The 144,179-nt window shown below is 33.4% G+C and overlaps 3 protein-coding genes across 4 annotated transcripts; 1 reads left to right on the forward strand and 2 right to left on the reverse strand.

Moving 5' to 3' along the window:
* The first annotated feature begins 9,922 nt into the window (after positions 1-9,922).
* On the forward strand, positions 9,923-43,173 carry LOC129220379 (trafficking protein particle complex subunit 12-like). Its single transcript, XM_054854792.1, has 15 exons — positions 9,923-10,022; positions 11,959-12,030; positions 14,371-14,778; positions 18,383-18,638; positions 19,702-20,036; positions 22,391-22,504; positions 22,595-22,708; positions 24,648-24,786; positions 24,880-24,992; positions 27,037-27,109; positions 33,863-33,936; positions 35,984-36,082; positions 37,918-38,009; positions 38,160-38,247; positions 42,853-43,173. The coding sequence occupies exons 2-15, from the start codon at positions 11,962-11,964 to the stop codon at positions 43,108-43,110; spliced, it is 2,232 nt and encodes a 743-aa protein (XP_054710767.1). The 5' UTR covers positions 9,923-10,022; positions 11,959-11,961; the 3' UTR covers positions 43,111-43,173.
* Positions 43,174-43,218: 45 nt separating this feature from the next.
* On the reverse strand, positions 43,219-71,322 carry LOC129227160 (non-structural maintenance of chromosomes element 1 homolog). Of its 2 annotated transcripts, XM_054861720.1 has the most exons (7): positions 71,245-71,306; positions 70,454-70,496; positions 59,176-59,319; positions 54,146-54,339; positions 50,107-50,244; positions 47,751-47,867; positions 43,219-43,358 (listed from the first exon to the last, which is right to left on the reverse strand). In XM_054861720.1, the coding sequence occupies exons 3-7, from the start codon at positions 59,291-59,293 to the stop codon at positions 43,248-43,250; spliced, it is 678 nt and encodes a 225-aa protein (XP_054717695.1). In that variant the 5' UTR covers positions 59,294-59,319; positions 70,454-70,496; positions 71,245-71,306; the 3' UTR covers positions 43,219-43,247. The 2 variants fall into 2 exon arrangements, with proteins under 2 accessions (XP_054717695.1, XP_054717694.1); XM_054861719.1 differs by lacking the exon at positions 70,454-70,496 and having other exon boundaries at positions 71,245-71,322.
* A 4,418-nt stretch (positions 71,323-75,740) lies between these two features.
* Positions 75,741-118,154, reverse strand: LOC129234246 (ras-related protein Rab-10-like). Its single transcript, XM_054868227.1, has 7 exons — positions 117,942-118,154; positions 94,442-94,502; positions 93,945-94,083; positions 92,233-92,322; positions 85,533-85,634; positions 80,851-80,938; positions 75,741-79,294 (listed from the first exon to the last, which is right to left on the reverse strand). The coding sequence occupies exons 1-6, from the start codon at positions 118,066-118,068 to the stop codon at positions 80,852-80,854; spliced, it is 606 nt and encodes a 201-aa protein (XP_054724202.1). The 5' UTR covers positions 118,069-118,154; the 3' UTR covers positions 75,741-79,294; position 80,851.
* Positions 118,155-144,179: the final 26,025 nt, after the last annotated feature.

A 144,179-nucleotide genomic window follows, 5' to 3' on the forward strand; every position in this document is an offset into this window, starting at 1 on the left:
ATTTTATTCGTATTTATCCAATGGATTGTGACTTAAATTGGAATAAAAAAGGAACTATCGATCGGATTTTTTTTGAACTGGTCTATAAACATTCCCAGTACCAACAAATAACAAACGGTGAAAGTTTCAGCCAAATCTGCCGGGTAGTTTTTGAGTTCATGGATGACATACAGACAAACATTCATTCTTATATATATAGATAATTCAACTTATCAAAGCCACACTATAGCCAAAGAGAGAATAAATTCAGGAAAAATAAAAGAAGAAAATTTGAATTTTTGACTTTTTGAATTCAAGTTATATGCTTTTCACAATCACGAGTGCTTGGTAGGCGTGTGTGGGTATGTCAAGGAGGGGGCGGTTGATTTTTTAACTTACCCCTACTACGTATCTAATTCACACATGCTTTTTTTTTGGGGGGGGGGAGGGGGACACACAACACTTTTATCTGATACAACACAATTGTTTAGATTTATCCAAGGAGGTCTTCGAATCTATTCCATTGTTTTTCCGTTGAAAGAGTTATTCTAAAACTGTGCTTTAGAATTTAAATTTCGTAACCGGGGCAATGTTTCTAAACCCCCTCCCTCTAACATGATCGACGGTTGTCTAAAATTGCCCTTTTTTGGAACTTCAGTTTCAAAAAAAAAAAAAAAAAAAAGATGGAAAGTCACGGAACCCATTTCTTCCATTAACACAATCTGAAATGTTCACAGTCGTGTCATAAGGACTTAAATTTTGCAAAATACCCGGGGAAGTCCTTCAAACTCGTCCTCATATCATAACCAAAGATCGTCTGGAATAGCCCTTTTAAAAATTCAACTCTAAAAATCTTCCGGAAGAGAGATTCGAGCCCCATTCCTTCAATAAAAGTCGTCTAAGGTGGTCTGCATTCTGCATTTGCAATTTAGAACTTCAATTTTGAAAAAATGCCGATGCAGGATCCCCCAAGGGAGGGGTGATCGTCCCCATCGCCCCTCCCTTGTATCCGTCCTTGAGGCGCGCATGTGTGTGTGAGTGTGAGTGCGAAGGCTTGTGTTTGTGAGTGTGTAGGCTTGCGTGTGTGTGTGTGTAGACTTGTGAGTGTGAGTGTGTAGGCTTGTGTTTGTGAGTGTGTAGGCTTGCGTGTGTGTGTGTGTAGACTTGTGTGTGTGAGTGTGTAGACTTGTGTTTGTGAGTGTGTAGGCTTGCGTGTGTGTGTGTGTATGTGCTGCTGGTGGAGGCCCAGGAACAGAGGAGCAGCACCTGGAGACGGTGGTGCTCGCAGAGACGGTGGAACAAAAATCAACAGCAAGTGAAAAAAATAAGCAATTCGTGATTGCTCAAAAATAATAACGCATAATTTTAGCTACTGGTTTAGTTACTAGTTTGTGTTTCGGAGAGTAAGTCTTGGTTATATTTTCATCACTCGGCAGCAGAAAAAAGATAGGGAACAACAACAGAATTTTAAACGTTTTCAAAATTTACCTTCACAAAACAGCCTTGAATCCAAAAGACTCCGGAATCAGCACGAGAGTCCTGCATCGCGAACAAGTTAGTAATGAGATTAACATTTAAATGTTCTGCGCATTAAAACATCCCTCCATCTCTCTCTTTTGAGAAGAGGAAGGATGAGTTGACTAATTTTTTATTCATAAAATGCCAATGTGTAATAATTTTTGAGTATCAAAACAGATCGATGTATTCTTTTTAGATATTCATAGAATAAAAACTGCTCTGATTCCAAGCAATTAATTCATGAGTAATTTCATACACTGAAATTCTGCGGTCACGAAAAGATCTTTCTAACAATCATTCTTCTTCTTCTTTCGATGCAATTACTTTTGATTTATTATTCAGTTGCTTCTGTTTGACATCAGAAAAAAAATAAACTCATTAAAAATTTCGTCTTACTTAATTTTATGCTGAGACCTTCGGGGTATTAGCAAAAATCCAGCACTAAGCACTAATAGCAAAAAATAAATGTGCGACTATTTTTATACCAATACAAGTGTCTGTTTGCCTTTTTACCGGAGTATTCTTATCGTACAAACTGATCCCAACCCAAAAATATCTACCTAGTGCTTTCTTTTTTTGCGGGCAAAAAGCGGTGCCGGAGTTTCGATTTTTTTCCGAGGTGGAACTTGAAACTGCCATTCTTACAAATCTTAACTGGATGAGAAAAAAGGGGCCCATTTATAAAACGGAAGATAAATTTTTTACTGAGAAATTTTTACGCGCAACTTACTATTTTTTTTTTTATTGAGGGAACACAGATATATCAAAAGTAACGTACTAAAGCCCCATCTTAGGTAGTCTGATGACCAGGAGCCCGGGGGGGGGGGGGGGGGGGGGGAAGATCTCAAAAAAAAAAAAAAGTTTCAAATTCCAAGAATTAAAAACGCAGTTTTAGTCAATACTTTTAGTGCTTTTTTTTTTTTCCAGAAGAGGCTCCAAGAGAAATAGTTCAAAATTGAAGTCAAAAATAACAATGTTTGGCAAGTTCTGGAAGAGGTTATTTTTCCTGATTTTTTTTTTTTTTTTTTTTCAAAACTGAAGTCAATTTTGGGTTACATAGGACTTCTTGCAACTGAAGTGATAAAAACAAAATTTTAACCGGCTATCTTTGGTGACGTTTAAGAAATGGAGAAGTTTGTTTGGGGGAGCGCTCTGGAAACTTTTCGACACTTAAGTCTGAAAAACGAGATTGTGGGATAACTTGGGTGACATTAAGGGTATGCCAACCTCAAAAAAGTGTAGTTTCGTCCAGAAATGTATCGGCACGACATTGATCTAATAAAAACCTGTAATTTGAGCTTGAGTAAGAAGAAAAAGGGAAGGGTCCTCACCAGATATTTCTTTGAGACTAATAGTTTTAGAAACATATTTTTGTAACTTTAATAGGGATGTTAAAAGCTTCAGAACCTCCCCTACTCTATTAATGGATCTGAAAGTAGCTCCATACTCCCAGACTATATAAGTATCAGTTAAACATATTATAATAAATATCAGTTAAGTTCATTTGAACTGTTGTTTCATGTTTCTCTCTTCTTTACCTAAGGGAAGAAAAATATTTTAGAGTGGGGCCCCTCCTGGTGTGAGGCTCCATTGGGCCCTTTTGTGGCTCTAAGGCTTATGACATTCTTCCCTTAGATTTAGAATTTCTATGTAACAATTTTGACAGAACAATAAAATAGACTGGCTCTTACGTACAGTCATACAGAATAGCAATAGACCTTGATTTTCCGTTGTCTAGTGAAAAAAAAAAAACCCACAAAGAATGTACATACAATTAAAATAAAGGTAATTATAACTATATTGTAATTTCCCTCCCCATTTCTTCGTATTAAATTCATTGTAATATCAGTACAAATTATTAATTATTTTTAAGCAAGTGATCTCTTACTATATTATAAAAGTTTAATGATAGCATGCAGCAGTCAATAGAACAATTAAACATCATGACGTTCCGTTAAAACATTGCAGCCAATGGTTGCTGTTTCTATTTGAAGGTTCACTTCCATTTTTGCTTGAAATTTGTTTAAAACAGTTATAACTCATGTTCTATTTGTCTTGAAAAATTCAAACTAATTTTATATCATGCAGAAAAATCAGTGTTTTCTATAGCTTGCAATAAAACAAAAGTGGCAATGTTACACAAGGTTGATGCCTTATATAGTCCTCCTCAAGGAACCGGATGAAACCTCGTTGTAATTAGCCTTAAACTCAGGGCCTGATTAACTTACGGTACAGCGAGTCCGTGGACCTGGGCACCACAAATTTAGGGGTACCAAAATAGCCTAGCCTAAATTAACTTACTTACTTCCTTTTTTTTTTAAAGCTCCTTTTACTTTTCCTTAATTTTAAGGGAGAGGGGGCTCAATTTTTTTTTTTTAAATCAGCTCAAAAACTTGTTAAATTAAAAAAAATTCGCGTCAGCAACAGTTCCAGTGGAAGATCCTTTTCATTTTCAAAAAGAATCGAAAATCCTTTGAGATGCTGCGTTTCTCAGGATAATATCAAAATTAGGTTTCGATGATGTGATCGAGACATTTGCCTCTGTTAAAGCGAGAAAGAAGCCTTTTTAAAACTTAATGTCAGAATTAGTAAGATTTTTTTTTTTTTTTTTGCAGTTTAGAATTGTTTTTAAACTCATTTTCACCTTAAGGTAAGGCAATTTTAACTCTGATAAGTAAGGTGACTAGACTATCAAGTGTTTGGTATTCAAATCCCAGGTTTCCTTTTCAATGTAGTTTCTATTCATATAAGGTTTCTAGTATAACACACTGAATTTAAAATTGTGCGGATTTTCTCATGGAGGGTGGGGGGGGGGGGCACCAACTTCTACTCCGGACCTGGGCACCAGTTTTGCTTGATCGGGCACTGCTTAAACTTGTAAAGGGTGGTTGTGCCGGTGCTGACCTTTTACCACTTCCCAGCTAATATGGAGCTGGATACTGGCACGAAGGAATAAGCCAGCAACCTTGCTGCTGGAGGAGGTGAGGGTGCAGATCTGCAACTCACCGAGTCTGCAGTAAGGAGCAGGGTTGGCATGGTTTTTACTGTCTGTGGTATTTACCGGTGTTTACCATGGTTTTTACCACCTTGTGGAAAAAAAATCATGGTATTTTTATTGTTTCTACCATTTCTATACATATGCTTTTGTTTTTTAAAGTAAATTAAGGTTAAAACCAGGATTAGCAAAACCCGGGTTTTTTTTAAAGCCCATGGACCCAGGATTTTTTAAATAAAACCCCCCCAAAAAACAACTAAAGCTGGGTTTTTTTTAAAAAAAATGTGGGGTTTTTTGTCTTTTTTTAGGGAAAAAGGGGGGAACTTGCAACATATTGTAGCGTAAGTATATGGACAAAGTGCAAAAATTGTCTTGGGGTAAAAAAAGCTGGAAAACTAGTTAAAATTCAGAGTTTTCTGAAGAAAAGTATAAAAGAAGACAAAACCCAAGAATGGTGAAGTTTCAGATTTTTCAGTTTCCGTGATTACCAACAGTTAAGGCAAAGTTATTTCTCGAGTGATAAAATCTTTTGTTCATATTTAATTACATTTTTTTTTTTTGCATTTTACTTCACTGTATTTTATTTTGTTATGCAAAATTTGTAGAACCTTAAGTAGTTTAAATCCTTTTTTACTGAATTTCAACTTAATCAAGACATTACTTTGAATTTTATGTTGCCTGTTTTCCTATTTCTATGTACAGAGTAACAAATATTAAACTTTTTCGTAAGATAATGAAAAGACTATACATTCTATTCTGTTTTCTGTCCGACTATTTGTAAAACCTGTTAATTTCTAAATATACCTTGTTTATTCGGGATTTGTGACATGTTGGTTTGTAGAAAATAATTCACATGAAAGCCTCAGAAGTTTATTTAAATTGTGAAATTATTTAAATTAATTAATTTTTTTTTTTGAACTTCCCAGAAAATTTAAAAAAACCCAAAAGTGGGCTAAATAACGGGTTTTTTCAAAAAACCCATTGGGTCCAACCCAATTGGGCCCAATCCGGCCAACCCTGGTTAAAACTGTTCATGCTTTAGGTTGTAAACATGATCACCAATTTTTATTTATATTAAAATCAGTTTTCAGCTGAAGTACTCATTTGTATCGAGTCATTACTTTGTTTGTACTTTACAGCAATCTAGCTTTAAACCCTTCCCCCCTTAAAATGAGTTTTGGACTCAAAGGGGAGGGGTTGTAAATAAAAGGAGCAGCAGGGTTTTACTAGATGATGATGTAATGTGAATTTTAAATTGATTTAGAGGATTGCAGCTTGCCAACAGTATGATCAGTTTAATAGGGAAAATCAGCTCTAAAAAATTTTGTATTTTTGTTTTTTGAATAGTACATATGAAGAATAATTGAAAAATTTTGTTACCTTTTGGCAAAAACAAAACAATTGCTCTTATGGCTTGATAATATGTATACATATTTTTTTGAATAAGTATTACATTAATTCATAATAAATATGTTATTGTAAAAATTATCACGCTTAAAAAATAGTTTTTCTGTAGTTTTATTCAAATTAATTTTTGAAGATCTTTGAGCTCATTCACACAGTAAAATAAAGCAACTTTTTCTTTTTCTTTTGAGTTAAATTTCCCCCCACCAGGGCTGGTAAAAACCCAACCCTGGTAGGGAGCCAGGGAGAATTCACTTAGGCAGAAAAATGCAACAGGACCAGACAGGAAAGGAAGAGGCTGGTACTGGAGGCAAAAGCCACTGGGCCAACCATTCCTCAGAAGGTAGCTGAAACCAAACTCTTCAGTCGGAGGTTTAAACTCTTTCCCCAGCACAAACTGGCTGCATCTTAACGAGAAAGGACAAGTCAACCACAGTCCTATGCGCAAGCAGTAAGTTTAAGATGGCTGTTACGAGCGAAACCTTCCCTTTGGGGAAGTTAATCTCACGATGGCATTGATGTATTCAACTGGTCATCCTAACGAGGACAGACCTGATATTCTCTGGGGATCACATGCAGAAAATGTAAAAGGCTTCTTCCACTACACCAGTGTTTCTAAAATTGTGTTTCGCGAAACCCCAGGGTTCCACGAAACTTGTTTTTTTTTTGTTTTTTTCACAAAACGGTCAAATTAGTCACTTAAAATTAGGTTTGAGTTAAGTGTCTAAGAAGTATTTTCCGCTGAGAAAATATCAATTCTGGATAGGCCATTTTGTTGTCAATGTATGACCTTCAATTAGGTCAGCTCTAAAACGACTCCATAATTGAAATGGCAAATGATTGTTCTTCGCACCAGAAATCAAAAATAACACCATCCAGTGAAATTCTGGTGCAATTTTAAAGACGAATGTCCTCAATTGTTATGAAATTTCTTGTTGGCATTTTTACTACTTGCAACTAAATTTATGTTTTCCACTTACCTGTCAACAAAACCTAAATATCACCACAGACACAGTGCTGAACCTGATCTGAGGAGACAACTTTTTCCAAGAAAGCCTGATATTAAGTATGTAGCTGTCATAGTAAAAATAGGAACTACTTGATCATTTAAATAAAAACTTTAAAAATTTCTTTGAAACCAGTTGTAGAAAGTATTCAGAGAAATTCGAGTTATTTTTTAAAGTAGTGTTTTAAGTTGAAAAATATTTTTTTAAACAAAAAAATCTCTTTTTTTTGAAAATAAACCATTTCTAGAATGTTGCATTCAAACTATGTTATTGAGGATAACACTGGGGTTCCAGAAAGTGGATATTCAAAAGGGTTCCACTTATCAATGAAATTAAGAAGCGCTGCACTACACCATAGCATTCCCATTGCCACTTAGAGCCAAGACAGGCGCCTAAAAAAAACTTATACTCCAAACCAATCTCCTTTCCTACACCAAGGGCTGGGTCCCTAGTTTCCGACTACGTTGACATGCCCCCTTGTTGGCCCCGAGCATTACAAAAGAGATCTTTTGGTAAAGCATCTATGAAGGAATGAAAAATGTTTGGGTTAATTCACTTACAAACTGATATTTCTGTTGACTAGAGGTGTAATATCTAGGGCACGTTATTTTATATCTGCAAAAATAACAAACCGATTTTTTTTTAATGCATCATTAAAAAAATAGTTAATTTCTCAGGAATAAGACTAAAGTCTCTAAGAGGAGCATCCTCAAAATTGGAGATATGCTAGCTTTTGTTACACAATTTAATTTTATTTATTTATATATATTTACTTATTGAGATAGTAGGGCAAATGCTACTCAAGGGCAAGTTATTAAGTGCCACTTGAAGATTTCAATTTCGAAAAACATCTTTGAAGATCATATTAAATTTTGTTTTTAGAGTTGCAATTCTCAAATTTTGCTTTTAGAGAAAGATTTCTGGAAATGAGCGAACGAAAAACTTAAAACAGCCCTTACAACATTGAAAATCAGCTAAAATTACTTTCCTAGAGCTCCAATTTCAAAAAACTACCAAGCCCATTTTGTTTCCAAAGATGATCTGCATTCTACAATAAGTTTTTAAGGCTTCAATTTCAATAAATTTTCTAGGGAGACCCCCCGAATCTCTGCTTCCAACATCATCAAAGATCATGTGAAACTGCATGTTCAGATCTACAATTTTAAAGAATTTCCCAGGGAGCTTCAACAACATAATCAAAGATAATTGTTAAATTTGTTTTCGAAATTTCAATTTCTAACATATTCTGGGAAAGAGTCACTGAACGTCTTCTCTTTCCAACAGTACCCAAAGATCCTCTAAAACTGCATCTTAGGATCTAGTTTTGAATACTGATTTCTCCCCGGACCCCAAACTTCTATAGAATTATTAGTTTTTCAATTAAATTCATGTTGCTAAAACTTAGATCTAGTAATGTCTTGCTCCTAAACAAGATGCTGAATAAATATTTCTCTCTCTCTCTCTGTGTTGAAAAAACTAAGAGGCGGTCAGCTCAAAGCCTCCCAAACAAATTTCTGGATTTGCCACTGCCCCTGGTCTTATGTATTTCTTAGGCTGATTACAATGGATCTTTTTGCCTAATTTAATGGCTTGTTTTGCTTATAAGTCCCTAAAATACAAAATAATGTATGGTATTACCAAGAAAGTAACTTTCTATGTAACTTTTGCCTTATACCAAACATGGCAAGAATAAATGAAAGGAAAAGAGCCAAGGGTTAAATTGCACCGAGTGTCTATAGTTGAAAAGTACCTTTAATTTCTCTAAAAAATTCCCGTTACTCATAAAATTCATCGTCATATGGTTTGCAATATAAAATGTGCACTTAAAAATCTCTGCTGTCATCAGGACCCCATTTAACCAGTTAACCCTGCATGTTTGGTAGGAACAGGGAGTTTGAAGTGTAGTTGCATTTGTTCCTGAAGTATTAGTCTTCAAAAGACGACTCAAAAACTCTCATTGAAGATTTTTTGAACAGGCGAATTCTCATGAATTCATATTTTATGCTAATCAAGTGAAGTAATCCTAAGACCAAATCGTTTCTGGTACAAATGTTATAGTTAAATCTCGTTACAAAGAACTTCAAGGGACACAAATCCTGTTTGTGGTAACGAGAATTACATCGTAATTAATTGAAGCAATGTAATGGCAATTCAAACAGGAATGAACATTTGTTTCGCTTAAATGGGTATTTCACTGTATTGGTTTTCGCTGAAATCAGATTTTACTATATAACAGTATTACCCAATGAGAAAAAAATTACTTTTAAAATGATTGTTTTCGCATCATTCTACATTTTTTCGTGCGTGTTTTGTGGTTTTTCTTTTCCGATGACATGTTAATGACATCAAAAATCCAATCACAATAAATTTTTTCGTTCAGCAGTTCAGCGAATGGAATAACTTTTACTACAACTCAAGTTCATTCACTAAATACACATGAAATAAAAGCAACTTTAAGACAAAAAAGTCGCATATTATCAATCAAAACACTACATTTTCAAAAGAGAAAAGGAAGTAATCCTGCATCATAACAATAACTTTGAAAACTGACAAAACATACAGAGAATATTTAAAACATACTTTTATGTAGCAAAATTATGAGCAAAGCTCTTCACCTACCTCATAACAAAACAAATTCTCTCTGAGAATAATTGATTTGTTTTTAAGATGTAATTATGAATGAGTCACTTTTTAATTCATTGAATTCTGAAACATACGAACTCAGACGCTAGTGAGCCAGCGATTGTACTCAATCGTACTGCTTTTCTATTTTTCGTACAAAAACAAAACAAAATTTCAGACGCTTTATCACACAGCTTATAAATGACCTCAATAGTTTCAGTATGAATGAGCATGAATAATTCAATGTGGTTCCTAAAACCAGACGGAAAATATGTATTAAGACGCATTATAAATTAATATGACAAGAAACAAACTCAAGATTACATCAATAATAAATTTGCGCTTGATTGAACTGTCATCTGTCATTCTTCTACCATAACACTGTAACTGTAACTACAAATAAGTTTTGTTTTTAAAAAATCGGGGGTTGTGTATTTTGTTGATATTTTTTTCTTCAAAAGTTGTTTAGGAATAATGTAAAATACTTTTCTATAGAAGTAAGAAACACTTAATTATTGAATAGAAATTGCTTGCTGTCTCTCATTTGTTATATGATAACTTCTCATAACTTTAGTTTGCCTTATAAAATCTCTCTTAATTTTGCAGTTTTTAACGTCAAAGACGTCGTTCCTTTAACGTCATTAAGTTTTAGTTCTGATTGCAAAGATTGCCAAAATCGAGTTTTATCTTCAGTTAAAATTAAATGAAATGTAGTAGGCGTTTCTCCCATGATGCTTAACTTAGATGGAAGGCGGCTGTGGGGTTCGATTCCCACCTCGCCTTGGGTGTTCATTCATTCTCATATGTTGTAAATCTCTCATTTATATTGTCCTGAGCATAAAACTTGGAATAACATTGTGGATTATTGGTGGAATAAAGCTTCTCCGCTGAGAATAGCTAAAAACTCAATGTGTGTTATCAAATTAAGACTGCAGGCCCTCTCGTTATTTGCCACTTAATAAAGAACAAGGGCTCCGATATAGGGGGGAAAGGGGGACTGGAGGCCCCCCCCCTAGAAAGTAGAACTTCCTTGTTTTTAGTATTTTTTTCTTTGCAAAAATGTAAAAATATTTCTTCTTCAGCCATTAATGAATAAGTAATTAAAAATGTCCAATTTTAAGGACTCTAATCTGCCCTGAAATTGGTTTTCATGGGGAAAATGTCATGCTAAACCATGGTTAAAATATCTGAGCCCCCCTTACAATTTTGCATAGGGCACCCATGATAAAGAACTAAACTTAATGCTGCTTTCTGATTCTTTATATTATGTAACCCTATTTAATTATTTAGTCTTGAGTATCATAGCAGTATATAAATGTTGCACCTCATACCTAGAAAAACGAGGCCACAGCGATATTTCAAATGAAAACAGAGAAATACTTACTTTGTAATAATCAGTGTAACCTGAAAAAGTGCTTTTTATTCTAGTTACATTTTCACCTTCCTATTTTTGCAGCCAGTCATAATTCCAAATGCTAAACACTGCCTACAGCATAACCAGCCAGCTGTTAGCAATTGCTCTTCGAAATAGAAAAAACTTTACAATTTGCCATGCGTTAATAATAAAACATTATGATGCACATTTTACTATTTTGTCATAAAAGAAAAAGCATCGGGCATTGGGATTCATGCTAGAAGAAATTTTAAAAAGAATTGCCCTCGCAAAACCCCTTTGGCCCAGGCCCTGAAGGGGCCAGTGCCCCTCGCACTGGCCCCTTCAGTCTTGTCTTCCTAGGTGTGCAGCAAGCCTTTCTAGTGTTAATAAAGCGAATTAGGTTGATTCATAGGGTTGGGAAATGGTTTACAAGTAACGTAGAAAAGTGATTTTTTTTTAATCCTCTTTTTTGTTACATTCTGGCTTGCAAAATGTCTAGACTGAGGAGAATCTTAAAATGTGTCTCTGGATTTGAGATTTAACATTATTGTGCAAAATAGTAACCAGTCTTACATAATATAGACAAACAGCATTCGCAGAAAATTTTTGACTCTGCAGAATTTTTTTTTCAAACTGCTAATGTTGATTTAAAAAAAAAAAAAAAATTTAAAGGAAAGCCTTTTAAAGCACATGTGTAAAAAAATAATGGTTTCGGCAGTTTTCTTCAGTTGGTGAAAAATGAGCAAACTATATGTTATTGTAAAAAGATTAAATAATTTAAAAAGCAGTTTTTTTTTTGTCTTCATATCTGAATATAAATTTAATTTTTTATTCAAGGGGTAGTTAGACAAAATGATTATTTTCAGAAAATATTCCAGTTAGGATTTGTGTTCGAAGAACGCTTTTCATTTTATCTAAGTCTGATAGCAATAAACTTTGAATGAGTTTTTTCTTTATTTTGTTGTAATGTATATTTATTATTTTTATACCTATTCATTTTTTTAAATGATATTATTTTAAATTATACATACCAATTAAGAGCTTTTACTTCTTTGTAGGATATGGAAATTGTTATTGATAAATCTCCCGAGTTAATGATTGAAGCTGAAGAGGCTCCTTTGGGTGCTACTGTAAGATTCCTTTATATTTTTTTTAACTTAAAATTTGGAATTTAATTTGCATGTGAAAATGTAACGTTAATCATTTGGATTGATGCTAGGTTTGTGAGAAATTATGTTTGTGTTGTCAGAGATGGTTCTTAGTTTTAAACTTAACAGTATGTGTACTTTACGAATTCACTGGCATTTTAGAAGCTACTATTACCATAACTTTAAGTTGAAAGGCCATATTTATCTGTGTGCTTGAATATCAAATTGTACTCTGTGTTTGCTATGACTCCCCCCCCCCCCCACTCCCAGACCTAGATAATATCGACAAACACTACAGACATTTTAATGATAGATTATATAAACCTTTTCATGAATTTTACACTTTTTAGGAATGAATTGTACCATTGTTCATCTTGCCAATATGGGAACTTATTATATGATAGTGATTTTACAATGTTTGAATTTAAAGAAAACTTTTCAACATTTTAGAAAGCAAGCCAAGCAGTAACCAAATGTAGTTGCTTGCAATAAAAAATGACCTAGCTTCTTGTAACATGTAAGTGATGCTTATAGCATAATATCTTTTTTTTTTTTGGTATAATTTTAGTGGAATTAAATATGCTGTAGAACCTTGTTTATCCCAATCTTTGGTTAATCAGGGTGATTAATTTTATATATAGTAAAAGCACTGATTTTCATGAAGCTTTAAACTTCGCGATACTCACTACCCCAGCGTAATCACAAAAATTAAACCTTATGAAGTATTTTAATTTTGTATTCTATTTTTGGTTCAGTTAATATGAAATTTGCAAAATTTTTTGCTTTTGAAATCACGAATATCTTTGTTTTGCGAAAATAAATGGTTTTACAGTATTTGTTAAAATATTTTGTATTCAAAAAAAAAAAAAAAAAATAACAATTTTAAATTATGGTAGCAAGAACAAAATATCAGTTCACAAAAATTCGCTTTTCATTTTGATTAAATGAACAAGATCTGCCTAGATCATAAGATAAATTATCTTAATCTAACAAACATCAAGGTGTACTTGAAATTTAAGTCTGACACCACTGCAGTTTAAACTATTAATGATAAAGTGTTTACGCAAAAAAATCTATCTGATTTTGTTACAAATTATTGTTTTTTGCTGCATAATTAAAAGTTAGTGAAGTCTCTTGTTAAGGGTTTGTTTTACTAATAACCCAGATGTTTTACTACCCAGATTTCCCTTTAGTCCTGGTTAGTGCGGATAAACAAGCAAATACTGCATTAAGTTTTTTTTTTTTTTTTTAATAACTCTTTTCTTCATGTTTGACTTTAAGCCTTGTTTGTCCTTAATCCATTTAGACGGATGAGACACTTTTATACATGTATTTGTGCTTTAATCCCACACTTTCCAACTTGGGCTTTTAATTGTGAAATATTCAAATATAAGGAACCATTATGTATCATAATATGAAGTATAGTATAATTTTTCAGAAAAAAAATTTGCACTTGAAAAATAATAATTTGTACGCATTGCAGTTGTGATCGTATAGTCACACCCGTAACATGTACAAATCATTTTTTGTAAATACAAGAAAATTTTAGAAAGTTGGTACTCAAAGGTTGTTTAACACTTTGAGGTCTATGCCCAAGCGTCACTCAAGTTGCTGTTTTTGGGGAAGTTAACAAAGCCTGGGAGTCTCTTTGGGTCCAATATTTACTCTCTTAGCTATAAAAATTCAAGTTATATATGTTTCTAGCCTTATTAGAAATTATCTACGAATCTTTAACTTTCAGAAAAAAAATATAGATGGCATCACCAGGCAGAAATATCTACATGAAACATGATAGAATTGGGGTTTAAAGTCGGGTTCGTGCTTTGAAATGTACCATACAAATTATTTAGAATTTAAACCTATTTTCAGATAGTTGTTCAAGATTTAGGTAAGTTTGTTATTCAGTTTATGTAACCTTTTATGGTTAAAATGATGTTTTCCTATGCTGAACTTTTTTTTTTTAGTTTCAAACATGCTTTTTTTGATAATTTCTTACGAAAAATTGATTTTTATTTTATTCAAATAGTGCTTTCATTACGATAGAAAACATCTTGAAGTATGTAATACAAAAAAAAAAAAAAAAAAATTACCAAAAAACATATCTTCCATGTATTTTTAAAAAAAATCATGCAAAGTGCTAAAAAAAACCCTGTCTGGAGGGAGATATGCAGTCGAAATAGCTGACCTGAAAGTGTTAAATATATCAAAAGCTAAAGTTTTCGGAATCAAGCAAGAATATATGCATAAAAATGTCTCATTTGTGCAAACGAACTAAGCATTTTACATTCTACACAAATGTTTTCATTGTTCTATTTCATTAAGGTCGTGAGTACACTCACAGATAAAGCTCCCGAACTGCCGGTCAAAACTGAAAATATCCGTAAAAGCTCCATCTCTGTGACAGATTTTAATATTCTTCAACCTCCCGAAGTTCACCCGGAAAATGCTTCAACGAAGTCAACCTGCATGCCTCGCAAAGGGTCAGCCGATTTGTGTCCTGATGCCAAGAGTGAGTCCAATATTAAGAGAGTTGATTCTTATTCAAAATTTGGAGTTATGGAGACTGTTCCATTGGAAATTGTTCCTGGCGAAACTGCAACTGTAGCTTCGGAAAATGTGGAAGCTTTAGAAAAAACTGAGAAGCTGTCTTTGCAACTGCGTTCTTTGAGCATGAATGAGAACATTTCTCAGTCTGAGCTCCAAAATGATACGTTTCAGGGGAAACCACATGTAAGTTTATTTTCTTTTAACATTCTACATTGAATCTGTTTGATTTTATAATACAGTGAAACCTGTGTAAGTTGACCACTTGCGGTGCAGTACTTTGGTGGTCAACTTATAAAGGGGGTAATGATTTTTTTTTGTCATTTCTTGCACCATGTATTCATTTTTTGACTAATTGACACTTACTCTTTCCGTTCAACTCACTTTCATTGTTTAACATTACTTTGAAACAATAATTTAAAATGTTATTCAAATATTTTTAGAGGTTATTCTCTCAGAATGACGTATAATGTGTCATGTAATTTAAAATTTCAGTAAATTGATCAAAAAAAATCGTTGTTTATAAAAAGTTATTGGAGATTAATAGTTCCTAAAATTTCATAGCTAATCAAAAATAACAAATTTTTCGCTTATTTTTTTCTCATATACATTTAATACATTTATAACCATGATGATCTACTTTTCAACAAAATAACTCCTTATTGAAGTTTGGCACACTTATTAGACACTAGTTTTGGAAATTCCATATATGTTAGCTACTTTTCTCTGGATTCCTCCCTTTTCAATTAATTTTAATATTTCATACTTTTTATCAATCTCAAGTTCAGCTAACTTTCTTTTTGAAGCCATTTTATGTAAAACACAAAGAGCAACAAGCTGGACTCTCATAGTTCTAAAAGGCAGTTTTAAATGAAAATGTCCTATCTCTTAATCCCTTGCACCAGAAATACTGCAATGCAAGTAACTTTTACTCTAGAACAATTCCAGTGTTGCCACAAAATACTGCAACTGGAAAAAAAATGCTTTGTACTTTTCTACTGGCACATTTTTTTCATTAATTAGAGAGTACAAAAGGTAATCTCAAATAGAACAACAAAAGAAAAACAAGTTTAGAGAATAAAAGGGTTCTTAGTAGTTTTCCAATGTGGTTAAACTTACAAGGAGGTTTAGTTATGCTGCTGTTTTATTCAGTTGGTAAAATGCTGGTCTGGCATCAAAAACATTCTTGGAAAGCTATAAAAAAATAATAATAAAATAAAATAATTTGCTAAATTAAGTTTTAAAAATAAAAATCAAGTGGTCAACTTACGAAGGGTTTTTTACAATACTCCAAACCAAATTTGGGGTTCATTAGTGGTCAAGATAGACAGGTGGTCAAGATAGAAAGGTGGTCAAGTTACAGAGGTTTTCCTTCATTATACAAGATAGGACTATTTCCGTTCCTGACAAAAGCGGTCAACATAGACAGGTGGTCAACTTACAAAGGTGGTCAACTTTACAGGTTTTACTGTAATTGTATAATTAAGTTGTAAGTTTGGGTCCCGAACCAGGGCTCGGGCGGAACTAAAAGGGTCCTTTCAGGGTATTTTCGACATTTATGTAGAGTATGTAACGTAACCTTTTTTTGTCATAACGTTTTTATTTACTGTTTTATTAGCTTCTTATTTTATTTTGAGCTTTTCATGCCAACACATCAACTCAAATTAAAAATAATTTGCAAATCAAACAGCAAATTTAAAAACTATGGCAGAAAGAGGTCACGTTATGAACTCTACATAAATGTCAAAAATACCGTGAAATGACCCAAAAGCATTTACAACCGAAGCTCGATCGAGCTCTGAAGTTAGAGGACAGTCATTCTCATTTCGAGGCCTCTCACTTTTTATTTTGGAAATTCTTTGATGCTAATGGTGTGTTGCAAGCACAAAGCTCTCCAAGTTCCCATTCCAAATCAATACCTCCAGGGTAGTGAACCAGGAGTTGTTTAGCTTGTGGTAGATCCAGCTTCAGGTTTCGGAACAGGGCCGTAACCAGACTTTTGTTTCAGAGGGGGTTTTACCAAACACATTCTTTGGAACATTTATATGGTCTATCAAATTTAGTTTCATGTGTATTCTATTGATTTTTGTTACAATAGATTATCTAAATGGAATATTATGTTCTTACAAAATGCCATATTGTTACATGATGAATGAATTTCTCAATAGCTATCATAAACACACAGTTAGTTAGTACAATTTTTCAGTCATACTAATTTCATTTCACAAATAAAATTGAAATAATAATAATAACAAGAGTATAATTTTTGTCACCAAAATATAAATAAATAAATAAATATTGGAAAGCATTTCTTTGGATGAAAATTTTCAAAGAGGGTTTGACCCCTATAAACCACCCCCTTGCATACGCCCCTGTTTTGGAAGAGGTCATTGCAAAAAAAAAATCTGAACATACTAGGTTGTCATATCAACCACAAATAGTGAGTCTGGAGCTCTGGTGCTTTCTTGTAGTCAAAGCTCCCAAGATACTCATGGCCTGATTGCCGCACATGCCTACTAGGCCTAAGACTAGGGCTCTCTCTTACTAAGGGGCTCCAAGTTACTTAAAAAATTATGCATAGCATTATGCACAATTTTTGCAATTATGCACAACTATACGAGAAACGCACACATTTTCAAAATAATGACTTGTTAATTGGAAAATAAACTTTTGTCAGTGTGAGAATTTTTATTCACTTTGCCAGTAGAAAATTTACCGTCTCATAATTAAGAGAGGCCCCGGCCCCAAAGGAGATTCATAAATGCACATGATAAATGATTTACCTAATTCTATGATAGGCAAAGGGGGCCTCCAAATATTCATTCCAACTGGCCCCCAAATTTGTAAATCAACCACTGCATTCTACTATAGAGCCTTCAGGGGGCCTTCAAATTATTGTGGGCCTAGGGCCTCACTTTTAGTTAGTCCGGCCCTGAAGATACTTATTTTGAAAGGACGGGTCTAACTTCCGATTTTGAAAGGGGTCATTCTGTAAGGAGGGTATGTTAGTATTATGTTTGGGTTATGAAAATAGTCTAAGGTGAAATTTTAAACACATAAATCTTGAAAAAATAGCTTTAGATTTACTATCTTTGGTCAATTAAAGAGGGGTCATGGCACCACTTTGGATCTGCTCCTGCCAATATCAACCACCAAGGACGGCAAAAATTCCAAGAGGTCACCTTTAATATGATGGATAGGTGAAACCTATCCGTGTGTTTCACCATGAAGTGTCCCTTTTTATCTTCTATTTCAGGAATAAAGACATTTCAGAAAGTTTTATATGTATTTTTGCAAAAAGCAACTTGGTTACAGTCACACATTAATTGTGGAAAAAAAAAATTATATTTTTCACAAGGTTCATGTACTGAAATGATCATTCAAACACTTTTTTATCTCTCAGTGTTTTGTGTGTTGGCTTAGTTTTAAAGTTATTAAAAACATAATTAGAAACTCACAGTAAGTACAGTAAATTAAGTTCTTGTCCAGAAAAAAAAGTTATTTAAATTAAATATTCGAAATTACCTTTGAAAATTGTTTTATTTATTTTTGACTTTCTGCCTCATGCTGTAAAGTTTTCTGTATTTCCATTTCATTAGCTACATAATATATATTAATAATATATATCAGCACGAAAATGAGTATTGTAGGCTTCGCTTAACTATATTACTATGCTTCATTTGTTATTTTAATTTTTACAAAAAATAATGCATTTTTATGGAAGCAATGTTTTTTTTTCTTGTCAACTTATCATTTTCCATTAATGTCGTTTTTTTGTTCTCTCTTTTAGTCTGCATCAGATTGTGAGACTAATGTATTGAGCAAATATTTTAATTTGAATAATGAAACAAGAAATGATGTCAATGCAGATGGAATTGCATTTTTTAATGCTCTAGCAGAAAATTCTAAAGATGAAAAACTAAATCCGGAATCATTCATTAATTCAGCAGTGAAAGATACATCCGAAAGCGACATAAAGATACAGAACTTGGCAAATCAAACTGAAACTGGCTTTAAAAGTTATGAAGGAGACTCTGCAGCTAAAGGTAAAAGTATAGTCTTTATTATTCTGGCTTTATGTTACTATTTTTCAGGGTTTGTTGATTTAAATCAGTTTGTTTTAAATCGTGATTAAAATCATTATTTAAATCAAGTGGTTTAAATAAAAAGAATCATTGGTTTAAATCAATTGATTTTAATCAAGTGATTTTTTTAACAAAACCATTTATTAAAATCAGTTGATTTTATTTTTATAAATTAATTTTGCATTTTTATAGAATTTGTGGCTTTAAATATAACAATGCTGCATTATACAATTTTGACTCCAACTGGCAAAACTACATAGATCCCCCTTTTTGTGTGTGTAACGGTTTTCAAACTCTTTCAATTATTGCTTTTTCTCCAAAATTAGTTGTTCTGAACAAATTAAAAATTTAGTTTTTCTCATACACCATGACAAATACCTTATAGTAGTAAAGAAAAGTAATTATTCAACATATTATGTTGCACTGAAAAAGTAAATGATGATTTCAACCTTATCTTTTAGCAAAGCATAAAACAAAATTACATCTTATCTAAACGTCATAACATATTGATAAATCTAAAATTTATTGAATATTTAAAGTATTTTTCCTATTTTTAAAAGTAATTTGAATGGATTCATTAGTTCAGATTGCTTTATTATCAAGGTTTTTTTCGCCTTCTTCATCCCCATTGAACAATTGAATCAATTTCAGAACTTTTGTAGACTCTAAGGCTGATGAACATAGAAAACTGCCAAATTTTAAGATTTTTTTTTTCTAGAAAGTATGAAAATTATAATTCTAGGAAATAGTGGTAATATTGTTTCCTAGAATTATAGTTGAAGGATTGGTGGTTGTAGCTCGGGGGGGGGGGAGTAGACATTAAATTTAATTTGAGTCATGCATTTGTGTTAAAAATGGTCGATTTAAACTATTATTAAAAAATAGTTACTGCCATGAAATGAAAATAGATCATTAAAAATTATTTTTATTTTATTTCTCTCTCTTTTTTTCCCTTAATATAATTGTGTGCACAATTTCTTAAGATAAAAATATTAATTTCACTAACATTTTCTCATGCTTTTAGTGACAACTGAAGAAGTTCAACAACCAATTCTACTAAAATTTTTTGCCGAAGATAAAAGTGGAACTGATAAAGACGGGAAACTGTTTTTTGACAAAATTGCAGAAGAAAAATCCCTTGCTGATAACGTACTGGATAAAATTAAAGACACCAGTTTGACACTTAATTCCATAGAAAGCAACTTTTTGGGCTCACCTTCTTTAAACAGCGAAGCGGAAGAGGCATGGATACCGTCCGAAAAGACTCGTCAAGTACTAGTATCTATTATCACTTCTGTCACTTTTATTCCTGACCAGACCCTGTTGACCATGCCAGGAGTTATACTTGATGAAGAATTGGTATTTTCCCTTTGTATTTGTTGTTTCTTTAGAGGTGCAAAATTGAGTTATTAATAAATGTGATATTCCGAAACTATACTTTTGTTAGAGAGTACCTACTTCCCTCCTTAATTTCTTAGCAAGTGTTTATTTTAATTTGAAAATAACATCCTCCCTTCAAAAGATATTTTTTAATATGCACCCAAACTTGTTTTTATGTGGAGGATTGGGACCGCATAAAAAAAAAAATTGCATTGAAAAAAATCGTTCAAATGTCACAAGTAGCTATAATGTTTCTAGTTAATTTATGAATCTTGGTGACATTTTTAAATGCCCTCTTAAAACTGATTACTGTGTTGCAAGCAACAAGGATTTTTTACAATATTTTCTTTTATATCTGATATCGTAAAACTTCGATTCAGTCACCTCATTTTGTGTGCCATAACATTCTTTAATCTGCCTTTTTTCAATTGTATGTCATTCTTTTGTTCATGTTGGGGATACAGTATTGATAATAATTGCTATATATTCTAAAAGTAAATCATTAACTTATGGTTCATCAATGCCACTTAAACTTGTCAAGCAAAAACTAAACAGACTGTGGCCACCAAAGGGAACTTAACTTTTCTTGGTGGAGTAGTGATGTTCTATGGTCTCTTAGGAATGACTGATTTATACAGGGGTGCCCATCCCCCCCCCCCCAGGTTCAATGGCGCAAATTCCTCCCCCCCCCCCCAAAAAAAAAAATTCTCCACCCTCTTTCTCTTTTTATTTTTAGCTCTCTTTTTTATTTATTTATTTTTTGAAATAATTTTTATTAATTTATTTTAAAAAATAGTTTTTATTTATTTATTTTTAAAAAATATTTATTTATTTTTTTAAAAATATTTTTTATTTATTTATTTATTTTTAATTATTATTAATATTTTATTAGAAAAGTTCTTTGCTACACCAATAACACACACGCCAACTAAATAAATAAATGAAATAAAATATAAACAGAATAAAATAAAATAAAAAAAAATTAACTTAAAAATAAGTCGATAAATAAATTTAAATAAATAAATTTTTAAAATTTTTAAATGCCCCCCCCCCCAAAAAAAAATGGTGTTGCAACTTTCACCATAATCCCCTACCCCCTGTGGGCACCCCTGGATTTATATCTTAAAAAATAGCGTGTTTTAACTGGTCTGTAAATATTTTTCCAATAGTTATGTAAATACATTAATTTCTCAAAGCTGGGCGGGGGAGGAGGAAACAATTGACCCTTTTGACCCCTAAATGACAGGCCTGGTTTTATATAAAAAGTAAAGGAAGTTTCTATTAATTTCTGTTTGAAAGAATTCATAAATATTTAATTGAGAAGCTTAAATAACAAGCCGTTGCTTACCTGTCTATTAGAGAAACATCACAACTTTGGTTTTGTTAATGTTTCGTGATAATTGTGCTCACATAAACTTTTATATAGTTTTCCCCAGGGTTCGTCGATATATATCAGTCAATATATATCACAATGTACATCCAATATTTATTCAAGATCATGATATTTTGATATTTTCGATATTTATTTTTTCAACTACGGTATTTTAAATATAAAAAGTATATTAATTATAGTAAAATTGTTCATTTATAATTAAAAATAACCAAAAATTTATGTACTATATTTTTATGATGTATTAATACATCATTAATATAATGAAGTAATACAATACTCCTATTTTACTTGTATTTTATATTCATAAAATTAGTATGTAATGCAACAATTTTAAATCATAATAAAAGTGCCTAGTTAAATGTTACACATTGCTCAAAAAAAGAAAATGTCTTATGACTGTGCACGGACTAATGTATATATTTTATTTCTGAATCATATAACTGTAAAAGTAGCTAACAGAAGAAAAATAAATAAAACAGCTAATGCTAAATAACTCCATAAAAATTGATAGAAATTTAAAATGAAAAATTAGATATTAATAATGAAAGAAGCCTTAATTTTAAGTATAGATATTGTAATTATAATAATAAGAAAATAAAGAGTGATTTGAGGATGCATTTACTATTTGGAAGACTTTAGTTTGTGCTCATTGAAAAAATTGGATATATATCAAAATATCCGATATATATCAAAACATAGGATATTTTCAATATTTTCGAAAATTCGATAATTTTCGATATTTTAAAAAATATCATGATATTTTTGAGCCCTGGTTTTCCCTGAGAAGTTTTAGTTTATTCCTTCATTTTACTGGTTGTAAATTCAGCGATTTCACGTTTGCTACGCATTTATGATGTATTTATACATAGTATGCATAAACTTAATGCTTCCATTTGTGTGTTGCATTATCAGTTGAAGTATTCTGCTTGCATTTTCTTAGGAAGATCCCGTGAAGGCACTTTTGATCGAGTGCAACTCACCCGAGTCCCGACTCCGAAAAGTGCTAACAGTGAATGATGTGTCCGAAGATGAAAATGGATTGAAGAAACTAATTGTTAGTGTTGTCTTGTTTTGTGAATCATAACCATAAAATAGTATGGCAAGATGACTTTATTTTTAAATTTTCGTTTTTTCTTTATAATAGGAAGCCGAGTGTTATAATGCTGCTGTAAATCTTACAAAGCGACTTCTCAAAACTCATGGTCAGGGACCAGGTGATGATGGTAAACCAAGTAAAAACACACCTTTTACTTTAAGGGTGAGTTTGTAGTTCTGGTCTTAACGTTAACCTTAAAATATGTTTTTGCTTCTTTTTTTCTTGAAAATTTCAGAATTAAAACTGATTATACTAGGCTTTTTCTTTTTGACTCAAAATGTTTAAAATATTATATTAACAATTTTAAGCTAGGTAGTTTGAATACTAATCCTTTTAACTTTGTGCATGTTGTTTCTGCTGTATTATTAATTTTAAGTTGAATTATCAGCAACAGGGTCAGTATTACATAAAACAATACTATATGCTTTTAAAATCTTAGTGCTGTAAAAATACAGGGTGGCGACAGGAACTGTGAAAAAAAGTTCCCTGACTTTTCCCTGATTTCCCTGATTAAGTTCACCAAATTTCCCTGATTTACGTTACCAATGGTAATGGTTTTCTTTCTTTGCTCTACTTTAAATCCATTGTATGTTTGTATAAAATGCAGTATTTTAAACGTTTTAAGTTGTGTAAAGTTGTTGAACTAAAGATATATTTTAAAAAGATACAACTTTTTTAATAAAATGGTTAAAAAAAACATATCAAGTCAATTTTTTTAGGGAAAAAAAGCCTACAAAACAGCATATTCAATTTTTCTACATTTTCACCACTTAGCATAAGAATTTTAAGAAACTATTAAAATTACTCTTAAAAACATTTGTGTATTTATGATAGAACTAAAAGGCAATTGAAATTATTTTGAACTAAGTTTTCAAACAGTATAATAATTGTTGCAAGAATAACAAGTAATAGTGAAAGAATAGAAGTAATGTAGTTACTCTTACATAACTAAGTGAGATATTTATGCAAAACAGATGAAACCATTTGACATCCATTCATAGGGAGCTTTTCTCTAATCAAGAACATAGGTTTTAATGAATAAATACAGCATTTTAACAATAAAAAAAATAAAGATATTTACATAAGTACACAAGTTAACTCTATTTCAAATGATTTCAGTATGTAACGAAAAAAAATCTTAGATTCCTTTCGTAACAAACAACTTTAAAATGCAAGAAAAAAAAAAGAAAAAAAGATAATTTCAAAATATATAAAAGAAGAATACAACTTGGTTATAAAATTAATGAATCACTTAAGTCTGATGAAAAGAAAACCTTTATAATCTGCGGTGACAACAAATAGTATAACGGCAAAAAACAAAGTTTTTTTATTGAAAGTTCAATTTTAGCAATTAAATTTAAAACGCGAGGAAGTAATAACTGTTAAGCTTTTATAGTATTAATTCAAAAACCAAAGATTTCTTCTTGAAATCGTGATTACAGTATGCTAATTACTTCGAGACAATGGAATAAAGGCAAAGGAGCTAAGGCATTAATGAAGGCTTCCTCTTTGTCTGTATGGTTGTTTATTTTACATAGCATTGAAAGCGTAAAAGAAATTTCAAGCTAGGTAAAATAAACAACCTAACAGACACAGAAGCAATCTTAGGAAGTTCATCCTGTGGTTAATAAGTAAGATTCAATACTTTGACGTTGAGGAAAAAAGATGCACAAATATGCGGTAGCGTATAATCGCACCTCATTAATTTTACTTTTTTTTTAACAGATAATTGGCGGAAAATGCGTAGGGAATTAGCGTACTTAATTTCGTAAAGCAAAAAAAATTTTTTTTTTCTTCATAAAATCAATTTTCCCTGATTTTTTGTTATTTTTTCAAAATTCCCTGATATTTCCCTGACTTTTCCCTGATTTCCCTGATCTGTCGCCACCCTGAAATATCTACAACTTTAAAAAAAATTTCATGTCATAATCATGACATCACTATCTATGTTTGGTGCTCTATATATTGAGATGCAATCCGAGGGCAAGATTTCCTCGTTAATATAATGCTTTCGTGTATTGCAATTTCTTTAAAAGAATTTTTTAAATGCTTTCCAAATTTTATTTTATAAACTTGTTTTTTTTACTTTACATTTTTACAGCTGTGGCATACTCGACTCGCTCTATTGGTTAAACTACGGAAATTTTCTCTGGCGGAAATTGAAAGTGCTGCTTTTGGGGATTTGGATCGTCCAGATTTGTACTATGAATTTTATCCAGATTTATATGAGGGAAAGAGAGGTAGTTTCTCTTTTTTTTTAACAAATAACTTCCAAGCAAAATGATCTATTTTTATTATCTCATAATGTTTTTTTTATTTTTAATTTTATCTAGGCAGCATGGTTCCATTTTCTTTTCGACTTTTACTAGCAGAGTTACCTCAATACCTGGGAAATCATCAAGTCGCCTTAGATAACATGTATTCTGTTTTAAATATCGTTCAAAAAGTAAAGTTCTCTCAAATTACTCTTTTATGAATTACTATCATTTTTATGAATGAATTCTAATTTTTAATTCTTAAATTATGAAACAACTATTTCTTTGCAAGTTCAAATGCAACTGCTAATGTATGCATACATATACAGTGAAACCTCAATAAGTAGTCGACCGGTTAAGTGGTCACTCCGTTTAAGTGGTCATTTTTCTTTGGTCCCGACAAGGTCTCATTCGCAGTAATGTAAAATGACCCTCCTTTACTGGTCACCAAATTTAATTTTACCCGCTTAACTAGTCACTCAAAAGATGTTTTCTAAAATTCCTTTTCCTTATCGGATCTTAGAAAATAGTGTCGGACTTAGTTGAAAGGCTGTTTGATAGTCATTTTTCCTTGAAATCTCGATCCTCGGTTCTGGTCATTCAAAGCATAATTCTTTCTGTGACTCTGCCAAGTGCTGAGAATAGGAATCTAATTCCTTCCATCAAGACAGACAAAATCTAATACCTGGAGAAAGCAAGTCAGTATTTAACATCCGTTCACAAGGAACAAAAAACACAAAATTTAAAGCTTGATGCATGTTAGAAGAGATAGTTCTTTTCCGTAAGCAACAACTTCATCAGTCAACATTGAAGGATTGTATTAATGTACGGTAACTACATTAAAATAAGTTGTTGTTATTAAGTAATGCATAAGTAAGAGAAAATGAAACAAAGTAACTATCATTAGTATTTTTCCCCCTTTTTGAAATGTCCACTAATTTATAGACATTTATTACATAAGCTATTGTTTTTCTCACAGAATTGTACTGCTATTCATGAATATTTGTAAGGCTTTTTTTTTTCTTCTTTAATTTTCACTCCACATAAGTAGTCACTCCGCATAAGTGGTCAAAAATTTTTGGTCCCTTGAGTGATGACTTAACGAGGTTTTATCATTAGGAAAGAATGAGAAAAACAAAATAAAATGGGGGAGGGAGAGAAGACACTTATCAGTGTTGGTTGTATAAAGAATAAGGAAAGGTGCAAAAACACAAATTCCAAAGGAATAGAAACATGAAAATGCTTAGCCAGTGAGGCATTAGGCAAACACAGTATATGTAATGCAAACAAAGCATAAAGATTATTTGTGCAGAATATATTTTTGAAAAAACATTAAAAAAACTAATAAGGGGATTTCTTCCTCTACTCCCCTCCAAAGGTTATGTTTGGAAGAGATCACGATTTTTTGGTTGAGAAAACAAACAGCAATATTATGCGATTATTTTTAATTTTTCATTTAGTGTTGCAATTTTTTCAAATTAAAAAAAATAAATAATAATCCTTTTTCACAAAATTAGCATTGCAAAATTTAGTAAATGTTCTAAAGCATAATTAAGTATAAATTATATTTTTTAGTAGAATAGTATAAAAAGTGTTATTACTAGTAGTGTAACGAGTTCAGCTATTTGTAGTGTAATCAAGTATTCAAAAAATTTAGTCAAAGTATGATACTAAAAATTTTTTAATTTACTCTTTAGAGATTAATGTTAATAACTTTGAAACAGAAAATTATAGTCCCTTCTAAAGAGGCAAGGGGGAGAAAATCCATGTTGACTATATAGTTGCTGTGAATGAAATAGAAGGGTTAAATTAGAAAAAATATTTTTACAAAAATAGTTTTTTACTGCACAAAACGTTAGTTGGACATTGATATCAATGCACCTTATACTGGAATTTTATTTAAAAAAAAAACATAAATGATGTCTCAAAAAAAAAAAAAAAAGAAAGAAAATATTTTTGCTTTTTAATGGAAATGTTTTGAGTATTTTATGAGTAAGAACATCCCCCGCAGGCTATTTTCAAGAAAGGAATCTCATGAATTTCTATATTAATCTTATCAGCCTGCCCTGAATTCTAGCCCCAGATGTGTTTGATTATGTGTTAGATTTGTTGATTATTTACTATTATTCATGTATCAACATAAATTAAAATGTGTATATGTTCTTTTTTAGGGGTCTTCATGATCCTCCTTATTTATTTGGTAGCTCTTGATGTATAGTTTTTTTTTTCTTTTAGATAATAAAAAATGTAAAAAATGGCTGTGCTGAAGACGGAAGCATGATTAACATGTCAGAATCAAGACGAAAAGGTTAGTATTAGAGAAAATAAAAATGGGGGGGGGGGGTTAGAACTAGTGATATTTTTAATTTTTGTGATGTAACATATGTTTTTAAATTACTATTGTTCAAAAAAATTTACATTGTGCTAATTAATAATTTATAAGCTAAGTGACTTTTTAAATATGTACATGAAAACTAATGTAAAATTGAATTGCAAAATTGAAAAGAATTGTTTAATGGCTTTTTATTCATGTCTATTAATTAATATAAATTCAGTAAGGTCTGAGTCTTAAAAGTTTGATGATACTTTTTATTCATGGTGCTTTTTATATACTTTAAGTTACATTTTTTAGTAAAATCTGAGAATAGAAATTGTTTGCTACAGTAAAACTTACTTAACTACATACAGTAAATAATAAAAACTTTTTAAGCAATCGGTGTCAACAAAACTCCGCAGGTGACATGAAATATTAATTCACTAAAATAAAAAAAAAATGGATTGGGAGAAGATGCCCAGGGAGGTGCAATGTCTCAACATGTAAAATAGTGTGAAATAAATATCGATTTTCCAAAGAACTCATAAACATCCCTTCTCAAAAATCCTATTGCAATCAAAAAAGGAGATACACAACTTGACATCATAGCAGTTGTGTGTAAGAAATTTAAGCCTTCTACGGCAGCTAGGTTGACTTTCAGCTTTATTATTAGTAAAGATTACTGCAATTTTGATGCAAATAAAGTAGATTTATACAATCAATATACAGAACTGCCAACCTCTCCACATTTTGCGGCAACTTTCTGCTTTTAAATCCTATCTTCTGCTCTTCCACATGGTGAATTCTCCCCCCCCCCTCTGTTCCCCCTTTCATTAATTCAGGCAACCTGGATCTCTTACTAATCCGAATTAATAAGGTTTTACTGTGTTAAAAATTTAAAAGGTGCAAATATTAATTAAACTGTTTAAATGGAGCCTTTTTTTAAGCACTTTTATTATACTAGGCCTGATTGTCACGAGAAATCTGAGGCCTGGTTTTGCTTATATCTCTGCAAGTAGACCACTTAGAGACATCGGGATTTCACTAAATGATTTACTTAATTTTAAGGTACAATTTAGTGCTGAAAAATTAAATTTCTGAAATAAAATTATTATTTCAGTTAGGATGGAAAACAGCGAATTTTGTGTAATTTCCCTATTAAATGTTTAAATATAAAACCCACTGTTACAAATTTTGTTGCCTTGCAACAGTAATGTTAAAAGCAGTCATATTGAAAATTTTGAATCGAGGCTTCTCTGAAGCAAGCATGAAATTAGCAAGCACAAATCCTAGAGAGGAACAAGGATTAAATTTTAGTGCCAACTGCTTTAAGTTTTAGACACGTATATAGGTTTTTTCCCTTTTAGTACCGAGAATTTATATGAAAAAATAAGGTGAAGTTTCGTGAGGGTAAAATTATTTTATTTCTGAAATACATTTACACTAAAAAGGATAAAATAACAGAATTATTTTTAAAAATACTAAGCACTTTTCATAATGCACTCAAGAGGACAAAATAACTTTTCTGAGTCAGAAAGGACAATTAAAGAATTCCTGCAGTTTTCGAAAATTCCAAGAAAATGGCACCACAAACGAAGAAAAGTGCGGTTCTAGTCATTTCAAACCAAACTTTCCCAATAAGAAAAATATGCATGATTCAACATTTAAAGTTATGATTGAAAGCTAGATAATGATAATAAATTCTCTTCATGACTTGAGCCGCACTTTTCTTCGTTTGTGATGTCATTCTCTTGAAATTTTCGAAAACTACAGGAATTCTTAAATTGTCCTTTCTGACCCAGAAAAGTTATTTTGTCCTTTTGAGTGCATTATGAAAAGTGCTTAGTTTATTTTTATTTTATTTTTTTTAATCCTGTTATTGTGTTATACAAAATACATACTCATGCAAACAGATGTCAAATTTGTCGCAAAATGAATTTGGCGCACTTAATACCGTAAACCGGGGTTACTTTGATACAGGTTTCGCATATTTTGTATTGTAGCACCCTCAGTTTTCAAGATATTTCAACAATTCTTGAACCAAACGATAGCTTAACATTTCAGCTTTAAATTGCCGTTTGAAATTCTTCGATATATTGAATAGGGAGGGAGGGGGGTCTGTTTTTTCTTTATTAATGTTACCCCATCATCCGGGGTTACTTTGTAACAACGTGTTTTCTCCATCTAAAACGACTGTTTCTGTGGTTTGTAATCAAGTTACCCCATCCAAAAGATAGCCTGAGTTTTTTTTTAATAACAAAATTCAATTTTTCCATTTTTCTGGGTTTAAAAAGCTGGTTTTAAACGAAAAATGGTTCTTAAGTCACGTAGAGTGGTTCCTACCACTCTAAGCATGCTCATCTAGCAGGAATCAGGTTTGAATCAAACTAAAAAGAGAAAAATTCATAGGAAACTTCTTTTATTATAAAACATCAGTTGAAAAAAGTTTGAAATCACATCAAGCGTGTTTTTTTAATGTAAAACCACAGCCATCGTAATGTTTTTCTTCATTTCGACAATAACAAAATATCAAGGTAACTTCACTTGATTAGAATAAAATAGAACTTGAACTATAACTTGAAAAGAATAGATTCAAAAATTATAAACGCTCGAAAAGAAATTAAAAATAAGGCACAGAAATCACAAACCTTTTAAAATAAATGAGGCACATGAGATCTTTCTCATATCGTGAACATTATCCAAGGTGCACTCACAGCAGTCTTTGATCTATGACTTCAAGTCAACTGAAAACAGTGCATTCTCTCCAGGTATGATCCTTGGGATTCGAATCCTGCAGCAGATGCGGCGAGATTCAGAATTCCCCATGTATCAAAGTTACCCCTTCAACTTGTGTTGTTTTATGTTTTACAGACCCCGAAGAGTTCTTATTTTTCCTACTTTTTAGAGCTCTCTCCTTATTTTCCTACTTTTTCCTTTTTTTCCCTACTTTTTCTTTCTTTAGTATAGCATTTCTAATTGTGCACTGATTCTTATTCTTACAAAGCCGCACCGATAATTTTCTGCGTTTCAATTTTGAAAATCAAAAGAAGCAAGCATATCCTGAGCTTTTCATTGACTGATTACATTAATTTCTGGAAGGAACGCCGCAGCGTTTGCGTGTTTAAAAGTTAAATTTTCAGAAGTGACTTTTTTGCCGTTGTGGCGTTCATGATCGACTTTTCTTTTTATTTCCCCGACTTCAGTCCTACTGTTTTAACGAAACTAAAAAAAAATAGATACTGGCACATTCTGATGCAATTATATATTATTTGCCCGTCAATAAGAGGCTTTAAAATTAAAGTAAACGTCCGTCTGTTCAAGAAGTGCGGGAAAAGCCGAGTTTCTTATTTCCCAATTTTTTGTATGATTACAAGTGAAAGGGATGTATTTAAAAAGAAAGGCAATGTAAAACCTTAAAAGGAAGATAAGGAAGCGAAAAATGAAAAACTTGTACACTGTACATATTTTATTGATGTTAGTACAAAATAAAAGCGACAGATAACAGAAAGTCGCAAAAACGGACCACTTCAAAACTAATCGCGGGAAACTAACTTTTTTCGTACATAAATATGATTATTGTTCATTTTAAATCGTAAACATGATTATAAAATTTCATTTTCTTTCCTTGCAAAGAGTGTATTTGCAAAAAAAAAAAAAAAGAAAGAAAGAAAGCGGCAAAACCTGGATGGGCCAAACGTTCCCTAATTTTTGGAGAAAAATCGGAAATCAATTTAAATGCGAGATTCCGTTTTTATTTCTTCACATTTTTAAAAGTCGGGGGATAGAGCCACAAGCAAATTTTTTTCTTTTCTTTTTAATGGGTATTTTCTACTCTGATATACATTATCAATATCGAGGAGTTGCTCATCATTTTTATGTGCTGTGTTTATAGCAATATGGCATTTTTGAAAATTTAAAAATTTTTTGACTGACTCTTATTCTTTTCAGGGTGCGCAATTATACCGATGCGGCGTATCTACTGTAAGTTATTGTACTTAGTACGCCTGATCAAACGTAGGGGTGAGAAAGAGATATATGCAGGCATTTGATGCCAGGTGCTCCCCCCTCACTCTCAAATTCGTGAACAATTTCCGAATAAATATTTTTATTGTATGGTGAGGATTGAGAGAAACTACATGCCTTTCCTTTTATGCACAGAGAAACATTAGTAACTGATCTTTGTCTTTGATAAAAATGTTATGTTTACCATGCATGGATGTTTCCTTTTTTTTCGTGTCAAAAATTTTGGAATAAGAAGGAGGTAAAAATTATCAAACCAACAATACGTGAAATACACCGCAAGTTCAGTCAATTCCACTTCCTTAAGAGGTTTTCCACCTCCATCTTAGTCACTCCCATGCTGGGCTGATGAGTGCTAATAAGCATGAAAGTGCAGTCCTCGGCTTGAATTGACTGAGCTGGCGGTGTATTTCACATATTTCTGCCTTAGGCCTGGCTATAGGGCGGTAACTTACTGGACATCAAAATAATATTCGTTTTTATTGCTTGATTAAAATTAAAACTGGCCCGTCATTTTGATACCCCCCCTCCCGCCCCCGGAGGTGACTAGCGAAGGATGTATATTGAATGCAAATTTTATCTGAAAAGAACAAAAACCGCACAAACTTGTATAGTTAAGCATTAATTTTCCAAAGCCAGGGAGGGGAGAAATTGACCTTTCTGACTAACATAAATGACGAGCCTGAAACAAAAATGTATTTTGAATGCTAAAAATACATAACATAGTACAAACCCTTTAGTTGACTTATTTCGTTATTTATATAGTTTAATTAGTTTATTATAAATTTTATGTCCCCCATATTTAAGAACAAATTTATTTTAGTTCTGCATTTTCAGTCCTTTTTTTTTTTTTTCAAATTCAAACATCTGACATGCAAGAATGCATGTCAGCTGCTGATTATTTTTAACTAAAACTAATTTAATATTTGCTTTGCTTCTGTATCATAGTTTACGACAACAGGAGCTGAAAGTGCTAGTATTTTCAAATGATAAATGGATGTTCGAAGGAATGTTTTCCTTTTTGACAAAACAAATCTTTTAAAAAAAAATGGTTTTATTGCTCCAAAATAGTAGTTTTATTATTATTATTATTGTTTTTTTTTTTTTGCAATCGCTATATTGCATTTTATTCTTTCACACTTAAAAATTTTATTACTGTATTGTTGAAAGGTGTTTCTTTGTTTGGATTTTATTTTCATATTTTTGTAATTAATATCTGTTTCCACCAGTTTATTTTTCATACTAATGATTGTCAGTTGTCTTGACGTATGTGTAGTCTTATCTCTTCCTATTTTTTCCTACTTTTTTAAGTAAGTTTTTTCCTACTTTTTAAATTTTTGATTCCTTATTTCCTACTTTTCCCCCTCAAAAAACCACTTCGGAATCTGGTTTTAATTCATAGTAAACCGTAGAATTGAGTTACAGAAAAAAAAAGACAAAATCATCTTAAATAGTTGTGTAATCAGAAAATAACTCACCCGAATTCAAAAGGTTGCTCAGTTGGTGGCACCAGAAGAGGTTAGGACAACAAACTGAAAACAGCTGATATCACGGATAACACATAAATCAGTGTTGCCAAAACCATTTTACTGTTTCAATCAATTGGCGATGTCTGGGCACTCTGAAAAGTGATTCATGAAACCCTGAGACCACCAGGGGGTCGCCACTTGTAAAATTAAGCCCGCCAGAACGGTTCAAAAATTAAAACGGGTTTTTATTAAGTTACCCCGTCAGTCTAAAGTATAACCCCGGTTTACGGTATGCATTTTTTGGTTGCTTACAGACTTTCACTCATAAATCATACAGACATCATGAAAAAAGTCGATTATTTTAGGGGCAATTAAAAGGAAAATTTGTGGAAATTTTATGTACAAAAAAAAAAAATTGGGGAAGACGATACTGACGTGCTAAGCACAAAAGTCATATCTGCACTTTTTATCAAAATTGAGTTAATGTCGCGATATCGTCGCCTCAGAGCAACAGCAAGATATCTGAGTGTTATTTCTGGGATTAGATATCTTACTGTTGCTCTGAGGCGACAATATGGCTCTTTTCAAAATATTTTACCTATACACAATGTTTTATGTGATTTGTGAATGGGAAATATTTTTTAAAAGTTCCGAAAAAGTGGAATCTGAATCAAGTATATGGAGGAGTAAAAACTTTAAATAGCAGTTTCTGATTTTGAGCTCCGCTGCAGATACAACTTTTGTGCTTAGCACGGCAGAATACTTCCTTCTCTTTGTGCAAGAAAGTGCTTGTCCACAAGCCATCCAACTAGTGTGAAATTTTAATCTGGAAGAATTGTCCAGATAATCCGAGTTTTCACTAATCCGAGGTGCCTAAATTACCTCCTATTTTGAAGATGCTACTCCAACTAATGGATCTTTATGTAAATATAGAAATCACAATAAAACATCCTCTCTTCTGAAAAGTATTCTATTTCCAGTTACACAAAATATTTCTTTCTTGACGGATTGCAAATTTTAGGTTATTAAAAGATTTTGAGAATAACTCAATTGAATGAAGCTTAATAACTTGCTTTTTGTGTCACTCGCATAATAGCTCTAGAAATAGAGGGGTGAGGAAGTCCATGGAAATTGGAAATTAAGGAGATGAAACTTTTTTTTTTCCTGATTAAAAAAAAAGCATTCTTTGTTGATTTATGATGTATTAAAAACCAAATTTATTTTTTTAACCACATCTAATTTTATGTCTTTTTTCTAGCTTCATTAGACATTTGGTGCAATAGAGAGCAAAGGGTTTTGTATTCTATTTTGAATGGCGTTCTTGCACAGAAAGTAAGTAATGTTTGAAGCAGTGTGTTTTATAGGTTATCACTGGGTTAGGTTTGCCGAGACTATCGAGTTTCAGTAAGTTACCGCCCTATAGCCAGGACTAAGGCAGAAATACACGAAATGATGAGTGCTAATCGGGCCCCGGGCTGATGAGTGCTAATAAGCACGAAACTGCAGTCCTCGGCTGGAATGACTGAGCTGGCGGTGTATTTCATGTATTTCTGGGGCCTTAACCCTGGCTATAGGGCGGTAACTTACTGAATATACCTGCCTTTGCCTTCAAAATTCGAGTTGAACCGAACCATTGTTTCGGTCACTCGTCTGGTCAGTGCTAATTCTGTATTAGGTACCAGCTTGTTTGGCACTCTTGGCTTCCTTAAGAGGTTTTCCACCTCCAGCTCAGCCACTTCCTAAGCCGGGCTGATGAGTGCTAATAAGCACGAAACTGCAGTCCTCGGCTGGAATTGACTGAGCTGGCGGTGTATTTCATGCACTATCCAATTTGTTTCTCTAGATATTATCAAGAATTTGCAAAGTCATAATTGCTATTTCCAGGGTTGTTTGGTTTGAATCAAATGGGTTTTTTTTTTTCACATGTTTATTTTGTTTATTTATTTTTTCAACAAACAACCCTCTCCTCTCCATCTCCCCAAATGTGTTCATGAATTATTGGAAAACATATCCCATTCATGCTTTAGTTTTAGAGTTAAAGAATGTACTAAAAATTTTGCTTTTTTTTTAAAATCAATGCTACTTTTTTTATCTTTACTAATAATAAAGCTGAAAGTCTCTCTGTCTGGATCTCTGTGACGCGCATGGCGCCTAGACCGTTCGGCCGATTTTCATGAAATTTGGCACAAAGTTAGTTTGTAGCATGGGGGTGTGCACCTCGAAGCGATTTTTCAAAAATTCGATTTTCGTTCTTTTTCTATTCCAATTTTAAGAACATTTTCCCGAGAAAAATTATCATAAGATGGATGAGTAAATGACCAAGTTATCACAACGTGGAACCGTAACATGGGCAAGCCAATTGGCGATAAATTCGTCATCCATTATTTGTAAACATACAGGCGAACCAAAAGACCTTTTAATTTTCTACTACGAGCAAAGCAGTGCGGGCACCACTAGTTGGGTACATAAATTTACAAGGGAGAACAAAGGTTTTAAAAAATTACATGTAGCAAAAATTCAAGTAGGTCATTGCCTTTATCCCTTCTGGCTTTACCGTTTAAAATAGCCCAAAAAGCATATTTCAGCCCTACTTCATGTTGCTACTTAATTTGTTTTGATTACTTGAAATTTATAGAGATACATCATGTATCCAAAGCTCAAATTGAAAATGTCCTAAACACATTTCAACAATAAAGGATGTGGTAAAAGAAAATTTCCTCTCTCTCTCTCTCATTCTATGCTTTTAACAGCAAATCCTTAACATTTTATTAATTTACAAGTGGTACCTGCATGGCTTTGCCCGTAATAGAAAATTAAAAAGGTGTTTTGGTTCGCCTATATATTTACATATAATGTATGGTGAATTTTCTCGCCAATTGGCTTGGTTACGGTTCCACGTTATGATAATTTCGTAATTTACTCGTCCATCTTATGATAATTTTGTTCTTAAAATTGGAATAGAAAAAGAACCACATTGAATTTTCGAAAAATCGCTTCGAGGTGCACACCCCCATGCTACAAACTAACTTAGTGCCAAATTTCATGAAAATCGGCCGAACGGTCTAGGCGCTATGCACGTCACATAGATCCTGACAGACTTTCAGTTTTATTATTAGTAAAGATGGACACGCTGTAATCCCGTACAATCACAAGCAATTGTACCTAGATGATCTCTGTTTCCATGTATGATTTAAATCATATTTGTAACTTTGTTTTTTATTGTCGTTACTTTTATTTTCATTTAATCATTTTCTTAATCAATTATTTATTTTTATTTATTTATTTAGTTAACCTTTTTTTATGCATGAAAATAGCATTCTTAATTATAAGATGTGATTCATATGCCACTTTTCATTTATCACCTCTTATTTATTCGTAGGATTTTGTGTTGGCAGTTTCTGTTGCCAAAACTTTAATAGAAAAAAGTGAAAACAAAATTCCAGAACTTCACTCTGCGTTAGGAAGAATATACTTGCAGGTATGTTTAAAATATTTTTCTTTTTATTAGACTTAACAATGAAACCACTTGTAACTAAGCTGTGTTCTTGGTGGAAAAATAATATATTGTTGTGCAAAACCTTTTTTGTGGATCTGCACAAAATCTACATAGGCTCAAAAAACGTTATATCCGTGATTCATTGCATGAATTTATGGAGAACATGAACTCTAGTTCAATGTAATGCAAATAAATTTTGAATACTCAGCAAAATACTAGAGCTGTCACTCAGCAAAAATTTGTTATTTAAATATTGTTTCGGGAGATCTTCAATATTTAATTACATTTTATAGCAGTAGAGTCCATGTACCTCATTATAAATTCATACAGTGAAAACAAGGATCTAACATATTTGAGTCTTTCTAGGGTGTTTTGTACAACAATAGCAGGGGTGTTTGTGATTCGAAAATTTTGGGCTGAAAACACATTTTAAAACTGAAAAATTATCTTTAAACGAGCTGATGTGTGCATCACATGACTTCCTTTTACTCCAATTTAATGTCATTTCCCCATTACTGGCAATTTTAATGTGATTCAATTGTTTACTCTCTAAATATCACCAACAGTGGCCAGATTGACACCAGATTAAAAAAAAACCCACCAAATTTGTCGTCAAGTTGGCGACCAAAGACCTTTTCGACCCACTCGAAATTAACAATGATTTCCCCCAAAAAAGGGGCAAAAGACCCCCTTATAAACACCCGAATGCAACCAAAAGGGGAGGTGCACAACTAGACCCCACTAGGAGTCTACGTACCAAATTTCAACTTTCTAGGGCTTACCGTTTTTTAGTTATGCGACATACATCCGCACATACAGACGTCACGAGAAAACTCGTTGTAATTAACTCGGGGATCGTCAAAATGGATATTTCACGTGTCTATAGGTTCTTAGGCACTTATCCACATGTGATCAACTCGAAAAAAAAACTCAACATTCATTTGAGAGTGAGTAAAATGGAAATTAAGGTTGATTTTTGAGTGAAATTTTTTTCGCGAATACACTTCCTTTTTCGTAAAAGGAAGTAAAAAACCTTTAAAGATGTTTTTTTTAATGATTTTTGTATGCGTATTTGAAGAAATTTTGTGGCGAGGGGGGGGGGTGAGCTTCTTTATATCTTCCGAACATTTCACACTGTCTTCAGAAAATTTTACTTCAGTTCACTATCACCCCGAACAATTAATACAGCTGTTATCATGGAATTGCTCAAATTTAGCCAACGCTGTTGAAAACTGAAAACATAAATGACTGAACTGGGATGTGATGGAATCAAGGTTTTCTTTTCAAGTTTTATGTGGTCCAAAAATAAATGCTTTACTCTTACCACAATTTTGTAATACAGTGAAATTCCGTTACAACAAATAGCAATACAACAAAATTACCGTTTCCACAAACTACATTTTTAGTCCCTATATAACTATCATTACATTATTTGAATTCCGTTACAACAAACGAAATTTGCAGTCCCTTGAAGTTTGTTGTAACAGGATTTCACTGTAGCCCCTTTTCCTAGTCTTTCAAAAATACTTAGTACAAGAAAATAAATTGTGGTGTCTGAATCTAACAAAAATTTCATGCTGTTTACTTCTAAATATATCAAATATACATTTTACTTTTTAGAAATATTTGCAGTGCTGGTTTTTTTTTTTTTTTTTTTTTTTTCACAATTCAAATTTCACTTTAAACATGAAAAAATGATTTAATAAGTTTGTTATTAATTTAGCCAATATGAATAAATAAAATAACTTGATGTGATAAAAATGTTTAATCACATATTTTCTATAAATTCCGTTAAAAGAGTTTTAAATTTTATTTAGCTTGGAGATGTACAATATGCCCAAGACTGTTTCACTACAGCCACAACAATTTCTCAAGATCCACAGTTTGCAGTGGAAGACAATATTAATAAGTATGAATAAAGGTTAAATTTTATATGACTGATATAACAATTGCTGTTAAAAATTTCATATTTGCTAATTAGATACTGATACTTTAGCTCTGTTAAATTTCTGCTATGCCATGTATGAATGCATAATATTCTACTTTCCTTTGTATTTAGAGCGTTGTTAGCAGTAGCCCTTAATAATAGCGAAGAAGCCTATAAATATTATCAACATGCTTATGCATTGTGTCCAGATAATGCAATGGTGAGATTTGAAAATATATTTTTTTTACTTTATTTCATCACTTACTTTTCCGCAAAATCTTAACACAATGTTGTTTGAAAATTTTTTCACCCTGAACTAGATATTCTAACTGCGTACAAGGTCTTAATTTGTTACCGTTAAAGTATATAATGCAGTTATTTCATAGAATACCTAGTTATTCCATGAAATAACTGATCGTGCCCGTTAAAGTGTGTAATATGTTATTAATTTGACACTTTGACTAGTTATTCTATGAAATAACTGATCGTGCCCGTTAAAGTGTGTAATATGTTATTAATTTGACACTTTGACTAGTTATTCTATGAAATAACTGATCGTGCCCGTTAAAGTGTGTAATTTGTTATTAATTTGACACTTTGACTAGTTATTCTATGAAATAACTGATCGTGCCCGTTAAAGTGTGTAATATGTTATTAATTTGACACTTTGACTAGTTATTCTATGAAATAACTGATCGTGCCCGTTAAAGTGTGTAATATGTTATTAATTTGACACTTTGACTAGTTATTCTATGAAATAACTGATCGTGCCCGTTAAAGTGTGTAATATGTTATTAATTTGACACTTTGACTAGTTATTCTATGAAATAACTGATCGTGCCCGTTAAAGTGTGTAATATGTTATTAATTTGACACTTTAACTAGTTATTCTATGAAATAACTAGGTATTCTGTAAATTAACTAATAAGAGACAGTTAAAGTGTAAAATGAACAATTTATCTAAAATGAAATAACTATAGGTACTCTATAAATAAACTAATGATGGACAATTAAAATGAAAAAGAAGCAATTTATGTAATTTATGCAGCGTATAAATGGTATTTATGGAAATGTACCATAAAATCATTTGTTACATTAAGGATTACAAAAATGACACTTGGAATTACAAAGAACATTATTTCTAAAACAAAAACATTTTTTGTTGACACACTGGGTTTTACATGAACATTTTTTTGGGGTGGAAGGTAAATGTATTTGTCGTGCAAGATATATGATATAGATTATTTTACACTTTAACGGGCTGGTTAAGCCATGAAATATAAGGGAGTTTTACACTTTAATGGACACGATCAGTTATTCCATGAAATAAGTAGGTATTCTCTAAATAACGGATTTCATACTTTAACGGTAATATATATATATTTTTTTATGTATGAGAAAAAGAAGTGGAGTAGGAATTAAATTAAGTTTATCAAATATCATGCATGTTTCATGCAGAGTTTAATGTTTTAAATGAAATTCATGAGATAGATATTTTATGAAAATGGTTTTAAATACTGATAAAATTAATCGGCTAGAAGATAAGGGTGGTGCATCCACTATAATATTAAAATCTGTTCGCGTCCGTCTGTCTGTCTGTCTGAAGATCGATCTTCTCGAGAACCGCTGCGAATCGGGAGTCAAACGAGATACCGACCAATTCGAAATTTTCCAAAGAAAACAATAGGACCAATCTCATAATTGTACGACTTTGATTAGCGGAGATATTAATTAAAACGTTAATTAACATAACGTTATTCAGGACTTTTTATTTCTTTCCTGTTGCCATTTTGCATATGGGTGAGCAAATAAAATTCTAATAATTGTGTCAAAAGAGATTTTTTTGGCTGCTGTCCAAATCTTAAAACAACGTTTCCATCTAGAATTTCATTTTTAATTAGTTAAAAATTGGTTGCTCTATTCGGACATTTATCGTCTGTCCTTTCTTATTTTTTCACATTCAACGTTCTTAACTCTTTTCAGCATATGAAAAATGTTTCTTTAGTAATGTTTACTGATTGACGTGTAAGTTTATCATTCACCGGCCTCATATTTGGGTACATTTAGGATGTGCGACTAATTATGTTTATTTTGTTGGACTTTTTTCCGTCACATGGGTGAGTTTTCGAATTGTAGTAAATCTTTTTTTCCTTCCTGTTTCGATTTTTGCAATACAGTTTTTATCGTTAAAAGAACACGTTAAATTAAGAGTGTTTGGATTTCTTTAAGTGAAACAGAGTTGAACAAAAAAGATTGTTTTTAAGGATTTTAACTAAAGCTTAATTGGAATCTGATGGCTTGATATTAAATTAATGCTCATTGGTATTTAATAAGTCTTGGTGCTTCAGTTTCACGTAATCAACAAAAAAGTGTGTGTCATTTTATGTAAAAAGCCGATTGTAATTGTACATAAATATTTCAGATATATTCTATCAGATTTAATTCAGTTTAAAGTGAGCACATATTATAGTTGAGAATGCATATACTTACATCTTTTGTGCTAATTGAAAATACTCATAACTTGTATTATTGATAAATATGATTAACGTTAAAGAGGTTTTTGCCAAAAATATGCTCTACTGGTGTTTTGCAAACCTTGCATTACGCGTAATTATTTACTCCTTAGCGCTTTAGAAACTGATGTCAGAATAATACAAAAACATCAATTGAACAGCTCTTTCATTTTTTAAGTAGCCCGTGCAACGCCAGGCACGCAGGCTAGTTGGCAATATATTTATTGTTACGGAAAACTACAGATTTCGTGATTAGACGCATTCTACAGCTGCATAGAAACCTAAGTATTTTTAGGCATATTAGATCAAAGTTATGTTGAATTTAATTACTTGGCAATACTACATAGGGGCCATTCATTAATTACGTAAGGGTTCCGAGGGGGAGGGAGGTTAAAAAAATCTCTACATACTCTTACTTAGGGGGGGGGGGGGCAAACCCATTCTTCCATAATATTTTCCAAGTCGATATTTTATATTAGAAATTGCGCGGTCTAGTGGTTTAGCAGGGATCCTATTTCATTTGCGTCTGGAAGGTAAAAAAACGTATTAGGATGAGCTGTTTTTTATTTGTTTCACAAAGAATGAGTTAGTGTAAAATATAATGAAAGAATCACACTATGTATGGCACGTTTTATTTTTAATTAGTATTGCATCATACACAAAGAAATGGCGGAAAAACATTCAGTCTAGATTCTAGGAAATATTTCTTTACACAAAAAGGTTTAATTTTAAAAAAAAGTGACCTTAACAGCGATTCCAGTGATGTAAGATTCGTTACTTTTGAAAACCAAAGTGGAATCTTACGTAGGGGGAGGAAGGGTCAAAAATTGCCAAAATCATCCTTACGTAATTAATGAATAGCCCCATACCACATTGTTTTGTCTTTTCAAGTGTTTTTAAGTGAAACAAGCTGTTAATATTATAAGTTATATTAAATTGCAAAACATCCCTCCAAATCAATACTTTAGACCATTGAAATACAAAATAATCCACCAAACAAAAAATTAAAAAAAATTAATTTGAATTTCGACCTCTTGAATTTAAATTGTTTTTCACAATCACGAGTGTGTGTGTGTATGTGTGTGTAGGCATGTGTGTTTGTGTCTGTGTGCAGGTATGAGTGTGTGGGTAGTTGTGTGTATGAGTGTTTGTGTATGGTAGAGAATGTGTATGTGTGTAGGCATATATGTTTGTGTGCAGGCATGAGTGTGATGAGTGTGTGTAGGTGTCTGTATGTAGGTGTCTCTATGTATGTGTGTATGTATGAGTGTCTGTATGTGTTTGTGTGTAGGACATGGATGCAACCTGGAGACGGTTTTCGCAAGAGGAGCAGCATCGTGAGGAGCCGGTCGACGGTGGTGCTGCAGGGAAAATAAAATGATAGCACATCAAAACAGTCAAGTGAGAACAATAAGCAATCGTGATTGCTCAAAATTAATTCAAAAAGCCATGAATGAACATACATTAAGATTTCCTTTAAAATTTAAGCATGAATAGCAAATATGGGCAGAGAATGAATTGGCAATACACCTTCTATTTTTTACCAATTATTTAAAAAATATTTATATAAGTTGTGGTTGTTAGACTGTTGTCATTTGCATACCAAATTAGCTTGATCTTGGTATTAATAATTTAATCTATTAGTATGCTATTAAGGGGAGTCAGTATCTTAAATACTTTCAAAAATTTGATTTCTTGATTTTTATATGTTATGAAAATCCATTTCAATACCTTTTTAATGATACAAATTTCTTGATCGTGCTTATATTAGAAGTAAGTCAAAATAAGCTTTAAAAACTTTAAACGCATGTTGATAAGGTATGATTTTCTCCTTTAAATTGCAATATCTTGAAATGGTATTTTTGAAACTAAATGTTCCTTTCTCTAAGAAACTAAATTGTGTTAGGCTTTGAAATTTTTACCACGTTTTCAATATATCTAATTGCATATATATATGTATATATATATATACTGAAGTAAAATCTTTCTCATATTCCAAAAATATTTTTTTATAGAGCTGATTTTGTGTTACAAAATGGCATTTTCTGAAAAAAATACAGTGACTTACACATTAGAATTTTTTTAAAAAAAACTAAGCTTCCTTTCTGTAAAATGTTATTTCAGTATAGAGAAAACAGTCTACTTAAGGTACAGAAAAAATTTCATAAATGTATCTTAAAAAAATTTTCAGAAAAAGGTACATGAACCTGTGCAAATTAACATTGACTGTATAGGGGGTACTGACTCTCCTTGAGTAACTTATACATGTGTTGAATTTCTATTAAGTTGAAAACTGGTTTTGATTTTTGCAGCTAGCAAATAATATGGCCGTGTGTTTATTATACATGGGTCGTTTAAAGGAGTCCTTAACCCTGCTAGAAGAAACAATTTATTCAAATCCTGCATCCTGTTTGCACGATGGTATTCTCTTCAACACCTGCACCTTATATGAGTTGGAATCATCTCTGTGTACTCAGAAGAAGATATCCATGTTGGAATTAGTCTCCAAATACGCTGGCGATTCATTCAATGTATCCTGCTTGAAAATTCAATTGGTGTCAAAAGCGTGACCGACTTGATCGACACAATTATAAATTTTCAAATTTATTTTGTACATATCAATTTTTTGTTACAGTTATAAAGTTTTATTTTATATAAGATTTCTTAGCACTGTTAGTTTTTGTAAGGTGGACGAAATGTTTTTTATTCACTGCCAGTCAGCTTGGCATGTGGGGCAAATCTCTCGAGCTCTTTGTGAGAAAAAATTTCGTTTACAGTGGTGATGAATTTTTTTATCACATTGACCACAGGCATCTCCCTAGTAACAAACAAACAAATAATCAGTGAAAAGAATATTTAAAAAAAAAATTTTAAATGCATAAAAAAGATACACACGTCAATTGAATAACTCTTTCTTTTTAATATAAAATATTTTTCTCTTATACTACATTGTACAACAAAACATTATATTAATTTTTCCATTCACAGTAGAGTCTTGAAAATCAGAGTCCCAAAAGCCTGAGGTTTTGCTTAATTCGAGACGTTTGGTTGACAATTTTAGGGTATACTTTTTACAGATAAAAAAATACAAATATTTCAATCAAAATATTTTGCAATGTAAAACTTTCCTAACAACATATAATAAGGTAATAACATGATATTGAAAGGTTTATGTCAATAACAGTCGCCAAGAAATATTCATCGACTGTTAGAGATGGATTAAGAGATGCCTTGGAGAAAGTAAAAAGTTGGTTGATTCAAAAAATAACTTGAAATCAAAACATTGTTTTGCCTCAAAGAACGAACAAACATCTCTTTTAGAATATCCGATTGCAATTAAAAAGGAAAGTTCAAAACTTGTTGCTGTACAATTCGTACATACGAAATTTTCTCCTTCTATGACTAACGTTTTTGTATTATATGAGGTACCTATGCATGCTCACACATAGCAACATGTCACGACAAAACTCATCAAACTTGATTCGAGGACGATCAAAGGACATTTTTTGGTTTCCTGCAAATTTACACACAAGCACGTGCAGACATCAAGAAAAAAAACAATAAAAACTTGTTTAGGATTAACTAAAACATAAATTTATCTTGAAATTTGAGTGATAAATTTTTCGAGGAGACAATATTTCCTTTTCTTAGTGGAAGAAGGAAACAGCGCATGTCCTTATGTAGTCTATAGAATTTTTCGGATAATCCGAGTTTTCAGTAATCTGAGGTGGCGTGAGCTCCAATTACCTCAGATTTTTGAGACTCTACTGTATCTTAAAAAACATTGGTAGTTTTGTGGAATTATCAATTTGTACTTTATTTGTTTTTATTTTCAATAATTTAGCCTCCTAGCAAAAATTTTCATGTAGACGATAATTTGTAATCAATGCTAATTACATAGTCAAATATTTAATGAAAATTTCAACTCATTTTACTGTGCCATACGAACATTGTATGAATTAACATAATCTGAAAATATAAATAAATCAAAATTGACATTTTATTTCCAATTTGTTACCACTATCAAGTGTGAAATACGAAGAAAAGGCTAAAATCCTATTTTTTGGTCAAATATGACAGTAATCAATATTTTTCACTAAATAATATAAAAAGGTTTAAGTGGATAGATATGATTATGACAGGGATTTTTATGTATCTAAAAAAATTAATTACTTTGCATAAAAAGATAATTTTCTTTTTTGTACCTTTTTCAATCACAAATGCCCGCTGCTTAAGTGTACATTATTTTTGCATCCTTAAAATAATGATAAGTATATCTTTCAGCATACTCAGCAACAATGTCCAACAGCAGGAATAAGCATTTTAATTTTTTTTTAATCAAAAATCATCAATTTTTTTTTCAAAAAAATTACAAAAGTAGGTATTTAACCTTCAGCACCATAATGCCCAAAATCTGATAGCAGACTAAGATTTACTTATTTATTTTAAAGAATGTTTCTTTAATTTTACTAAACTGAAAATTGAGCAATTTTTAAAAATTAGACCAAGGAATTGAAATACTACTTGAAAAAGAATGAGAAGTTTCTCTCACATTGACAGCTATGTATTTATGTGAAATTTATAAATGATGCCTATTTGATTTGCCGATATTCATCAGTCCGTTTATGCTTTTGAAACGCCAATTCAGCAGTGCTCTCACCAAGTAGAGGCTATTGTACTGCCGTGGACAGGTTAACGGCAGTATCTGCAGAAATGAGTTCTCGAGATATTTGAAGAAAAGCGATCTGGATTCCATACTAACAATAGGGAAATGCTGGAATTAGACCTTTTTTTTTCACGCCTTTTTTCAGCAGAAACCAAATAAGCAAGCTTGTGCATTAAAGCTAAGGTACAACAGATGCCAAAAATGCAAAAAAAAAAAAAAAAAAAAAAAAAGAGCAGATGTGTGCATCACATGACTTCCTTTTACTTCAATTTAATGTCATTTCCCCATTATTGGCCTTTTTAATGTGATTCAATTGTTTGCTCTCTAAATATCACCAAGAGTGGCCAAAATAAAACCAAATTAAAAAACAAAAAATCGCCAAATTTGTCGCCAAGTTGGCAAAAAACTTGGCGACCAAAAGATTCCTGATATATCGCCAAGTGTCCAACAAATCATAACACCAATTGAGTTTACATCAAAATTAACAATGATTTCCCCCAAAAAGGGGCAAAAGACCCCTTTAGGAACATTCGAATGCAACCAAAAAGAAAGGTGCACAACTAGGCCCCACTAGGGGTCTATATACCAAATTTCAACTTTCTAGGACATACCGGTTTTGAGTTATGTGAGATACATACGCACATACATACGGAAGTCACGAGAAAATTCGTTGTAATTAACTCGGGGGGTCGTCAAAATGGATATTTAGGGTGTCTGTAGGTTCCTAGGCAAATATCCACATGTGGTCGGGTCGAAAAAAAAACTCAACATTCATTCGGGGGTGAGAAAAATGGAAATTGAGGCTGATTTTCGAGTGAAAATCTTTTTGCTAATACAATACTTCCTTTTTTGTAAAAGGAAGTAAAAATGAAAAATTTGCAGTTACTGCCCCTTACCTACCCACGACAGTGTGCAAGTTCACATTAAAATATCTTGACAACATCATATCACTTTTGTTTTACTTTCAAAAAAAAAAAATTTCAAAAATATTTTCATACCTGCAGGGGTAGAAGTAGTCCTATATATCCTATATTTTCAAAAAAAAAAGCATCAAAAGTGTCCTGTATTTCCTATATTTTTGCCAATTGTCCTATATTTCTTATATTCCCATAGAAAATGACTATTGAAAAGCCTTTAGGTTACTTGATTTTCACTTTATCTCACAAGTTGACAAAAGATATTTTCAAGACTGCTTAAAAACGAGATACATAAGTGTATTTATTTATTTTTTAATGTCTGCCGGTAAATGTCTGTATAAATTTTGTTATAAGTGTAGAGTATTTTTGACAAAATTTAAAAATTGTTTTAAGAGACAGCTTCAGTTATCCATATCTTATGACAAGCTCTCTAAACTTATGATAAAGCACTTTGTTAATAAATTTTCACTAACAACAAAATGTGGTGAAGATTCAGACATTATTTTAAAAAATCTGTTAAAATATTTAAATGTAGGAAATTATGCAAAAAAAAAGAGATTAATATTAAAATTTTTGAGGAATGAAGATTTGATGTATTTGGCAAAAGATAAAATGTAGAAAAATGTTAGGCAAAAGCTTTTCCAAAATATAAATAATCAATGATTGTAAATAGTTGTATTAAATGTAAATAGATTTCAGATTGTTTAAATTTATTTCAAAACATTTTTTGTACATAAGTAAACTTATTTTCTTATTACATTATTCTCTCAGGAACAGGAAACTCATTCTAAGTATCATTTTATATTTGGGTTTTTATACGGTATGCAGTATGATTCATTGAAATCATTGATAATAATTAGTGCAAAAATATTTAAAAAAAAATAAACTATGTATTGTTTATTTTTCACATCAAAATCATTCATAAAACATGTCCTATATTTGCCCTATATTTTTCGTGGAAAATGTCCTATATATTAGAAGTTGACCACTTCTACCCCTGTACCTGACAACAGTGGCGTAGCTAGACCCGACTTTCGGGGGGGGGGGGTTACTTCTTATATATATATATATATATATATATATATATATATATATATATGTATATATATATATATATATATATGTATATATATATATATATATATATATATATATATGTGTATATATATATATATATATATATATATATATATATATATATATATATATATATATAATCGCTTGGAATTTTTTCCTTTTCTTCTTTTTTTTTCTTTCTCTTCTCTCTTCTTTTTCTCTTTTTTTTTTTGAGACTAACTTTTCGGGGGGGGGGGGGTTGTCCCCAAACCCCCCCCCCCTTAGCTACGCCCCTGCCTGACAACTCTACTGGTTTTTCTGGGAGGTTCCTTCAGTTTGAGCATTTCTCTCGATTGTGTATGTAATGTAAGGAACTTGCACTTAGTTGTACTTTGGTGGATAGTAAAAAAGATCTATTTTTCTCTAACTAACAAATGAAAAATGTGATATTGCTGTGCGTCTCAATCATCTACAAGATTTTTTTCCAGATGTTGGCAGGGATATATTTTTCTTCAAACTTTTAAAATTACAACAATTAATAACTTAGAAATCAAACTAATACAACAATTACCTGGAAAACTACATTTTTGCATACAAAGCAGACTGTAATAATGTCACGGAAATGGGCCTTTAAAAAAATCTGCAGCTCAGCAATGGCTCTAGTACTGAGGAAAATACTGCCTCCATCCTTTAAAAACAAAAGAGTATGCATATTAAATTCATATAAATTTATAAAAATCTGTTAGCATTACTTTACTTTTAAATTTAATTACTGAGAAATTACACAATAAACCTGTGAATCATTAGCAATTAATTGTTTTTTATTAGCATTAAAAAATGGTGATAATCTAAATCTCCATTATCAGCAAAAATCAAATCGTCACTTTTATTTATTTATTTTTTTTTAAAGAATTTAGATCATCATGAACGAATTTTTAATGTTAACTAATAACTACATTCTTCAAACAGGATTCATGTATCAAAAGCTGGAAAATTCAGTTTCTTAATACTAAATTCATACTATGGCTTGAGCTATCTAATTCAAAAAAAAAAAAAAATGCATTAAAAATACAGTGGATAATCTAATATGTTTGATACCATTTTATTGTATCACTTTCACTGTGGGATGAAATTAAAAATTTATCAAACATGTTATTTCAATATTTTTTTTTTTACTTATAACTTTTTTTTTTTTTTAAATATCTCAACTCATAACAAGTCAATCTAAATCTCATATCAAAATGCAACTCATGTAAGCATGTATCTACAGTTATTTCACAGATACTTCACACTTATTTTCACTTCAAAATGATAATTTTAAAAAGTTGTAGAAATATTTTTTAAATTTTTTTTCTTTTTATTATTTTAACTTTTAAAATAACTTCTGGGTTTTGCTTCAAAAATATATTTCATTACGTATAACGTTTCATGCTAATATGAGTTGTTTAATTTTAAAGCTGTATATTACTTGCTATAACTTGAAAATTTATTTATTCGTTCTGTTAAAATTTCATGCTACGGAACAAAAGATCGCGGTTGCTGTTTAAGAGTCAGTACAGGGTCTTTGCCCCAGCTTTTGTGTATTGAAATCTTTTTTTTGAAAAATCAATCATTTTTTGAACTTAGATATAAGTTAACAATCCTAAAGCCGAAGCTAAGAGCTAAGACAGAATTTTAAGTTCAAATGAGATTTTACTTAGAGTTAACAATTGAATATGAGATTTTATTTAAGAGTTAACAAGCAATTAATAACAAAAATTTATCTTGTCATTTAAAATGTGAAATTTTTTGATATTTTAAAAATCAAAATAAATTGTTAATATAGTTTTTAACATTACTAGCTTACAATTTTTCTTTTTTTTCCCCCATGTGATTCTGTCCCCCCCCCCCCTTTTGTTTTTGCTTGTCCAAAAAGTTTTTTGGCCCATCCTGGACATTCATGCTTCCTATAGCCCTGTGAAGAAGCTAATGAGTCTTGGAGAATGTTGATAAATTCTTGAGTGTAAATAAAAAAAAATAATTGAAATATGGTTTCCATTCACTGGGCATAAAACTTTTCAAGGACCAATACTGCTGTGGGTAGGTAAACCGCAGTATGTACAAAAATAAGTTTTTGAAAGAGTTTAAGATATTGTTTTCGAATATTGATTCCTCACAAACGCTTGTAAAACGTTGAAATTTCTCTTTTTGTGCTTTATTTTTAGCGGAGGACAAAGTTTGTACAATGAAGCTGAAGTCAATAGATAACAAAAAAATGCAAAAACAAGAAAGATACTTTTTCAAACACTGCTGTTAACCTATCCAGTGCAGTTTTGGACAGGTGAAGTTGAGTGGGTAGACGCAACCCAACTTAAAAATCATAAATAAGAAAAATCCAGAATTTTTTCAAAAAAAAAAAAAAAAAAATTTTTTTTGGTGTATTCTACAATGACTGTTTAATTCTGCCCCACAGTCGAGTTGTGAATGAAACTTTTTATTACTAGAAGTATATTATTTAATTTATTAAGAAACCCCTACACTGCCGTGCTAAGCGAAAAAAAGGTATCTGCAGCTGAGCTCAATATGAGAAATTGCCGTTTAAAGTTGTGCGGCTCCATGTATTTGATTCAGATGGATGGAATTTTTTTAGATTTTTTAAAAAAATATTTCCCACTGGCATATGACTATAAAACAATTGTATTCAGGTGAAATATGTGACAAAGCACCATCTGGTGACCGTAACTCAATTTTGATAAAGATGATCCACTTTTGTGCTTAGCACGGCAGTACACATCACAACCTTTTAAAATATAACACTATCAACAAATTACATTTTCAAACAAATATAACTTATAACAAAAACAGGGACAAAATATTTCATTTTGTTTAACTTAAACCGATGAAGAAGAAGAAAAAAAGTTTTTAATCAATAATTAATTTATATTTACTGTAAGTAGCCAACCATCTTTTGAAAATTTTGTTACAATTTCTTCTGCGTCCTTTTTAGATATTGAAACTTCATCTGCTAGATTCAGGACAGTTATTGATGGAACTTTGCCGTCTTCTGACTCTACAATGCACGTTATCTGCAGCAAAATAGATTTTTTTAAAGCATTAATTAAACACTGCAGCATTATTAAAACTGCTATATTTAAAAAGTTTCAGTAAAATAAGAATCCTGCTTTTAAGTTATCAATACTTAATTATCAGGTTCAATGCTATTCTAAAATTTATGTATTACAGAATATTTTATCTTAATATCTTAGAAAAGAATCACCAATAGTATACATGTGTGTTGCAGAAGGTACAGTCCCCCCCCCCCCCCCCATGGTTCTATGAATTCTTTTTTTTTTTTCTCATTTAATTGATAAGATGGAATTATATGCTATAAATGGAAACACTTGACGTTTTACAAATTTTGTAAATGATAGAGAAAATAAAAATGTTTGATGTCATTTGAAATTGCAGAAGCTGCTTTGAATTTTTATTTTCTGAACACTTTTCCAACTGTTTCTAAGAAAAAGAACCACCAATGCCGAAGAAGTCAGGGTTGCTACTTTGTCTACTTTTTTTGTTAAAAGTCCGGGACGCCAGAAGAAACTGGACGAAATGAAAAATCAACTGATTATCCACACATAAATTGTTACTGTGTAATAAAATTAGTATATAATTCAAAAATATTATGTATTATGAATTAATAATTTAATTAAAATAGAATAATTGTTAACTTTAGAATTTAATAAATCCAAAATAATTTAATTCCACATAGGCGCAACTAAGTTTAGATCATAATTTACTTAAAAGTAATAAAATTCAACAATGTGAATAAGTTATTGGGCATGATTACACTAATATATATTGCAATAGTAGAAATTAAATTTAATAGAAAAGTCAAAAGAAATGCTTGGAGGCATACAAAACGAAGATTTAACAGACTAAAAACATTTTACTGTTATATTTTTTGAGTTTTTATTGATGTCACCCCATAGTAAAATATTTATGTACTCTGCATGTTTTTATGGATATGTTAATGTTATACAAATTACTACTTTTGTAGGGTCGTGGGTACTCAGAACAGTATACCGGAAGAGGCTATAATGAGCAAGGGATAGATAGTTTTAAAATGGCCGTTAATCTTCATTGGGGACTAATAAATTGACTAGGAACAGCCTAGCTGGGTTCAGACCCTGTTGCTGATCATCATAATTGTATTTTTATGACAAAAACAGATTTCACTTCATGTCAACATTTCCTTTATTAATATCAAGTAGTTTTTATTTTCTTTTTTTTAATTATGATTTTAATATTTTGAGAGACTCTAACCTTTAAAAACCTTTTATTTCTACTTTTTATTAATTATAAATGCATTTATTATGGGCAATAAACCTCCACATCACAGATAAACATCTTAAAATGCACAGCTAATGTGTTTGTTTCTATAAATGCTATTACTTGCATTATAACTTATTAACACTCATTCGATTTATATACACATTTACATAAACTTCAACTGATCTTAATTTTTTCATTTTCCCTTTAAAATATTTTTCAATCAATTTTTTATATACATATTTATGTTTGCTATTTTTATATTAAAATATTACTTGAATAGGAAGAATCTATATAATTATTTATTATTTTCAAACTTCAAATTTTTAACGAAAAACTTTCAGTTTACTGAAAAGTTAACAAAATGACATTTTGTCCGGGACGTTTTTCAGGTTTTTTCCGGGGTGGACAAAACAGGACAACCCTGGAAGAAGTAAGCAAAATTGGAACCAGAGAGCGCAATTCGTTTGAGTTTCTGATGAAGTTCCTAAAAAATGAAAGGATCTTGAATTTTGAGCTATAGAAATGGGGATTCTATTTTGGATACAGATGATTACAAAGGCATAATCTTTTACTTCATTCTCATTTTCTACTTTTTTTTTTTCAGTTGAGAAATGCTTCATTTGCAAAATATGCCCCTGGAATATCAATCCTAAATACCTACAGTACACTAAAACCTGTAAAGTTGACCACATTTGTCAGGTACATAATTAGTTCTAATCATACATATCAATCTCTATTAATTGACCACCAATCTAAGTTGATCAGTAAAGTACTGCACTCAAGGGGTCAAAATAAACAGTTTTCACTGTGTATGAAAAATATTTTAAGTACAATAGAAGACCGTTATAGCGCACACCTTGGGACCAGAGCTTTTGCCTTATACAGGTTATTGCGTTATATAGATCATTTCACAGATTTTGAAACTAATATTCAGAACATATCTATATAATAGCACTTCAGAATGAGTTTTATCTGCAATGAGTATTAAAGCACCAATATTGCAATTAGTTATTCACAAATAAATATGTTTCACAATCAGAAGAAAGTGCATTATCCTGCACTTCTGCTAGCTTCATGGTTTGCATAACATCTGCATTTTCAAGAGCCATCTGGTATTTTCTGTTTACTATGAGTACTCATTTTCATTTAAAAGCTTTGAATTAAGATGGAAAGATGAAAAACTGTTTCAAAATTTAATTTGCTTAACCATTTTTATGTCTGCAAAGCAAAACAGAGGGATTTTTTAAACTTTAAAACCTATTGTTTACTTCTGAAAAGTTGTGCGGTTTATAGAGAATTGCGTTATATAGGTCGGCATTATAACGGTCTTCTACTGTGTTAAATAGTGAGATATAGTGCTGCACTAATAAGTTGAGGCACGACCTTGAAAATGGTTACCTCTTTTTGAAATTTGGTGAAAAAGAGAAGATTTTTTTTTTATTTATTTATTTTTATTTATTTATTATTATTTTTTTTAATGTTTTCTTTCTAATGGGGCTGCATTAGAAGCACTACCTTTTGCAGACCTAGTGCAATCCTCCGATATACCATCCATTCTCTCATGTCTCCGAGGGCTCCTTGTTCCTATCTCCGAGGAGACTTGCCATTCTCTCATGTCTGTCACCATCAACAGATGTCATAACCATGAGAGTTTCAACGCTCAATTTTCCCACATGGCGGAGAGACACATGGGCTATCTTTGATGCAAAACTGCACTAGGAATTAAAAATTTTCCAAACACACTCCAAGCCAAATCAAAAACCAAGAGGCATTGTTTACATACTACATAATCATACAACATGGACAATGTCTTTTTTTCTGCATCTTGAAAATCCACCAACTTGAGCCAGGTTTGAACCTGCACCTTTGGAGATAATAGGCCTGAGTCTGACCACTACACCATTCTGTTGACTGAGTGGTGTAGCTGAAGTATTGGCACAGATTACAGTTACCTTTGTGTTGGAGCCTTTTTTTTGGGGGGGGGGGTTACTACATAAGTGACCCAACTGTTAGCAACCACCACCTTTCCCTATTACTTATCAAGATCAAGCCTCAGTTTATCAGAACCAAACTATACTTTTACATGTGTTTTAGCAGATTCTGAAATTTCTTTCTTTTTTTTTTTTTTTTTTTTGAGCAATCACGATTGCTTATTGCTTTTATTTGACTGTTTTGATGTGCTATGATTTTATTTTCCCAACAGCACCCTCTGCAGCATCCTCACGATGCTGCTCCTCTAGCGAAAGCCATCTCCAGGTTGCATCCATGTCCTACACACACGCGCATACAAACACACAACTACTCACACACTCATGCCTACACACATACACATACCCCCCCACACACACAAACACATATACACACAACTACCCACACACTCATGCCTTCACACAGACACAAACACACATCATGCCTACGCACATATACACATACCCCCACAGACAAACACACATACGCCCACACACACACACCGCCTACATACACACACACACACTCGTGATTGCGAAAATCATAATTTGAATACAAGATGTCAAAATTCAAATTAATTAATTTTAAATTAATTTGTGTTGACTGGGCATTTGATCGATCAGCAAGAATCTCGCCAAACTTCTTTTTTTTTGTGTGTGTATTATTAGGCATAAAACATATACTTACAATTTTTTTAAACAACTCTAGTTCATTTTGTTTATATTCTCCCGATAGCCTTGAAATGGAATTATCTGTAGCATTTGTCAGCACATAATAGTCTTCCCCAGTCACTTCATCTGTTCCTTTTGTAATGGTCATATTAATAAGATAAAGGGCATTGTTTATCTTCTCAACAAAGGCTTTCAAATCACTCACAGGTACTGAAACAAAAATAAGAAATAAAACCAGCTGTGATTGAATTTTTACAGTACAAGATCCCACTGCAAATTTCCACCTCCATCTGCTTCCAAACACAACACAATTTTTACACATAATTATGATTTGAAGCAAGGGCGCCCGTATAGGGGAGTAAGCAGGGGCTTGAGCCCCCCCCCCACCCCCACCCTTAGAAATTAGAACATCCTTGCTTTTAGTACTTTTTTTTTTTATTTTAAAAAGGTAAAAACATTTCTTCTCCAGTCATTAATGAATAAGTTATTAAAAATTTCAAATTTTAATGACTCTAATCTGTTCTGAAATCAATTTCCATGGGGAAAATATCCAGCTAAATCATGAAGCGATGAGGAAAGTATCTGAGCCCCCCTCCCCCCCCCCCCCCAACAATTTTGCATATGGCCGCCCTTGATTTGAGGAGTTTCTGACGAGATGTACATAAAAATATACTCATCTTGGATTTTTAGTGCATTTTTTTCAGTTTTCGCACGCGCGCGTTTTGTACCTCAAAAACTATTTACTTACAAGAAGATCATTAGTTGATAAATTAAAGGGCATAAAATTCTCTTTAAAAAGGTGTTTTTATTTCATTGTAGCTGCAAAAGGTGCAGAGATAGTTTCAAAACACATGAATTTTTGAAAAACCAACTATTTTCTCTCTCTTGTTTTATTTTGAGACACTGCAAAAGGCAGGGTTTCAAAATATCATAATATTTTCGAAAATATCCGATATTTTGATATATATTCGATATTTTCAATCAGCAGAAACTAAAGTCTTCAAAATAGTAAATGCATCCTTAAATCGCTCTTTATTTTCTTACATTATTTTTGCAATATCTAGACTTAAAATTAAGGATTCTTTCATTATTTATATCTAATATTTCATTTTACATTTTTATCAATTTTAATGGAGTTAATTTAGCATTAGCTGTTTTTCTCATTTTTTTAGCTATAAGATTTAAAAATAAAAAATGCATCCGTCAGTGCACAGTCTTAAGACTTTTTTTTTATATATAAACATTTATATTAAACATTATTAAAAACATTTTTTATACACATATGTAACATTTAATATTACATTAGGAACTCTTAATATGAAATAAAATAGTTACATTACTAATAATTTTATGAATATGAAATAAAAAGGAAAGCTATATTACTTTGTTACATTAATGATGAATTGATACACATCATAAAAATATAGTATATAACTTTTTTGTTGTTTTTAATAATAAATGAATAGCATTATGAATAAATATGATTTTTATATTGAAAATACCATAGTTAATCGAAGATATCAAAGTATCATGATATTTTCAAAATAAATATCGGATATATATCATGATATATATCAATTGATATGTATCGGGGAATCCTGGCAAAAGGCCAACAAATCACTTTTCTTTTTCGCTGGGACTCTGCGTGAAAATTCGTTGAAAAACATTTGGGGGATGAAACTTGCAGTGGGTCCTAGACCAGCGTTTCTCGACCTTTTCAACTCGCGCATGGGTAAAGATTTATGATAAAACTTTGTGGAGTACAGTTATTGTTTTTTTACAAAAAAAAAAAAAAATCACTAGGCATTAAATAGACTTGCTATATAAATTTATTGTAAGATCTCTATTATCATTTATTTTCAATAACATTTAAAAGTAAGTCAAGTAATGGTTGTAGAGGGAAGTGGGGCACCTTGGGACACTTTTTAAATACTGATTTTTAGAAAATTATTTTTCAATTCAATCATTCAATTTTCAACAAACTTAGTTAAACATGTAATTTTGACATTTAAACTATTATGAAAAAACATGTTTTAATTCCCACTTGCTCTGATTTAAATTACTTAATTTCCGACTTCAAAATTTCAATAATGAAATCACCCATTAATATAACTCTGAACCTCTAAAAATAGAGAAAATTAGATTAGTGCGAAAAATTACAAAGTACTCTGAAGAGTAGATCCTCCTGTTTCTATGATGTCCTAAGAAAACTAATTTCTGTTTACAAAATTGAAGCTAAAATTTATGGTGTCCTAAGGTGGGCCATGTCCCAAGGTATCCACCCTCTCCTAATTATTACACAAAACAGGGTTCGTACTTAATTTCAGAAATAAAATGGAGTGAAATGAGATTTTGAAGGAGTACTAATGGGCTGTCCTTAAATGACGTCACACTTTTTTTTTTCAACATGTTTCACCCTCTTCACCTTTGTCACAAAATGTCACAATTTATCTTACTCCTCCTCTTGTCACGTCAGTTTTAAAAACATTTGTTATAATAACTGCGTGATGTTACTTTTTGTCACCCTCTCTCTTCCCCTTGTCACAATTCCATGAACCCGTCTCCTACCTCAAGGCATGACATCACTTGTGGATGACTTATTTTACAATATCATAACTGTGATTTGCTAAACAATTGCTTTTTAACACTTAAGGGGATGCAGTACCGAAAAAATGTGAAATTTTCTTTAAATTGTCGAAAATGATCCTTCAACTGTTTTCTTTGTATGTTCTAAATCTTATTCTGAAATATTAAAAGGGAAAAAAGTTATAACCGATTTCGTAACATCATGTCTACTGTCATCCCTTTAAATTTCATCCGTTAGTTCACATCCATAGAAAACTTTAAATGCGTTTTTCTCAGTTTCTAATTTTTACATGTTTTGGTGTATTTAAAGTGCAAAGGCTTTTTTTGTATTTAAGATAGCAATTTGAAATTTTTTGCACATGTTTATAAATATTGGCTTCACATAATTGGGTATTTTTGAAACTCTAAGTGAAACAGTTTTTTTTTTTAAATAAAACTTTAAAATAAGAGATTTTTACCAATTTTTTAGACCTACTGTATAAAAAAATCATAAATATTTTTCTATAGCTCTGATATTTAAAAAAATACCTAGTTTTATATAAAAGTGTTTGAATAGTGTTTTAAAAAAAGAATGGATTCAATACGACAAAAATTGTAGAAAAAGATAGCTTTTTTAAAAAAATTTCAAAAATTTAAAAATTTTAAATTTTATATTAAATAATGAATTAACACGGCTTTTTTTGCTAAATTGTTTTATTGTATTAAATCATAAACATAAAATCATAAAAAGTTTTGAGTTAAAATGAATATAAAAATTTTTTTGATGTTTGGTACCGCGTCCCCTTAATATTGTACATCTTGTTATGTATTTTAAAATAATAATTAGATAAGCTGACTTTTGCCGCTGAGAGTGGGGTGGAGGGAAAAGCAATAATCATAAGACTTGAAAAAATAGCCAAGCACCATTTGAGCATGGTTTACTTCACTTGGGAAACATCTTAGTTACCTAATAATATTTTCACCTTCAACTTTTATTATTTCTATGATAAATTTGTAAATCACATCTTTGTGAGGAAAAAAATATACGAAATCACAACATTAAAATCGCCCTTGTGACGAAGATAAGTTGTCGATTGAAATATTTCAAGTTACTTTCATAGAAGAAGACTGTATAGCTATATAGTCTTGAACTAAGAAAGAAGGAGTTTTGAAGGAGTTCAAACCAAAATGAAGGAGTTTGAAGGGCCCTTCAAAAAAAATTCCTAAATGACGGAGTTTTGGAGAAGTTTTGAAGGAGCGTACGAACCCTGCAAAAGAAAATAAAACCAAAAAGAAAAACTGCAGAGTACATAAAAAGAAATCTCAAAGATAAAGTAAAACTATCGCATAAAATCTTATCACTGTTAATAGTAGAATTCATTTGTTTATTTATTTTGAATAAGGGAGTTTTTTTCAGCTTGAAATGTAAAAGATATAAAAAAAAAATGTTAATTCTACGAAACTATTTCTATACTACAAGCTTGGTTCAAACAATAAAGAAAAAAATAAAATATGCATATGATTTCCTGATTACAACATTCAAAAATTGCAGTTAATTTTAATACCTCTATGTTTAGACTCATTCTAAAACAACCAATAAAACTCAAATTAAAAATTCAATAGAAAAATAGGCAATATACAGCTTAGTATGAATAGCTTTTATTATAACGCTTTTTTCTTCTCTCAAATTTTAAATTTTATTGGCTGCTTTAGAATTAACCTAAATATAACAATATTAGAATTGACTGCAATTTTGAGTGATCTAATCAAGAAATCATTTTTCAGTTCGAACCAAGGTCATAAACAGTCTTTATAGAATTAAAGAACAGTTTTTATATTTTATTTTAAATATATTTTTTTGTTTTTTAAAATTCATTTGAAGTTAAACCTCTTAAAATTTAAATTATATTTACCTGCTGCCTATCCTTACTAAAAAAAAAAAAAAAAAAAAAAAAAAAAAAAAAAAAAACTTTTGTTTTAGTATAAATGTATTGCAAATAGAGAGAGAATAGCATAAATTTACCATTCATCTGCTCTAAATATTTTAAGTTCGTATGCTCAAATTTAAAATCAATTTTAAATGAGCATTTAGTGGGAAAAAAAAGCTTTCTCAAAATGTTCTTAAACTGATGCCTTGACTTGAACCAAAGACAGCTTCAAAAACCTACATTTTTTTTGAAAAGTTTAAAATGCCCAAAATCAACAAATCTATGCTTCAAGTTCATCCTTGAAATTTTTTGGTTAAATTTATTGACAAAATTAACTTTATAATTACTGTTATTTTTTATTGTTTTTGACGCCAATTAAAAAGCGGAAGCAATTGGCAAGCAATAGGACAGTAAAAGTAACTAAAGAAATAAATAGTCTTTAAAAATCTCTGAGGATTGGTCAAGTTTTTCTGCAGATAGGTGCCAGTCTGCAGGACCACTGGTTGAAAACCGCTGTCTAGACTATAAGTAATATTGAAAAAATAAATCATACCATGATTTTGTTCATGACATTTCCTATGAATAGATCGAACTTCTTCAGCGCTACAAATTTTTTTCCACATGAAAGCTTGAATAAACATTCTGTGTTGATCTTCCAGAAAATCTCCCATTTTGGAGTGCAATAATATTCAAGTCCCTAATAATGACAAAAATACAAATTGAATTGAAAATTCATTACTGAGACATAAACAGGATTCTAGAAAAACTGTACAAATCAGACATATTTACTAGCAGCTTTAAAATGCATATAAGTAGAAATCTGTAGATTCAAATACAGCACTGGACCCCCAAAACTAGAATGTTGAGGACTATTACTTACCTGTTCAGATTCTAGAATTTTCTGGATTTTGGACTCCGACTCAAAAAATAGTGAAAACTCTCCTGTCATACGGTATTTGTCACGTTTTTCCTGTAGCTAATGTTGCCGCTAAATGTCTTATTTTTTGATCAATCTGAATGAAAGTATATTTCATTCATGCTAAAACAAAAGTCGGAGATAGTTTGCAATGGCGTATAGTCTGTGGATATTGATTTTTATTATTTTGCAGTGTGCTGATTGATACAAATAATAAAGCAATTTTTATTTAAAATAAAATTTTGTACTTTTGTTCAATAGGCTTTGTATTGCATACCTATGAGAAGAAAAAACGAATTATCATCGACTGAAAGTGGATGCTAAAAGATTGCTGCACAATTGCAGCAAAACGCTTATTTACGCATGTTGCCATGCCTTAGCAGCTCATTAAGCTGAATCTCAATAATACTTGGATAGGCGAGAATCTTGATGCATCGTTCACAAAATAGCAACACTTGCTTAGAAACATACAGCAGTTCCATGGTTCGGAGTTGGCATAATAAAAAAAAGCAAATTATTTTTGTGAAGAATCCATTATTATTCATCGAGCTTCCAAGAATCTTTAAACTACAACTCATTAAATCGGTGCCATCTTTTTAAATTTTTGAGGTATTCAACTGTTGTTTTCTTTCTTTCTTTTTTATTTTTTTGAGTTGCCACACCTACTTGGGTTTTAAATTACGAAGGTTATAAATGCTGCATGTGCAGTGAAAAATTTACAGATCTAAAAATTCATTGTGAAGACGGTCAAACCAAGAACATGCAAGTCTGCTATAATAAAATATGTGTATAAGAAGTGTTAAAAATAATGGTTAACTCAAAATTAGTGATGTCCAAGCAGTGGAATCACATTGCAAAAAAAAAAGGGGGGGGGGCATCTTTTATACAGATGCACTTTGATTTCTAACTTCTGATTCATATTTTGGCATTGTTCCATTTTCCAGTACTAATAGCTTTTATATTCAATCTGTACAAGTATCCAAAATTTCCAATGCCCTTTCAGCTACTGTTACACTTGAATATAACTGATGACATGAAATAAATTTCCATGACTTTTTACGAAAATATTCATTTTCCATAAATTTTCCAGGTCTGAAATTCATCAATTTTTTTCATGACTTTCCAGAATTTTTAACACTTGTAGGGACCCCATCAAAAACTCATTTTGAAATCCATGACTTTCCCTCACTTTTCACGACTTCTGCTCATAACTTTCCATGACTCACAAGATGCAATTTTTCACAGAAAAAACATTACTCTTTCAGAAGAACATCTAAATTGGTGTTTTGCGAAAAATAAATTGAAATCTGATCTATGCTTAGGACATATGAGGCAGTGAGAAGCAAAGGGATGAAAGTGGCAAAATTAATAATTTGGAGATGTCGCGAGGTCGATTGGCCGCGAACATGAGAACATATGAGGAATACTTGGATATAAAATAAAATTCTTTTATTTACAATTTAAAAACATAGACGTCGTACATCCTGCAACCAGCAGGCATGCAAGTAGGAGACAGAATCTAGTAAATAAGCGACTCGCTTATAAATAAATGTTTTTGCTGTTACCACTCACTCGGTGGCTAAACTTAACAGGATAAAGTAAAATTACATGCAAATTCGACTGAATATGCAAAAATAATAAGTCCTCCACAGAGATAACCAGTACACGTGGTAGGTGAACCTCTCCTCTGTCCTGGGGCAAGAGATGGTACTAGTAGCCCTGGTAGTTGCTGCTATACAGCATCATTTAGGGGAAAAAAATCAATGAAAGCCTACTTAGGACGTTATCTTTAAACACGTTTTACTCAAAACTTAAAAATGTCCATTTACATCCCTTTACTTCTCACTGCCTCATATGTTTCTAAAAATTAAAATGAAATGTAACTAGCTCAGCTACTATTACGACTAAAAAACAATTTATGCAACACTGGCAAGCGATACTTATGAAATAATTGGTTTTAACTCAATTAGTCTGCTACCAAGGACCATAGTTAGATACTGTAATGGATCCGGAGCGACTTCCAGCTTTCTTGAAAGGACGACACAGTTCTTGATTAAAAACACAGGAAATTTATTTACACTATGTACAGGAAAGAGCGTCAACAACTGCTAAATTAATCATCAGCAATTAAGCAAATATCACACAACACCGTAAACGCAACGGTTACACATGTATTTACTTCCAAATATGAAAAACAACACAGCAAAATGCCTCGCAATAAACAGAGCTAATACGCTCTCAGTACAAATCCTCAATCGAAACTGACGTTTTATCATACGGGACGCTTTTTATAAACATCGAAAAGTTTCCACAATATTCCAAATGCTTCTCGAAAATTGTAGACCGTTATTTTATTTCTTTCATTAACAAGCCTTATCAATGAAAAATAGGGGACCGTATACTTCAGCCGAATGTATAGGGGCTGTATATTCATTACGGGAAACTATTTACAGGTTACGTTACTACAATAATTACTATTTACAGAATTTGTAACAATACTATAGATGCACGTGTGCATGCCCTGTGCAGGATACATTTGATGCTGTGCATGTACATTTGCTGTAGATATGTGCATTGGCTGAAAATTGTTAATAATATCCATATTAAACACTGATTACCGTCAAAAGTTGAAGATAAATTAATGAAAAATGTTCATTATTATTTTCACGAATACATGTTTGAAAGCAAAAGGTATCGTCTCACTAAAAATTTTACCTACCCACTACATGTTGATTTTCATTCCTGCAGATAGTTTTGAGCTATGTGCGCAGATAATTTTTATCTTACCATGCCAAGGACATGCATTTACAAATCTAAAATTTTTGAAAATATTTTTTGGATTCCAATTAATCATACAAAATTTTTATACAGGTAAGAATTTACATGTAAACAAATTAATTATTTTTTCTCCGAAAAATCTGATGTGATACACAATAATTTTTCAATCATTAAAAATAATGAAAAAAAGTTTAAATAGCAAAATGATTTTTTAATATGCTTCAAAAATGAGGCATCTAGCAGATCATTTTTGGAGGGGCCATCCAAAAATTTTGAACTAACTCCCCAGAAATTTTATTGAAAAAAAGTTTTAAAAACTCAATTTTAAGCTATCTTTAGAGACATAGGTAAGGGCAGTGAATTTAGGAATCTCCCTCAAAGTATTTCAAAATAGAAATTTCTGTGTAATTTTTTAAATTTAGGGTCTTAAAAATGCATTTTAGGCTATTTTTGATGATGTGAGAAGAAAGGTCGGAGTTTGGGTGCTGATCCCAAAATACTTTATAAAAACGAAGTTTAGAAACTGAAATATTCTGCCATTAGAAGTTGAGAAATTATGACGGGGGGTGGGGCTCTTCAAGCTGTTGACCTTAAAAATGCACATTTAGCTAGGCTTGCCAGATTTCTGAAATGTTCAACCGGACACCAGAATACCCCCCCCCCCTACAAAGCTAGTATTCAAAGGGGTGCACTAAAGGTGCTCATATGGGGGGGGGTGGAACCTCAAGCCCCTCCCCCCTCGAATTTAGAACTTTCTTTTAGTACTTTTTTCTTTGCAAAAATGTAAAAACATTTCTTCTTCGGCCATCAATAAATAAGTTATGAAAAACGTCAAATTTTAATAACTCTAATCTGCATTAAAATCAGTTTCCATGGGGAAGATATCCTGCTAATCCATGAGGTAAATATCTGAGCCCCCCCCCCCCCCTCTTTACAATTTTGCACATGGGCGCCCATGGGGTGCATACCCCTGGCGGATTTTTGGAGTGTTTCACAGAATAGTTTGTTCTCTATGAGTAAATGGTTACAAATAAATTGTGAACTAAAACAGGGGTAGTAAAAAACTGGCATAAGCAGATAAAAATTGAACATTTCAGTTCCAAGATGTAAATATTTGCAATTTATTGTAGTTAGAAAAAACACTTTGAATGGGGAATTAAAAAAAGAGAGTGATATTTAAATATACTTTTCATTTTACAGGACTTTTTTAGACTGTCAATTTTACTTTTAATCTTGTTGTAAAAACTCTCGCAAGCTAACCTGGAATTAATGTTACAAATGATAAAATAATTATCCAAAACAATCCTTCACAGATAATTATTTTTAGACCTTTTTGGTCATTTGTAATCAAATTTGTCTTTTACCGGGACAGGAAGTAAACTGGCCGGGACACCGGGTTTTTCTTTGAAAACCGGGACTGTCCCAGTCAAACCGGAATGTATGGCAAGCCTACCTTTAGGCAAAATTTGCAGACACTAAAGGGAGAGTGAGAGTACTTAGAATCTACCATTCATGAAAATATTGCCATTGAGGCTTTAAAAGCCCAATTTTAAGCTATTTTGGAGCGTATTAGAGAAAGGGGTAAACGATTCCTGAGCTCTCTCTCCATAAACCACATTTTAAAGCTATCACCATGATATTACCAGGGAAGGGGGTACTTTTAGACAAGTAAAGGAAAAAGGGCTGGGTAAGCTTATCTCCGTTGAAATTTTTTCCAAATTAAAGTTCTAAAAGAAAATTTTTGGTTGCTTTTCATGGTATTCGTTGAGGAGCATGGGAAAAGGGGGTCACTTTCCCAGAAAAGTTTCGAAATTAAAGCCATAAAAAAGCAAATTTAGGCTATCTTTGGTCTCATGAGCAAAATTTTAGAATTAATAGTTCTGTTTCGAGGGGAGAGGGGTATAATTTCCAGGGCTGCGGAGTCGGAAGAAAAATGGCCGACTCCGACTCCGACTCCTGGATTTTGAAACGCCCGACTCCGACTCCAACTCCGACTCCGACTCCGGATTTTTTTTAATTTTTTTAATTGTATTTTTTCAACTCCCTCTCTCCATTCAAGGGAAGGGGGAAAACCTCTTAACAGAGATTGAAATATTAATTCCTTTTTATGAAAATTTCGCATTTTGTTTTTTATTGTAAACCCAAGACGTCATACAACGTTATAAATTCAATTTAAAAATCAAACTTTCCAATAGTTACGAGTTAAAAGTGAGATGACTAAAAAACCCCTTTTAAAAATTTTGAAAATGATTATCTGTAATTTGCCCCCCTTTAATGTTTAACAAATATATATTGATCAAATCGTGTGCTTTCAATTTTTGAAAGCTGTAGCTTGAGAGAGAAAAAAAACTTTTTTTATAAATACAAGTTCTTGAGAGGGAGTGGTTTGCCCCGGGTGACATCCATCTGGTAGATGACACCCAAAGTTAATTTCAGAGTTTATAAAAAATATAAATACTTTAATTCTGAAAATTTTCGCGAATATATTTTAAATTATATTTCATCAATAAAATTTCAACGAAAATATAGGGCACATATACGTTAGGAGCTAATTTTACACAAAACGCGGCGGTATACAAATTTGTACGAATAGCTTTTACTATACCTATATTTCTTCTTCGCTAAATTTTTAATTTAAATTTTATTGGCTGCTTTAGAATTAACCTAAATATGAAGATTTTAAGATTAACTGCAATTCTTGAGTGTTGTATTTAAGAAATCATTTACACTTATTTTGTTCCATACTTTTTAGTGAAAACCAAGCTTACAGAAATAGTCTTAATAAAGAAAAAAAACATTAGATTATTTCATCGAATCTTTTGGATTCGTGCTTTCTAGCCAGAACTTCTTTGAATTTGCCGATTACACTTAAACGTTTCAACCTTAGCTACGGGCGTCGACTTACTAAATTGTTACGTTTCTTTTACTATTTTAAACTGAGATAGAACAAAACACTATATTTCTATTTTTATTTGAAAGTGATTACTTGAAAATGTTATTCAACAAAACCGTTTGCTGACAGTTGCTATTAGTTAAGTTAAAAAGCAAGCAAACTAGGGGACGGCTACAGAAAGTTCGGTAAGCATTCAAGCTAGCTGATTGCCATAATGGCAGTTATTTTCTCATTAGTATCTTTTTATACATGTAATCGAACCAATTGGTAATCAATTTTTTAAAAATGCAAGGAGAGTCAGTGAAAAGGAAAGAAAAAAGAAGCCCGGAGTCGGAGTCGGAGTCGGCATGTTTTCTAACGACTCCGACTCCGACTCCTTTATTCCAAAATCAGCCCGACTCCGACTCTTCGACTCCGACTCCACAGCCCTGATAATTTCTCTCCCAAATAAAGCCTAAAATTCCTCGAAAGTAAAACACATGTTTTAAATTTTATTATCTTCTCATAATATATCCTACCTTTTTTTTTTTTCTTCTTCTTCATCCTACCTACAATCACCAACTTTTGGAAGGGGTCATGCACCCCTCCCCCCCCCCCCTAGATGGGCACCTTTAAAGAAGCGAGCTGTTTGAATAACTCACATTTTGATCCACTGGGAACACGAATATTACAAAAATAAACTATGTTTTCAAAAATAGATGTTTTATGACATTAAAACTAGCATTTTTTACTGATATAACAATAACCTTTAAGTAAAACAACCAACAACAACCAAAAATGCCTGCAGTTTCATTACAGCCACTCATAGCAAGTTTGATCCACAATTTCTTTATTTTTTATTGCCCCACAAATACTTTAGCAGTGTTATTGCATCTATAGGCTTAAAATTGAAGAAAAACTCCGTAAATATTGGATAACTATTAAGACAAAATGATCATTAAAACTTTGAATCATAAGAGAAATGCGATGTAAAATGAATTGTAACAAAAAAAGTAGTGCTACGCCTCAATACAGAATTATTCTCAAAATTTCTAATTGTACAAAAATTTTGAAAATTGCAATTTTTAATGGTCACAAGCAACAGGTATTTTAGTTAGAGACGTACTGAGTAGCACTTTGGCCGAGTATCAAGTATGTTTTAAGTAGAATCATCGGCACACACATGATGAATTTTGAACACATTGGAATTTTAGTATAGACCTCCATGTCCATTAATAGTTTTAAAACAAAATTCTAGCAGAAATTTAATTAATCATTACTTAAAATTTGTTATCTATGTCAAAAAAGTTTACAAAAAGGCTATTTTTAAAATTAAAAGTAAACAAATAAATGAAAGGTATGACTAATCAAGTTGGAATTAAAACAAATTATATCAATCTATTATAGTGCGTCCACCAAACATAAATATTTTTTTAAATCAAATAAAACAACGTTAAAAGCACAAATGTGCAGGAACACTGTTGACACATGTTTCTGCATTACAAGGAACATCTTTTTCAGTGCATAAAATGAGAGCTAATGAATGTAAAGACATTCAACAAAAAAAAAAAAAAAAATCCAACTGTTGTTGGATGTCTTTAAATCCATAAGCTCACATTTGGTGCATTTTAAAAGGCATTCCTTGTAAGCCAAAACACATGCCTGCTGTGTTCCTGCACATTTATTACTTCCTTTTACAAAATAGGAAGTATTGTATTCGCGAAAAAATTTTCACTCAAAAATCGGCCTTAATTTCCATTTTGCTCACCCCTGAATGAATATTGAGTTTTGTTTTTTTTTTTGATTCAACCTAGTGATGTAAAATACCCGGGTATTTATTTTTAGGGGTAAATACCCAGGGTATATACCCGGGTAAATACCCAAAATGGGTAAATACCTGGGTATTTATTTCAAAAATTTATATTCATCTAAAATACTTTTCTGTATGTATTCCATTATGTATATATACAACCAACCATATACAAAACAATAAATTTTTGCCCAAAAATTGTATTTTGATCACATATTTAAAGAATTATTGTGCGAAACAGCTTAGCAATCTAATATGATATTCACATTAAATGTGTTGGATATGCCTAATCAACGTTGATAGCCAAATTTCAGATATAAAAAGCCATTCTACAAAAAGAAAAAAAGCTTAACTGGTTACAAAAAAAAAAAGCAAACATCAATTTTTTAAGGTCCTAGTCTTTTATAACCCAGTAATATGTCCTTGCATGACATCAAAATGTAACGAAATGTCGCTCAATCTATTATTACAATTTATTTACCTATATCTTATGCAGAAATTTCCTCCAAACTTAGTGCAATTGTTCAGGTGTATTTAGTGATGTAAAATACCCGGGTATTTATTTTCAGGGGTAAATACCCAGGGTATATATCCAGGTAAATACCCAAAGTGGGTATTTACCCGGGTATTTATTTCAAAAATTTATATTCAACTAAAATACTTTTCTGTATGTATTCCACTATATATGTATATAACCAACCATATACAAAACAATAAATTTTTGCCCCAAAATTCTTTTTGATCACATAGTTAAAGAAGTATTGTGTGAAACAACTTAGCAATCTAATATGATATTCACATTAAATGTGTTGGATATGCCTAATCAATGTTGATAGCCAGACTTCAGATATAAAAAAGCCATCCTACAAAAAGTAAAAACCTTAAGTGGTTAGAAAAAAAGCAAACATCAATGTTTTAAGGTCCTAATCTTTTATAACCCAGTAATATGTCCATGCACGACATCAAAATGTAACAAAATGTCGCTCAATTTATTATTACTATTTATTTACTTATATCTTTTGCAGAATATACAGACACATTTAAAATTCAAAAATAGAAAGGAACAAACCAAAGATGTTCTGAAGAATGGACCTTGCAAACTAAGTGGCTGGTCCATCCTGTGATAAAGTATCAGTCCTTAGTTCGCTAATTTCATTTTGATATTTTGACTTTCACTTTTCATTGTATTTCAAGTATATGTATTGCGTGGGAGAAAAAAATAGAGACGTTCCAGCTGTTTTACAATGTTTTAATTTAAAGAACAAAACAATTTAATAATAAAAATAAATACAGTACAACATAAATGTTAGTAAATGTGTCAGTAAAATGTGTTTGAAGATGTTTAAAAAATTTTTTTTTAATTCTAAAGGAAAGAAACTGTTGAGTTTTGTTTCAAAATGATAAAGAACTGATAATGGGAAAGAGAAAAATTAAACATAGCTGCACTTGCAGCAGGAAGGAATTTTGATACTGTCTCAAAAATCCTGTGTTACTGATGGAATAAGTTTTAAAATAAAATTCCAAAATAGTATTTTAAAATGAAGAAAGTTTGAACCAAAAATAGTTCATTCTAAATTCTGACAGTTTTTTGATAAGATTTCATTAAGCCTTTAATTAAAAAATTATAATATATAAATTTTTATAGTTTTAATCTTTCATTTTACTGTTTATGTTTCAAAAAGAAACTTATCACCTTTTGATACCACCTAAATTTTTTTTGCAAAATGCGCAATTACTAGGGGTCTTACCCAGCCTTCGAATACCCAAAAAAATATTAACTTTCCCACCCTATATCACTAATTGTGTGCTTTAAAAATAGTTTGAATAAATTTCCATCACGAAGTACCGGGGAGCAAATGCAAATGAGCAAGGCAACAGAAAATAATATTTTGATTTTTTTTTTTTTTTTTTTTGCTTATTAATGTGAAAAATGTTTCTATATTTGTCTTGTTATCACTTAAACAGCAATAAAATAAATAACACCATAGTCTTAATAACTTTTCAGTTTTTTCTTCCAAACAGCCATGCTTCCTTTTTTTATTTTTCATTTTGGACATGACTAACCTAGATTGTGATTTTAAAATCCTGAAGTTCATCATTGACTTGCTTATACTTCTCCAATTATGATATTGAAAAGAAAGATTCTTTGGTTCACGATATGTTTCCTTCATAATTTCATTTAGTCTTTCAATAAAAAGTATAAACTTTTTCAATATATATGTATATATCAGTTTTACCAATTATTTTATATTTAGAGTTAAAAAACAAATTCCCATTCACTTATTGCATTTTTTGTAAAATACCCAGTTTTTGGGTATTTACCCAGGCCTTGGGTAAATACCCAAAAAATATTTACCTACCCACTGGGTATTTACCCGATCCACATCACTAATTCAACCACACGTGGATAAGTGCCTAAGAACGTACAGACACGCGAAATATCCATAATGACGATTCCCGAGTTAATAACAACGACATGACATCTGTATGTACATATGTATGTCGCATAACTCAAGAATCGTAAGTCTTAGAAAGTTGAAATTTGGTACGTAGACTCCTAGTGGGGTCTAGTTATGCACCTCCCTTTTGGTTGCATTCGGGTGTTTCTAAAGGGGACTTTTGCCCCTTTTTGAGGGGAAATCATTGTTAATTTCGATGTAAACTCAAGAGGTATTATAATTTGGCGGACACTTGGTGATATATCACCAGTCTTTTGGTCGCCAAGTTTTTTTTAAAAATCTGTTTCAATTTGGCTACTGTTGGTGATATTTAGAGAGTAAACTACTGAATCACATTAAAATTGCCGGTATGGGGGAAATGACATTAAATTGGAGCAAAAGGAAGTCATGTGATGCGCACATCAGCTTGTCCTTTTAACATTATTTTTATTTTTTAGACGAAGGTATTTTTATCTTTCTTATAAAAAATTTTTGTTTGAAGCAAAAATCTGTTTAATAATATAAAAATTTTTGTCCCATTTTTAATAAGTTTAATTAACTTTGTGGACATTAAAATAAAGATTTACTCCATTGAATCATAACAAACTTCATTATTCTCAAAATTAAAATTGGACTTGTAAATTTGAATTGTAAATGACTGCAGTATATCATACGCTTGCACTTTTTTTATTAATTTTAAAATCTGTCTTGAACAGCATTCAATTTTTTACAACTACTCGGTATTGGCCGAGTACCGAGTACACGGCAAATTGGCCGAGTATCGAGTAGTTACCGAGCATTCGGTATGTCTCTAATTTTAGTTATTAATAACTTAGTAATTACTTTAAAAGTTTTAATAAAATTTATCGCAATTTAAATATATTTTATAATGCAAAGCATGTGCACGCCTCTAAAATATTTTTGAGTTCTAACAAAATGTGGCTTGTTTTCTAACAAAGGAATTGGAAACAATTGTACAAATTTTCTCGGACAATCACAAAGTTCTGAAGGACTTACCCTTATATTAAATTTAGCAGATTTGTGAGTTTTCTTCTGTGTACTGAAAAAGAAAATAAAGGAGGTTCGATTCCCCAAATGAAAACAAACATAATTCTAAAAGAATAACTCGGTACATAAAATAAATAAGGGCTACTTGTCGATAAATTTTTGTTTGATTACGTTAATTATTTATTGAGATACAGCAGTCACAATTGACGGCAAAAAACGTTCTATAGCTCAACCCCCGTTTGAGCTATTGACACCTAAATTGAATCAGGATCTGTACCTGTTAGGGACAACATATGGACAAAATTTTGTCTGATTCCGCCAGTTACTTCCTGGGGAATAGCAATCGAGCAAAACTCAAAAAACGTCCCATTGCTCCACCCCCCTTGGAGGAATTCGCGCCAAAAACCAATGGGCACAAGTTCACATAGGGGTACATATGTGTACCAAATTTCGTTCGATTTCATGCGGTAGTTTTTGCTGTAGAGCGGCCACAAAAAACTGGTCACACACAGACGTGACACACACACACACACAGACAGACAGACATTTTCCAAAAATAGTCGAAATGGACTCAGCACACCTCAAAACGTTCGAATCCGTCAAAATTCGAAAATTTGCACGAATCCAATACTTTCTTCTATACATTAGATATAGAAGAAAGTAATAAAAAAGGAATAACTACGAAGATTGAAGAAATATTATAAGTCAAAGAAAAAATAATTGAAACAGCGGTATATAGATTTATATTGAATAAACAATCATGAAATGGTATTTTCACCTCATACAAACGAAAGACATACCAGTATTTCGCCGATATGAATATTACGCGCTTGTATCACACACACGCTCACGCTGCTATGGCAGCCATTCTTTGTTAGATAGAGATAATTTTAGAGTCTCTCCTCCACTTTCAAGGAGCGTCGCTTGGAGCGTCAAATTTACCGAAATGGGATCTCTCTCTCATCAGGGAAAAGGGGACTTTGTCTTCCCTTCTGAGACAAATTATTACCAAATAAAAATTGCTGTAAATGTTTAAATGAGAGTAAATTAAACATTTTGATGAGACTTCAATTCTTGAAGCAAAGAACCGAACAAGTCTGGTTTCATTCACTCAATATCTGCGTTCACCAGCCTCAACCGATAGCTACCGGTCGGTTGGACAGCTACGCATTTGAGCTGGCATCATTGTCATGTGATCGACCTACCGGTAGCTACCGATCGATCTACCAAACCCAAGTAAGGTTGCGAATCAAAAAATAAATTTTGGAACCTTACAAAGCAACAAATATTTTATTCGGTTTTCCGAATGATTGTTGCAAATTCGAAGCCAAATATACGTGGTTCAAAATTGTTTTCTAAAACACAGAGGGAAACTACGTACCAATAATAGAAATATGCAGTAATGATTTTTTTTTCCTTTATCAAATGCTATCTATAAAAAAAGTAAACATATTTTAATTTTTGTATGCGTTCTGGTCTTCAAGATTTCGTCTGATAGTACGAGGATATGAGGTACGGCCCTCGGGTAGAAAAAGATTCGGCACATCTTAAGTACCTTCTGCAAAACTTTCAGTGCTGTCGTCTGTGTCATGCGCCTTCCATCTCCCCACGCCGGCAACCCTGCTTCAGCTATTATTTTTGAAATAAATTATTTGAATATTTAATTATTAAATCAGCCAATGGCTGTTCTCCATTGCAGATTTTAGTCTGCAGAAACTTTAGCTAGGAGTACCCCCTTCCAAGAGAGATGGAACTGAAAGTTTTAATTGCAGTCTGTGACATGACCCCACACCCCTTACATAGGCACCCCTGTTATACCTCTTATTATTAGCGTAAATTGCTGAACTATTTATTCATCAAGAGATCCTAGAAAGCAGAAACTTCCAGCTAGAGATGCCCCCACCCCTCCCTCTTCCAAAACGTAAGAGTTTTTAAAAATTTGAAAAACAAAAAGTAAAAAAAATTGATAGAAATTGCAGCAGTACTTGAGGCTTGAGAATTTAATTAACATCCATACATTTTAGGAATCACCTCATATGAAAAAATTATAACCCTTATGCAGTCATAAGATGCTTCGTGCTTTAAGCCTAGTCAGGACTTCGAGTAGGAGCTCACGTAAGCTAAATCTTGGACTTTTCAATTTTATGTGCTTTTACCTATAAAACGGATTTCGGAGTATTTATGCATTTAGAGAATTACTGAAGACTCCGACTCCTGCACTTTTGTCTTGTTAGATATTTAGCCTTGTATCTTCCTAACCTCCTTTTCGCAGCACTACTAAAGGATTTTTTGGGGTACCGGCTTTTTGTCAATATTTTTCCTGGTACCCCAGCTCTTGGCAGCCCTTTTTAAGTAAAATGCCATTGTGGAATTGCATCATGCAATTGACCCAGTCTCCACCCAGATTTATTTTTGTGTGGGATCATTAGGAGACAATACAGGGTTGGCAAGTTTCTGCCAAGGCGGTTAAAACCACTGGTAGAGACCGGTTAAAACCGGCATGGCAAAAACCACTTTGTGGACGAAACTGGCAAAAACTCACAGAATGAAAAATTAATTCTTGATATACAACAGAAAATGCATGGAAACTGTAATTTTATTACAAAATTGTCACAATTCAAAATCAAATGTTACATTGTTTGGACCCTGCCATAAAAGGGGGTTTCAAAAATCTAAACAGGTTCTCAATTTAGTATGCACAAATAAGAAATTTTAGAATATTCTTAAAACAGAAGAGCTAGCAGACAATGCATCAAGGAGCAAGCAATGTTCGTGAAACTTTCATCTATTGTATAATTGGTCCACCATGTCGTAACTGGAGTTGTGTAAAAATTTGATTGGAAAAATAAGTTTTGAGAAATGGGGCCAATTTGTTTTGCAAAGCTGTGATATTAGATACAAAATTTAGGCAAGTAAAATTCTAGTACTTTCTTCTTGAAGCACATGACATGATAGTTTCAATTTAGAGGAAGCATAGAAGTGAGAAAATTACAATCAGTAATGCCTGTTTAAATCTGTATGTCACTCTTCTTTCCTAAGCACCCCAGTATGACTTTTTATTCTTTGTTAAATTAATCCAAATACTATGAGCCTCTGCAATTGGAAAGTTCCCTTTCTGAACTAAATCAAGGGCACTAGCATGGGATTTTATTTTTTTACATGATGAAATGTTTAATTTTTTAGTTTACTTAAACAAATATCATTTATTAATTATTTGAGTTATTAAAGACATTTTTAAGTTTTTGCCAGTTTCTGCCACTGGCACAGCAAAAACTAGTATCTGCCGGCAGAAAGCCAACCCTGAGACAATATCGAAATTTTTCTTATTTAAAAAACACACACATTTATTGACTGTCTCGTATTAGTATTTTACCCATTTTCAACGAAAACAACTTTCATATTTTTATTTTCACTTTTCCTGTTCTTTTAACAGTATTTATGCTTGAGTTTTAACATGAACATCACCTTTGAATGCAAGATTTTTTTTATATCTAGTTTCCATGGAGAATCACAGTATACACAGCACCATTGAAATTTTTACGTTCTTTTTTGAGATCTCGTTTTTTGGAGAAGGGGGCAGGGGGTGGGCCGTATTTTTCAAAGGGGTTCGCTGTGTCAAAGAAAACTGGCTACCAGAGTGTTAAACAGCACAATGTAAGCTACGATGTGCTGAAGAAATTTGTTCTTTCACCGACATGAGATGACCCTATGCACAGGACAATGTCCTCACCTACGTATGAATCTGCTATCTTGAAACCCAACATTAAACATTTCAACATTTTTAGCGCCCAAAGTTCCTGGCACCCAATTTTCCCATTTCAACAAATATGTATCTCAATAGCTTAGAACAAAATTTTAAGATGAATAAGATATAAGAATATATTTCTTCGCAAAATTTTTATTTATGGGTGAGAAGTTTTTTCCACCTTTTATTTATTTGATTTTACACTTGGGGCTTCATGAACCAGAACCCCAAAGAGTAAAAATCCTCTTTGTCATCTAATATTGAAGATGAATATAATAATTTATTGTTTCTGCTGTGTCAGGATCCAGTGGCGTAACTAGGTACCACAAAGCCCCGTGACGTGGGGGCCCGAAAATTTTTGAGCTCTTTTTGTCATTCCATTTTATTACTTCTTTCCGTAAATCAAACTCAATTTGAAAAGTTTATATTGGTTCTGGAGAACCAAAACTTTGCATTTTTTTCAATGTAGGTAGAGAGATAAGGCCAATTAAGATATCGTGGCCCATAAGCGAACACTTATTTGGGGCGTCCTTGTAATCAAACATCACAATTTTTGCCATTTTCCAATAGTTTTAGCCATTTGGGGGTCCCCACAAAGCAGGATCCCTAAGCCACGTTCTAGTTGACTTATTCGGCAATAAGATCCTGAGTCAAGGCCTCCAACCTCCATGCAAGAAAACCAAATCCTGGTTTGGGCAAAAAAGTTTCATAATGACCCCCCTCCCCCCACACACAAGGAACCTGCCCCTGAGAGAAAGTAAAATCCGAGTCCTAACCGCACAGGACAACTAAGAGAAGTTTTTGGGTAAGATCTGGATTGGAGGACTAAGTGTCAGCATTATGCTCCAGCCTCATGCACGTCACATATTTTCTCACAACTAGGGGAGAAATTAATACTTGCAGAGGTTTGTCAAGGTCACTGGACCCATTTAGCAAGTGAAAGGTGCCCAAAGCAGACCCGTCATCTGGGCAATCAGGGAATTTAGAAACAAAGTGCATTTTTGCTTGTGTATTGATGTTTTTTCCCTATTAAAATGTTTTTAATTCATACCCCCCCCCCCCTCCAGAAAACATTGAAATGATGGGCTCGGCCCAAATATAGTAAATTTCATCAATTTATAGCTATTGCTAAAATTTTATTTTGAAAATGAACACAGTTATAAGTTTGATTAGTATCAGTTAACAAATCATTTAGCTACAGTGTGGAGTCGATAAGGAGAATAGGGCTATCCCAAGTTTTCAAGCAAGGAGAAAAAAAAATTAGATTTTTTTAAGCCAAAAAAGGGTGTAGGGACCTTCATAGGGGAGAGACAAAAGTTTCTAAAGAAATAAAAAGGCAGAATAAAAAATGAAAATGAATCAAAAACAAGTTTTTTTCCTTTAAATTTTTAATAGAAATGGATTTTTTTTTTTTTTTTTTTTTTGCATTGGGGACTTTGCATTGGGGTTCTGGTACTAGAAAATTTATGAATTCACCCCTGCAATCAGTATAGCTTCCATTTAGAAAAGAAAATTTCTATCTATAAGTCACAAAATCAAAGAGTTCTTATAAAAAAATTAAGTTTATTAAGCAAAAAATGTGAATGAACATTTAATCGTTTGACGTAGTTACATGGCACAAAGTTTTCATTTTTTCCAATGCTGAATAAAATATACTAGTAATTGTTTTTCAGATTGAAATAGAGGATTCTCATATAATCACAATATTTTTTGCGTATTCCGAACAAAAATGAAAACATTTTGTGCTAGTGTACCAAACTACAACTAATACAGCGAATTACTCACAGCATTTTGAAATAAAATTAAGTCATCAATATGCTTTTTTTTTCTCTTCCTGAATGACTTATGACTCATCTTACCTATTTTGGATTTCAAAGAAACATATTAGACACATGCTAAGAAAATATTGAAAAAGCAATGGAGAACTTAAAAAAAAAAAAAAAATCCAACAAAGGCAGATCTATTGAAACACTTACACATTCCAAAGAAATTCCTATTAAAATAAATAAAACTACAAAATTTGCAAAATACATGAAAGACAAACTTGTGAGCAATGTAACACTTCACATCAAGTACAACATAGGCAATAAAAAGTGAACGAAAATTTAGAACAAATTTTGGGAAAAAAATGCTCAAACAATAAACAAATGACTGAACAGGAAAACGCTCATGGATAATTTTAGTAGAAAACAACGTTAAGTTTCTGAAATGCTTTTCAATCTGATCTAAGTTTTAAAAAAATAATAACTCAAGTGAATTACCTGATCACATTCACATTTTGCTTAGCTTAATGGACAGTTTATTTTCTACAAAGAATATCTATTCTGATGCAACATTTCTAAAATTACAAAAAAATAATAATAATAATAAATAACGTTATTAAAAAAAATCAATCTTTCAAAAATGTCTGGTAAAGTTATTAGGAGAACACTTTAATGTAACCAATGCAGTAATAAACTACAAATGAAATGAACAATTTCTCTTCACTAGGTATTCTTTTTTAAAGATAAATAAATTTTAGAAAGCAATTTTTAGCATATACAAGGGATGTTTTTAAAGTAAGTACCGGTTTGAAAAAAAAAAAAAAAAAAAAACAAGTACAGGCAGAGCAAAGAAATTTATTGCACAAAAATCTACCACCCTTATGCTATTTTTCGACATTGCTCCCGTGATTTTACAAGCATTTATCCTAGTGTGGTACAAGTTTTTGTATACCTATTTGTAGAAAGTTGCCACCTGAGCAGTCAACCATGAGGACTCTTACAGGGCTTTGGCTGGAACGTTTTTTGAACATTCTCCGGATTGCCCCGACCTCACTCACAGCAACTTTCATTTGTCTTGGCATCTGGAGTCTTTCCTTAGCCGTCCATGGCACAATATCAATGATGAGCTCAGAGAACATGTTACCCCATGGTTGACTACACAAGCGGCCACGTTCTACAAATAGGTATACAAAAACCTGTACCAAGCTATTACAAATGCTTGGAAAATCACAGGAGCAATGTGGAGAAATTGCATATGGCTCATAGATTTTGTGCAATAAATTTCTTTGCTCTGCCTGTACTTGTTTATTTTTTATTTCAAAATGGTACTTACTTTAAAAACATCTGTTGTATATTACTTTCATATTATGCAAAAGAATAAGCTAGAGAAAAAAAGCAACATAAAAAGTTTTTAGAACCAAACCATGAATTTTATAAACAAAGAAATCTGAAAATTATTTCACATACCGTCAACTCGGGCAACTTTAGCCTTTTTGTGTAACATTGGCCCAACAAACAAAAAATGTCAATCAGTACTCTCCGTAATGATTAAGTCAAGCCAGTGCTGCCACCTATAGTGCCCTTGTTTAGTGATAATCACTTAACAAGGGTCTAAATACAATGCCTAACACAGTGTAGACAATCTTTTTTCGGTTGTTACGCCAACGTTACCCGCAAAAGCCTAAGTTACCCCGGTAACAATACATATAAGCTTCTACATTTTTAAATAAATGTATAAAAATTTAAAATACAGTCAAGTTTATGTATATTTGCAGAATAAACATTAAATAAACATTTCTCTTATATACAAGCATCATACATATTTAAAAGTTCTCAAAAGTCTTATTTTCTTGCAATATGCGCTGGAAAAATTCCACAGCAGAAGACTGAGCAACACAAAGGAACTTTCTTTATACAGTACTCTAAAAAGCGGGATTCGTACAAATCTTGAATCGGTGAGCAGTTCTCTGAATTTATGTAGCAGCAACCAAAATTCAAACCTCAATTCCATTTTATTGTTATTTGCTTCGTAGGAAAATAAATTCAAATTAAACACACTGCTCTTTTCTAGTTCAATGTTGTGGCTGGTACTTTCTTCTACAAGTTCATGATTTCAGTTGTTAAAAGAAGTATTCCTTCAATGCTTAATACTACAATAGTTCTCTCTACATAATAATAATAATTCATTGTACTAAAGTCAAATCAAGTGAGTGACGGAACGGGATAAAAAAAAATTTCCTGCCAAATGGCTAGAATTATAAAGATCTTCAGGAGTACTTCTTTCTCTTGCATTAAATGCCATCGAATATTTTGAAACCTATAAATAGTTTCGTAAAGTATGTATGAACCTTATGCAAGGTACACAACAAAAGATAAATGCCACTAATCAATGAAAACATATACATGCAGGATGCAGTACAAAATGTATATCAATATCACTTTTCAATTCAACAGATAACTGCTGAAGAAAATAATTAAAATACTATATAAATAAGGTAATGCATAGAATATTTCATACTTAAACTGGATACTTTTAATGTTTTTGCAGAAATAAAATGTTTTTACATTTGAGGGCTAACAAACCAATAATCACAAAATATTATTTTTCCTCTAAAGCTTTTGTGTAATATACAGAACAAGTTTTGATTTCAAATTCGCTTTTCAAATACAGCAAAACTCATAGTTACACTCCACAGATATGCCTGCATTTTTAATGGACCATCATCTCTTCGCTATTTACAAAGTCTGTGCAGTTTCAGGGATGTAGCAGTAGAAAGATGCAAAATTATTTTTTCAGGCAATATTTTTGAGGGTAAACATAAAATAAATTGCCGTATTACCATATAAAAGTCGCTTTTGCATAAAATTCGTAACTTTCCACATGAGAGCAAAACATTAAAACAAAGTTTTATGTTACAAAACTATTGAACCACACATATGAGAGAAAGGAAAAGTTTAAAAACTAGAAACAAACATAAGGAGATAAAATATCCAACGTATAAAAAACGATGCTATCAACGAGGAAAGCACATGAACTTGCGGTTTCGTTTTGTGGTAATTTCTTTTTCCCTTGCAAAATGGCGAGACGAAATTTCATACAATGGAATATCATTTTCCTATAGAATAATGGCATATGTCAGGCTTTTGGGCCCGTGCCTTTCAAATCAATAGCGGCAACAGGAGCCTGGCAGACTAATTAATGCACAGTTTGAGGTTGAATGGCCTTTAAGGCAAACAGGTCCAGCCAGGCAAATACAAAATGTATTAATTTGTATGGAGTACTGCAAGCAGATTTTCCAAACAGCAGGTGTATGGATGAAGAAAGGCAGGTGAACTATATACCTAAAGGAAGAATGAGAAAAACTATTTTAATAAAAATTAATCACAACAGGACAAAAATTATAACTGCTTTTTGGAGCAAGAACAGAGTCAAAAGTATGAGTTTTGAGAAAAGTGATCATAAATTTGGTTAAGTTTTTCTGGCAGTATCCCTCAAAGCAGAATACTACTAAATTTGCGATGTACGTCTCAGGACAGATGCCTAAGCTGCAGAACAATTCTGTTCAAATGTGAGAGGAAAACTGACAAATTTTCTGCAGAAATTCTGCAAAAACTGCGGTGCCGAAAACCTGCAGAAACTGCGGGGAAGAAAATCTGTAGAAACTGCAGCTTTTCTACAAATATCTTCCAACTCAAGATAGAATTTTACAGAAATTCTGCAGATTTCTTAAAATTAGAAGAAAATCTAAAATTCTCGCAAATTACGATAATTTGGCGGAAAGCTCGCGATATTGAATTAGTCAAGTCCTTTGTAGGACTTTCCCAATCGATATTCATCTACTGCAATTTCCGCCATACACTTATGTTTTGGAAACATGACAACATTGAAACACGTTCCTCGCCGGACATTGTGTGTCTTGTTTGAGATTTCAATCCCTTTGCATACAGAAAATCTTTCAATTATTTAGAAAGTTTTGAAATGTTTTATTATATGCAACCCAAACTCGACTCATTTTATTTATTATTTCAGTAATTTCTTTATTTAGTAACATTATTTTAATTGCTCCTTCATGCCATTTAAAATTAACCAAAAAAATGTGGTTTGACACTTAGGATCGGACTTTTATAAATTTTGTATCTTTGCTTTTCTATGCATTTAAGAGCATATAAACTGTTTTTGGAGAACCTCAATCGGTTTAGGTTTGACACCTCGTTAAAGTTTTTTTGATTTTATAGTCTTCATGATCAACTAATTTCCAAATTCAGTGCTCTCTAATTAGTTATTTGGTTGGAAGCTGTGATGCTTCCGGAAATATCTCATTTCCACGAAAATAAATAGCAACAGTACAGTTTAAAAAGAAAAACTCCTATATGAAACGATTTTGATTTTTGGCACTTAATTGGTGGAAAATGTCATGTTTTTTTTGCGTACAATGCTTGAAGTACTTGCAGAACAATTTTGGTCAAATGATTTTACGTTGCAGAACATCGTAAAGCATTCTGCTTTGTGGGGGCTGTATCTAATTTGCAGGCCCAAGCCCAGCAAAATTTTGATCACTTCAACGATTAAGCAGTAAGTTAGCCCCTTTAAATGGTAGATAAAAGGGTTTTATAAATGGAAAACTGTAATAGAATAATACTCTCACCCTGGAATAATGAATCAATACATACATCTTAATTTTTACTTATTCATATTAGTTACAGAGAGTTCATTCTTCCGAGCACAATATGGAGAAATTGTTACAAAAGAAATAAGCTTATTGAAATAGTCTTCAAATTTTAAAATCTTGGCAATTATTTTGAAATTATTCAAGATAAAAAAAAAAAATCAAAAGAAAACATAGTGAATCCAATTCAACTTGGAACAACAATACAGCATATGATTTGAGAGTACTTACCCTAGCAACATTTTCTTATACCCCTTATATCTTGCGTTGTGACACGAACTTTGTCTGGATAATCTGTTTGTTCCTTACCAGCCATTTGCTACAGGTTTAAACACAAAAAGTATTACATTTATGCTAGATTAATTTCAATTATCATCATGATAAATCACAAGATAACACAATTAAAGAATTTACTGAACACATTTTAAAATGAAATTATGCCCATAAATGTATACTTTATTTAGGGGGAAATAAACAGAAACTATATTTTATGTATTCCTACCAAAAATATTGCATTTTTACAAAGATCCCTGCGAAGAAAAATTTTTTTTTGGAAAATTTAGTAAAATGATAGAGAATAGTATCACACAATGGTGCCCATATGCAAAATTGTAAGGGGGGGGGAGGGGCCCTCAGATATTTTCCCCATGGAAACAGATTTCAGGACAGATTAGAGTCATTAAAGTTTGACATTTTTAATAACTTATTTATTAATGGCTGGAGAAGAAATGTTTTTACATTTTTGCAAATAAAAAAGTACTAAAAGCAAGGAAGTTCTAGTTTCTAAGGAGAGGGCTTGGAGCCCCCCCCCCCTATATGGGTGTCCCTGGTAACACATGTTAAAGTTGATGGCATGGAAAGAGCAGGTCTCTTTCCCAGATCTGCTGCAGAGGAAAGACTTGTAGCAATCTCCCACTTGGCGGGTTTTCTTCCTAGAGTTAAAGTATCTAGGGAGAACTCCACCCAACCACACACGTTATTTTGCAAGAAGTCTGGGATGGGTCTTTCCTGCTCAGTCCAGAATTGTTAAGTCCAGTTTGTTGTCCAATTAACTATTCACGGTTCACAAGGGGCCATATCAGAGCCCTAGCTTTTCAGCTGGATCAGTTGTTTCCAGGGTTGGTTTTTTTTTTTTTTTTTTAAACCAGTTTTTTTTTTTTTTTGGTTTAAACCAGGTTTATTTGGTTTGAACTCTATGTGTAAGAAGATTGATTTTATTTTTGGAAAGTCATGAATATTTTTAATGAATTAATTGTTACTCAATGTTCAATATTCACATTTGAACCTAATTACCTTGATGATTAATTAAATAACTAAAAGTAAAATCTTGTAATTTCATTTCCTCATAAGTTGAGCTTTTCATAATAATATTCTCATTCTCATAATTATAGCTTTCTATCAAAAATATATAAATAAAAATGAATTTAAAATCAAGGTATTCTGAGCATGGAAAGTATTTTGCAGTATCTACAAATGAATCACAAGTCTGATCACAATTTTTAAAATAAGACCAACACATATTTTGTTTAAAGATTTTTTTAAAAAAAATAGATTATCTAATAATTTACATAATATATCATTGCGAAGACTTATACAAATAGAACAAATGGGCTTTAAGAAATAGTATGTTTTTCATTGTAGAAATTATTTCTCTTGGTTTAATGTGCTTAAGAATACAACTTCTTTGTAAAAAAAAAAAAAAATTATTTTAATTAAAAGCCTCAAATAGAAATACAAGCTCCGAAGTTTTTCCCAATCCTAATGCATTCCTTATTTTTTACAACACAAATCCAAATAATGGAACTACTCTTTTAACACATCTCAATAAGAAAGAATTGTTTTATTAAAAATTAAGGTTATTTTATTCTTCTACCATTCATACAACATTCTTTTATTATATTGGGATTTAAAAAGTTATTTAAAAGGTCAAAATTTGACATAAATTTTTTTGAAAAGAGCACACAGTTACACGGATATTTTCTGTTTTCAAAATTTTATACATTTTTTCTTGCTCTGATTGCATCCTCTATTGTGGATGCCAAAAAATGAGGGTTTTCTCTCTCTCTCTCTCTCGCATTGAAATATTCTATATATAGAGTTTAGATTTATGCACAGATTGCTTAAATGATACATGATTTAATTCTTTGAATCTTAAGTAATTAAGCAAATTAGGTAGTAAAATGAAGTTTTGGCTAATATCTGCTTTTTGGGCTGTTTTAAAATGTAAAAGAGAAATGAAAGAAAAATAAAATTAACAGATAAAGACAACAAAATACTTGGATTTTTTCTCGATCTTATTTTAGAAAAACATAGTTGGTCGGCCATGTATTTAAGTACCTAATTAGAAAAGTTGCATTGATTTAACTAGTTATTAAAAACTAGCAAATTTGAGTTACATTAAAGTTTGTAAATTTATTAATCTGTAATTTATCTCAAAAGCTTTGCTGGTTACTTTGCATTAATTGGACTTTACATCTTTCAATCATATGTAAATTTATGGGAGCATATGGGAGAAAACAATTCAGTTTTTCAAAAAAAAAAAAAAAAAAAAAACATTTTCAAAAAAACCTCTTTTTTTTTTTTTTTTTTTTTAAACACTTGGTTTAAACCAAACAACCCTGGTTCTTTCCAGAGTGTACCTGGTGCACAGCTGATATGGCATTCCATTTCCATATCTCAGTTTGCTTGAGCTTTACTAAAGATGAAGTCTTTCATAATTCTCTACTGTTTTTGGCCTTACAGGAATTTTTTGGATTCATGGAGATTGTATATCTCTGTTGGGCAGTCTGCAATTGGCAACAAAATAGTAACCCCCCTTTTTTTTTGGGGGGGGGGCAAAGTTTAATACAAATTAGAACATGAAACAAAGATTTACTGGGAAAGATGGAGTAATAAAATTTGTCTTTACACCAGTTTGCAAATGGGAAATAAATATGCGTTGGATAAACAGTCCTCTAATACAGTGGAAAACTGAAGATATTGCTTCTAAAATGGGCAAATAAAACTTCACAGACAATCAGCAGCAGATTTTATGGAGACCTCAGGCACGCCCAAAAGAAAAAATTTATTTAACTATTTCATTTTTTTTTTAAAAATTGACTTCTCTATATAACATGAAGAAATGTTTTACAGTTATTTAAAAGGAACACAAAAGACACAAATCTTATTTGAATTTCTGAGAAAAGAGTGCCAAAAGAGTCAAGAGACCAGAGCGGCAATTTAACTTACTGGTTTTGAACACAAAGGAACTTAATACTGCCATTTGTCTATTAATTCTGCTTGGATGGAATCAGTAACTGATATTTTTTTAAAAATGTTTTAAGATGTGCATAGAAAAGTCATTGCAATCCAGGAAGCTATTTGCGAAATGACAGATTTTTTTTTCAGCTTATTCAAATTGCAAAATCAAGAAAATCACACGAGTTTCTTGGCAAAAATATAATATTAATTAAAACAGCATGTAGTGTTTAATTTTTAAGAACAATCAGCAACTGCTTTGAAATAGCTTCGCAAAGAAGTAGCTTCTGAATCCTTCAACAAAAAAAAACCTATATACTATAAATCTATAATTTCCTAATTTACATAGTATTTTATAGTTGAAATATGATTTTTTTTTAAAACTCAAATGCGCCGTAACTAATTGGCCAAAAGGGATCCTGGGGTAAAAAAAACACATTTGAAAAAAAAAAAAAAAAAGTCATGAAAATTTTGCTATGAAAAAACTGAAATTATGTGGGGGGGGGGGGGGGGTAACTTTTCAATATCTTGGACTCCCTCCAAAAATTATTTCTGTATCCGCCCCTGAAGACAATGAATGAGTGGTTTTGGTTGCTGGAGAAAAAGAGAGAGAGCATTATGGATCAACACGCTAATGGGTTAGAAAAAGATGTTGATGTTCCAGCTGCGAAGATATGAATTTCTGAAGCAGGAGCAAAAAATTATCAGATTATTCACTTGACAACATCCATAATACTGTTGAAACCAGACCTTTTCACACTTTGCACAATATACATATTTGTTCCAAATCAAAAGCTCTAAAGGAAGCAAAATTCCAAAGAAAACATGACAGTACTCTGTGATGTAAGAATGACGTGAAAGGAATAACTTTTTGCTACTGGAAAAAATAAAAAGTCATAATGCTTTAAAAGATTGCTATGAAACTGCTTGTTGATTATATTATAAAAACCTTGTTAAAGACAGTTACTCTTACTCAGAAAGTGGCTTTTTACAAAAATAATATACTCCTTAAAAATTACACTTGCCGTGATATAAATGCCACATTATGGCGTACGAAAATAATTTATTTTCCAGTCAATACTGTAACACTTATCTTACCATGTGACCAAGGAATAATTTGTGCAATGAAAGAGCATTACCTGCGCAGAAATGCACACAAGGGTCTTGAAAATGAAACGTTATGGAACAGACTGTAAAATTAATAAAGAAGAGAAAGGCAGAAGATCTAGGTGCTACATATTTTGAAAATGTCATGGTACTGATAATTAAAGGGAAAAAAAAGTTTTCCCCACAGTGGGTTTGCAATAGGGGACAACGGTGTGGAAATAATGGAATTCTATAAAATAGTACTCAGAAACCATCTGACCTATTTTGATGATTTGTATTAACTTGCATTTGAACGAAACATTGTCTTTTAAATTTATAGCTACAAAAATAACTGTCACACAGTACAATTAACATTTTACTTCCAAAGATTTTTCATTAAATAGTAACAATCATTGCTGTCAAACAGCATCAACATTAAAGTGAGTATATTAAGCAGCACTGACAGTACCTACATTTAAGAATAAAATATTTTTTTAATTGAAATTGTTAATAATCCATTACTGCTTAGATTTTTGGTAGCCATATACTTCAGAATAAAATTGTGAGTAGTTCTAGTAGTGAAAACATACCTTATTCAAAATTGATTCAGCTAATTCCCTAAATGCTCTTTCAATATTGATATTGGCCTTTGCACTTGTTTCTAAAAACCGTATGCCATGTTCTCTAGCAATCTGTAACCGAAAAAATACTATTTGTTAGCATACAATATACAAATCTTCCGTATAAATATTACATATACAGCAAAACACATATTAGAGAACACCAAATACTCAGATTGTTTGTACAGTACATATTCGACAGCCAACTGAATATTCAGTTTGGCAGAACACTTTAATACTCAGAAACTGAATAGTAAACAATTTAAATGTTTGATAATTGGTAAATAAACATATTATTTCATAGAATGAAAGTTGCACAAAAGTAATATCGTACAAAATGAATTGATATTGTTACTTACTAATTAAATCAGATTCAAAGTAATTTTAATGTAAGAGAGAACACTCTAATGTTAAATTTAAATTTTGTTGCTTTTTAATTTTTTTAAAAATCTTATGACACAATTAACTTTACTCTGGCAGACCATTTAAATATGACACAGTAACCAGAAAAAAAAGCATGTTTATTAGCAATAAATACATAAAGTAAATTTATTACTACTTTGCATTAACTGCTAATTTTTTAAACAAATATGCAACTAAAAAACTGGGAATACTTGGATACTAAACATGTTTCAGAATTTTAATGTCTAAAGTTTTACACCATATGAATCATTAAATATTGTTTAAAAGCAACTTAATTAAAATTACTCATTGTTATCAAAGTTTAATAATCCTTTGTACTTAAAGACAGAAAATGAAAATGTTTGGCAATGTTTGCATTTCATTACTCAATATTAATGATGATAAAATTATTTTCAGTTACTCAAGAGACTAAGATAGTAGAAAATCACTTGAATAAATTGCAATTTGTAATGATATTTTAAGCAACTTAGGTTTGTATATGTATACAATAGACCTGCCAACCTTATGAAATAGAAAAAGGAGATTGGATCAAAGTTTCAAGGGAGAAAACGAGAGATTTTAAACAACGTTATTTGAGGGGAAAACATGGTTTTATGAAGCATTTTTAGTTTAAAATACACTAATTTTATAACATCTCAGTTTTAAAGATTCCTTGTAAAATAGCAAGCAAATGACAGAAGCTTTATCAAACATTAATTTACACAAAATAAAAAAACACTAATACAATTTATACAGTAAAACCTCGCTACAACGATATTTTGGGGACCAAAGAAATATATTGTTGTAGAGGGATATATTGTTATATCGAGGGCCTACATATTTTGGAAATACGATAGAGTACTCCATTTTAATGTTATAGTATACAATATCTAGGCAGAAATGTATTTGGGTGATAATAAAAATCCTAACAATATTATTTCTCGGGAGCCTATCACAAGGATTGTTTGGCCTGCAATTTTATTTCCTTTTTTTAATAAGTAGAAATTATTTTTCCGATGTTATTACCTTCCTATTAAAACAATAACCCATTTTGTTCCCAACAAAAGTTTTTGAATAACCAGAAAGTCACTCTTTTGTTATACCCCCATTCGTTTCTCAAATTATACTTAAATTATTCAAAAATGTTATATCAATATTCCACAAATTTAATTTGTAGTACTAAATTACTTACTTAAAGGTGTAAAACAACATCTTTGAACTAAATTTAATTATTTAAATAATCAAGTAACGTCATTTTAAAGTTTGTCCCCAGGTTTCATGTCATTCTCCTGTCCTCCATAGGAATGAGTTCAATTATTATAGATTTAAAAAAAGAATTTTTAATTTGTTCTACTAAACCTTGCTTATTATCACCATTTTGTAGGATTTCTTGAGGATTTTGTTAATATGATTTGATTGCTAGTCTTATTAAAAAATTTGAAGTTCAAAAATGGGTATGTAACATTTTTAATAATTCTTACAGTGGTGAAAAGGAATAAGTACACAATAAGCAGTAATTCTTCTCTTGTCGGAAAAAACGGGAAAAAATGACAAAAGTTGATAAAATAGGATATTTTTCATTATTTAAAACCAAATTATCGTAATAAAGGGGGGTTAAAAATTTAAAAAAAATCGTTTTACAGGGGTTTATTGCTGTAGAGAATATCGCAGTATTGAGAGGAGGATAACATTAAATCCTATGCGGGTTCACCGGGACCACGAAATATTATCGTAATAGAGGGATTATCGTTGTATCGGATAGCGTTGTAGCGAGGTTTTACTGTATTAGTATCATTAGTCCTAAGACACTTATGTCACCTTAGCTACAATTTTAATTATGTTAACAAGTTGGAAAAAAGATGTAATACAAGTTGTAAAATAAAGTATATACACTGAAAAAAAAAAAGTCACCAAAAAGTTTTCTACGGTAGTACATTTTGAGTAGAACAATAAGCTTCTATTCCAAACCTAATTTTGGGGGGAGGGAGGGGGAGCTGAAAGCAAGGGATGCCAAAAATACCTTTGAATTTTAGCTCAATAGGCACAACATATTCAGGGTATAATCAGAAAAAGGACAAACCAGAAACAGATGCTAAAAGATTTCTGCCCAATCACCCACAATGCGCTGAAATTACCTTAGCCTTGCCTAACGTGCATTCGATACGCCATACAGAACCGGGTCTTGGAAAGGTAGAGAAGCTATGTGAATTGAGCCCTTTAATCAGGATTAGAAAACCGATTTTCGTTTTACAAACAAAAACCTCGATATATCACGATAAAATAGAAAATCTGAAGAAAAACAGGAGAAATTTATACTAAAAGTAAAACCGAGAGAAATAGGCAGAAATTGGGAGTCTCCCGTGAAAAAGGGAGAGTTGGCAGGTCTGAATTAGAAGGTAAATACAAGATTCTTTATTTATGACACTATATTGACTTGTTTTTACTTTTGTAATGATTTATTTTATTTTTTTCAATTTTAAATTAATAATGATACTTAATGTAGATACATTTACTATGATAAATGGAAATGCATTAACATTTCACAAAATAGATAAACATTTTCTATATTAAATTGGCATAAAGTTCAAAAAAATAAAGTTGAAACTTTTTAAACAGATAGTACTCTGTATTCGGCCAAATATACCATTTGGTGCATCTCTAATAAATATTAAGGATTTCTCACAAAAAGTGCAGAGAAAATTCAAAATTCATAAATTTTCATCATGAGCTAATTTGATCGGATTGTAGCCAACCTGTAAAAACAATGTTAAAGTGGCCAACTTACTAATTTCATGAATTTTATCTTTTACTAAACATAAATGTTCCTTACAATAAAATCGTAATATTCAAAATTAATTTCAAATTGATGTTTTTCCTTGGTTACGTTTTATTTTTAAATAAAAATTTTTAATTAATCAAATAAGAAGTAGATTTTGCCTCCAAAATTCTTTTACAGATGGCCTGAGTCACTCTGAAAGCATAAAAGTTAGAAATAGAATCAACTAATCTTCAGGGAAGAAACAGCAGCAGGTTAGGAATTATTAGAAATAACACAAGCATTCGAGAAAAAAACCCAAGCGAGCCAGCCATCCCTTTAGCCAAAAACACCTTCACCCCTCTACACGACCCAGAAGGCCCACCATGGACGGACTGCTTAAAATGAGTTAGGGGTTGGAAGCAGGGTTGTTTTTGACATCAAAAACCTGCTTTTGACATGATAGGTCAAAAACTAGTTGAAAACTCAAAAACCTGTTGAAAACGCCAAAGACCTGTCTAAAACTGTCACAGGGTTCGTACTCAAATTCAGAAATACAGGGGTAGAAGTGATCGACTTGTCACATATAGGACATTTTCCACAAAAAATATAGGACAAATATAGGACACATTATATGAATAGTTTCGCTATGAAAAAAGAAATAATACATACATATTATTTATTTATTCTTATCAATGATTTTGTTTTAAAAAACCCTTCAAACAAAATTATAACTTACACCTGAAATGACTTTCCTGTAGTTGAAAGAATAATTTTTGAAAAAAGTGTACTTTGCAGACAAAAAAAAAAGAACAAAGTGAAATTTATTGATAATTAACACAGCAACTCACAATATTTGCACGGATAGAAGTGTCACAAACATAGCTTATATAAATAAATAAAAACCGTCTTTGTGTTGAGAATTAACAGGAAATAACCAATGCTTTGTAGCACAAACATACAGATATTTTGTTCCACAAAATTCCACAAAAAGAAAAGATTGCAAAAAGACTATTATAACATACCGATCAGAAAATGCACTGAACACAAAAATATACCCGCGAAAACAAAAACCAAAACAAACCACGAAAACAAAACCAAAAAAAAAAAAAAACCACGCTTGAAAACAAAACAAACTGCTGTTGCCAAACACAAAATTCTAAAACCAACTTCAGAATTCGTTCTCGAAACTCCACCCACTACAGTGACGTCATATTGCTGTAGCAAATGAAAGAAGATGCCTGTTGCAGGATTTAGTGAGTTGTGTTTTTTAATTTGAAATTCGTTTGCACACGTACTTTCGACGAAAAATCCGAAGTCAGATAGTTTATTTACTGTTGTTTTAAAGAAATAAATTGGATAAAAAACAGGAATATAGGAAATACAGGACATTTTCCAAAAATATGGGAAATATAGGATGATTTTCATACTTTTTTTGAAAATATAGGAAATATAGGATATATAGGACTACTTCGACCCCTGGAAATAAAATGAAGGAGTTTTGGAGGAGTTTTGAAGGAGTAGAATGAGATTTTGAAGGAGTACCAATGGGCTGTCCTTAAACGATGTTGCACTTTTTTTTCCCAGCATGTTTGACTTTGACCCCCTTCCGCCTTTGTCACAAAGTGCCACACTTCATCTTTCTCTTCCTCTTGTCACATTGTAATATTTGTTTATAAACATATCGTTATAATAACTGCGTGATGTTACTTTTTGTCACCATCTCTCTTTTCAATTTCATGAACCCATCTCCCTCTCAAGGCATGACATCACTTGTGAATGACCTTTTTTACAATATCCAGGGGTGATTGTGACTCCATGAAAAAATACCTGAACTTTTTTTGCCCAAGAAGAAAAAGTGTTTTGATGGGTACATATATATACATTATGTGTATGTACACATTATATTATGTATATAAATCATTTATATATAAATTATTTGTTGGGGCTAAAACTCGAAGTTTTAATTGGATTTAATACGTCCATGTGCATGGTGGGAATTAAATTCTTTTAATTTTTCTCATTTCTTAAAATTTTTCCAGGATTCTTCTTATCTAGCCTTTATTCAATCCCCCACCCCTGTTCTTCGATAATTACCATAGAGTTTACAAACCATGACCGTAGCTTAAGCTTTATACCAAACAAAACGTCTTCAATTTGGACTTTTGGCATTTCATTAATCGCCCTAAATTTTACAAAAGTGGGTTTTTCTGAAAATATAGAAGTTCCGGTATTTTCGAAGATGAAGATACAGGAATTCAAGATGAAAATACCGGAAATCCGGTAAAATACCGGAATACAATCACCCCTGGTATCATAACTGCGATTTGCTAAACAATTGTTTTTTTTTAAAATAGAATCAGAGGAAGACTATGTAGTCTTGAACTAAAGAAGAAGGAGTTTTGAAGGAGTTCAAACCAAAATGAAAGAGTTTGAAGGGCCCTTCGAAAAAATGTCCTAAATGAAGGGTATTGGAGGAGTTTGGAAGGAGCATACGAACCCTGTGTCAGATACTGACATTACTGGCAAATACAGTCATTATTTTGATTTTTTTTAACAAACACATAATTTCCTGATGCTAAAAAAAAAATATTTAACTGCAATTCGTACTTAACACATCATGTTAATCTCTACAAATAATAAAGCTGAAAGTCTCTCTGTCTAGATTTCTGTCCCGATCTCTGTCTGTCAGGATCGCTGTTCGGCTGATTTTCATAAAATTTGGCAAAGTTAGTTTGTAGCATGGGGGGTGTGCACCTCGAAGCGATTTTTCGAAAATTCAATTTTGTTCTTTTTCTATACCAAGTTGAAGAAAATTTTTCCGAGCAAATTATCACAACATGGAATAGTAAATTACGAAATCATCATAACGTGGAACCGTAACATGGGCAAGCATAGCAAATTGGCGAGAAATTCAGCATCCATTATTGTAAATGTACAGGCGAACCAAATGACCTTTTAATTTTCTACTACGGGCAATGCTGTACTGGTGCCACTGGTTATAAATCAAATTAATAAGTTAAAATTAAATTTGTGTATAAATTTTCCTTTAAATTAATTTTTTGAATTGTAAAAATAGCTTGTAATTAATATATCAATACATATATAGATATATTTAAATATACTGCTATTTATCATGATACTTTTTATTCTATTATGACTGTAGCTTTTTAATTTATCTCTTTCATTCTACAGACACGTAGCTTGTTAAATGAAAATTATATTTGAAAATTTTTATTGTGCAGTTTTTTAAATCTGAAACAGTCAAAAAGTTTCTTGTAGTGCATGGAATCAAAACTTATTTCACTAAGAATCACTTGCTAAAGTAATTTTGGTGTCAATATAAATTTAAGACAGAAAGATAGGTTTTTCACATGATGGTAAAAACCCCGGTGAAAACCGGATAAAACCACCAACTGTCAAAAGCTTGCCAACCCAAAACTTTTATCAAGTAATAAAATAAAGCACAATCTGAATCAAGAAAACAGAAATTTACAAAAGACCTGTACTTACAGCCTCTCCCCTTTCTTTACTGATCATTCTTTTGTCTTCCATGTCACATTTATTACCTAAAATCATTTTTTCTACATCTTCATTGGCATGCTGGAAAAAAGTAAAGTTAACAGATTAAAAATGTGTTAACCGAAAGTGAAACCACGTTTGCATGTATGCCATTTTTGAGCGAAATAAATACATTAAAATGTCTTTTAATTCAAGGATAAAAAATTTCCGATGAGGCGGACGTGCAGTCACCATACTTATATAAGAAAAAACAAATGAAATCAGAAATTTTATCAAAAATGAAGGAGTTAAGGTCATGTGAATATTGTTTAGGGAGTTATTTTTTAAGGAGTTATGTGAATATTGCATGCAAAATAAGTATCTGAACTCCCTCCATGATGTGAAAATTCACTGAACATTGAAAAAAAACGAGCTGATTTGTGCATCACATGACTTCCTTTTACTCCAATTTAACGTCATTTCCCCATTATTGGCAATTTTAATGTGATTCAATAGTTTACTCTCTAAATATCACCAACAGTGGCCAAATTGAAATCAGATTTAAAAAAAAAAATATCGCCAAATTTGTCGCCAAGTTGGTGGCAAAACTTGGCGACCAAAAGAATGGCGATATATTGCCAAATGCCCAACAAATTATAACACCACTTGAGTTTACATCGAAATTAACGATGATTTCCCCCAAAAAAGGGGCAAAAGACCCTTTTAGAAACACCCGAATGCAACCAAAAGGGGAGGTGCACAACTAGAACCCACTAGGAGTCTACATACCAAATTTCAACTTCCTAGGACATACCATTATTGAGTTATGCGACCTACATACGTACAAACGTACGTCACGAGAAAACTCATTGTAATTAACTCAGGAACTGTCAAAATGGATATTTCGCGTGTCTATATGTTCTTAGGCACTTACCCACGTGTGGTCGAGTCAAAAAAAAAATGCTCAACATTTATTCGGGGGTGAGCAAAATGGAAATTAAGGTCGATTTTTGAGTGAAATTTTTTTCGCGAATACACTTCCTTTTTCGTAAAAGGAAGTAAAAAACCTTTAAAGATGTTTTTTTAATGATTTTTGTATGCATATTTGAAGAAATTTTGTGGCGAGGGGGGGGGGGGGGGTTGAGCTTCTTTATAGCTTCCGAACATTTCACACTGTCTTCAGAAAATCTTGAGTTCACTATCACCCCCAACAATTGATACAGCTGTTATTGTGGAATTGCTCAAATTTAGCCAACACTCAAATTTAGCCAAATTTCAACTTTCTAGGACATAGCGTTCTTGAGTTATGCAACATACATACGCACATACATACATATGTATATATAGTCGTCACGAGAAAACTCGTTGTAATTAACTTGGAAATCGTCAAAATGGATATTTTGCGTGTCTATATGTTCTTAGGCACCATGTGTGGTCGAGTCAAAAAAAAAAAAAAAAAAAACACTCAACATTTATTCGGGGGTGAGCAAAATGGAAATTAAAGTCTATTTTTGAATGAAAATTTTTTCGCGAATACAATACTTTCTTTTTTGTAAAAGGAAGTAAAAATTACAGTAGCAATGCTTCTGTGAGAGTGGGTTCATATGAATATGTTTTCAAGAATTCTGCATTTCTTTGAAAGAAAAATAAAAGGAAAATGCTTCAAAAGCTTTGTATCAATTTTGTTCAAAAAAAAAAAAAAACCCACAAAGATAGATACCTACCTCATCAATATTTCGTAGCCACTTGGCAATATTGTCAAAACTTTTTGGATTTGTAATGTCATAAACGAGCATAATGCCCATAGCTCCTCTGTAATAGGAAGTAGTAATTGTATAAAATCTTTCTTGACCAGCAGTATCCCTAGAAATAATGACCACATGTTAGATGAAGTGAACATTGCAAAAACTTACAAATTAATTGAATGCACTCTTTGTTTTTTCATACTTAACTGAATTGTTTTATTGAAAAGTTAATGCCAAAGCATACAGGTAAAAAAAATAAAAAATAGAAAAAAAATAAATAAACTTTTTTTAAATTCATTCCAAAATAATAATTACAATGAATGAATAAAATAAATACATAAATAAAAATCTAAAATTATTTTTAGATAACCAAAAAAAAAAATTGTTAGCCATTTTCGGCATATAGATAGAAACCACAACTAAAAATCATTAAAAAAAAAAAAAGGTTTGATTGTGCATATGAGATCTAATCTTACCAAATTTGTAACTTAATTTTCTTTCCTTTAATATCTAAAGTTTTAATTTTGAAATCAATACCTAGAAAAAGAAAAAGAATATTAAGTTAAAACACAGAAATGACACAAAAATTACAATCCACAATAAAATGTTTGTTCAGCAATAAAAATTAACAATTTTAAATCATGATCTGAAGCATTTAAAAAGGTTTTGGGATAAATAATAATAATAATTAAATTAAGTTTGCAAAACTAAAAAAGGTTTTACAGGGTTCATACTCAACTTTTAAAATTAAAAGTAAGGAGTTTTTAAAAAGTTTTGCAGGAGTTCATTTTATTTTTTAAGGACTAGTTTCTTGTTTAAAAATGCATTTTTTAAGACTTATTTCAGAAAAAAATATGTACAACTCATGTATAATTTATTTTTGCTTCCATACAATGCATTCAATGCACAAACATACTAAATTTATAGTAAAATATGCATTTACAGCTTCTTATACTTTTGCCGACTTAGAATCAAATTCAAATATGAATTCGATTATGGAGGGGGGGGGGGGGGACCATTGAAACATGTTTTATTTTTAAAATAAAAATAAGTGAAAATGATTAAAAATTAATATTTTCTCAAAAACGAAACACATACTATCCACATAATTTCCTGACAAAAAAAAAAAACTTTTGAAAATAAAATATATGTTTGAACTATAATAAAAGCTGATTGAAAGTAGTAGAGGCCAAAATAACTTCCAACTATCAAAATGATTGAAATATTTACAGGATACAAAAGGACAAACTTCAAACACAACAAACAATTTTCGGTAAAGCTTGTGTTTGATTTTAACATAATGTTACTCATACAAGATTGAAACACAGAAAATCTAATTTAAATATTAGGGATCCTTTTGAAAAATTGTACAAATTATTTTAATCTCCAAAATTCTGTAGAATATTTCAAAAAAAAAAAAAAATAATAATAATAAATAAAATAAAAATTGTGTGACTTTGTTGATGAGCATAGAAAACAGTTAAATTTTGAGAACTTTTCTTCTAAAAAGTATGAAAATTATAATTCTAGGAAATAGTGGTACCACTGTTTAGCTATTAAGTTGCTCTTTTATCTATTGCATAAAATATAGTATGTTTATAAATGTTAAGTAAATAATATTTAGAAATTTTTTAAATTTTAACAAATAAAAAAAATAATAAAAAACTAAAAAAAACTGATTTAAATAAAAATTTTAAAAAATACAAACCCTGCCAATTACAGATATTAAGTATGTATTAAAACACTTAAAATAGTTGAAACAAAAATTAATTTCAGCCAGCGATTCCGTAATTAACTTCGACACTCTTAAAGAGCATGAATTTCGTAAAAAACTTTTCAATCGAATGATTTTAATAAAAATATAAATGAACTTAATTCCTTTGCCTCTTCACAAGGCATAGTAAGCATCATAAATGCAAAAAATCTTATTCCCGAGGCGGATGCAAAGAGATTGCGATTTTTAAAAGTGAACGCGTTAAAAGTATAAAGAACGGCACATAAAAGAATTTATTTAAGTCAATTATTTTAGAATTGCATTGTAGGGCTGTGCAATAAACGTATTAATAACAATTGTCGTAATTGAAGCAAAAATCAAATTAAATCAGCGACTTAGATTTTAAATTTTTGACTCTCATAAATGACACAGAATTTCGCTTGAAAATTTTTACTGTGTGATTTTTATAGGAATAAAAATAAATTTCATTTGCCCCTAAAAAGCATAATAGGGATCAAAAATCAGGAAAAATTCGATCTTCATATCGGATGCAAAGAGATTGCTGTAATCAAAATGAAAGCATCAAAAGTCTAAAAACGGCAAATAAAAGAATTTATAAAGCAAAAAAATTTTAGAATGGTACTTTAACAAGGCTACAAGATGTAATACTATTAATAATTATCGACATAATTGTCAGAAATTTAGAGTAAGGAAAAAAATCGGATGAGGAGAAGAAAATAGTCTAACAAAAAAATCGGAAATTCCGGTATTAACAGACGAAAAAATACCGAAATTCCGGTAAAATTCAGTATAAAATAATCAGTCTATCGGATTGACGGTAGAAGAAAATCTTTAAGGACATGTAGAATAAAAATAAGGAGTTTGTAAGGAGATAATAGTCAGGAGTTTTAAGGGCACTTATTTTCTTTTCTTAAAAAGCAGGAGTTTGTAAGGAGCGTTCGAACCCTGTTTCAATAAAAAAAAAAACAAAAATTACTAATCTTTACTCATTTAAATAAAAAAATAAAACAAGCTAATCTGATGCAGCATGTATGACAAAATGACTTTCAATTGCCAAAATATTAAGATACTTAAATTAAATGCAAAACGATTGAAAAGCTCAAACGAGGGACGCAAATTTTCGCAAACTAAGTCCACAAAATAAATTTAGGCACCAAATTAAACATAAAATATGCAAATCTAAGGTAGCATATATGAAAATGACATCCGATTGGTCAAAGCATTGAAATATTTACAAGATACAAAAAGATTGAAATTTCAAATACGAGAAGCAATTTTCCATAAAGTCATGTTCCCCCCCCCCCCCCCCCCAAAAAAAAAAACATTATTTATGGAAATCAAACATAAATAACCTAGTCTAAGGTAACTTTTGTTAAAATAACTTCTGGTTGTCAAAAACATCAAAATATTTGCAAGATGCAAAGGAATTGAAGTTTCAAACACAAAAGCTATTTTTCGCGACACTGCATTTTGAACATATGTTCAAAAATTTGCACTGATGAAATACTTTTAAAAGTATTTCAAGCACAGTCCAATGATATTTGAAAGAATTCAAGCAAGCGCTAAAGCCACCTTTCAAAGTTTTTCAATGCTTGTTCAGGCACTTAAAATAGAACTTTTCATACGAACGCTGATAAATGACGTCATGCTTTCGGGGAGGGGGGGGGGGAGGGGTAGGTGAAATTGGGAGTTTGTGACAACGTGGAGGAAGAGGGTAACAAGAAGTGTGATATCGCAGATTTTTTAAATAGGAATATGTTAGTGTAAAAATAGTGTGACACAGTAAAAAAAAGACGGGGGGGGGGGGGGTCAAAAATGCTAAAAACGTGTGACATCATTTACAGACAGCCCCTTAGAAGAATTTAGCTAAGACTGGATGGAATGCTAGGCCAGAATGTGTTGAATGGCTCTAACCTAAAAGATAGTGTAAAAAAAAACAGAAAATATGAGTAAAACTAGCTGCGTGCCCGGCGTTGCACGGGCTACCTAAAAAATAAAAGTTATGTCAAGTGACGCGAGTTCAACACTCAGGCTTGAACCAAAAAAAAAAAAAAAGTCAGTGTAGTTTTGCGGCAGATTGCGGAAAACCCCCCAAAAAAGTAAACAATTTAAATCCCCTGATTACAGGAAAAGCCTCAAAACAAAAACAAGAATTTTACCTGTTCATATTCGAGAAAAAGAAATGGCAACAGATCTTTCATCTCAATGATTTTCTTCACGCTGTAAATTTTAATAAAAGCGTTCATCCGGAAAGTTGAGTTGAAGCACTGAATAATAATTTGAATGGAGGAAAGCCTTCGAAAAATATGGATTTTATTTTGAAATCTAAGAGTCATAATTAATAATTTTTAAATGATATCTCCGCTAATTATTATCGGAGGATTATGTTAAATAGCCAAACATGAAGACGGGAAGATGACGAATCCATCGATACCTGGTTCGATGGTCAGTTCACTGTCGTTCGGGAGAAGAAGCTTGGACATAGATAGATAGATAGATAGATACTCTCTAGATACTCAGATTTTATATGTATAAAGACTAGCTGCGTGCCCGGCGTTGCACGGGCTACCTCGAAAATAAAAGTTATGTCAAGTGACGCGAGTTCAACACTCAGGCTTGAACCAAAAAAAAAAAAAAAGTCAGTGAAATTTTGTGGCAGATTGCGGAGAAACCCCCATAAAGTAAAACATTTTAAATCCCCCGATTACAGGAAAAGCCTCAAAACAAAAACAAGAATTTTACCTGTTCATATTCGAGGAAAAAGAAATGGCAACAGATCTTTCATCTCAATGATTTTCTTCACGCTGTAAATTTTAATAAAAGCGTTCATCCGGAAAGTTGAGTTGAAGCACTGAATAATAATTTGAATGGAGGAAAGCCTTCGAAAAATATGGATTTTATTTTGAAATCTAAGAGTCATAATTAATAATTTTTAATTGATATCTCTGCTAATTATTATCGGAGGGATTATGTTAAATAGCCAAACATGAAGACGGGAAGATGACGAATCCATCGATACCTGGTTCGATGGTCAGTTCACTGTCGTTCGGGAGAAGAAGCTTGGACATAGATAGATAGATAGATAGATACTCAGATTTTATATGTATAAGATTGACTCTTAGTCTCAAGTCCTAAGTCTCGTTTTGAATACATTTTTATGACTTAGCTGCAGAGTGCAGAGTGAGTCAGCTAAATTGAAACTATAACGTGTACAAATGTAGATGTTTAGGGAAAGAGGAAATTTCATTGCTGATAATGTCATTTTTTGCCACAGTTTTGGCAGAAAAAAGGATTGACCATTTTAATATTCGGATGAATGAAGTATTTAAATCGATGTAAAATGGCGCACATTTCAGAATATATTTTAAATCCACTAAAATTATACAAGTGTTCTAAAGTTTATTGATATCATAACCAAATCAAAATTTTATTTTTAAGTAGAAAAACTCCAAAAAAAAAAAAAAGGCACTAGTTTAGGAACTATTTTTTGTATTTTGCTTTCACACATATGAAAAAGTAAAAAAAAAAAAAAAAATAATAATAAAATAATAGATTAAAAGGAAAATGGTATAAAAACACATTCGTCTGCATTTTGAAGAAAATTGCTGAACGATCTAAAGGCAAAAATTTGAGATCCTGTTGAGGATGCAAAAAGATTGCGCATTTCTACACGATGCTGTAAATAGAATCTATAACAGAAACAGTTCAAAAAGCAAAGCGGGAAAAGATACAAAATTAAAAATGTTGATCAAAAGAGAAAAATAAGCAGGGGAAAAAAAAAAAGACAAAAGTCAAAGCCATCCACATAACTGTTTTTTTAATTTGCGCCTCAAATTTAATTGCTGAAAACTCACTTCCAACAAAATTGTAACTATCGATCATGATTAGCAATTCGGCACACACTACAAAAAAAAAAAAAAAAATCGAGAGGGGAAAAAAATAGAGGGAAAACTGGGGGGGGGGGGACGGAAAAATCGGGGGAAGAATCAAATACTTGATAATATGAGTAGTGAAGCTGATGCTAGAGACAAGAAAGAGGAAATAATTCCACATTTTCGATTTGTTAATTATGAAAAATCCAGAATCCTGGATTTTCTCCAGAGAGCGATCACACTGCCTTGATTTTGGGGGGGAAAAGATTTTTTTAAAATCAATTTCTGAAATGTATTTTGCACACGTTAAGGTCGTTAATTTATATTTTTGAAGTGGCGTGGCGATCGGGGTGACGACTGACATATGATTTTTCTTCGCCATTTTTCTTTGGTGGTCAGTGGCAACTGTGAAGTTTGCTCTTTTTTTTGGGGGGGGGGGGGCTCATAGTCAAAATTCTTTCTCCCCCCCCCCCCAAAAGGAAGACAATGAATTTTCTCTTCTCAAGCATCAAATGCGAAGCAATTATAAAAAGAAACGGTAACGTCTCCGTAGTTAGATGTTATGGGGGGGGGGAGGGAACTGTTTGAAGTTTTTGTAGGGAAAAGAAATGAACGACAGCAGCTTCCTCAATAACGAGTTCTCAACTTCCGCCAGTTAGTGAGAAGGAAAAAAAAACAGAAGGCTCCTCATTATGAAAACCGAAGTGCTTCTTTTAATACGAGAACAAGGACTATGACTCAATCACCCCCCCCCCACCCCTTTTTTTTCCTCTTACTCTTCCATTACGCAGAAAAGAATAGAAATACTTCACTAATAATGCAAGGGTTTTGAATTGCAAGAGTATCACTCATGCAATGCTGAAGCAATGATTTTTTTTTCTTTTTCTTTTCTTCACGTCCGATCTTTATTTGTTTCCCCCTTCTTTTGAAGTCACATTCTCTAAGTTTTGCGATTCTAATTCAATTCAAATCATAAAATACAAGGAGGTATGGGTGCCTTCCCCAATGGGTGGTCACTGTGACTTCCCAAAAAAAATCTCTTAATCGAAAAATTTGATTTGACAATTCTGTAGATTTAAACACAGCATTGCAATATTGCTTTTTTTTTTTTCAATTCTTTGAAAATAATGCCTTATTTCTCTTATTAGATGTAGATGTGAATGCATTCAAGTATTTTTTTTTTTTTTCGGTCACCTGAGAGCTCCCCCACCCCCCTTCCCCCACGAAAAATTAAGTTTGGGTAAAGTTTAAATTTCTAACTAAAGAAGTGCGGCGACGCTTTTCAGAACGACTACTCATACCCGAACAGCCCGAATATCCATCAAATATGCAAAAATACTCCCATAAACTAAAAAGAAGAACAGGAGTTGAACACATGTGCAAGTTAAACCGGGGGGGGGGGCAAAACAACCGAAATTCAAACAGAAGGAGCTACAGGGCCTAGGGGAAAGAAGTTTGTTAAGTTTTAACACATGTAAGTTTTCTAGAATTGGTATAAACGACTTAAAAAACCAAGCTGTGGCTACTAATGTTGACAATGGTACCCCCCCCCCCCCCACTACCTCGTTATATTGCTCTTGTGAGACAACGAAAAATCGCAATGTATTCGAAAACGAAAAATCGAACTCATTAAAAATAACCATTCATCTAAAGATAAGTGCACCTTCTAATCGTTTACTTTATTTTTTTCATTAGAACGACTTTCTTAGTATATATAAAAAAAAAAAAAATCTGCACAAGAATATTTGTTTCAAAGTACAAACAAGTTTTAAAGAATTCAATTATATTTCAGTAAAATAAGAGTTATTAATTGTAACTGTTCCTTTTAGGACACAATATGTGTACAAAAAGGGGAGGGAAGAGTGACCCTTAGTGAATGGGGGGGGGGGGGGGAGTCGAATGTGATGATATAAAGTGAGGCATCATTTATGGACAGCTTATAAACAATAATATTTCTTGTGAGAAATAATGTATACTTCTCATGTGAAAAAAAATTAATGTAACGATCATTTCACCTCGTATTCTACGAAGACAAAGAAAAGGCGCGATACATCCGAATGAGCGCTATAACGAGAAGCGATGTAAGGAGAGTTAGCTGTCGTAACAACGCGATGTCCGATGGCCGCGGAGGTCAATTAAAATCGGAAGAAAGTGCTTTCAGGAGCCAAAATTAAGCTCCCGGTGTATCGACGGAAGTGTGGACTGTGGACCTTTTCAATTTCGGGGTTAAAATGCGTCAACGCCCCGACCCTGCTTTACAACAGCAAACAATCAAACTGAGAAATAAACAACAACTTCTAAACAAATCCGTCATTTCAAAGTTATCAGGGGGGGGGGGGGGAGAGACGCCATTGAAATTTTTGGAGGACCCATTTTTCGGAAGCTATTTTTCTCCTTTTGGAGGAGGCTCCAATTCTTGATAGTTTTGGGCGTCAATACGACTTTTCTGCACAACACCCCACCTCTTGGCTATCTCAGCCTTAGGTCCCTCCCCCTGCAATACGACTGAGGGAGGTGTTGTCTCAATGCAAATTTTAACAACAAAAGTGTTGTCCAGAACATTATTTTTCAAAAAGATGCCCCCCCCCCCCCCTCTTCACACAGAAAAAAAATAAGGAGATGGAGACAGGCTTGCTCCTCCTAAACATTGATTCGCCCCATAATTCGAATCGCTACCAACGATTTAATTAAAAAAATTCTTAGTAAGAACCATTATGGGTTAAAGATGATATTTGAAGTGCAATAGTGCGTACTTGAATAGCATACACATGCACACATGCCTGACGCTCGCGCCCGCATGTGGTATTCGAGGGGAAGTCTAAAAAACGTACTCGCTAGAAATTGGGACTTCATCTTCCCGTAAAGAACAAAAAAACAACGCGCGACAAGCTGTCTAACTTCATTTAAAAGGCTCTTAACCTTCTTTCCAAGTTTGTGGAACTACCGTTCACTGAATTGTGACAGCTCGGCAGTTCATTTACCTCGGTAAACAGACAATTGAAAAAAAAAAAAGTAAAAGTGACGAACACGACACCGAAGAGCTTGTCAGCACTCCGAAATGCATAAACAAATTAGCGATACTTTCGCAAAGCAAGAGAATTATAGAATCGCATAAAATAAATATACCAGCAACAGTGGCGCATATGATCGTTGTGGTTATAACACAATATCTAGAGTAATTCCCTGGTAAAAACCAGAAAGAAAACGAGCTGATGTGTGCATCACATGACTTCCTTTTACTCCAATTTAATGTCATTTTCTCATTATTGGCAGTTTTAATGTGATTCAATAGATGACTCTCTAAATATCAACAACAGTGGTCAAATTGAAACCAGATTAAAAAAAAAAAAAAATAATTAAAAAATAAAAATAAAATCGCCAAATTTGTCGCCAAGTTGGCGACCAAAAGACTGGCAATATATCGCCAAGTGTCCGCCAAATTATAACACCACTTGATTTTACATCGAAATTAACAATGATTTTCCCCCAAAAACGGGCAAAAGATCCCCTGTGGAGCATCAGAATGCAACCAAAAAAGGAAGTGCACAACTAGACCCCATTAGAAGTCTACGTACCAAGTTTCAACTTTCTAGGACGTTCCGTTCTTGAGTTATACGACACACATACGCACATACATACGTACAAACAGAAGTCACGAGAAAACTCGTTGTAGCTAACTCGGGGATCGTCAAAATGGATATTTCGGGTGTCTGTACGTTCCCTAGGCATATATCAACGTGCGGTCGGGTTGAAAAAAAAAAAAAAAAATCAACATACATTCGGGGGTGAGCAAAATGGAAATTAAGGCCGATTTTTGAGTGAAAATTTTTTCGCGAGTACAATACTTCCTTTTTTGTAAAAGGAAGTAAAAAGGCTATTTTCCCCCTTTTTCTTTTAATTAGCAAGAACGTTTTTTTATTGTTGCAGAAAAAAACCCTAATAAAATATTATTTTACAGTTCCCATCAAGTATTTTTCATTAAAAATATCAGAAACTCATTTTTAAGAATTTTGAAAATTTACCTCTTTTCAACTCCATGAGGACATTCCAACTAATTTTTAGAACTCATTGCCTCTGCCTATAAAATTCCAAGGGCTGCATATGTCCCTTTGCCCCCCCCCCCACCTTGGTTACGTCACTGTCAGCAATCAGCCGTAGATAATGCACATACACATTAGGGGGGAAAAAAAACCGATGATTACATCCGTTTACAATACCCGTTGGGTCGAAGCCTTCAGTTGAGGGCATTGCGTTGTGTAGATTTTGTACTCCATCGAACTTTTTAAAACATTAATTACAAGACATATGCGAGAAGATGCAGTTCTAAATTTACAATGTGAACACAACCTTTTAGTTTATTAGTCTGAACTTATATTAGGTTTAGAACATTAGAGATTTAACAGGCTAACGTTTCGAAAGTATACTCTCCAATTTAAAAATTTTGCCTCCCCCCACCAGAAGAGCAAGTGCGCATGCTCCTCAAAAGTTACAAAGAACCTTAGCCCCCCCCCCCAAAAAAGAGACTTTAAAAACTTCCTGAGAGCAGTTTGCGCTATAGGGACGTCCCCCCCCCTGCAAATTGGATGTTACGCTTTGAAAAGGGGAGGGGGGTGAAGGGTCGTGAAATAGTGAGTTTGTGACAAGGGGGTAGGGGATGACTTAAAATGAAGCGTGACATCAAGCATTTTTATTGAAACAAAAACTATGTTTTTGCAATATACAGCGTGACAGGTGAGAAAGGGTTTCTTTTTTCCTAAGGTCAAGATTCACGGTCGCCACTAACCACATTGCAATCTAGTTGGAAAAAAAGGAGACTCAAAAAAAAGAAAAAAACTTCCTTAGTCGCCATTTTCCCCCCTTTTCCAAAGAACAAATTCCTGGGGTGAACAGGAATTATGCACTACTCAACAGGGGAGAAGACAATTTACTGCTTTTGAAGCATAAGTCCATAGGCGGATTTAGGACTAAGTTCCTGGGGGGGGCAGGATCTTTTTTGAGCAACATTTTAAATTCCCCCCCCCCCATGTTTTGGTCTGTTTTCCTGTGATGAATAAGGCCATGCTTTACCTTTTTTTTTTGTGTGTGTCGTTTTCATTAATGTGTTTTCATGCTGTCCTTTTTGAATTGACCGTAAGAGGGGTGACTGGTATCAAGAGTGACGCAGGGCTCCCTTTTAAGTAGGATATAGAATACCTCCAATTTTAGGGGGTCCGGGGGTTTCTCCCCCGGAGGATATTTTGTAAAATGTATATAAAATTCTGCATTTTGAAACCTTATAAGGGTTAATTGGATAGACGAAAATCTCAGGAAAATATAGACAAATTTTTTAAAAAAAAGTTTTATGATTTAAATGTGCTTTGTGATGCAAGTTAATACTTTAAAAGAAATGGTGTACAGATTTAGAAAACAAGTAACATGAGAGTAACATACTACTTATTTGAACAATTCAGAATTTATACACTTGATAAGAAATAAAATTGAAGCACACTTTGCTTAGGTTGGTTGGTTGGTTTGATTTTTATGGCGCAAGAGCCCTTGAGGGCTATACTGCGCCAAACGATATTTTATTATATGCTATTTATTTTTCATTAAAGAATAAGGTAAATAAAAGCATATTTTGAAGAAGAAAGCATAAAACTTCAAGTGCTAGTGTTAAAAAGTGCAGCCGATAAAAACATTTAAACAATTTGAAGATAAAGACAAAATGGGCAAAACAATATCTTGAAAAACAAAGGAAGGACGAAATCACATAATGTCGAGACAAACACTAAATTAAAAAGGAGAATCCAATCTCCTGGAGGAAGGAGTACAAATTGCGATGGGGCGGTTCCCCCAGCAACTCCTTCAAAGATGGGTTAAAATTATTAAAATATTTATAACGAATTAGATTAAAATTTGCGCAGTTGCATAAAATGTGCAACACTGTCTGATTTACATCACATGTAATGCATGTTGGAGCTGGTTCATGACATAAGAGATATTTATGAGTAAATCTGGTATGTCCAATGCGAAGTCGAGCTAATAAGACTTGTTCTCTCCTGGTGATATTTAATGATTTAAAACCTCTAGTGGAGGGCTGGATCAAATGCAATTTATTTTGAATTTCTGAATTCCACGTCCCCTGCCAATACGTACACTTTGCTTAGGAGTTTCAAAGACTTGTCTAATTATTTTCAAGGTTTGGTTGGTTAGATTGGGTGTTTTGGCACAAGAGAGCCCTAGTAGGTTATACTGCGCCAATTCTTTTCAAGGTTTTTAGAACATTTAATAATTTAAGGCAACTCATTTGCACTTTCCAGTCTCTGAAATTGAGTACTAGGTTATACAGTTGTACAGTATTGTTCAAACTTCATAAAAAAAAAAGCTATTTTAAATTTAAAAAAAATAAAAAACTATAGAATTCTTATTACAATAACCTTTTTTTTAATTATAAGCAGTGCAGTAGTGTATCGTTTTTTTCCTGGGCTAAACAGATTAACAATATGCGGTAGAAGCAAGATAAAAGCAATCAATACAAAAAAAAATTCCAAAATACTGCATTCGGGATTAAATAAATAGCAAGATATGAAACATGCGTGTCAGAAAAATTTATTTCAAGCAATATGTTACAAGCATAAGAACCATGGTTTTTACTTTTTTGATGCAGGATGTAGCAAGGAGTTGAATTTGACATATTTTTGCATTCCTCCCCCTATCATTTGCTAGAAATTTTAAAATTTAAGGTTGTAGCCACACGTTTCCAAATATTCAAGGCTTTCAAGCTCTTGAAAATGAAATTAGTTTTTTCAAGTACTTTCCATTTTTTAAGGAGCAAATGATGCATTTTTTTTGCGAGTTACGGGCCCACTTCAAAGTAGTGGCCCTAAGCTATAGCTTGTTTATCTTATAGGCAAATCCTTCCCTGAATGTAATTCACTCTTACCTGCAGATTTTTGTAATTTTTACGAAAATTCGTCAGTTTTTACAGTTAAAGGATTTTTACAATTTTACCAATCTGAACATGTGAATTCAGAAGGTTCTTCAAAATCTTTCGTCTGTAACAACACAAAATATCTAGTTTTTGAAATCATGCAAATTGAAAATAAACATTCTGAAAAGAAAGAAAACAAATTATAACGAGTAGATCGTTCTGTTAGTGCAAGTGGGGGAGGAGGGTTTCCTTTGTTTTAGGTTCTAATTTGTAAAAATAATCGTCAATTATTATAGGTGTTGCAGCTGAATGCATAGCTCGTTTAGCCTATATTTCCATTTATATGCTTGCCCAAATGGTTTTCAGTCAAATAGTGAATTTAGACATATTTTCAGCACCCCAGTGACAGCTGTACTATTTGTATTTAATGTTTTTTTTTTTTTTTATTTCTCTCTTCAGAAAAGGACATTCGCTAATCTCTTCATTTTCATTGAACTATTCAAAAAATAAAATTCTTTTTGGTCTTAAGATTTTGGAAGATGTAATGTTACTATATGAAGTCCTCCCAAAACTGGGGGGCATTGCCCTCTATGCCCCCCCCCCCTCCTATAAATCCACCCATGTCCTGCTGAACTATTCAACAAAGAAAAAAATAATAATTTTTTAAAAAATTTTTGGAAGATGTGTTGTTACTTCATAAAGTCCTCCGAAAACTGGGGGGGGCATTGCCCCCCTCTGCCCCCCCATAAATCCGCCCATGCATAAGTCTGAGGTTAAAAACTGAGGGAGAGGGTCGATCGGAGAACATCTTTTTTTGATCGGAAAGGTGATACTTCATCTCAGCAATGTGTAAAACATAGCCACCATATTTGGTCCTTCAGAAGTTGGAAGTTGACAAGATAGAGAAGACAAACTAGTGCAAAATGTGCTGTAAATTGATGTTTTTTTTTTTTAATTTCAAATAGATTTTTCTTGAGAAATGAAAAATTTTATTCTTGAAACTTAATCTTATCCTCATCGCTTTAAACGCAAATATGCTAAAATCTTTTCAACTAAACTGTAGTTTAATGAGGATTTTGTTAAAAATTATTTTCATGCTACTTATTCAAAAATTTATATTTTTTGGTGTAGTCGTGGCATTTGGTCATTCCCAAGGTGGAAGTACACAAGACTAATTACTGAAATTAAACGAAAAATAAGCTAAACTAAGGTAACATATGTCAAAATAGTTTCCAATAGTGGAAAACATCAAAATATTTACAAGACACATAAGGATTGCAATTTCAAACGCGAGAAGCATTTTTCCGCGAAGTCCGAGTAAATTCAATGTTGCCATGGTTTCCAAAATATTTCCTTCGTCAATTATTGAAATTATACGAAAAATGCGCTAAGCTAAGGCAGCACATATCAAAATCACTTCGGATTGTAAAAAGCATCAAAATATTAACAAGATGCAAAAGGATTGAAACCTCAAACACGAAAGCAATTTCCCGCGATAAATCATATCGAATATATATGTTCAGAAAATTGCACTAATGAAATATTTTTAAAAGAATTACAAGCACAATCCATTGATTTTTGAAAGAATTCAAGCAAACAAGAAACTTTTCATACTTTTTCAAGGTTTTCAAGCAATTGAAAATGACCTCTTTTTTTTATTTCCTCCAAGAACATTTCAAGGCATGGGCGTACGAACCATGTTTAACACGCGCTGTGGCAGCGTGTTGGGGTGTACAGTAACTTTTAACGAAATGAAAAACTTTTAAAATCTTATATTTAAGTAAAAACAATATAAAAGTGGGGACTAATCGGACCAAAATGTTAAAAAGCGGACTTAACCATAAACTAGTATGTTGTGGCCATCACGAAACTTTCTTCTATTTTTTTCTTTTTTTTTTTTTATCCCTCCCCATGCTTGACGAGGAAGCAATATTCCCAACAAAAACAAAATTACCCATGCAAAAACTTGACTATTCCAATGCCTGAATTATTGCAAAAGCAAAGCAAAGAGCGAAAATTGAAAGTCATTTTAAAAGCCTTGCTTGAATTAATTACAAATATTTTATTTGTTAACAAACATAAGATGGCAACAGTTAAAAATCTTAAATCATTGAGATAATATTTCCGATCATTTCCATACAATTAAAATCACGAGAAATACGCAGACGACAATCTATTACGATTTATCTTTCTTCTTGTTGCATTAATAAAAATATTTTTATTCGGAAAAAAAAAAAAAAAATCAACACCTCTTGGAGCGATTGGCGTCAAAATTGAACCAAAGCCTGTTTACATATGGATTCACATACATTTCAAATTTCAACCAGAACGTAGCATTACTTCTTGAGATAGGGCACTCACAATGGAAAAAAAGAACAGGTGATTGCGCTCCCCCCCTTTTTAGCTGTTGACACAATACCCACTAAGGGCTACTTGCCGATAAATTTTTCTTTCATTCCGTTCATTATTTCTTGAGATATACAGCAGTCACAATTGACGACAAAAAACGTTCTATAGCTCAACCCCCCTTTGAGTTATTGACACCAAAATTGAATCAGCACCTGTTCCTGTTAATGGCAACATATGGATAAAATTTTGTTTGATTCCGCCAGTTACTTCCTGATGAATAGCAAGCACGCGTAACTCAAAAAACGTCCCATTGCTCTACCCCCCTTGAATAAATTCGCACCAAAAACCAATGGGCACAAGTTCACATAGGGGCACATATGTGTACTAAATTTCGTTCGATTTCATGCGGTAGTTTTTGCGGTAGAGCAGCCACAAAAAACTGGTCACACACAGACGTGACACACAAACATACACACAGACAGACATTTTCCAAAAATGGTCGAAATGGACTCAGCACACCTCAAAACGTTCAAATCCGTCAAAATTCGAAAATTTGCACGAATCCAATACTTTCTTCTACATATTAGACATAGAAGAAAGTAAAAAAGGACTTCTGCCGGAAAAGCGGACCATTTGGGAGCTCTGCTTATTGTTACTTCTCTACCACGAAAGTATTCGTCAGTTAAAAGATTAAATTAATACACAATTTCACAAAAATATTGTTTTGTTCTAAGAAGTCCAAAAACTTGGTTCAGAAAAGAGTTATTTCATCACTGAGCAGAAAATAGCACAAACATTGAGGAAAAAGGAATAGAATTTTTTTTTCTCTGTCTTGTTTTTCATATTTTAACAATGAAGTGCAGAAAAAAAAAGTCAGCTGAAATGAAAATAATTTCACTGTAATCGCTTAAACCTTTTTAAAAAAAAGCAAAACAAAACTCTTTCTGTTACACATGGAATTGCTCTGAACTAAAAGGTATTATTTTCTCTATTGGAATTAAAATAGCAGGGCTGTGGACATTGCAGTACACTGTGGATCGCTGTAAAATAAAATCCCAACAAAACATAAATGTGAAAAGGAGCCAAGTTCGATCAAAATGAGGCCCTGGGTAGACGGTGTCACCGATAAAATAGTTCAGATCTAAACAAGTCAGGGTTGGCCGGATTGGACCCAATGGGTTTTTTTGAAAAAACCCATTTAAGAAAACCCATTATTTAGCCCACTTTTGGGTTTTTTAAAATTTTCTGAGAACTTTTTTTTTTAAATAATTTAAATACTTTTACAATTTAAACTTCTTTTTTATTTTACAATTTAAACTTCTTTTTTATTTCTTCTTCACAATAGGCAATGGACATAAAAAATTAATTTTGAACTTTAATAGTACTTCTTAACTCTTAAAGGCATTAAAAAATACTTCAAAGATTTTAAATAAATATATTTAACTTTTTCCTTTAACTGGTCAATAAGGAACTCAAATTACCTCGACTAAGTCCTGTCACGTCAGATTTTCTCGGTATTTGCAGATTGTACAAAGGATACTACTTTAGCTAAAAGCCTCTCATATGAATTATTTTCTGCAAACCAACACGTCACAAAACTCGAATAAACAAGGTATATTTTTTAGAAATTAACAGGTTTTACAAATGGTCGGACAGAAAACGGAATAGGATGTACAGTATTTTCATTATCTTACGAAAAAGTTTAATATTTCTTACTCTGTACACAGAAATAGAAAAACAGGCAACATAAAATTCAAAGAAATGTCTTAATTAGGCTGGAATTCAGTAAAAAGGGATTTAAACTACTTGAGGTTCTACAGTAGTTTTGCATAACAAAATGAAATACAATAAAGTAAAATACAAAAAAAAAATGTCGCAGTAAAAAACGAACAAATAAACAATAGATTTTATCACTCAAGAAGTAACTTTGCCTTAACTTTTGGTAATCATGGAAACTAAAAAAATCTGAAACTTCACCATTCTTGAATTTTTTCGTCTTCTATACCCTTCTTCTGAAAACGCTGAATTTTCCAGCTTTTTTTATCAAGACAATTTTTGTGCTTTGTCCATATACTTATGCTACAATATGCTACGATTACCCCACCTTTCCCCTAAAAAAAGACAAAAAAAACCCACATTTCTTTTTAAAACCCAGCTTTAGTTGGGCTTTTTTGGGTTTTATTTAAAAAAACCCAAAAAACCCTGGGTCCCTGGGCTTTTTTAAAAAAACCCGGGTTTTTGCCAACCCTGAAACAAGTACCAAGTTCCATAGCTGTCCCTCAAAGTCGGATTGTCCCATGTTTTTCAATTCATTCAGAAAACATTTTTTTTTTTTCTTTGATCCCGGATTTTAAACTTGCAGCAAGTTTTGGTCGTCAATAAACAATTTCCAAAACTTTTTCCATACTCCATTTATACAGTAACTTGCTAAGTTTAAATCCAGGATCAAAGAAAGTAAAAAATTGTTTTCAAAATGAATTGAAGAACACGGGGCAGTCCGATTTCCATGAGGAACTGCTATGAATCTTGTCGGTGACACCGTCTACCCAGAACCTAATTTCGATCGAACTTGGCTGCTTTTCACATTGATATTTTGTTTGGATATCATTAAGTTTTGAAAGCTAAATCATTGTAACTGTTCTACCTTGTTCTACTTTAGAATTAAATATAAAAGTGTGTACAAATACAACTTAACCCCCCCCCCCCCCTGCTTTTATAATGCACTGGTTTCTTTTCATTAGTAATTTCGCAGATATTTCGATAACGGGGGGTTTGGCGCTATTGTTAATTATGGGCTATAATTGTTTGCTTTTGTCACTATTAGCAAGGCCATGGCCGAAGTACATTAGCTCTTGGTCATTGACGTCCACAAATTTGGCAAAAATTGGGAAAATTGCTAAGATTCCTAGTTTTCAAACTCTTCTTGCAATTTCTACATTGTTTGGTAGAATTATCATAACATAGATTGTAAAATATGCAGAGTTGGCAAAAACATTTCCCCATTGCCTATAATTCCGTGGGGCAAAGTTTGTGGATCTTTAAGAAATTAAAATGAAGCGAAGCTAAATGACTTAACCATGGCAATGTGAAACAAAACATCAGTAATTTTAATGGAGATTAGATTTATTTGAACTTCATATTTAACGGCTTATAACTTTTTTTTCCTTTGGAGATAGAAGATTATTTTTTCAACCATAAGTCGAGATATTTCTGAAAAAAAAAAAATATCGCTTTTTCCAATGAGGTCAAAAAGAAAACTGTGGGACAATTACTTCACTTTTCAGGGTTCATACTCTATTTGGATGACTTTCCATGACTTTTTCATGACTTCATAAAAATTTTCATGATCTTGTTGCACGAAAAGAATAGTGCTATTTAGTATCAAACTTGCCACTTTTTTTTTGGAAATGAGCATTAGCAAAACTTTTATGTGAATGCCACTACCTCATCGAAGCAATTAACTGTGATTGAAAAATATTATTGTACACCTAAAAAAGTAAACTATTCTTAGAATAAGTTACCACCCCTAAGACAGGGCTAAGGCAGAACTACATGCAATATATACCAACATACACACAATATTTCTGGATGTGATAACTAGGCTATCTGCTGTCTGGTATATTGCACACACACTATTCTCTTTTTTGTCTTCATCATATAAATTTAAATAAAGTAAAAATGCAGTGGAATGGAACATAATGATGCTTAAATGTCTTTTTTTATATATAACAGGCAGAATGATAATGAATGGGAAAAAGATTGATAGTTACTAAGTTTTAATAAATTTACTTTAAAAGTTTCCGTTTAGTGTCAACAGTACACTTAATCATCCACATAACTCGACAGCATATTTCGATTCCTTAAAGTAAAGCATGTAGTAAAGTAAAACTTCAGTAAATTCATGTTTTTACACCAGATATAAAAGAAATAAAACATTCAGTAGTGAATAAATCTTCTGATTCAAATGTACTTGTTTACTTATTTGCACATTTTCAAATGCACATAAATTAATAGGTTCAGAAATTCTAGAACATAGTATTTGATTTCTGACATTGAAAGTAACAATAGGCCGCATGGTTTAGTTTTGCAGGCCATATGTTGGGCACTACTGTTTTGGAGTATTAGAGTTCGCTTATTTCTGCATTATATCGCTTGACTATAGCTCTTCATTTTCTAAAACCTTCAACAAATTAAGATAAACTGTGATAAATTTAATAATCAAGTTTCGAAGTGATTGAAACCAACTCAGATGAAATTTCATTGCATTTTTTGAGTGGTTATGGTGAAATTAAGAACGTGCAAGTTCGCTACTACAGAAGATAAAACATAAAAAGTGTTGAAAATAATGGTAAATTCAAAATGAGTGATGTGCAAGCACTATATTCACATTGCAGACATTGAAATTCAGATTTGTTTTTTGGATCGTTCAATTTTCCAGTTTTAACAGCTCTTATGTGCAGTACTGTTAAATCACTCAAGATTTCTAATGCTCTTTTAGCTACTGTTACTTTCTCTTCGCCCAAGACATTTTTCCATGACCTAAAATAAATTTCCATGACGTTGAATTAAAATTTCAATTTTCCATGACTTTTCCAGGTCTGAAATGTGCTTATTTTTTTTTCCCATGACTTTCCAGGATTTCCATGACCCTTACCAACCCTGACTTTTTAGTGATAGATTTAATGAAGAAAGTAATGCCTAAATTTCCACTACGCCTAAAAAAGTTTGAGCTAAAAACGCAAATTACTCCCGTCATAATAAAGTTTAGAGCATTGAAACAAATTGCTTAGAACATGGAAAATTCTACCCTTTTCAACAATATGTAATATTATCATGTGCTAGTAATTTTTCTCCCCATAAATAGTCAATAATAGGCAATTTATGTGAAATTTAGGTCTAAATTGGAATAAAAAAAGAACTATTTATCAGATTTTTTTCGAATTATAGCCTATGTCACTCAGTAAGAGGGCACCTTTCATACAGTGAAAGAATTTTTCAAATAGTTGCAATGGTTCTGGAGATTACCTTGAACATATAAACACACAAAAATTCATAAATTCTTTATAATATTAGTATAGATAATAAAAGGAAAAAAAAAGATATGTGGAGCCTGATTTGTAAATATAATAAATAACTGCCTCTCAGCAAATGACCAGGGGCATATAATATTTCCTAGGTATTTACCGGTAAAAACCTAGCTTTTCCCATGTCCTCGTAAAAACTAGTTTTTCCTGGTAAAAATCGAACCCTGGGCTCAGTGGACAGTGGCAATTTTTTTTTTTGTAATAGAACGTGCCAAATTCATTCTTGACCACCCAAGAAACAATTATTTTGTGAAGGATTAAATTTCTCCAATGTGATGTTAAACAAAGAGAGGTAAGATGGCACATGATAAATGTTAGGGTTCATCAACCCCCCCCCCCCCCCCCCAATGTTTCAAAAAATTTTCTGCAAATTGTGTGTACCTATATTATTTTTGTTCCAAATGCCAAAAAAAGTAGGCACATAAAGTTTCATGAGTTTTGAATTATCTATGTTTTCCACTGGTCCCCCGAAATATAAAAATTGTTAAAAAAAGTATTATGAGGAAAATTTAAATAAATATCTATTCGAACAAAAATATAAACATTAGAGTGATTTAGGATGCAACGAAAGAACAGATGTACATGCACTAATTGCTTTCTATCTTTATTTTTATTCTTGCGAGCACTCTATTTTAGATTCATTTAAATTTTTTTGTCTTTTTCTTAGATTTTTCAGCTTTTGTCTATCTTGTTCAACAACTTGCACAACATGCTGATAGTGCTCTTCATATTTTCAGGACCTGATGAAGTCACTATTTAGCTTGACCCTACGTTCTCCAGACATAGATTACATTTCGTGCTTGTAACTTTGCAAAGGATGTGGTGAAGGATGTGGTGTAGGATGTAGAGTTTGGCCATACTGAAACAACATATTTTTAAAAATCCGAGTCCACTTTCAACAAAGAAAACAAAAACCAAGAATCTGCTCCAATTAAATCAGAAGTCCTTGTATTGATGCTGACATTTTTTGGAAATTTGGGAATCCCAAAACCCATGCAATATCTACCTTTCAATTTAAACCAGAATTGGTAAAACTTAGTTTTGTAGCTAGCAATGGCTTTTTGTTCTTGTGCCGGAACTTTGTAGCGCCACAGGGCAAGTGGCACCATCTTTTCTGTAAGACACCAGTAGTGACTTGCAAAGGCACTGATTGCACTATCGGATATGGTGGGATTGACAGCTTTGTATTCTATTAGAGAGAGAAGCATTTGTGTAAATCATTAAAAGGGGCATTTATGGCAGAATTACAAGTTATCCACCAACAAACAATCTGTTGCTTTGAAGATATAGTGCCTGTAGGTAGCTTTGTTACTTGTTCCTCAAGAAGACAAATCTTAATTGTGTATAAAAGCTTAGCCATCCAACACGCTTTGTGCAAGGCTCCTGAGCGATTCAACTTTATTTCTTGTGTCATATTGGGACACTCTAGGTATTATAGTTACAAAGTTTTGCAAACTCGATGTAATCATCCCTGAATTTTTCAGAATTGAAGGCATACAGTCGGACCTTCATATATCGAAGTAGCAAATTGCCGGAAAAAAATTCGATACATAGAAACGATCCTATTTCATCCTAAAAATCTCCTAAAACATCAAAATTAAAGCTAATTTTTGTGTATGAAACCTAATTTCTAATTTATATGAGCATCGGATTAAATGAAAGTTAATAATTAAAAAAATAACTGAAATTACATTTTTGCGCCTTCGTACATCTTCATTCTTCGGCAATTCAACATTAGGGGATTTTCGTTTTGACAAATCGAGAGAAAAGTAAAAAATAATTCTACTTAACTTGAATGCTTTTTAACTGCAGCTAAAACGACTAGGAACGATAATCAACAGACAAAAGGGATGACTTGAAACTGATTTTACAATGCTACTGATTTTACAATTAAGATATTTGAAATAAGTTTGATGGAATTTAAGAACTCTAGAACGAAACAACGACCTAACTACACACCCCTCAACCCCAGATTCCTTATGAGTTTCGTATCAACCTTTAGCAAACATAATTTTCTCCCCTAACCTTTATTTTGCATGAGACAAACAGTCTAAAGAGGAAAAAAAACCTACGAATGTCTCGAAATTTTTTTCGATATATAGAGATTTTTTCGATATATAGAAACAATTTTTCTATGAAATGAACATAGAAATTTGCTAGGATTTCGATATATAGAAAATTTCGATATGTGGAAGTTCGATATATGGAGGTTCAACTGTATTTTGCTGTCTTGATTGCGTTCGTTTTAAGACCACAAACTGTGTGTTCAGCTTCTTCAGTCAACTGGCTATGATCAAGATCATCGAAATTATCACGGAATCGTTTAAACAGGCATATATCTGGAGAATTCGAAGCCTCTATTTTTAAATCAAACACATGGGTCAAAATGATTTTGCCTATATGATTACAGCAAGCTGACCAAAGAAGTACACGTCCTAGCTTCTTTTGCACACTGAGGCAGGCAGGCGGTGAATAAAAATATGCTAGGACAATCTGGTGTCCATGTCCATAGTGCAATTAGAACAAAAACTAACTTAAATTAAGGCATGAGTTTCCAAATCAAAACAAAAAGTAGAAATAAGCAAAATAGAATACTTATAAATCCAAAATAGTGTTTTAAAATTTGAATGAAAACAAAAATTAAACAAAATAAAAGTTAATTGGTGGCTCAAAATTAAAAAATAGACTTAAAGTAAAAAATACAAGTTGACAAAAACAGATATTGCTCTGTTTTGTAAACAGGGTTGAAGTTGTAGCACTATTCAATATTGCCAAAAAAATGTAGCAAAAATTAATTTGGCTGTTTTCGTCGGAGAGGCAGATTAAAAAAGCACAAAAGCCGAATTATTTATTAAAATTCAATGACTTCATGATCCATTTTGCATTTTACACTTACGTAATTATTTCTTACTTAATATTAAGATAAAATTAATTAAAATATGAAGGAACTAGTTATGAAAAATACTGATTTTAGGCTTCATTTGCAGAAAATCTGAAATTTCAAAGTGGGCGTGGACCACCTAAAAATATTAAGAAAACAAAAATATTTGATATGAAGATGTTTTAAAGGTAATAGAACATTTTTAGACTATGTACAAAGAAATTTGTTTCCGGAGGGGGGTTTGATGCACCCTAACAAACGTATGAGAAAAGTAATATTTAGGCACAATCGTGTAGTAATTAGTAAATTAACGTTTAAAGGCAAACAATCCTTTTTCCCCATGGAAATAAATACAGCGAGCTATTTTAATTACGTTAACACTTGAATCAGAGGTGCCCATCGCCTTGAAGAGCAAGCCCTCTCCCGAAACAGAGACAAATACCCCTATAACACACCCCGGCCTAAAAATTTCAATGGAGCAGTCTGCACCATAGTCCCCTCCCCCAGGTGGGCAACCCTGACTTAATTTCAATAAAAGGACAAACCTCGTCAACTTGGTACGCAGGTAAATTTTGTGACTAAGATATTTTTTTCTTCTTTGTTTTCCCCCTTTTCTGGGGGATTCATAGGATAGGCGAAAGGTTTATGTTGAAAATCCAATTGATCTTGCGAATTTTTTGGCTAGCCAGAAACTAAAAATTGTAAATAAAACAAGCAAAATACAAGAACGCTATTACAACACAAAAATATCCACGATTTGACTTTTTTAATCTAAAATGCAAAGCACTTTAAATTGCTTCAAGACTCTACATTGCAAACATTCAATATTATAACATAATTTCAAAGAATCATTTTCTGTTTCTCTTTTACTGTGCTGCTAATTTTTTCCTCGACTGTTCCAATAAACATCGATCCATCTCACTAAAACTTAGAAAATAAGTTAAGGAAGCAAACTCAATGCGAAAATACTTTTGTTCAAAACTTGCTGCTTTATTTGTTAGTTCAGTTCACTAACAAGCGAGCTACAATTTGAAAAATTCATAAGAACATTAAAAGACAGAAGCAATTATTTGTCACACACAACATGAGCAAAAATAAACACAACAAAGTTTACATTGAGAACATTACTCATGACCGCAACTTACCTATAGTGGATATGAAAGTCGTATTAAAGGCGTCATCAGAGAATCTAAATAATATACAAGTTTTCCCAACGCCAGAATCACCAATCAGTAACAATTTAAAGAGCAAATCATATGCTTTTTTAGCCATAACACGATCTTAATGCACAGCGTAGTGTCTTAAAATGGCTATTTTACTCTCAAGCCCACAGACCACACGAGTCATTAACGAAACAGAAATCTACTATTGCCATCGGAAAAACACTAATGTCGGGCATGAATTCGAGGAATTCTTGTATGAGTCATAATCATCATAATTTATGAAAGACATGGTTTTTGATTTTTGAGGCCGAATTTCTTTGTCAGAAGCTCAGAAGAAGGTAAAAGTTTCCTTTAGGTGGAGTATGACTTAAGAAGTATGCAAGCGTAGTAAACATAGCGCAAAAGGGGAGCATAGGATTCAACTTCACCATTGAGTCTGCATATTTCCTTCTTTCGTTTTGAGACAAAAAAAAAGAAAAGAAAATGAATTTGAATTCTGAAATTTTGAATCCAAATTATGTTTTTCGCAATCACGAACTGAGACAGGACCCTACTCATTGGAGTTATTGTTTCTAGAAACGGCTCCTGTCCACCCCCCCCCCCCCAAGCCTGCCTCTCCTCCTGGGCGGTTACGTTTGCATAATTGTGTGTGTGCGTAGACCTGTGTGTATGCACGTAGGCGTGTGTGAATGTATGTGTGTGAAGTCGTGTGTGTGTGTATGTGTGTGAACGTGCGTGTGTGTAGGACATGGACGCCTCCGACCAGGAGATCAGCTCAGAACCGGAGCAGCCGCGCCGCGCCGCCAGCAGAGGACGGTGGGCGGTGGTGCTGGTGTCCCTGGTCCAAGTTGAAAAAGGCACGGACACCAAAAACGGTCAAATGAGAACAATAAGCAATCGTGATTGCTCAAAAAAAAGAAAAGAAAATTAATTTGAATTCTGAAATTTTGAATTGAAATTATGTTTTCCGCAATCACGAACTGCGACAGGACCCTACTCATTGGAGTTATTGTTTCTAGAAGCGGCTCCTATCCGTTATTGTAGAAACGGCTCCTGTCCCCCCAAGCCTGGTACGGTTACGTGTGCATGGTTGTGTGTGTGTTTGTGTAGGCTTGTATGTGTGCGTAGAGCTGTGTGTATGCACGTATAGACGTGTGTGAAGTCTTGTGTGTGTATGTGTGTAAGCGTGCGTGTGTGTAGTACATGGATGCCACCGACCATGAGAACCAGATAGCTCAGGACCGGAGGAGCCGCGCCTGCAGAGGACGGTGGGCGGTGGTGCTGCAGAGGCCCCTGGTCGAAGCTGAAAAAGGAACCGGACATCAAAGACGGTCAAGTGAGAACAATAAGCAATCGTGATTGTTAAAAAAAAGAAAAAGAAAATTAATTTGAATTCTGAAATTTTGAATTCAAATTATGTTTTTCGCAATCACGAGCTGCGACAGGATCCTACTCAGTGGAGTTATTGTTTCTAGAAACGGTTCCTGTCTCTCCCCCTCCCCCCCAGCCTGCCTCTCCTCTTGGACGTAACGCGTGTATTAAGTTTGTGGTGTGTGCGTAGTATGCACGATGGCGTATATGTGTGTAAAGGCGCGCGTGTGTGTGTATGTGTACGAGCATGCGTGTGTGTAGAACATGGACGCCACCGACCAGGAGAAGCGGATTCCTGGGAACAGTGCTCCGGACCGGAGGAGCAGCGCCTGCAGAGAACGGTGGGGTTTAAAAAGGAACCAAATTTGGTTTTGTTTTTTTAAAGTCATTTATTGAAAACTTAGAAAACTTAACAGTAGAGCCTGTTAGGAAATTTAGAATGTACACACGCCGTATTTTAGTATTTTCCTGTTTATGAGGTAAAAAAATTACGAAATTGCCCACGCAGGGCATCATACGATGTTTTTATTTTTATTTTTTTTACTCTATACAGAGCAAGTTGATTCTTATGATGTCCCAGTCCTTATTGTAGGTATCAGGGATGTTCTGAAAAAAGGATTCGATAACCGTAGTAAGAATTTCGAGGACTCAGTCGAGACCAACAATAGTCCAGGACTCACACAGCACTTAATACGATGATCTTCTGAGACATTCCAGGACCTACTAGCAACAATATAGCAGAACAACAGTTTAGTTACACTCAGCTCAACATCTGGATCTGCTCAGTAGAAGTAAGGCGGACAACAGGACTATTTGGGATTTCTGAGATCATGCATATAAATTTACAAAAATACTGGGATCAGAGGAATAAATTAAACAATTTTAGCAACGGTGAAAATACATCAGTATTCATCAAAAATAAATTAAATAATTAATAAAATAAAAAAAGAACAGAATTAAAAATAAAATAAAACATGAATTAAAATTAAAGCAAAAAAAAAAAAAAAGAAAGAAAGAAAGAAAGAAAGAAATTTTTTTTGTTAGTGATGCAATGTTTTTTTTTTTTTTTTTTGTGATTAGTGCGGATTCATCTTCTGCTGTTCTGTGCTGTTCTGGCGCAACCAGAGGAAAGCCCACAGTGGCTGCACCCTCGCCTCCCCCCTTCCCAGTTGGTTGATGCTAATTATTGCTTTTAATCCCAACTGATATCAGTAACATTACCCTTTTTAATTTCTTCTTGTTGTACACTTTTATATATTTTTGAACTTACTTTTAACAAACTAGAAAGTTGTCCATCATGGTATGACGGGTGAAAATTGTTTCTACATTTGATCGAAGCTATTGCCTGTTGATATTTTGCTAGACGAAATCTTAACCATACCTCCAATGGATTAGCCGTAAACTCCAATAGATAGCGTTCATTGTTTCTGTTTCTTCATTCTCCTAAAATGATAGTCTTACCAGTAAAACAGTTCAGTTACCGGATCCAGTTCAGCCTTGTCACAATTAAGCCTTTCCCTGCATTTTAAACATTACCAAAACATATTATCAAATTATCATGCCGTGACGCGAGTTTCATTGTTGGTGACGTCAGCGTTACTCGATCATTCGCTTTCGCTGTAATATATATGAGGATTATCAATTCCCTCGAGTTCAGCTATAAAAAGTGTATCGCATATGACAAGATACGAAACTTGCAAAACTTCATCAAATCGTGTGTAGCACGTGTCGCTGGTCTGAAACATATGCTAGGTTGATTTAAATGTAAACTTAGCAGTGAAGTGAAAACTTATTGAGAGAATGTTATGGTAAGTAGATATTATGTAATACAGAACATTTCTTATTGTTTCTCAAATTGCATTTTTAACCAGTATAACTCAATGAAATTCGAACTGTGTCAAGTTTGAAATTCACGAATTGAACTTAAAATCCTTTACAATGCAATAAATTATTTTTGGCCTAATGCTATTATGGGTACTTTTCCGTTAAGAGTACGTACGTCGCTTGATCTGGCGACTTGTTTGCTTTTCTACCTTAGTGACAATAGAAATATTGCTTAAAGTGATTGGCGATGTATGGCAAACCTAGAATATAGAAACTGAAGTTCTTGAATGTCGCCAACTACGAAATTTTTAGTTTACAATAGCGATAAACAAATTAAAACCGCAATAACGTGTATGTGTGTAAAGGCGCGTGTGTGTATGTGTATGAGCGTGCGTGTGTAGGACATGGACGCCACCGACCAGGAGAAGCGGATTCCGGGGGATCAGAGGAGTAGCGGGGGATATTTCGATAATTGGGAATCTGGCGATCTTTCTTCATTGGCGTCAATTTTTGGCTCCAGCGCCTGCGCGAGAAACATTTTTCGTTGCAAAGCTAAACAAAGAGAACGGGAACATCTCTTTACATAGGGTTACTATAAATCAGCAAGGTTACCAAAAATGACACGACTGCGCCAGATTCCCAATTATCGAAATATCCCCGAGTAGCGCCTGTAGAAGACGGTGGGGTTGAAAAAGGAACCGGAACGTCAAGGACGGTCAAGTGAAAACAATTAGCAATCGTGACTGCTCAAAAAACCTTGAGTCAGTTATCATTACGTTTAACGTACCACCAAACTGGTGAAAAATAATTTTACATCGCTGAAATAGCTGTAGCCTTTTTGCTCCTTATACTTTAATTTTACTTTTAAACAGAACTTTTCAATTTACTTTTTTCTTGTCGGAATAGTGTCAAAAATTCACTTATACTTATGTTCGTGCTTCGAGAGCTGATCGAAGACATTAGCTGTTGTTGTAATTGCTGAGTATTTGCAGCTTGTTGTAATTGTTGAGCCCTTAGATCTCCAAATAAGCTTATGGGTTGCTAGGATGCAATATATCGTACAGTTTAATGATATTAACTCCGATAAACGAGAGATCAAGCGACTCCATTGCTTTGAATAGAGGTTAAGAAAGTCAGTTTGCTTTGCCAATAACTGTTATCGACCTCGTGCCAGTATGAAAACTGTTTCTCTTTCTGCCTAAGCAGAAACGAACTCGTCTTAGGTCAGGCATCTTGTTATCAGAGCTATATACTATATCAACCAAAGTATTAATGACTTTCCCAATAGCAGTCATATAGGTACTTTTCCGTTGCAGGTATGTCAAGGCACATTTTTAATTTAGGCGATTATTTCCATTGTATTTATTGTCGCTATGATCGGTCAACGTTACATAGAAGCTACAAATTTGATGACAACATACATTATTTTAAATACTGTTTAAGGCTTTCACGACCGGCATCAATATGGGGAAATAACATTTCCGGGCTTATTGGCGGTGGTCTAATTGGAGTAGAAATTCCAGACGTTTCGGCTTGCTTTGCTGCAGCCATCATCAGTGGTTTGAGTTTGCAGGTACCAGGATCACCCAGCAGCTTTTGAATCTCATCCAATCAGGAACCTTATTCCACCAGCGGCTTGAGAACACCTCCCAATCAGGACCAGCAGCAGTTTGCTTAAATACCGGAGCCACCGAAGCCAGGAATCAGACGAATCACAGTGCCTTATCTCCTCTCCCCTCTTTTCGCTCCGCCCAGCGGAGACTCGACGTTCTCTGTCAATACCACAAGCTCATTCTAACGATCAATTATCTACTGGACCTTAGCTCCTGGACTAGTTCTAAATTCTTATTAACTGTTCGATCCGGTGATGGTGCTGCCATCTATCGGTATATAAAATAATGGAGGCAAGGCACTTAGTATGCAGTCCTCGACATAAATACAGTTGTAGTCAGTTGTGACTCTGAATAGGATCTACTGGACCTCCGGGTAAAAAGGTTCCGACTCTGTACGCCCGCCACAAATTACGTGCTGCTGCTGCTGCTGCTGCTGCTGCTGCTGCCAGGAATCAGTCTCACCAAACTCAAACCACTGCTGATGGCTGCAGCAAAGCAAGCCGAAACGTCTGGAATTTCTACTCCAATTAGACCACGGCCAATAAGCCCAGAAATGTTATCTCCCCATACATTATTTTGTTTTTTAATGGACTTTTCAGCAAAACAAACCTTGGGGAAAAAAAGATCAAAAGCTATATTAGAGTGAAAAAATATTGTCTGACCACAGTTTATGTGGAAAAGCAAACATCCGGTTTACAGGCGGAAATGGACGCATCTAATAGTTTTCAGGGATTTCAGCTTTTGCAGATGTATGTTAGCGTCTAAATTTAGCGGTCTCATTCAAATGAGCGGAATACGCGCATCAAATTTTCACTTTTCCCCCTCATTCAGATAGACTCATCTTCACTGGACGTTTGCCAATTCCATACAATCCGTGGTTGGACAGTACATGCATCGGATCATAAATAAATTTCAAAAGTGCCATTAAAATGTTAAACTAAGCAATCCTAAGCGACGATATAGACTTCATTTTCCAACTTTCGCCAAGGTAGGAAGAAAGCCATTAAGCCAAGTGACGTAGAATGTGACTCTGATAAGTTGAGCTACGAGCTTGACAGCGTTAACTTATTTTTGAGGTGATAGGTACGGGGCCGCCGAGAGCCAAAACGGACCTCTTGTCAGTCTGAGCGCCGCGCTTTCCCCCCCCCCCCCCCCCTATAAAACATAGAAAACTTATACCACTCCGATTCAATGCCGAGCCTCCTGAAAGACTGGATCCCTAGTCTGACTGGGCTGATATGGCCTCTCGTCGGCCCTAGGTAGGGAAGTTTAAGTGCCGCAGAGTTGAGCTGGGTTACTTTCGTAGAAGTTTTCCAAAAGTATAACAACTCAGATCTGCTGCGATAATGCGTCCCCCTTTTCACCGAGTTCCCCCAGAAGAGACAAACATCCTTAAGGTCATGGGTTCAATAGGGTGATTCAAATACACTTTTTTTTCAGCTAGAGTCCGAGATACCCCCCATTTTTTTTTACACTTACTAATAGTATCATACTGTAAACGTTTTAGCTTCTTACTCAAATTTTAAGACGGTGCTCAACGACCCCTTAAATTAACATTAGCCGTAGCATAGAAAATGCCACAAACTGAAAAATATTTAATTCCCCCAGCCTTTTTTTTTCGTTGTAAATAATTGTTTTTTTTTTCCAATGTTTTTAGTGTATATTATATTTAGTGTATATTTTTAGTGTATATTATAATATGTAGCATTGTTTTTTCAGTTCGATGTATTTCTTAACCCCCCTCCCCATACTGTTGAAGTTTCGGGGGAGGGGGTTGAGCACCCTCTTTCAGTTAAAACAGGAAGCTAAAATTCTTCCAGTATATTCCTAGCCACAAGTCTAAAAATATTGAGGGGTGCCCCGTTATCTAGGAGAAACTTTTTTTTTACATGTATTTTTGAACCACCCGAGGGCTCAACTTATCAGAGCCACACCATACCTATAACACACAAAATTACCGTCATTTCAGTCATTAGTCAGGCAGACAAAGTTACTGATCTGGGGGTCTTAATAAGTCAGGATTTAAAGTTTAGCCAACAGTGCAGCATTGCTAGTAACAAGGCCAATAAGATGCTTGGGTTTATCAATAGATCTATTTCAAACAAATCTAAAGAAGTTCTTCTGCCCTTATATAGAAGTTTGGTAAGACCTCATTATGAGTATGCTGTTCAGTTTTGGTCTCCTTATCTTAAGAAAGACATTAATGTATTCGAAAGGGTTCAAAGGCGAGCTACACGGCTAATAAATGGACTTTCTCACTTAGACTATGATTCCAGGCTTAGAAGGCTAAAAATGTACAGTCTTGAGCAAAGAAGAGACCGAGGGGACATGATTCAGTTGTTTAAACTTATTAAAATGAAAGATGTTACGGGGCTGAAGTTTAGCACTGAAAACAGGACGAGGGGTCATTGTTTTAAGCTATTTAAATCTCAAGCTAACACGGATATTAGGAAGAATTATTATTATAGCAGGGTAGTGGAACCTTGGAACAGCTTACCGGGAGAGGTTGTAATGAATACGGGAGTAGATAGTTTTAAGAGGGCCATTGATCTTCGCTGGGGATTGCAAATTGACTAGGAACCAGTCTAGCTGGGCCCAGAGCCTGTTGCTGGTCGTCACTTTTGTATTTATATTTACATCGCTTCAGGTATAAAGAAATGGACGAACCGCAGCACAGCTTCCGCGAGGCAGCCATCTCCACCCTGTCCCTCTGGAGCAACCCTGCATGGGTGGACAGTCACAAGGCGAACGATCTGCTCTACGCCACTTCCATGACGGAGTGGGTGACGCATCACCGGACTTGGATCGCCGTCAACAAACTAACGATCGAAGAAATCGTCGGAAGCGTCAGAGGGGTCATTCCAGACAGCAAACTCGCAGCTTACGGAGACTACAGGTTCGTATTTCCAAGTAGTAGTACCTAGTCGCAAGAGCAGCTGCTAGATCAGCCACCCGTGGAGGGTTGGTTTACACCTGCGTTCCCCAGAAGTACACAGTCTTCGGCGGTGTACTTCGGAGACTTCGCCCCCAACTTGCCGCAGGAGACAGCTTAAGTTATCGAAAGAAATTTAATCGACGTTTTTGAGACTTAAATTACATTCCTTCAAAGGAAAAGATGAACAAATTATCAAATCAATAAACGTGAGTTTCTTAATTCACTTCCGCTCGAACCAAACATTATTGGCAAGCAGCCAGCTTTACAAAATTCATTTTCGCCCGAAACAGGCATCATTCGCAGGCTGCCAGTTACTCAGTAACGGTTGAAATGCTGCTGAAGGTTGACGTTTTAATTAATAAATCCGCTAACTGAAGTCGTGTCGTTGTTACTTATGCCACTAGGAAACTCCAGCCCGAGTAGCAATGCTACTCGGTTTTAAGGCAGAAGGGTGCGGCTTCCGTTCAATCGAGTGCCTATTTCTAGGTGGAAGTCCGATTTGGCTCAGACAACACGGTAGATGGCAGCACCATCTACCGTGGTGCCAGTTCTATAATTTTGAACCAGACCAGAAGCTGAATAACTTCTGGCCTAGCACCCCCAGAGGTATCGTTTCACTTGGAGGACTTAGTGTCCACGACGATATTTAACGTCCCCCAGTCACCCTTAATGAAGACGGTAGATCTTCAACCGTCTAGGATCGAACCAGGAACCTTCCGGTTACAAGTCCGATGTCTTACCAATCAAGCCACCACGGCCTGTAACCTGTAATACAAAGATGCAACCAGGCTAACCATGATTCTCGTTCAATTTCGAATCTTTTGATACCTCGTCCGAACGTCAATTATTATTCGAGAGTTCTCAAGGAGTTTGATTGGCATAGATAGATTGCTGGATTGAATGCTGTTGAATTTTGGTATGGTAGACGTTCTTTGCGGGTTCGAAGACCGACACCGCCAAACATTCGATGATATTTGGCGGCACATGTGGATTCGCACATGTGAAGTGTGTGCTTGGAAAGTCGGAATGTCCGAAAGTCCTAGAGTTAGTCATTAGCAGTTTCCTTGGGTGCAGGTTATTGAAGACTCTCTCCCTTCCCTTCAGTGTCATGCCGAAATTGTGAAAGTTTCAGTCACCTCAGTTTAAACCCGACAAAACCTATAAAACTAGCAAGTGCACGTACTGCATAATCTATATTCTTTACCTTTGTATAGGTGCTGTTTTTAAAAACTCTATAATAATTACTGTAGTAGAATCTCGTTGTAACGAACTTCAAGGGACTGCTAATTTTAATCGTTGTAACGGGAGTTTCGCTGTAATGGAATTCAAGCACTGAAATGGTAATTAAATCGAGACTGTAGATTTATTTCGCTGAAACGGATATTTCATTGCATTGTTATTCTTTGCTAGAAAGGGTAGAATGTTCCGCGCTCTACGCAATTTGTTTCAATGCTCTACGGCGGGAGTTATTTGCGTTTTTAGCTCGAATTTTTTTAGGCTTAGCTGAAATTTAGGCACTACTTTCTTCATTAAATAAAGCAATAAAAAGTGAAGGAATTGTCCCACAGCTTTCTTTTTGACGCCATTGGTAAAAGCGACCTTTTTTACTCCAGATCTAACTCGACCTATGGTCGAAAAAATAAGCTTTTATCTCGAAAGGAAAAAAAGTTACAAGCCTTTTTAAATCAAGTTTAAGAAATCTTGATTCCATTCAAATTGTGAACCATTTTCTTTCGCATTTTAATTCCTTAAACTTATTTTATTTTGTGTTTCCATGGTTACGCATTTTAAATCCATCTTTCTGGATTTAATTTCTTAAAAGTATTTTAATATCTGTCGTCATTGTTTGGAAGTTAAATCATGATGTTTTTTTTATTTATTTTTTACGCCTGATTGTTGAATGTACGTCACTTGACACAATTTTTATTTTCAAGGTAGACCGGGCAAAGCCGGGCAACGCAGCTAATTGTTTATTAACTAAACTCAGTTGGGCAACAGCCCATGGGGAAGGGGAGGGGGCGTCCTACACTGTTATAACCAGAGGTGCCAGCTGGGTGCGATTTTCTGCCGTAGGGTGCAAAGACGGAGCCACAGGGTGCCACAGAGGCTAGGAAATATTGTTCCGATATCTTTTAGCACCTTACTGTGCCTGCCTACATGCTACCACGAAGCCACTGGTCTTCTCATTGTTTATACAGTACGTACCTTTACAACGAGTACCAAATTAACGAAATTTCCGTTTCAACGAAATTCATTTTTAGTCCCGACCTATACGTATAGTTTCAAAACATAAACATACCTTTTACTCATCACTTTGTAGATACGAAGAGAAGGAAGAGATGTATTCGGATTTCTATGAAATTAACTTTACCGAAACTGCTCGGAGGACGTCTAATGATAGCTGCGGAGCAAAGAGCAGTATCGAAAGTATAGATGTTGGCACTAGTGATGACGCTTTTGGCGTGAACAAATTCGAAGAGCACAGCAGGTGAGAAATTTTTTACAAGTTTTTGTAAATGGATATTATTTTTTGAGCAATCACGATTGCTTATTGTTCGCACTTAATTGTTTTTGGCGTGCTATCATTTTATTTTCCCACCGCCACCCTCCGCACCATCACCGCCGACCGGCTCCTCACGATGCTGCTCCTAACGAAAGCCGTCTCCAGGTTGCATCCATGTCCTACACACACGCGCATACATACACAAATACACACAAACACATACACATACACACAACTACACACGCACACATACACACACACACAACTACACACGCACACATACACACACACAACTACACACGCACACATACACACACACACAACTACACACGCACACATACACACACATACACCTACACACATACACATACACACACGCATACATACAGACACCTACACATACACACACAAAAACATAAACACATTCATACACACAAATACCCACACATTTATGCCAGCACACAGACACAAACACACATGTCTACACACACATACACATACCCCCTACACACAAACACATATACCCCCCACACACAAACACACACGCCTACATACACACACTCGTGATTGCGAAAAACGTAATTTGAATTCAAGATGTCAAAATTCAAATTAATTTTTTTTGTGTACTTGCGTGCTTTGCAATCTGCCTAAACTTTACGCTATTCTTATTATTTGCATTCAAAATTACATTACTTTTTGGAGTTTTACTTTAAGTTTTCATCCTGCTTAGTTAGCAGTTTGCATAGGGTTCTTTTGGTTTGGCGAGATATAGGTAGATGATGATTCAAACGCTACACCAAAGAATAAAGTGTTAAAGGCAACTCTTCGTCCGTTTCTTTCTTAGTATGGGTAGATAGCAGGTATATATATGTTTTTAATTATAAAAAGTTTCGCGTCAAATAAATTTCAAAAATGGAAAAATTTGAAATAAAATTCAAAAAATGTTTTTTGGTGCTACATAAACCTAAAGATTATTTCTATAAGCTTGGTTCGCGCTAAAATTTATGAAATGAAATAAGTTTATGATTTCCTGATTACAACAATCAAAAATTGCAGTTGACCTTAATATTTTTACATTTGAGGCAGTGAGAAGCAAAGGGATGTAAGTGGACATTTTCAAGTTTCGAATAAAACGACTTTAAAGATAACATCCTAGGTAGGCTAACATGATTTTTTTTTCTAAATCTTGCTATACAGCAGCACCTACCAGAGCTACCAGTACTATATCTTGCCCCAAGACAGAGGATAGTTTCACCTACCATTTGTACTGGTTATCTCCAAATTTTTCATTTTGCTACTTACATCCCTTTGCTTCTCACTGCCTCATTTGGATAAATTCAAAAGAAGTCAAAAAATTTTTAAATAAAAATTGAGAGAAGATATATAAGCAGTGTAATCAAAGTTATTCGCTCTTCGTACAAAGCTGCATCACGCTTATTTCTTCTCCCAAATTTGTAATTATAATTTTAATGGATGCTTCAGAATTTTCCTAAATACAGACATATTATTACCAACAGCCATTTTTGCTTGTTGTAATCAAGAAATCATATACTTGTTTCATTTCATTCTTTTTACAGCGAGCAAAGCCTTTAGATCAAAAAACATTTTTGAGCAATCAGGATTGCTTATTGTTCTCATTTGACTGTTTTGATGTCCTTTGATTTCATTTTTCCACCGCCATCCTCTGCAGCATCACCGTCGACCGGGTCCTCATGATGCTGCTCCTATAGCGAAACCCATCTCCAGATTGCATCCATGTCCTACACACACGCGCATACATACACAACTACACCTACACACGCACACATACACACACATACACCTACACACATACACATACACACACGCATACATACAGACACCTACACATACACATACACACACGCATACATACAGACACCTACACATACACATACACACAACTACTCACACATTCATGCATACATACAGACACCTACACATACACATACACACAACTACTCACACATTCATGCATACATACAGACACCTACACATACACACACACGAAAACATACACACACACATACACACAACTACCCACACACTTATGCCAGCACACAGACACAAACACACATGCCTACACACATATACACATACCCCCCAAAATACACACACATTCATACACACAACTACTCACCCACTTATGCCTGCACACAGACACAACCACACATGCCTACACACATACACATATCCCTACACACAACACACATACCCCACACACAAATATACACGTCTACATACACACACTCGTGATTGCGAAAAACATAATTTGAATTCAAGATGTCAAAATTCAAATTAATTTTTTTTTTTGTGATTTATTATTTCTCTTTAAAGTTTTAAATTAATTGAAAGAAACATAATATGGTGATAACACATAAAATTTCTAAGAGTAAAAATTACATGTTTCATTTGAACCATCTTTGTTTCTAATCAAACAATTCAATGTTTATAACCAACACTTCTAAAAACGACGAGCTTTCTTTTTGGAACAGCTGAAATTCTCGCGCTGTCCAGTTTCGCTGTAAATGGAGTTTCTTTACAACATCATTATCACTGCAGTGAAGACGAACTTATAAAAGGTTATGCAAAGAATGTTACCAAAAACAATACAATGGCTTTTAAGTCGTTGTCTAGATTCACATCTCTCAACCTCTTTTGACCGGACCGGTGAAAATTTGAAAACATTTTCTGAGCAGTGAGAGTTTTTTTTTTTCTTTTTTCTTTTACAGAAAACAAAACTGAGTTATGTTTTAAGGAACTGTTACATAAGTTAATAGTACTAAAATTTCTATTATCCTTTGCTTTCAATATTAAGCGGTAAAAGAAATTACTGCAATTAATATAAATATTCTTTACTAATAATAAAGCTAAAAGTCTCTCTGTCTGGATGTCCGGAGGATGTCTGGATGTCTGCAGGATGTCTGGATCTCTGTGACGCGCATAGCGCCTAGACCGATCGGCCGATATTTATGAAATTTGGCACAAAGTTAGTTTGTAGCATGGGGGTGTGCACTTTGAAGCGATTTTTCGAAAATTCTATTTTATTCTTATTCTATTTCAATTTTAAGAACATTTTCCGGAGTAAAATTGTCATAAGATGGACGAGAAAATTACGAAATTATCATGACGTGGAATGGGAGAGCAAATGAACATAGCCAATTGGCGAGAAATTCGTCATCCATTATTTGTAAATATACAGGCGAACCAAATGACCTTTTAATTTTCAACTACGGGCAAAGCCATGCAGGTACCACTAATAAGTAAATAAAGCTTTGAGGGGAATAAAATTGCAGAAAGGAAGAACAAAACTAACGTAAAAATATCGATGATGTTTTTTTTTCTAAATTAGAATTGAGGGATTCGCTCCAAGTAGCTTCGTAGTATGATAGTATCAACCAAGAAGTACCAAATTAAAAAAAGTTTTTTTTTTTTAAACATTTTTAGTTCATATTGAGCAGATTTAACTTAAAGGAGAGGGAGAGAGAGAATTATTATGTTTCTCTTTCAGGGATGTGTTTTCAAGGGGGAGGGGGCGTAGATGAAAAGTGATGCACAGTAATTCAGTCGATGAGCTAATCCGCGGACGCACGTACAGCTTTTTTAGTCGATTCCTTTTTAGAATTGTATGGAAGGAAGTTACTGTTGCCCATTCCTCTTTTTGAAATCTTAAAATAAAAAATTATAAATAAAAACATCCAGTATCTAGCACACAACATCAAGCATCCAGCCCCTGGTATTCATTTGAATTTGAACGTCTTGAATTCAATTTTTTTGAGCAATCACGATTGCTTATTGTTCTCACTTGACTGTTTTTGAATTCCTATCATTTTATTTTCCCACCAGCACCCTCTGCCAGCACCACCGTCGCGTCGACCGGCCTCACGATGCTGCTCCTCTTGCGAAAACAGTCTCCAGGTTGCGTCCATATCCTACACACACACACGCATACACACACACACATACACACACTCATGCCTGCGCACAGACACAAACATACACTCCTACACACACACACACACATACTCATGCCTGCACACAGACACAAACACATATGCCTACACACACACACACACACACACACGAACGCCTACACACACGCGCGTACACACACAGCACTGCATACACAACACACACACACACATGCATACATACACATACACACACACGCACCCACACACATGCGCCTACACAAACACACACGCGCATTGATACACACACATGCTCGTGATTGCGAAAAACATAATTTGAATTCAAGATGCCAAAAATTCAAGTTAATATAATTTTTTTTTCCAATCACGAACTGTAATAGGACCCTACTCGTTGGGTTTCTTGTTTCTTCATATGGCTCCTATCGCAGTTCGTAGTTGCGATCATCATTTGAATTCAAGACGTCAAAATTCAAATGAATGCCAGGGGCTGGATTCTGGATGCTGTGTGCTGGATGCTGTTTTTGTCAAAAGAGGATAGTGTTAAAGTCGAGAGGGTCGGGTATAAATAAAGTCGATTTAGGGGGACATGGACGCCCCCGCCAGAATAAGGGACATGCTTGCGGAGGCCAGTGGACCTGAGTAGTTCGCATTATAAGCATGGAAAAGTCCTCAAATATATATATAACTAGTGGTACCCGCACGGATTTGCCCGTAATAGAAAAGTTAAACGGTCTTTTGGTTCGCCTGCATATTTACAAATAATATATGGTGAATTTTCTCGCCAATTGGCTTGTACCATGTATGTTTCCTCGTTATGATAATTTCGTATCTCGCCAATTGGCTTGTGCCCATGTTACGGTTCCACGTTATGATAATTTCGTAATTAACTCGTCCATCTTATGATATTTTTGTTCTTAAAATTGGAATAGAAAAAGAACCACATCGAATTTTCGAAAAATCGCTTTGAGGTGCACACCCCCTTGTTACAAACTAACTTAGTGCTAAACTTCATGAAAATCGGCCGAACGGTGTAGGTGCTATGCGCGTTACAGAGATCCTGACAGACTGAGATCCGGACAGAGAGACTTACAGCTTTATTATTAGTAAAGAAGATAACGAATTCACGAATCAAGTACCGCTCTGACGTCACCAGTAGTGGAACTCGCGCCATCATGATAATTCGATAATATTTTTTGGTAATGTTTGATATGCAGGGAAATGTTTTATTTTGACGAGGCTGAACTGGATCCGGTAACTTATCTGTTTCACTGGTAAGACTATCATCCTCTTACATACAAGAGCTGATGATCGAGTAACCCGCGTGTTTCAAGAATGAAACTCGCGCCACGGCATGATCATTTGTTTTGGTAATGTTTGACATGCAGGGAAAGGCTTTATCGTGACAAGGCTGAACTCGTAGCCCAACTGTTTTACTGGTATGACTGAGTCATATCAGGGAAATGAAGAAGCGAAAATATGGTCAACAAATGAACGCTACCTACTGGAATTTAGGGTTAATCCACTGGAGTGAGGGTTAAAATTTCAACCATCAAAATATCACCAAACAGCAATGGCTTCGTTCAAATGTAGAAGCAAGATTTTCTAGTTTAATTAAAGAAACGTCAACTACGGAGGGGTGAGAGCAATAAGCAATTCGTGATAGCTCAAAAATAAACGATCTGATGGAAAGAGTGTTTATTCACTGGTCGGGTTGGGTTATCCTAGTATTCTTTACTAATAATAAAGCTGAAAGTCTCTCTGTCCGGATCTCTGTCTGTCAGGATCTCTGTGACGGGCATAACGCCCAGACCGTTCGGCCGATTTTCATGAAATTTGGCACAAAGTTAGTTTGTAGCATGGAGGTGCGCACCTCGAAGCGATTTTTCGAAAATTCGATGTGGTTCTTTCGAAATTATCATAACGTGGAACCGTAACATGGGCACAAGCCAATTGGCGAGACACGAAATTATCATAACGTGGAACCGTAACATGGGTACAAGCCAACTGGCGAGAAAATTCACCATACATTATTTGTAAATATGCTGGCGAACCAAAAGACCTTTTAATTTTTTTTTTACGGGCAAAGCCGTGCGGGTAACACTAGTCATTTATAAATTGGCTTGTTTTACAGATCGGGAGAGGAATGGTTGGAAAGAATCACCAATTTGTTATCCCAAGTGCACACGGCAGCGAACAGCCATTTACTCTTGAACTCATCGACGGATAAGTTATTGAAAACTTGTTTGAGTTTTCTCTCTGCTGCTAAAGCGAACAAATCTGTGATCAGTCTCATGGATACAGAGCTGCCATTCATTCTAGATTACGAACAGGTATGTGTCACTGAGAAGAGATAAAATGGTGAGAGTGAAGCAAAGACCTCAAGTCACGTGATAAATTTTGAATCAAAGCATTGGAAGAAATCAGGTTTCTTTCGGTAGTTTGACGCAAAACGTGTCAACCATTCGTCGTTATTGAGTGATGTGACTTGGGCTCTTTGCCTCAGCTTTTGCTACGCCAATGATTGGACTTGCTCTCTCCATTTACTGATTGCTCCTCTGAGGTATGTGCAATGTTTATGGGACGCCAACTAGTAATTGACGGTTGAATTAAGTTGTAGTCTTGAACCATAATTATTGCCGAAGAGTTAAAATTTTACTGCGCATGCCGGAGGTCATAGGTTCGATTCCCACCGGTGCCCCGATTTTATTTTGTTCCCTTTGAGGTGTGTAAATTTTTCCTGAGTTCGTCCAGAGGCAAAGACGCTTTGTTCGTGGTTCACTATGTATGTGAAACTGGTTAGCTTCTAATATTAAACTAGGAGTCCAAATTTCAACTTTCTAGGACATATCGTTTTTGAGTTATGCGACATACATACGCACATCCGCACATACAGACGTCAAGAGAAAACTCGTAATTAACTCGGGAATCGTCAAAATGGATATTTCTCGTGTCTATACGTTCTTAGGCACTTAGTCACGTGTGGTCGCGTCGAAAAAAAAAAACTCAACATTCATTCGGGGGTGAGTAAAATGGAAATTAAGGTCGATTTTTGAGTGAAATTTTTTTTGCGAATACAAAACTTCCTTTTTTGTAAAAGGAAGTAAAAACAGAAATTAATACAAAATTCATGCTTAATAGAATTTAAAATCTCTTGGGAACTATTGATAATAGCGAGATTAAATTTTTCCCAGTTCGTAGTTTTCATTTTCATTCTGACTCAACGTTGATTATTTTGATTTCACGCATCACCTAATAACTGGTTACTTTCCCTACTAATCTTCTAATTGTACGTAACTATCATTACAGCTACTCACGGAGCCATTTTCACCATTAGAGCTGCTATCGCTGCCTCAGCCGAACTTGGGCCTGAGAAGCGATGTCGACCCCGACAAGACAGACGCACTGTGGATGAAATTGTCATCCATGTCAATCAAGCGACTGTGGATGACGGGCTACGATGACTGCAATTTCTTCAAGCAACTGGAAATAAGTTCCTGTAAATTAAAACCTGACTATGCTGTTGAGTATACGAACTTCCTTCGGCGTCAGAGATCTAAACTGAAGTAAGCTATGATGTGAAACTCTTTGAATATAATAAACTAGTGGTACTCGCACGGCTTTGTCCGTAATAGAAAAATTAAAAGGTCTTTTGGTTCGCCTGTATATTTACAAATAATGTATGGTGAATTTTCTCGCCAATTGGCTTGTGCCCATGTTACGGTTCCACGTTATGATAATTTCGTAATTTACTCGTCCATCTTATGATATTTTTGTCCTTAAAATTGGAATAGAAAAAGAACCACATCGAATTTTCGAAAAATCCCTTCGAGGTGCACACCCTCATGCTACAAACTAACTTTGTGCAAATTTCATGAAAATCGGCCGAACGGTCTAGGCGCTATGCGCGTCACAGAGATCCTGACAGACAGAGAACCGGACAGAGATCCTGACAGACAGAGAGACTTTCAGTTTTATTATTGATAAAGATAAAGATGACATTGACTGTAAGGGCGTATTCAGCCGAAAAATGGAAGGGGGGGGGGGGATTTTGGCAATCATGGGGAGGGGGGGTACGAAACAGGGAACCCCGCTCTGCTATGCCATTTGTGGCTTCCAGAGACGGACCTTTCGGCCGGGGCCCCCTTACCCGTAAGGGAACGAGATCTAAACCACTTACGACTCTAGACACCGTGGACCCAGGTACGGACCTGACTCCGGTGGTGCCCATTGCCTACTCACTGTCCCACTCGATAGCCGTTGGGCAGATACAAATCTGCTCACACGCAAGTAAAGAGTGGTCGTTTTACATACGTGGATGCTACACCATCGTAAAACCCTCCCCATTTACCCGGGCTTGGGACCGGCATAGGGACGGGCCTGGCCCCTAAAGACCAGACCCCACCTACGGCTGGGTTGGGGAGGGGGGGTATTTCCTCACCTCAATTTCGGAAGCAATGTAATTATGCATTTGTGTACGCATTCCCCCCCCAAAAGATGCAATAAGTTATAATCCTCCCCCCCCCCCCCTGAAATTTCTGAAATGTCGAGCCTTGAAATATACACTTTCAAAATCTGGCACAAAGTTACTAGAGCCGAATTGACCGAGAAGTTTAGAAATTGGAGCAACAATCTATTTATCAGTTTGTTTGCTTTTTTAGGGGGGGGGGTCATTTTAAATGTTTTCTATTTTAGGGGGGAGGGTCAGCTCCCTTGCTTCCCACTGGATACGCCGATGATTGACTGTAAACAAAGTTTGACACAAAAAAGGAAAAAATATTTTTCACAGTTCACAAAATATGCCTGTGTCGAAAACATTGTGATTGAAGTCCAAAACTTTTACTATGTGAAGAGTATTTAATATTGTTTTTTGAATTGTGTTTTTTAGAGTCAGGAAAATTACTTAAATCATAAATAAATACATTTCTTTTTACTGAAATGTAAAATATGAATAAACAACGTTATAATTCACAAATACATTTTAGACACATGCTTCGGGGTTACGAGGAACTCCCTTTTCAATGGAGGATTTTTTTGACGGATCATCGGGGGTCTAACCACTACCTTCTTGACGAAGAAGGCAGTGGCCCGACCGACACCCCCGGAAGATAGATCTTTATCTTTGCTGGAAAGAACAAATTCGGCAACATATGAAGTTTTAAAAGTTTTCGTTCAAAAAATTGGACCGCTAATCGGACGGAGTTAGCTTCGCTCACTGATCGGCTGGTTTACAGTTACGTGGTGGCTTGGCGACTTTGGCTATAAACAATAGAGTTGTATCTCCATGGGGCGTTGAACCGACCCGGTTCTGTGACGTGAAAGCGCTGCCACTGAGTCATTGGGCTTCCAGTATTTAATAATAAGATTAATGCTTTAAACGTATTTTACATTGTAAACTTATTTTTTCTTTAGCCAACTTTCAACTTCTTCCGATTCTTTTGAAATACCCACGACTGAAGCTAAGGAAATACTCGGTTCGCTGTACGACGTCATTGATACCGAAACAGGTAATGAACAGTAAGTTATTTTTAACAGTAACAGGGTTGGTTGGGGGAATTGGGTCATTGGGGTAAGTGGGTCACCCCCCTAAAACTGAAATATGGATATAGTTTTTATATTTGTTTGCACTGATCATATCATATTTCATCACAGTAATTGTTTATTACACATTTTTGGGATTCGTGAAATGTTTTTCTAGGTCATAGAACTTTGTCAACAAAAAAATTCTGAAAAATATTTTTTTGCGAGTTCAAGCAATATTTTTCAAATAAGTGTTTACAAGTTAGTTTTTATTATTTTTTGTGATCATTAAACTTTCGTGTATAGTTTAACTTTAAGTGCATATTGCAACAAGAATTTTAGTAGCTATAAAATATTGTTAATAAGTACTTAATAGGAGGGGTCCCTTCACCATAAGTTTTTGCTATAAGGGGTAAGTGCCCCCCCCCCCAATAGTGAAGATTTAAAAAAAAAAAAACTCTTATGAAATATTTACATTAGTGAAATACAAGACAACTATGATAATCTAGTAGGAATTGATAGTTCAGATACAAAACAACTAAAGTTGGTGATTTTGTATTTGTGAAACTTACATCAAGAAAAACCGTAAAATATAATTGAAAGTTGATGATACTTTGCAGTGCTGTGTAACAATTGAGCCAATGGGAGCAGAATCAGCGAAAGTCTTTTTATTTTATTTTTTAAAAAATAATTTGTAATTAAACCATCATAAATTAGTTTTAACCTTATTTTACTCCATGCAAAAATAATGTTAGTCTTGGTTCAATAGTTATAAAACGGAACAGCAGTAGTGTTTTGTTTTGGCCCATATGTGGCTACTAAACTATTCAATGATTCAAAATCGTGTTTTATTGACTTCCACCACTTTTGCCCTCAACGGTTCAATTAAGGCAGTGAGAAGCAAAGGGATGCAAGGGCCAAAATTAAGCATTTTGAGATAACCTGCTCAAATGGTAGGAGAACCTCTCCTCTGCATTAGGGCAAAGGCCCTGGTAGGTTCAGCTATACAAGTTGATTTAGAATATATATATATATATATATATATATATATATATATATATATATATATATATATATATATATATATATATATATATATATATATATATATATATATATATATATATTAATTTGAATTTTTGGCATCTTGAATTCAAATTATGTTTTTCGCAATCACGAGCGTGTGTGTGTTTGTGTAGGCGCATGTGTGTGGGTGCGTGTGTGTGTGTGTGTGTGCGTTGTTGTGTATTCAGTGCTATGTGTGTACCCGCGTGTGTGTGTAGGCGTGTATGTGTATGCGTGTGTGTGTAGGATATGGACGCAACCTGGAGACGGTTTTCGCAAGAGGAGCAGCATCGTGAGGCCGGTCTTCGCGACGGTGGTGCTGGCAGAGGGTGCTGGTGGGAAAATAAAATCTTAGGAATTCAAAACAGTCAAATGAGAACAATAAGCAAACGTGATTGCTCAAAAAAGAGAAAAAAAAATCAATGCAAGCCTCCTACATAAGATCTGAATTTCAAATGCGTTTTCCTCAAAACTTTAAAAAGTCCACTCACATCCCCTTTCCCTCTCACCGCCACAAATGATACGTCTGTTAAAATGGAACTCCTCAAAATACCATTTAATTTCGAGAATTTCCCTTTTTTTTTGATAATAGGAAATGTAATGCCCGGCCAAAGTTTCGAAAGTCACCAGAACGAATTTTTTCCCGAGGCACATGGAGACTGGACCAAAAGCCTCTTCCCATACCGTGCTACGACACCTCAGGACATGAAGCCCATATACAGGACATACGGTCAAGCTTGCCAGAACTCCTCCCACCAAGATATTCTTACCAACTTTGTGGAACGAACAGCTCCCTCGCAAACTGTTCGGATGCCTGTAGTCCCAGCTTTGCGATCATTGTCGTCGAGTGACCAGCCTCAAATGAAGCACGATCTACATCCACATCTTGGAATGAGAGGATGCCAGCATAACATGATTCAATCCAAGTGCATGGTAAGACGGATGACAAAATACACCCTGGGTACAGTCATTCAGGGCATAGGCGACTGGTGCACCAAAAAAGTGGGGGGGGGGGGGGGGGGGGGGGGGGGGTAAAAAGAAATGAGGGGTTAGGGGGTCTGGTACCTGAGGCTGTTTTTTTTACTTTCTTCTATATCTATATATATAAAAATGGAGTTTGGTAAATTTGTTCCCTAAGATCTCAGAAACTACCCAGCAGATTTGGCTGAAATTTTCACCGTTTGTTCAGTTTGGTACTGGGAAGGTTTATAGACCAATTCGAAAAAAATCCGATTGATAGTTCCCTTTTTATTCCAATTTTAGTCCCAATTTTCGCATAAATGTCCCAATATGGGGGTGATAAAAAACGTGCACATATTAACATTATATGTCCATCGAAAGCGCCAATTTTTCTGCTGAAGATAGCATCTGTTCGAAGTTTCTAAGTTGTATAAAAAACGAGTTATGAGCTTTTTTTGTTCCCTGTTCGAAGGCTTTCATCAACACAAGTCATTATTTAGTGTGCCATCTCAACTCCCAAGAATTGTTGTATTGTTGAATATTTTTGCGTTTCGTCTGACTTTTTGAGGCTTTTCTCAAGTCAAATTTTAAAGTAACGTTTTTCCACAAGATTGGCTAAAAATAAATGGATTTGGCTGACCATTTTACTTTTAAACGGAACTTATGTAATTAACGGTTTATTATTATTATTTATGCTGATTGGACACTTGCTCACTATATCCAACCAACCAGCAGAAATATCGCCAGAATTTTTTCAGAAAGATTTCAGTAGCTGATGCATTTGGCAGTTTTTTTCCACTGTCGCTGTTTTTGAGCCCAAAGACTACGTAATAATGTTTCTCAGCTTTCACCATATAAACAAAATATCGCCAATCAAAGATACTTTAAAAAAAAAAATACTGTGTAAAATAAGTCAACAACTAAATTAGGCAAATCCATAAACCGCACAAAAACTTCCATTAATTTTTCTTTTTGCACGATTTCAAACAATCGCCAAATTTCAGGGCCTGATTAACGCACGGTCCGGCGGGTCCGCGGACCTGGGCACCACAAATTTAGGGGCACCAAAATAGCCTAGCCTAAGTCCACTTACTTACTTCCTTTCATTCTTTTTTTTTAAGCTCATTTTACTTTTTCTCAACTTTAAGGGAGAGGGGCTCAAAATGTTTTAAAAATCAGCTTAAAAACTCATAAAGTTAAAAAAATTTCGCATAAAGAAGTCGTTGTCCCTTAGCTTTGGAATTTCAAAAAATTACTCGGATGACATAGATGGACATTTTCCAGAAGAATTAACACACTTTCAAATTTTTGCAATTGCCTATTAGCAGCTGTTCCAGTGAACGTTCCTTTTCATTTTTGAAAAGAATAAAAAATCATTTGAGAAGCTGCGTTTCTAAGGATAATTTACAGGCGTTACTGCGTTTCTAAGGATAAATTACATTAAAGAATAAAAGGGAAGAAACAATCCAAACTATTGCGTACCTATCCAAAATTAAGAAATTGTCATTATTTAATCAAATTTAAAATGAATCATCAGTTTGGTTTACAACCATCTTGAGTCACTTTAAGCAACGCCAGAAATGGGATGCAAAATAAATTATTTTAATAAAAGTAGTTTTGTCAAAATAGTTTACAGCAGTTCAGAACCGATGTTGTGGTTCAGCAAGCCATCCTCTTGACGGGGGTTTCACATTCTTGACGATGATTTCTTCCATGGATCTCCAAGTATTTCTTTTAAAAGTCCAAACAGGTAGAAATCACTTGGTGCGAGGTCGAGACTGTACGGAGGGTGGTCCAATACTCCCAAACGCTTATTGGTGGACATATTTCCGTCAACTCAGCCACCTTCTAACTGACATTTTGCCCTATTATTGGGCACCCAGATCCATCCACGGGTACCGTTTGAAACCTCTGGTCATCTTCGTTATCTTCAGCATGATTTTATTCACAGAGCATCTGCACACCAGTCAGAGCGCTTGTTGCCTTGCTTTTTGAAACCCTTACGTATTTAAAAAGACCCCCTTTAATTTTTACTTCACAACATCCCAAGATTTATATTATTTATAACTAGTGGTGCTCGCACGGCTTTGTCCGTAGTTGAAAATTGAAAGATCATTTGGTTCGAATGTATATTTACAAATAATGGATGACGAATTTCTCGCCAATTTGCTATGTTCATTTGCTCGCCAATGTTACGGTTTCACATTATGATAATTTCGTAGTTTACTCTTCCACGTTGTGATAATTTGCTCGGGAAAATGTTCTTAAAATTGGAATAGAAAAAAAAAATCGAATTTTTGAAAAATCGCTTTGAGGGGCACACTCTCATGCTACAAACTAACTTTGTGCCAAATTTCATAAAAATTGGCCGAACGGTCTAGGTCTGTGTGCGTCACAGAGATCCAGACAGAGAGACTTTCAGCTTTATTATTAGTAAAGATATCGGGTACAATATTACAACGTAAGAAGAGTACTTTCAACAACTTCTACATAGCTTTCCAGACAAAATATTGCAACATTTTTTTTTTCTTTTGTTAGAAAAACATATTTCATAGGAGAGTTCAGCACTAGGTCTTCTATTTTTCTTTCTTTTGCAGTGAAAGCTTTCTCTCAATTCATATATTGCTTCCATACATCGGACTAAGATATACATTTAAGAAAAGCTATATCGATCAAAAGGGTCGGCTCTAATGAAAACTGAGGAACAAATTTTGAGTTTTTTTTTTAATTTCTTTTTTTTTTTTTGCCTCTATACATTCTTTCATCATAAAATTTGCATCTTAATAAAATCTTCCGTCCTAGCGGGAGGGGGTGGCACAGGTCACCTATCCCAGAAACCGGGCCTGTCGATCAATGTATTTTTAGTGTTTTCGTGATTAAAATTTAATTACTTCAGTTTATTTTTCTCTTCTAGCTGACCATTCACGAAGTGCCACCTCCGCCTTCATATCTGAATCGTCTTTCAAGCAAACAGAGTTACAATTTGAATGACGTATCGCAGTCACTTCGAATTCCTGCAGTTAGCAAAAATTTAAATGACGATCCAAACAATTGCAATAGTTTTAAAAACACAGAAAACGGAAATTTTAGAAGCTATCTCATCGAACCGCAACCGATCGGAATCGATGCAAATTCATTAGCTGCGACGGAAATGCTTTCGAAAAGTGCCGTTAAGTCTCATATGATGCCCGTCAACAGGAGAAGCAGTATTTCCAGCCTGCATACTGTGCAGTCTCTACCGTATGTCATTAGAAATAAAAACCAAGCACCAGAGTTGAGAAAATTTATTTGCTTGCCAGTAGTAACAAACAGGCAAAAAATCCTCCCAGTTCATAACGCAGGTACACATGCTACATCCGTTCATCGAGCAGTAAGTTTTGCAAGCGATAGTTCGAATCATTTTGGGCATAAGCATTTTCTTTTACCTGCTCAGTCCAAACTAAGCCAAGACGAAAGGGGATTGATGCAAACGTGGAAATGTGGTCCACCACAATCTGCAAGGTCGGAGCAGCAGTATCAAAACAGTTATCTGAATTCCAGTCGTTTCATCCATGTTAACACTAGCAATGATTGTCTAACCAATTCAAAATTTGTGGGTGAAGACGTTCGTAACTTGCATCCAGTTAAAATGCTCAATTGCTCACGGAATGTTCCTAACAGAAGGCTAAATTCAGAAGGATCATCAGTCTTTCGGTTTTTGAGTTGGAACGACTGGAGAAATTATGTGCAAGCGAAACATAGAAAGGAGATTTCTCCGTTTAATATTCTAAAAGTTCCAAACGAAGCATTCGGTACGAAGCTGAGGCTCTTGAAAGAATATCATTTGCATTTAAACAAAAGGCAAAGCAACAATTTACTTCGTAAAAATCTAACACATAAAAAAGTTAGCAATATTTGTCCAAAAACTACCAAGAATGAACCGTCATATATTTTCGTACATAAAACTAAATCTGTGCATGCAATAACAGATACAACCTTCATAAAACAACTCGCTTCAAAAAGTCCAGTACCTAAAATCAAAACTGCTGAAATTAAAAATAGGAATGAGAAGTTAAAGTGCAATACATGGATCAAGTGCCACAAAATTGGATTCATTTTATTGTTTCCCAAACTTAGTCCGAAAAAGCAAATCTCTAAGAAAAAATCTGGAGGAAAAAGTCATGAGCAAAGTAAAAATTCTAAGGATATCAGTGAAAGAAGAAGCACCATTCATATGAGCAAGAACAAATGCTGCGAAGTTAGCAATATTTCGGCGATGAAATCGAAATTAATGAAACATTCCATTGAACAACACAAGTTGAGAAAAGGTGATGTTTTCGTGCGTCCTATAAATCACGATGGAGTTGATTATTTAGCTTTGAGAAACGAAAGAAAGCACTTGATCAGTTCTAACGGTTTAACTGATTATGGTCAATATAAAGGTAGGCAATGCAGTAGATTGCGAAGTGGGCCAGATGACGAAGAAGTAGAGGAAGATGTGGC

Source organism: Uloborus diversus, chromosome 1, assembly GCF_026930045.1.
Source record: "Uloborus diversus isolate 005 chromosome 1, Udiv.v.3.1, whole genome shotgun sequence".
Lineage (NCBI taxonomy): Eukaryota > Metazoa > Arthropoda > Arachnida > Araneae > Uloboridae > Uloborus > Uloborus diversus.

What these genes read in the sequence shown, in the direction of transcription:
- LOC129220379 (XM_054854792.1), top strand. Translation starts at nt 11,962, where the DNA reads ATGGAAATTGTTATTGATAAATCTCCCGAGTTAATGATTGAAGCTGAA. An exon ending in AGGAGACTCTGCAGCTAAAG is followed by an intron (nt 18,639 to 19,701) that starts GTAAAAGTATAG and finishes TCATGCTTTTAG; the next exon opens with TGACAACTGAAGAAGTTCAA. An exon ending in ATGGATTGAAGAAACTAATT is followed by an intron (nt 22,505 to 22,594) that starts GTTAGTGTTGTC and finishes TCTTTATAATAG; the next exon opens with GAAGCCGAGTGTTATAATGC.
- LOC129227160 (XM_054861719.1), bottom strand. Translation starts at nt 59,293, where the DNA reads ATGGGAGATTTTCTGGAAGATCAACACAGAATGTTTATTCAAGCTTTC. An exon ending in TAGAGTTGTTTAAAAAAATT is followed by an intron (nt 50,245 to 54,145) that starts GTAAGTATATGT and finishes ATTTTGCTGCAG; the next exon opens with ATAACGTGCATTGTAGAGTC. An exon ending in AAGATGGTTGGCTACTTACA is followed by an intron (nt 47,868 to 50,106) that starts GTAAATATAAAT and finishes TTGTTTTTAAAG; the next exon opens with GATGGAGGCAGTATTTTCCT.
- LOC129234246 (XM_054868227.1), bottom strand. Translation starts at nt 118,068, where the DNA reads ATGGCTAAAAAAGCATATGATTTGCTCTTTAAATTGTTACTGATTGGT. An exon ending in AAAATTAAGTTACAAATTTG is followed by an intron (nt 94,084 to 94,441) that starts GTAAGATTAGAT and finishes CATTATTTCTAG; the next exon opens with GGATACTGCTGGTCAAGAAA. An exon ending in GTAAAGAAAGGGGAGAGGCT is followed by an intron (nt 85,635 to 92,232) that starts GTAAGTACAGGT and finishes TTTCGGTTACAG; the next exon opens with ATTGCTAGAGAACATGGCAT.